We start from the raw sequence: 118323 nt of genomic DNA on the forward strand, positions 1-118323 counted from the left end.
AAGTGAAGTCATCAAGTTTAAATCGTGTGCGTCAATGAACCGTGTTGCTCAATCATCTCACAAACCACAACCCAAGGAAGCTGTGACCTCACCCGCGTTCAGGTTTGTGCAAATCACCCTGGGAAGAGATCTGAAGGAGACACGGCGCAGAGTTTAGAAGAACACAACATTTTCCACAAAGAAATAAGAAGAAGAACAAGAAGAATAGCAGCTTCCTAACGTGAGTCATGAGGCTGCTACTGGTGCTTTTTCCATTGGAACATTGTGTTGAACATGTATTTTCCACAATTCTTAATAAAACACTGGAAATGTACTGACTGACCCCGTTCATGCAGTGCTAAGTAAAGTCGTCCATCTGCTGTATGTGTATGAATTCAGACTAGTACTCCCAGTATGTAGTACAGTATGAATACACACAAACTCATCCTGGGATGTGAATCACAGATTTAGATGAGAGTTATGACAGGAAACAATCACAAGCGTCTCTGTTTCTTTATGCTCAAAGGTCACGACTGCATCTGACCAGAACCTATAGACGTGTTTCTGGCTAACTTCCATGACTAGCCTGCTAATAATAATCCTAAAAGGAAGTGATATCTTTCTGTTTTAGGCTCCAACGTCACCATGAACAGACGTTCACCCGTGACATGACCGATGTCACACATTGGACAGTGAACTTATCGACAGAGGGAGTCAAAAAGGATTTTTAACCTGAGCTAAATAAGGAATGAGACGTGTTGTTTCATCTGAAACGCCTCTTGTCATGTCCCGTAACTGTCACTCACACTCACACACACACACACACACTCCTTTCTTTCCACTAACATCTTCCTCCAGCCTCTCCCTCCTGCCTCCTGACTGGCTCGGCTGACTTTTCACCTGCTGCTCCCTTCACCTCCACTCACCTGTTGCCTATCTTCCTTGATTAGTGACTAGTATTTATGGCGGTGTGCTTCCCTGACTCGTCTCTCCAGCCTTCTGTCCCAGTGTCCACCTCTGCTTTGTGTTTTATGTTTGACTCGGACTTTTGTGATTCACAAACTTCTCTGCTTCAGTTTTTTGAGGGCTGTTTCTCATGTGTCAGTATTTCCAGTGTTGACCCTTCTTTACATCAGCCTCTGATTGACGGATCTGTTCTTTTCTTATCGGAGCTCAAAGTTGGTCACAACTTGTGGGTTTCTGCCTGATAGTGGTGTCACTGCCAAAGCTGTGCTGTGCTGTGCTGTGGTTTTCTGAATAATGTAACGCACTCTTTCATTTCCTGTGGCAGAGTCAGTCAGCCTCCTCCCACATGTTTAGTGTCATGTCTTTGCGTGGCTTTTTATACCTTTTAATATACGCTGCTGTGGAGTTTTATGTGTCAGCAATTGTCATATACTGTAAACTACGCCAGCATCTCGTTGTTGTTTGTTGTTGTGTGTTATTATAGATGCTTTCTTGTACACGGTTTCTGTATGACGCACTTACCACATCATTTCCTGCCTTTCCTCTATTTCCAGAGATGCATAGATAACAATTTTAAACTTGTATATTTTGATAATCTACTGAACTCACACACCCCTTTTTATTGGTTGTATTTCCTGTTTGGTCTCTTTTGACTTCCAGTAGTTGTTGTCAGCAGTGTTGGGAATTAAAGAAGCAGTTTAACTGTATTTGAGTTCATATTTACATCCATAGTTGCATATGATTTATGTGCTAAATTACTTTTTGTGCAGTTAACTACTGAAACTATAAATAATTTATGGCCACAAAGGAAAATGTTTCATTTCATTTTATTTAATTTTACTATTGCTTCTTGACCTTATGTACAAAATCGGATTTGTGTGCAACAAAAATAAAACATTCCCTGCAAATTTTTCAAAGTCCAGATGGGATTACTTCTCTGAGACTGGTTTAGGTCTCAGGGGTATCGAGCAGATTTTTGTGTTAGCCTTGGAAACTGTTTTATGAAAATCAATAAAAATGCACATTTTGTGAAACAGGTCGTAGTTTTTGGTAAAATCATTTTGACTAAGTTACAGTAAAAACTGACGAACCAGAGTTCACACAGTTTCCACTGTGGCTGATTTGAATGAAGAAATATTGTAAAGACAAATGAAAAGGAAAAAGGGAGCACACATCAAAACAGCCACCAAACCAATTTCTGCGATTTACAATATATTTCATACTGGATTTATTCTTTAAGGTCCATTACCCACCCCAAGACTGCTCTGCACAGAGAGAGAGAAGTAGAGCCCCAAGACCTAAGTACTGCAGTAATAAAGTGATCAGATTGTATTTCAGTGATTTGATACAATAACTAATGAAAAACACTGAGCAAAGATAAATCACAGTGAGAATTTGTTGCAGGAGGAAGAGACTTACTGTAAAGTAGTGAGATCATTAAACATGGAAATTTACAGTGAAATTCATCTCAATGTGAAGGTTTGATGTTGAAAGTGTTGCACAACTGCACTTGAATGAGGCTGGGTGATTCTTAGAGTCACTGGAAACATCCTGAGGTGTCCTGTCTAACGGCCGTGCAGCCAAATAAAGTGAGTTATTAATCAAATCATGCTCAAACTTTATTTTCCTACTTTCCAGAGAGCGGTTGGTTTCAGTTCGTGCTAGTTTAGTGTATGCAAATCACCCAGCAAACACCTGAAACCTGTGTCAGCCCATTGTTTTCAACTCTTTTTCGCTGTGTGGTGATGTTGTTATAAGAAGGGACTTTTATAAACGTTCAGTGGTAAATTCATGAAACTGACAGAAATATGACAAAGAACTGTCTGAGGAAGCCGCTCTGCTGTGAGAAATATATTCTCTGTAGCTAATGTCTAAACTCACGGCTGCTACTCTTTATTGTTTCCTGCACCTCAACCGGTCGAGGCAGATGGCCGACTTTCCTCCCCACTGTCTCCTGGTGCTGTTCAAGTTGGATTTGTTGGGCTACCTGTGTTTGTTGTTTCTTCTGTGAAGCACTTTGTAATAAATGTTTAGAAAAGTGCTCTATAATTAAATGTATTATTATTATTTTGACAGTAACAAAACCCTCATCCACAGCACAGTCCACACAAGTATCTGTACAGTATTTCTACTTCTACCACTGTGACTCTTTAAACAATGCAGCTCTGCCCTTCTTAGCTAATAGAATCACTCACACTGCACTATGTGATGTCTTTCTGTGTGTTCTCTGACCCAGTCCATGTCTGCGTTGACCCGGAGGACCACACAGGTGTCGGACCACCGCAGCGAGGAGGTCAGACCACCAGAGGCGTTAAAGAGAAAGAAGAAGAGCCGAGTGGTGGGGAGGGAGTATCACTGGGTGTAACTGAAAATCAGCTGTGCAGACAGTTAAGTCTAGATACAGGCTCAGGGACAGGCCCAGACCCAGAACGGCACTGCTCTGTAACCACAACATACTGTACTGTAAGGTCTTTATTTCCCCCCGACTGTGCATGTCCTAATATTCTGGTATTAACTGATACTTCCACTAGATTTCTAAAAGAAAAACTCTGACAGCTGTAGTTCCCTCACAAAATACAATCAAGATATGATCATGATATATAGGATCCAGTGTTGTGATGCAGGACACAGTGATATAAGTGTGTGTGTGTGTGTGTGTGTGTGTGTGTGTGTGTGTGTGGGTGGGTGTACTACATGGTTGACAAATTTGTCATCCGGCGATTTCATTGTTTTCAACAAATGGTAACGTCTCCTGCAGAACAGCTCCAGGTCGTTTGTTTTCAGGAGCTGTGTGAATTAGCAAAATGCAAAAATGAATCCAAATCAGAACGTAAAAATTATTAAAAATTAAACAGCATCTGTAGCAGCTGAGACAGTACAGCGATGAACACATTAATGCAACAATAATTATCATTTGATAATTTACCAAATTCTCTGAAAGTGAGTCATTCTGCAGAATAAGTACTTTTATTTTGGTAATTTTAGTGAAGTAAAACGTCGGAGTGCTCCTTCCACCACTGTTGGTGTATGTACAGTGTGTACTGCTCACCACATTAAGCTGAAGTGGTTAACCAAGCTGACAGAAGACCTGAGATGTGATATGACAAAGACTCAGAGCGTGTGTTTGTGTTGTGGGTTTTATTGGGACAGCAACATGCAGAGAAATCCCCCATGGAGAATCAGGGGAAGTCTCCCTCACATCGTTGCCAAGTGCTGGACTTCAACTCAAAACAGAACCAGAAATACACACTCCCTTATTGACAGTGTGTTTTCTGTTTGCAGCTTTCTGACACATTATTAGCGAATGTGAAATTACAGTAAGTCTGAGTGTTGGAGCGATGAGCTTCATCCTTGTGCTTCGTATGATTGAGTCACAGGTGAAAACCCAGTGTCCTGCAGTGGGTCCCGTCACGTACGAGGGGCCGGAGAGTTTTAACCGCTCGTCGTCGTCCTGTTGATGAGAATAAGTCTCTACTTCTGTTACTGGACTCGTGGACCCACCAGAACCAAACTGTCGTCACCATAGTTTACAAAGAGGTTTCCAACAGTAGCTTAGAACGGATTCACCTTGAAATTACATCTTTGAGCAGTTTTAGCTGAGGCAGAACGAAAAACTCAAGAATCTGGTGCCAAGGGTTTAATTCTTTTGAGGTTTTCTGACATTAAAACAGACTCAGGACTAAAAATACTGGGTCAAACCTCCACACACAGCACACCAATGTCCCTCTGACACCTTGACCTAGTGTGTTTGTTTTCTGACACAGATCTGACTCAGTCCACGAGGACTTTGTTCCTACAGCCGACTTTATCCAGTCAGCTCTCATGTGTGTTTGGGGTCATTGTCGTGTTGGAACACCGAACTTCAACTGTGCAGCTGATGATATGAGGTTATGCTGAAGATTCCTCCTTTTCTACCTCAAAGCGTTTTTACACAGTGTCTCATTCACACACACTCACACACCGATGGCAGAGCTGCCTGCAGCTGACCCGACTCCCCGGGGGCAACTTGAGGTTCAGTTTCTTGCCAATGGACACTTCAACATGACAGGACAGGAGGATCCAGGCTCTGAGAGACTCGTGTAAATCTATTGTTCTCTTTCTCAGATCATCACTGAGCTCCTCACACTTTCCCATTGTCCTGTGTCTTGGTCAGTCCAACGAGAGCTGTCAATCAAACCAGTTTCATGTTGGCACGGAGAAGCTACCAGCTGTAGTCGGTCGTCATCACCAACAGGAAGTCGAGGCCTTTTTGGAGCTTCGGTTCACCAAATATTGTCACCACAGTCATTTTGTGAGTTCAAGTAAACTTTGGTTTGCAGCTGTTTACATTAACTCCCACATGATGTGAACTGACAAGGACGAGTTCGAACCTGTTTCAATCTCTCACTCTTCTTCTTTCACATTAGGATGAATCTATGAGTGGAGTCATAGTACGGAGGTGGGTGGTTGACCCAGCGTTGTGTGTCTGGTAGCTGCACACTCACCAAGACAGGAAGGAAGCGAGAGAAAAACAGAAATCTCTTAGCAGAGGAAGGATAAACATCCAGATAAGACTTTATGACTCTCTGGAGGAAACGCTGGCAGAGCCGAGGAATCTCAAAAAGGAACGACTTCTTCTGGAGATGTTATTTACATCCTCCATGTTCCCTGCTGCTAAATCACAAGGCTCTGCATTAATGACCTACATATGCACAGATATTAAATTCATTATGGCAATCATGTGCCATACCCTCCCTCTCTCTCCTCTCCCCTCTCTCTGCTGTGAATCAGCCACTCCAAGACGCAGCTGCCAGCTTCTAATGGCTTCCAGATCTCTTCCTCCCTCCGTTCCCCGTCTCCCTGTTTTTCTGCAGATGAACAGGCCAGAGTGGAAGTGGAAATCCGCTGTACTTCAGCCACTGAGTCAGCCAGCAAAGCACCCGTTTGAAGGAAAAACCACAAGCAGGCCTTTGGAGAAGTAATGCATTTTGTTTTTCATAAATCACAGGAGAGGCTGTTGGGGTTTTTTATATTTCAAACGGAAGGTCTTTGATGAGTGTATTAGTTACAGTAAATATGTGTGTTTGTGCACAAGGGAGCACAGTTAGAGACAGTTTAAGTTATTTACCTTTACTGGAAACTGAAAGGACTTTGTGTGTAATTGCTGTGGGACAGGATTTGTGCTTTTAATGTAATATAAGTGTATTAAAGTGTGTCTTCATGAGTGTGTGTGCGTGTGTGTTAACGGCCCGTGGAGCTGTCTGAAAGTTATTTTAAGCATTTTTCCACTGAAATTTCATTTTTCACTTTCAGTGATGTGCTTCAGATTAAAGCCACATGTAGTGGGGATTTTTTATATCTGTTTGTTTTAACACCAGTGAAGTGCACACACTGGAAGGAGATGGGGGAGGTGAGGCGAGGGCGCCGCTCAAGCTGTTGTTATGAATACACTGTGTGTTGATGAGTGATGATGGACCGAAAAACCTCCCGACAACAACTGACACGTCCACAAACGGAGTCTGACAGGTGACACGCAGCCCATAAGGCCAACATGTCACATCCTAACGTGGAGCACACACACGTTTCAGGCCACATGCGCTCAGTTGTCAGTTTATTAGGTACAGTACACTTCATCAGGTGACGATGTTCTGTTTGTTGTTAGTAGAGCAGCATCAAGGATTTATGAGGTTGAGGTGTTTAGGGAAGTAGGTTGATGATAAACGTGGGAGTCTGTCGACAGCATCTCTCCACAATAACAGATGAGTTTAGTAGTAAGTTTCTACTTAAAATGAATAGTTTGAATGCAGCTTTAAGAGGATGACAACATAGTTCATCAGCTGCACAAACTACATCCTCCAAATAATCAACTCCAAACCAACATTCCCACCTTCATCAATGAAGATTTACAGGAACAGTTCAAGCTACAGATTTGTACCTAATAAACTGACAAACGTGTGCATTTGAGCAGACACAACACAAACAGCCTGATCGCCTCCCACTGCTAAAGAAAGTGATGGACGTGTCCACGCGAGCAAACACTGTCTTGTATCAAGTGCCCGATGACATTTTAATGGTAACAATGGTCTTTGTGAAGCAGGCTACGACTGTTTTGATTACTCACCGTGAGTCATCAGCAGCAGCAGCAGCAGCAGCAGCAGCATCGAGGGCCCATGTGTCACATACCGCAACGGCTGCACTGGCACAAAGAGCCCAGTAACACTGAGGCCTATCAATCAAGTGAGGTCAGTGCGACGGCCGCTTTTTTGTTGTACGTTGACATCATCCTGTGTGAAGTCTATCATTAAATATTCAGTGTGTGTGTGTGTGTGTGTGTGTGTGTGCAGCCCTGAAGAGTGGAGGGGGAAACTTGGCCCCGGGAGCTAAATGGTCCCTAATAAAAGGTTTAAGGGTGTTATTGTGCGGTGTGCAGGGGGCCCTCCGGGGAGAGTCCCTGACCACAAAATGATGTTGATGATCAGTTGGTGGAGGAGAGTGCTTTAAGGACGAATGAGTGGTCTCACACAAAAGAGCTGACACCAAACTAGGAGAAGAAAGTCCAGTAATAAAGTGTGTGGTTGGTGTATGAGAGCTGAAGCACTTTCCATTATGTGCTGCTTCTAAAACTGCTGTAAAAGCTTCTATATTTGAGCCCTGTCATCATTTTACAAGTGTTCGTCAGCATGTTGTTGCCACACAAGTTAGCGAGTAATAAATTGTCAGCATGGCAGCAGAGGCCCACTGACTCATCTCACCCTCTGTTTTAGACCTGATTGCATGAAAACGTTTCTCACAAGAACAAACCTGAGTGACAAACTCTGAGCCGGCAGCGGTACGAGCAAGTCGCTGCTCGCTTGTTCTGCTCCTGCTGGAAGTCTTAACTTGTCGTCTCCTCGTGTTTCAGAGTAAAGGATCAAACGGCTGCAGTGACGCCCGCTGTGGGACACTTGTCAAAACTCAAGAGGGTTCATTGAAAGCATGACGGGGCAATCTGCCGTGGAGGTATTGAAGCTCCACGCTCCGATGCCAAAAGAGGGGGGTGCCGGTAGAAAAGAAAGTGATGACTCACCAAACTTCCCAAAATCCCCCTCCCTCCCCCTTTCCTGGTTTACTGGAAATGGAAAGCTGTTTTTTTTTCTCCCCAGACTCAGGCGTTCATCTTCTTGACAAGCTGCGGGGTCAAGGCCGGGGTTAATGTTTGTCTGTGGGATTGTTTCATCCTGCTCTGTGGGGGCCAACACGGCGAACGGGTCTAATTATGTGAGATTGTTAGCAGTGTGTGTGTGTGTGTGTGTGTGTGTGTGTGTGTGTGTGTGTGTGTGTGTGTGTGTGTGTGTAGATGGAGCAGTCACTTGTGAAACAGATGAGCCTTTGTTCTGCATCATAACCAGTGATTTACACTGGTGAAGTCGGGATTTACCAACTGCCAAATTGATTCAGTGTTAATCTAAAAGGGATTAGAGGATCAATTGAAATGAGCGGCTTAGTTTTATGTTTCCTGAAGAGGTTTTAATGGCCCACACTGAAGGATTTCATAAGCTGTTTTGTTTGGCCTGTGAACTATTTCAGGACATTTCTGAGGCTCTTGTGGCAAAAACAAGCTGTTAACAAAGCAGTTAAATTTTATGGCATCTATGATTTAAACTGCATCCCAGCGTCTTCATCACTGAATTTAAGATCATCCTCCATCCCATGTTCTACTCTCCAAGGTAAAAGGTTTCTGTGCCAACAGTCAGACTCTACACGACATTTTCAAATCCAAATTTCAAACCCATTTATGTACTTTAACTTTCTTAAACAGCAGCTTCACTTTGCTCCTGCTGCCTGCAGAAATATAAAATATTGAGTTACCTCAGTGATTTCAGATAAATGTTAAGATGCAGAGTTTGAGAACAGTGATGTGAACTTCACCTGATGTAGAAAACACTAAAATACCTTTTAATGCAGATGTGACACTAACAGAGCAGGTGTCATACTCAGATCATAATTAAATAAGTTTAGAAACATAAGACAAATTAAGCCATCTTAAATACTAATAATTAACATGTACCTGAATCAGAGAGGAGCAGCCAGTTAATCAGCTTCATCATTTTATATATCTGTTGCCACCATCTGTCATCATGCTGCTGTTTTCCAGGAACTAACAGATAATGTTCCAGATTTTTTTTAATTTGGAGTCTTTTAGCCACAGGAAAACTCCACTGATTGTTTGTTTCAGGCAAAACATTGTGTGGCCTCCAACCTCCAAGAAACAGATGTTGAGCAGAGGTCTTACATTCTTTGAGGCAGCAGAGACTTCGGGATAAATTAGAGCCACTCGTTTTCAGTAATCTGACTGATCAGACTCAGCACCTTTTCCCAAAAGCCAATTATCTGAGTTCACTGCCACAGACAACAGAATAAAGGATCCTTTTTACATTTAATGCAGCTGTCAGGGCTGTTAGACGGGATGTGATGCCACTTCTATCCTCTGACAAAGGTGGTTACATGGTACATACATGTTTGAACCTATGAGACAGCATCAGTATCAGTAACTCCTGAACCACAAACTAACAACAACAAAGCTAAGTAATGAAGACAGAACTTCCAAAATAACCACTAGTTCACATATTTCTGCTAATATCATTTTTTAAAGCAGAAATAAAAGGGAACAACCAAAATGGCTCCGGGAAGGAAATTAGTGACAGTCTTTCAACAGAGAATTTGACTGGAGTCATTAGGAGCCAGAATCTAGAGTCTGATACTTCAGCATCCAGCTGTCTCCTTTTATACCAACCATGACGACCTCACCTGCTCATTTTGGAATAATCCAGAATGTTGTTATTTGAATATAATATTGTATTCTATCTTTTGCCTCTGTCCAACCATCAAACTTTAAATTCAATTATTATAGTAGTACCAGAGAACTACTGCTGCTGTTTACAAAGTCAAACTCTGCATGTTTGAACTATTTCCCTGTGTCTTATAACATTTTATCTGAAAACATCCACATGTTCAGTTTTCCCACAGATAACAGGAACAGGGAGAGAGATCATGTGGTTAGGATGAGCTGCTGCAGGACTTCTGCAGGGAGGAATCCAGGTTGACCCTGCAACAAGAGTTGAGAGGTCATAGCAAGGCTCTAATCCTACATGACAGCTCCCTTTTCAAACCGAACCTTTAGTCACTCTCCTGTAATTATCTCCCAAACCACAGGTGCTGCTGCTTCTCCTTTGTGGAGCAGCTACATACCTTTACCTGTGTGTTGACCTGCTGAGAACCACTTCAAAAAGGCTCCGACTGTGTGTTCAGGGTCCGACTCAGCTTCTCAATCACCAACTAAACGGAGATCAGAGAAGTGACAAGTTCAACACGAGTTTACGCTGAATGATGGACCTTCAGCAAATGAGACAACGTGTGGGGTCAGCAGCATCGCGCTGCGTCTCTCTGAGTGTCATCCGCCGAGCGGCCGGGTCCACATGCAGGGGTTTGTCTGAATGCATCAGGCTCAGCTGGACCGTCCACGCTGGCTTTGTGCTGACGCTGCTGAAGACAGAAGAGTGAGCAACAAGTGGGTCACCAGCCCAGTGCACACAGGCACACAGTGACCACTTTATTAGGTACAGCTGCAGTATGCAGGACAATGTAAGGTTACACTAAAACTGCTGGTTTGGAACTGAAAACAAAGAATTTACCCTACGACAAATAAAACTAAACTTATTAATAAAAAAAAACGCTACAAAAGCAGAAATTTGTCTTCAGCTTCTGATTTATCACATGTTCAACCTCACAAAGAGAGAAAGAAAGATGAGCATTAACTTCTAGCTTTACTGAAAGGGATGATTTCCACTGTGAAATAAGGCCTAAATTAATTAACTTGAATCTTCAGTCATGGACTTCTAGGTGTATTCAGACATTCAGTTTTTAAAAAGTTCATTTACATTTTTTACATTTAGTCATTTGACGCTTTTATCCAAAGTGAGGTACAAAGCAAAAAATTTATGGGGTATTAGTGTAAGTATAGTACTATTACTAGTACTAGTACTATTAGTTAAGTATAGGTACTATTAGTATAAGTGCAATATTAATATTGTTTTAAGGTTTTGTGGTTTTAACCAAAGAAATATTTGGAGGAGTTCTGTTTTCAGCAGCTTTTTGAAAATTGATGACTTCATTATAAGTGGATGATTTTTTGCATCCCACTGGTTCTGAAGTAAAATGATTAAAACTGAAAGTATAATAAACTAAAACAAAACAGAAACTAATCAATGAATAAAAGTGAAACACATGAAAACAGTGGTGGAACAAACCAAAACTAAACACTCAGATTGAATCCAAAACTAAAACTGATCTGAACATGGAAAACCATAAACATGAGCATTAAAATAACACTAATGCAACAAAAAATATTTTAATATGTATTTTATAGAGATATAATTACATATACAAAGATTAGCCACAGAACATCAAGTGGTTGGAATCAGCGCCACCTTCCACATCCCTGTAACATTAGTCAACAAGAAATATTAAACTAACTTCAGTTTGTGAATGTTTTTTCTCAGTAACTGATCAGAAATCAGTTTGTTGAAGTTTGTCTTAAACACGTTGGGTTTTGTGAGACAAACCTGGACCAATGTGGGTAATTACTTTGTTTTTTATCAATAATTTAAATAAATCATTTTGTTACTGCTACTTTTACTTAAAGAATGTAAGAATTTGAGCTTCTGCTTTAAACAAAAGCCACAAAATCCAATATACAGACAACACACTAGAGGAAAAGCTGAGAACTGTAGGATTCCATTACTGTTACACATTTACTTGTGTGTTTGTATATGTTGGGTTCATTTAATACATGACCTGGAAAATTCTATAAAGACAGTTACAGAGAAATGAGAAATATGACCTGAAACAGGAGATTTGTTTATTTATCAGATTATTTTGTCTAAATCATGTGAAAATGTAAATGTGAGTGCCTCATTTTCATTTTCCTGCAGGGTTAATATTGTAAAATCTGCGCAGGCCTAAATACGGCTCTTTACTTGGGCTGTAATTGGAATATTGAAAGTTAATTTGATTTTCTGTACATCATGTTCTGCAGGAACTGAGTGAAGCAAATGAAACTGCAATTTAATTTAACATTTTCAGCAGGATAATATATGCAGATTCTCTGGCTGTGTGCGTGTGTTTGTGCCCTGCGAGGCCGACTGGATGATGTGGATGAGGATGGACAAAGAGAAGGAAGAAGATGAGCCTCCCCTCCCCCAGCCTCCCCTCTCTCAGCAGTGTTGAGGTTAACAGTGGAATTACAGCCAGGCCAGATGCAGGCCTGCTGATTGCGGTGGACAGGTCCAGTAAACAGAGGCTGTTTGCTGCTGAGTCAGCTGGAGTGTCACTCTGGGTGAAGGACCGCAGCTTCACTTGTTGACAACCCGCTCTCTGCCCTCAAAGCCCGGCTGTGTAATTTAGGCTATTAGTGAAGGGCATCAGTTAAGTGAGGCTGGCTGCAGAGCACCGAGCGACTAAAGGGTGAAGATCGTTTGGGTGTGTTTGCACAGAGTGTGCGGACCAAAAGAATAGGGAAGTTGTGCAAGGCTGAAGGTGTGGTTGACGTTTTTTTGGCACGGGTTGACAACTCATTAGACTCTAGTCCCACACCCAGCAAACGGTCAACATGCTATTGGGATCTATTAAAGGACAGGGTCACGTTACTCAAGGTATTTTTAAGGTACACTGAGCTAAAGGTCCAACAGTCCTGCTATTTTAGAGAATCTCTCTTCACCCGCAGGTGAGGGTGTTAAAAAAAATCCAACCGCAGCCACTTAAGGTGATTATAAATAAAAAGTCTTAGTGAATATTGGCCAACACATGAATGAATGTCCCTGTGGGAAAATGCAGCCCCAGCACTAGGAAATAAATGGTAAATGGTGTTTACACCTTAATGGTGTGGGTCGAGTCTGACCTAAGGGGGTCGACCCGGACAGGAGATTTGCCCACAATCCCATAATAATTAGACGGCCGCTCTACATCCTCACACCCAGTTTTCCCAAAATTTAGCATCTTACCCATGAACATTGAGACATGAACAGAAGAGAAGGGGCGTCGAACTGCCAACCTTGAGATTATGATCTCACACCATTTATAGGAGCGAGGCTCAGTAACAGAGACATGTGTCAGTGTACAGAGGGATACATGAGTGTTTGTCAGTCCCTCCATCAGGTGTTGTTGACATATTTTACTGTATGTCAACAACACCTGTATGTTAACCAACCAACCTACAGTAAAATAGAGTGAGTACAGTGAATCCCCGACCTTGTGTTGTCTGACATGTTGCATTCTTTACCCACCAGTCATGATTCCTGCTAGTTTGTTTATTTTATAGCAGATAATATAGCTGTCATCAGGTGCCAGCACTATGTAATATCTGCAAACATCACCTATTGAACCGTGGCTAAAATGAGTGTGAATACATGTTATTTAGTGGTCATGAATACAATAATTACCACGCAGGACTAATAACAGGTTGGAGGACCAGTACTTAAGCCTGCTCCTCCCTGCATATGTTCACAAACTAGTAAACACACCTCATACACCCACGAGCAGCTATAACAATAGCAGAGTGTGCACCTTACTCCACCTCTTCAGCATGAGCCAGGTGTATCCTTCCCCCACCCTGTTTGTCTTTTCATATACACCCTTCAGCAGAATAGTGTCCCTACAGGGCTTCTACATGCACACTTCAACAGGACTCTGTGTTCTGGTCCTGCTGGTGGTGGCTGGTTGGATTTCAGCTGGCAGGGTGTGTGGTTAACAAGACCGGGCCTGCAGGGAGGCCTGTTCTCCCAGTGAAACAAGCAATCAGTGTCAATACCTGTGATCTGGTGGTAACTGTCCGGTTTCTCTGCCTTAAATCTATTGTAAAACAACTCCCACACATCAAGAGTCATTGGTCACTACCGTTGTTCCGTCTCTCCATTCTGGAAAACCCCATTTTCTCATGTGATTCATATTTAGGTGATGACCCAGAGGAAAGAACAAAGATCTTATCTCTGCTTGTTTTACCACCAGCGGGAGACTTTGGCCTGTTTCTCATAGTTTCTCCTAATTTTCTTGCATCACACTAATCTTATTATATTCTCTGGATTCCTGGACACTAACTGGACGCTACATAGAGAGCTTGAAGGTTTACCTTGCTCATTGTGTTCACCTGTAAAATACTGTAGAAACCCTAACAAGCAAAATGAGGCACTACACAAACACAAAGACCACAAGGAGACATAAAATGTCTACAAATATTTGTTAAACAACCAAAGAATTTCAAAACATCTACAAAGACACATTAGGTGGCTTCAAAGAGACACCAAACATCTACAAAGAGAAGTAGATGTTCCTTTAAAGATATGAGAAACAAAGCAAAATCAAGGACAATGAAATACGAAATGTCATCAAAGACACAGAACGACCACAGCGAGACTCAAAACATCTACAAAGAGACATTAGGTGGCTTCAAAGAGACAAAGGATGGCATCCACAAAAAACACAAAATAACCACAACTGGGATCTGCATGGTTTTTCTTTCTCAGTGTGGGGGGGGGCTTCTGGATCCAGGAGCACTGCGATGAAACTGTTTCAGGGGAGACGATCGTTTTAGAGGATGTAGCTTGTTCAGCAGATGAACTGTTCTTCATCCTACAGAGAGTTTCTGTTATCATGAGGTCCATGAGCTGCAGCACATGTTCTAAACCCTGTAGGACTCCAGCCTCATAATCTGTGCAGGAATTCACACTAACTTTTTTTAAACTAGGGCACAGTTCTATATGTTTTCATCAGTCTATTTCATCATACTGTAATTACGTTGCGTGCAGCAGGACAGAGCTGCTTCTGGGCAGGTCGACCCTCTCTGCATGCTGCCTCTGTGAGCCCCTGTCAGCTGCAAGTCCACAGCCTCCTCCAGAGTCCCAGTGTCTGATACAATACACTCAATTCTTCTATTTTTAGATGCAGTGTTGTGTCAAATCTGTGTCAAAACAACAAAAAGCCATGAAACTAACCCACTATCACTGTCTGTCTGTCTTCATAGAGTTCAAGTTGTTGAACATCTGAAGGACTTTGTGTCGTCTTTCTGCTGCGTGGGCTGATTTTTATTGTGCGCTTTGGAGACAAAGGAGCCAAGTCTCACGTTGCCCAGTGGAGTAGTGCACCTGATACACCCGAGGGGATTGGCCTGAATCACATGGACACATGGAGGGACTCTCCCTGAGAAGAGGCGCTCGTTACCAGCCCACGGTGACTCATTCACGCTGGCCATGTGCTGCCTGTTTGTGTGTGTGTTAGAGAGAGAGAGGGTGAGGCATCGAAAACAGAAAGCGAGCCAGACTGAAAACACAAATAAGAAGAAAAGCAAAACCTAGGTGTGCAGTGAGAGTAAAGGCAGTCAGAGTACACCTGGTGTACAGGTGATTGATGGTGTGTTGCCACATCACAGCTGATCCCTCCTCCTCCTCTGCAGTGGCGGTGGGGGCGATTTCTACTTCAGCAAAAGTACTTTTGAGTACTATTTCCCTGTCAGCTGTAATAAAGTAGAAACATACGCAGCACCAAAAGCTCATTTCACTTCAGTGTTGGTAACTTCCTGCTGCTGCTCAGCCTCTGGTTCGATGTTTTATAGTTGGACTGCAGCAGTTGCTGCTGTTGCCATGAGTCATGTGAAGACTCAGATCAATAAGTATGAGGGTCATTTAGTGCCTGTTACATAACGTGAGTAAAACTTTGCTGTCTTTAAGTGGCACAGACACAACAATCACTGAGTCACCAGAGCTGAGCTGAACTCACTGACTGAATATTCTCGTGTTGGAGAAATGAGTTCAACACGTCTTCGATTCAGATGAGGTTTCAGAGCTGTTCTTAAAGTCAGACGTGCTTTTAATCAACAAGTGCTACACTCTGAACAATCGTATCTAATACGACCTCCGGGAGTGTGTCATGAAGACTGGTGGCTGACAAACCAGACCTTTGTCATCATGGAAATAATCGTGCAATTATGATTAAAGAACTGTCTGGTTTGGTTACATGGAGGCACGAAGACAACTTGGTTACGTCTGAGACAAAGCAGCCGGCTCAGGTGAAGCAGTAGTTTTTTGGGGGGGGTGTTGTTTGCTCTGGCTGTTCACCATCACCACACCCACCAACAATGTCCATCATTGGTTTTCACAGGTTGTTCTTTTTACGGTAAATCTGTGTTAATCACATTAACAGAACCACAGCTTCAGAAGGTTTAATGATGATAAATATTCAGTTATGTTGAAGCACGAAAACAACTTGGTTACAACCTGTAGTGAGCTTTAGTCTAACATATTATTATATTTGGTTACACATTTTCTTTAGGTTGTTTAACTTTTAAAGGTAAGTTTGTGTTTACCTTAGCAGGATTCCTGAAGGTTTATATGATTCTCATCTGAAATGTGAAGTCTGTACGCCTGACCCTGATTTCTCACAGCGTCCTGTAACATTTGATTCAGCATGTTTTAACACCAATGACCAGACCTGTCACACGAAGAGCTACTGTGACAAATATAGAAGAACCTGAGTAATAAGTTAAGTTTTAAACTACGTGAACCGCTCCTTTAATGTAAATATGGGATTAACATCATTAAACAGTCATGGATACTAAACTAAACCTATCACACTCTGTCTTCTGTGGGTACGTCTCGTGTTTCTGGACTCATCCATCCACTCCGACCTTGACTCTGTGTTCTCGCTCTGTAATGACGTCACCACGCTGATTTTATAATTACTGCAGTCACAGACGATGCTTTAAACATGTTACCGCTGGTCGTAATAACACGGTGGTGCGAACGCCACTTTTATAAGAGGACACGCTCTTTGAATTGGTCAACAACCAGTTCGTCCTCAAAGCGAACACTCCCTGCCTGGTTCCAGTTTGGGTTATTGCTGACTACCTGCCCTTTCCACAGACATAAATCTGTGGTTCGAGGGCGAGGTAGGAGACAGCTGATAAGGCAGATGGGGCCATAAATCTCTGTTTTTCCCTGCTCTGGTTTACATGTCTTGACAGCATGTACCTACACAGGTGACCTCATGTCTAGAAAGGTGCTTTCTGATCAGACTCCAGTCTGGGACTTTTTCACCGGCAGGCCCACGCCCTCTCTTTTATTCATGGCTTGTCCATCTCTGCTCTCTAGTTTAGTTGTTATCTTTCCTAGTAACACCTGGGAAAGCTGCAGGGGTAACAAACCGCTGCCAACACATTCCTACACATTCCTGCTCCAAATGCCTGGGCACAGCCGCACATCGCTGGCATTCCTTTATTTAAAGGTGCAGCATTTATTTATCACGCCAAACCACATCAGTCATTCACATACAGCCGTGTGGGGGGGCACGTTTCCCCGGTTTGTTGAACTAGAACCTGATAAAGAGGACATGAGGGACAAAATGTGTGTCTTTTAAGACTCACAAGCAATAAATATTTCTATGGTATATGTCATTATTTTTAATTGAAATGTATTAATTTCAAATAGATTTTGTAAATCAGGCTCTGAGTTTAAATGCTGGGGTGAGATACAACATATTTCCTGCTGTTTGTCTGGTTTAATTCTGAATGTTTCATGTTAATATAATAAATAAAGCCTGTGATTATTTTTAACTTTGATGTTCCTCATTTAATCATGCATATTTAATGTTATGGAGCTTTGAAACACTCATAGAAACACACAGTTGGTGTTATTTTTCTGCAGAGGAACTTTTCACCTGCAGCTGATGAACATGACAACAGCCTTCTAGTGACAACTTCTGCACATATTTCTTCTGCACAGTGAAGGTCAAACATCCCAACGAGGTACCAGCAACACATTTTTGAGTCAAAGGGTCTTTATTAAAAATATGAAACATGTGTAGTCGGGTTTATTGTGTGCAGAACAACAAAAAAAGGAACTATCCTCTGTTTTTTTTCCAAACAAGACAAACCACAAGCTTCAAAAAAAGGAATAATTGCTCAATCTTAGCTTCTGGCCCTCCCACCTCCACCCTCCTAGTTCCCCACTGAGGGATGTGAGTGCGTCAGCGAGGGGTTGGAAAAGAGGAGAAGTAAAGCCTTTTGACTTTCAGGAAGGAAACACATCTGGGGAATAAGGAAAGAGAGAACGGGTGAAAAGAGGAATTAGAGTGGAGGAAGAGCAGCTGGCCAAAAATAGTCGGCCTCCGCTCGAGCTTGGCTTTGCCAGAGTCCGTACACCACACCTCCTGCCACTCGAGCATTAGTCAGCCCCGACCCCTCCCTCAGCGGGTGACTAACTTCTCTGCTGACCCCCCCAACAGTCGTGAACCTCACTTCCTCCCAGGTGTCTTGATCCAGTCCAGGCTTACTCAACTTGAGATCCCCCTATAAACACATACAGCTGCAGTAATGTAATGTAAAGTACTGTTTCTTAAGTAAAGAATGTAAGTACTTGTACTTTACTGGAGAAATATCTTTATCTACTTCACTACACTTCAGATGGAAGTTCTGTATTTTTTACTCCACCACATTTATCTGGCAGCTTTAGTTACTTTATAAATTTCAAACACGACACGTGAAGAGTTTGTAGAATTTGAAGCTTTATTAAACTAAACTATCAAACTGTTGTTGTTTGATAGTTTAGTTCGAAAGTCGCAGCTCCAGATGTTGTTTCTGAATATTTGAGTGGAACTGAGGTCACTGGTCCAACACTGTTTGGTCTAGATGTGAATTTATTCTAATGTGACATTATAACAACCACATACAGGTCTCAATATCACAACCAGTCAACAAACAGATGGAATAATAAAAATATAAAACAAGACTCTAATAACAGGAGTTAATGTGACAGCAGCCGGAGGAAAACCATCCAGAAAAACAGGAACCAGACAAATATGGTCAAGCCAGATGTAAGAGTGAGTTGTGGCCAGAGTGGTTAGTAGCTCAGTAAATATTTCATCGCATGCAGGTGTTCAACAAGCACAGTCACTGGTCGGGTTTGCCAGAGCAAACACAGTGGGCAGTATTTCGCTGGGATCGGTCGCTGCAGTCTGATCTGTGACAGCGACAAATAACAGACAGGAAGGAGACGTGTGGACCGGAAGAAATGTAGATTTCCAAGTAAATGGGAGTACGTGAGTGTGAGCATGTGAAATAATGTGAGAGGGAGGTTTCTGACAGAAGCCTGCTAAAGTTTGTTTTTTACTGCTGTAAATCATGTTCCAGTGTGAACTCGCCCCGAAGGCGTTCCTTGATACTCCTTAAGACAGTCTGGCTGACCTTACTGTGAGAGTTAGTCAGTTTATTGGGTACACAAGCAGTGGTGGGAAGTAACTAAGTACATTTTAGGGTATAGCACTTGTATTTTACTTTGGTAAAGTAATGAAATCTCTGTAGAAACACTGATCTGTTTTATTCATCACTACAAATGTTTCTTTGCAGTTTTCAGCACAAATCTGAAATAAGCTGAGAGTAAATATTTTCTCCTTTCACACAGTTTGATTTATCTGGTGTGTTGTTCAACTAAGGGTCAGTTTGTGAAAGCTGCTGATTTTCACAATAAATGTTCAGGAATCTGTTCATGAATTAAACTGAACATGTTGGATTTCTGCAGAAGCCTGGTTTATAACACATGTGGAACGAATCTGGAACTCAGAGAAATTCATTTCTTAGTGGAGTAATTGTACAGAATAGTGTGTTTAGAACTTAAAAGTGTACTTCTACTTGTAGTGAAGTACTTTTTTTGGCAGAAAAGTACTTTACTTTACTACTTTACTACACTGATGCTGTGGTTCAGTAACGCCTCACCTCACTGTGTTTTGTGCATAAGTCTGGAATAAAGTCTAATATAATTGTAATATAAACCACTGAAGGGTTGATTTGTATTGTTGGTGTGATTTTAAAACAGCTTCTCAGAGAATGGGTCTTGTTAAAACACCTGTCTCACTGTGGAGGACTGGGAGCAGCCAGATGTGCATGAAGCGGTTCTCTAAACTATTTGTCAAGTAGAGCCATCAAGTGGTGCCGTGAGGAAGTCTGACAAACAATGGAGGCTTCTCATGAGGCGCGGCCATGATTCAGTGTTGGGACTCAAACCATAACTGAATCGTTGCATAAGCTTACTATTATTATTATTAAATGATTGGGGGTTTTGCCATTATTTTTTTATTATTTTGTTTGTTTATGTATTTATTTATCATGTTCCACCATCATCTCAACCACTTTTCCTCTTAACATTGATGAAGAGTTGGAGCCAATCACAGCTGTCATCAGGTGAGAGGCAGGGTTTACCCTGGACAGGTCTATGAGAGGGCGTTTATTATTCTTATTCTTATTTTTATTCTATTACCTCAACTACTGTTCTTTCAGTAAGTGAGGTAACCATTACTTCTCACAGGAGTTGTTTTGGATACAGTGGCAGATTTTAGTGGCTATTTATTAAAATACAAAACATTTTTCTTGTTAAATCTTTTTTTATGTCTAGTTTTACTTAATGTAAAGAGGCTTTTTTGTCATTACCTTGTGATCTGTTGGTCCCATTGCATCATTTATTTGGGCCGATCTTAGCTATTGCTCTGGTTTTATACTGTAAATCCCTTAAGTTGTTTGAAGGTTCTAGTCATGTTCTTTTTATGATGAGATTTTTTCCAGTGTTGATTTATAATTAAATTAAAAATAATGATTTTGTATTTTATGTTGTTAAATCCTACCGGTTTTAAAAAGTATATTTAAAAATAAATGTTTGATCTTGATTCAGATCCTCAGAAATCTAGCATTATGATTATGATCAATTAATAATAGGTACAAATGTAGGAGAAACTCAGCCTTTATTATTATTTCTTTCAGTACTAGTAGTATTAGTAGTAGTACTAGTAGTAGTAGTAGTAGTAGCTGTAGAGGTAGTAGTCTAGGAACTGCTTACATTTTCTGCTTAAGTCGTTCAAATAAATGTCCTACCATAAAGTCAATACTTAGGTTGAAGGTATTTACAGTTTTAGCATATAAGACAAGACTTAGATGAAGTAAAAGTACTTATTTGAACTTATAATAGACTTTTTTTGCCCTGTCTTCAGATGACTGTCTGCACTTTTATTGTGTTATTGCACTGTTTGCACAGGATGCACTTTATGTGTTTTGCTAGGACAACTTAGCAGTCCTCAGCCCGAGGTTCTGTCTTGTTAATGTTTTATGTAGAACCATGGTTCTGGAGAAACGTTGTCTCATTTCACTATGTACTGCTTCAGCTATATGTGGTTGGAATGACAATAAAGCTTCTTGACTTCACTTGACTTGACTCCCAATTGTATTATTAATACATCAGCATGTTTTAGTTATTATGGTTTATTATTATTGTTGTTGTTGTTGTTGTTGTTGTTGTTGTTGTTGTTGTTGTTGTTGCTATGACCACAGACTGCCGGGTAACACACCCAGTTACTATGGAAACGCTCTTTGCTACGGAAGCTCGCTGGGATAACAGGAGCCGAAAGGCGAAGCGGGGCAGGAGCAGCAGGAGGCCATGGTTGGATAATGACTGACGTGGAAAGTGTTTGGAGTGAGTAACAAACTTCGGGGGCAATAAAAGTCTGGACGGTTCAGTCCTTCGCTCGTGTGTCAGCTCCCGCACGTTTCAGCGCAGGATGAGTCTGGACAAAGCGGAGCTGTGTGACTCACTGTTAACCTGGGTAAGTTTGGTGTTAGCGAGCTTTTCTAGCGGGGCTAACGCTAACCTCGGCTAACAGGTGTCGGCAAAGGGACAAGAAAATAAATGAAGGGTTCTTATGAACTGGGAATACTTTACTTTACTGACCTAAGTGAGTTAACGTACGGCATTTGACTGGTGTCAAGTTGTGTGTTTTGAAGCTACCTATCGCTAGCCAGCCAAGCTAACTACAATAACTAGCTTAGTTAACTAGCTAGACTAACTAGCTAGACTAACTAGCTAGGTGAAGAGCTAGGACACTGCTCGTGTTCTTTTTTAGTGTTTTTGTTGTGTGTGTCTGAAACTGACCTTGAAAAACCCGAATGCAGTAATGTGTGTTATCCAACATAGTCATTTCTAATCCACCTGTTTGGCTCTTTTCCACTGAGACTAACGTTACTACTGATATTAATAGCTTGTTAAGAAGGGTTGTAATTCCTTATGACTGCTCAGTTTCTGTCTTTGTTTAGAGAGACTGGGTGGGATTAGACAAAATCCTTGTTATTTACCTGTAATGTCTGACAGTTTTGTAAAACTCTGGCATAGATAGATAGATAGATAGATAGATAGATAGATAGATAGATAGATACCCACGGGTCCCAGGTCTTCACTTGGAAAATATCTCAGAAACAAAACAATGACACCAAGATGCACAAAACATCTAAAACAAAGACTCTAATAATGCTAAACGATTACAGAGATACGCAAATGACCATAGAGAGATACCTACACAGAGATATCTACACAATGATGAAAAGATGTCTCCAAAAAGACACCAGTGAAGTAAAATAAACAGAAGTACACACAAAAAGAAACAGACACAAAATGATTAGAAAGATGCACTGAGTGTAAAATACAACACATTAAAAAATAAGTGTCTTCTGAGATTCACAAGTGATGCAAAAACATTACAAAGATTTGCAAAATTTAAAGAAGAAAGAATGACCAGCAGCCATGTTGGTTGTTGTCATTTTATGTCTCTAAACAGCCGAATGGAAAAGAAGACACCTCTTTCTTAATGTGTAATCATGTGTTCTTCTGTAGGACGTACAAGTCATTAACTCCCATTAAAGCTTGCTCAAATGGCATTGTTGGGTTTTCTCTATAATTTTTTGTATAAATATTTTCTGTAAGGTCTTAAACCTTACACTGTAAAGTGCCTTGAGATAACTTCTGTTGTAAATTGGCGCTATACAAATAAAATTGAATTGAATTGAAGTACACATTGTTTCATCATCTGTCTGTGTAATCAGGTTGTTATACTGTGATTTACTGGTGTTCTCGTATGATGTTCGCCAATTAAGTATACACATTATTATTTATGTACACATATTTAAACGCACATGAGTATCTGATGCTTTAGTTTAATAGGAAAAAAAATACAGTTTTGCATCAAATGCACATGTTCATCAGTGTTTTCCTCTTTAATTACTCATTTGTAATGTCCCCATTCCCAGTTACAGACGTTTCAGGTGCCGTCATGCAACAGCAAGTACGACCTAACAAGTGGAGTGGCCATCGCACATGTGCTGCACAGAATGTAAGGGCACACATACACATAAATACCTAAATAATTGTATTTACAAATGATTTTATTAGATCAACTCACAACATGAAGTCAGACCAACCTGAAAGAAGTCAGAACCTACTCACTGTGCTTATCTATGTGGTTTGCATTTTATTGCTTTTTGAATTACACAACTCCATTATCTATACAAATATCTTTTTTTCTTTGACTGAGTTTGATTTTTGAGTCAACCAATCTCTTCAGGCTTTGTGACCTTTGTAGCTTGTTGTGGAGTATTTGTGTTGTCCTTGTAGCTATAACCTCACTGATAAATAGAGAACTAAACTATTTTTGAATCAAATCAAAATATTCTCTTATTTAGCTGCTTCTGAAGCGTCATTCCCAAGTGTGACATGTGACTTTAATGAGCTGTTCTACTCAAATGAAATGCGCTTGGCAGAACAGGAGCAGAGAGTCTCAATGCCCTGTGGCCTCTCGTGTGAATCTTGATGTCCAGAGATGTGCTGTCCTTGTTGTCACTGGAGTTCTCTTGTGCTCTCATTAACAGAGATCCCTCTTGGTTTAATGAGACATGGCTAGTCAGGATCAAGGAGGAGAGCGGGGCCAACTGGCGCCTGAAGGTAATTTATGAAACAGCAGGATATGACAGAATGACAAAAAAACTATACTCATCAGGATGTCCTGGCTTTTTTGGCAGATTTTTCCCTGATGAAAATGAGAATCAAGAATTTTTTGTTGTTTTTTCAGGTCAGCAACTTGAAGAAGATTCTGAAGAGCATCCTGGAATATTATCACGATGTAAGATGATTTTATAAATGTTTTGCTTTATATTGTCCTGTTTCTTATCATTCTCAGGACCGTGACAAAGAGTCCATCCATCTAGTTTTTTCAGTGAATACGCACCGTTAACACTTGTCAAACTAGTTGAAGGTTCATGTTAAGTTAGTGTTGGACCCATTGATGCTCATCTTAGCAAATCATTGCGCAAGAAGAGATATAGACTGCAGTATCATTTACAACATTTTCTTATCCGACATATTCTGGATTAGAAGTAGCTGTAAACTGTGTTTGGTGAGTGGGAGGGCCTCTTCTGCCTTTGCTTCTTTAAATGACAAATACAGACTAGTGCCACCCGCTAGAATAGAGGGTAAGCTCCTGACACAGCAGATGGTGTAAAGGTGTCTATAGAATGAGATTTCAGTAATCTTAGTTTCATTGCAGCTGCACTGTGCAACATTGATCTAATGAACTTTGGAACAACATCAACTTTTGTGGCTAGACTGTACGATGATAACACCTACTGTATTGTGGACGCAAGTAAAGATGCACAAATATTTTGAGCATGTGTGATGTCTGCACCGCTACAGCTGTAAACAGTGAAGTTGTTGACCAGTGACCAGTAGTCGTAGTTCGTAGCAGCAGTCACATTGTGAGGCTTCATTCAAAATTTCTGACACTTTGAAAATGTTGTCGTAGACAAGAATGTGTCACGCCATCTTTGAACCTCCCACAGTGGGACCATCATTTTGGAGCTACAACCACAATCTGCCCACAATCACACAGTGTATATATTAAGTTACTTCTAGTTCTTTGATATGTCTCTGCCCTGAGACTCAGTCTTGTCTCCTCTTACTCTCCACAAACAGGTGCTTGGTCATCAGGTATCAGATGAGCACTTGCCCGACGTGAACCTCATAGGAGAGATAGGAGATGTCACTGAACTAGGCAAGCTGGTGCAGCTGGTTCTGGGCTGTGCTGTGAGCTGTGAGAAGAAACAAGGTAAAGCTGCCTGTGAAAATAACACGCAGGATTAACTCAAGTCAAACCACATGATTCGTGCTTTATATCGTCTGTGACCAGAAAAACTGACCAAATGCTTTTTCTTTTCAGTTTAGCAGAAAAACTGATTAAATAATTGTTGTTTAAACATGAGCTCCATGAGCACTGGTTGTCTGAAAATAGATGCATTGCAGGTTTTTAGGAGAGTATTTGTGTTAATCTGCATTTGGCTGCACCATCACCAGTCTCTGTTGTCTTCTCCCAAACACAGAGCAAATCCAGCAGATAATGACACTTGAGGAATCTGTCCAGCATGTTGTGATGACAGCCATTCAGGAGGTGAGAGAGTCCCTGTGCTTATCCTCTCGGTTCTCTCTACTTTGCATTAATCCCACTTCTTAGTCACGGCAAATTCGCTATCAAAGAAATCCGGATAAGCATAAAACTGAACTGAGTCCCAGAAACCCAACTCTGTGATATTTCAAGAATATGTTTAGTGTTTTGTTGGCACACATACGACTGGAAAAATATTGAACAGGGAAGAAGGACGTGCCAGGTTTTATCAAACAAAGTTATCCAGAAATAAACCCACTTTTTTGGAACAGGCTCTGATATCTTCTCAATATTTTCAGCTTTTTGTTGACTTTCATATGGCTGCTTCCAATCAATTCATGTACACCACAAGCTGATAACAATATGGAACAAGTATGAACAGTAAAAATAATTAAAGAAGCTTAAGATCACGTTCAGACAGACTTTGACTCTGAGTGAATAAAATGCAGCCCTACTTGTTCACTTGAATGGGGAAGTGAGTTTAAACCTACGGGAACACGGACCACGAGAGGCTTCGTCACATTGGTGAAGTGTTTGGAGATGTGTCTGCTAATTGAGTTGTTACAACAAACCATGTCAACCACAGTCACTATGTTTGAAACGTCTAATGTTTGTTGCATATATATATATATATATATATATATATATATATATAACTTTCCAGCTCTGTTTCATTATTACACAGAAACTAACAGGTCAATATGTTGTTTGGTTTCCACATTAGATATGTTCAATCTATTACTTTGTTACTACAGAGATATTACAGCCCTGTCACTTTAAACTTACCCCTCTGTTCGCTTGTTATTTCTGTGCTGTGAAGTGTTTCTTAAACAACTTCTCTGTGATACTAAGACTGTGTAACTAACAGCTGTGATGTGTTTTGTTGTTTAATAAGCACATTTAATTTAGGGAGTCCAAATGCACTTGGAAACGAGTTATGTTCACATTCACTGCACTAACCTGGTTACTGTAAATCCATAGATGCATGCAGAAGCAGAATCATATTTACTCAGATCTGCAGACAGAGAAAAATAGAGAGGATGGAGCTCCTTTTCTGTCTCAGGTTAACAAATACACAATAGAAACCAACTTAATTTTTCTACAGCCACTTTGTGTTAGTTTAATCTGACCTGTTTTAAACATGTTGGGGTGTCGCTCTATGTAATATTCTCTGCTTCACTGCCTTCCTGTCTGCAGACTTTTGTTCTGCACATGTGCTCTTGTTAAAACACTCATTGGAAACCTGGTGAAACGTAAACATGGCAGAGAAACTGTTGTTCTCTAGATGAAAATCTACCTGGAGAGAGGATTTTAAAAGCCATAATGTTATTGAGACTGGTGTAATGTGTGTTCTGTCCTCTGTTTTAGCTCTTATCAAAAGAGCCTTCATCTGAACCAGGAAGCCCAGAGACCTACGGGGACTTTGACTACCAGGTAAAACCTGCAACAAGTTCATTCCCTTCTCTGTGTACTGGCATCCTCACACATCAGTTGTGTCCTTCTTTTGTGTTTTCCCTCAATACTTCACTAAATGTCTCCTTCCTTCCATACTGCAGTCCCGGAAGTATTATTTTCTGAGTGAGGAGCCTGATGAGAAGGAGGACCTGAGCCAGCGCTGCAGAGACCTGGAACATCAGGTTGGTTCACGAATAGGGGGGTGAGGGAGTATTTCCTGAGACTTACTGTTGAAATCTTCAAGATTTCAGACAGTTACTGTATAACCATTAAGTACTATTCAAAACTGAAGAACCGAGATTTCAGCAGAAAATAAACCAACAAAAGAAGAAGAAGCTGGTGCAACTTTACAGTGCAGGGGGGGGGTAGCTCAGGTGGTAGAGCAGTTGTCTAAGAATCCTAGGGTTAGTGGTTTGGTTCCTGGTCTCTCCTAGCTGTGGGACTAATACAGGTTTCTAAAATAAAAAGATCTGTAGAAAACTTTGTGAATGTTGCTCAAATGTACTTCTCTTTATAGAGAAGTAATTACTGAATATATAAACATCCATTTTTAGGAGCCAATACATGAGTCCAGTGAAAATCTTAAGGATTATAACTGGGGTTTGGTTTGGTTTAATCTTCCATTTGTTGGGTGGTGCTATATATATAGACTAATATAAAACCATCTAACCTCTGCTGAACTGGCGTTCACATACTTTGAAGCCTGGTTTTGCTGTACTGTGGTTGCAGCGTGTTGTTGAATGTGTGCCTGCAGCGTTTGTGCTCTGGCTCTTATTGATTAACCCACCTGAGACTATGCTTGTTTTTGCATCAACTGAGAAGGGACTAATTTAGGATTTTTAAAGAAACGTCCTCGTCAATAGTTGCATAACATCAAGATAAAACCGACACGTTGCCTTGGGATGGAGCAGTAGCCAACAATAATTTGTGCTGCTCTCAGCCCACCTGTTTGTTTACTTATTTAGCCCACGCACAAGGGATTAGTCATTTGTGTTGTTTTGGAAGCTGCTTACTGTTACTGGTCCTGTGCTAAAGCATGCAATCTGTCCTTAAAGTTCAGTGTAGGGTTTGCTGTATTCAGACTGGAGAGATGTCCAGCAGGTAAGAATAAAGGCCCCGTTTTTAGCATTGGAATGCCAGCTTGTCTGTCACCTCAGTTCAACCTGATTTTGTAATGCACCTCTAAACTGCAGCTCTCCCTTTTTCAAACCAATTTCATCAACCTGAAGTTAAAACTCTGCAGCTAAACCAGTATAACCAGTGTCATCAGTGGTCCTCAATGTGCTCTGCATATTCATCTGTTTATATCATGAGGACCGAGTTTAGGCTTTTGTTAACACTACTGAGAAAGTTCCATCTGCTTGAGATCATTGCACACCACCTGACTAACTAGCTTTAACTGCTGAGCATGTGAGCATGTCTTTGAGGTCTTCTGTGTTTTAACAGTGGTGACTTTGTCACTGTGCACCACCTTTTTTCCTATGTGAATCTGTTGCTCGCTAATACTGTGGCTTTCAGAAAAACCCCAGTTGTTTTGTCAGTCTGCTGCACATTTTTCTTTTGTAAATTGGTCACTGCGCATATTCTCTGTCAGTAGTCTGTTACTAAATCTTCTAGTTTTACACCTCTTCTTGCAATATTTGTCTTCTGTTCCTGTTTCTTCCCCTCCAACAGCTGTCGGTGGCTCTGGAGGAGAAGTCGTCCCTTCAGGCAGAGACACGTGCTCTGAAGGAGAAGCTGAGCCGCTGTGACTCTCTGGACGCCTCCACCATCACTAGCAAGAAGCTGCTGTTGCTGCAGAGTCAGATGGAGCAGCTCCAGGAGGAAAACTACAGGTACAAGCTGTGAATGCACACTGAGGAAAACAGTCCAGTGTGTCTGTTTAGAATTTAACAAACACAGTGGTAACATTGAACAGTTTGCATTAAAAATGTAGTTGTAGTAACTCAAAAAATTCATATATGAATCAGATTCTACTGTTGAGTCATGTTGCTCTATTTATCCACTTACACAAAAAACACTGTATATCTCAGACTGGAGAACAGCAGAGATGATATGCGTGTACGGGGAGAGATCCTGGAGCGTGAGGTGACCGACCTCCAGCAGCGTAACGAAGAGCTGACCAGCCTGGCTCAGGAGGCACAGGCCCTAAAAGACGAGATGGACATTCTCAGGTGAGATCTGCTCTAGTTTTCTTAATTAGACACCTCTGACACTTAATCTCAATGCTGAGAAATCCTAGTATCATCTTTATCTGATCAGTAAAATTTGTTAAGTTTGATAAGGCACTAATGAATATGCACAAAACATACTCTACTGCTAACAATGTTTGTCCAAGTATATATTTGTTTAAAGATTTACCTCTTCAGTAAAATGAATGTAATCTGAGTTGAGAGGTTAGAATAGATTAGAATAGAGAAATATAGGTTAGTTGAAGTTCATTGTCACAGCTTTAATAAAAAAACTCTCAGGGTTATGTTAAGACACGTGTTTTCTGGCATATTAACTTGTTAATTTGAAGGATTTATTGACAAACTAAAAATGCAGAACATCACAGGCCTTTTCTTTAAGCTGTAGTTCATGTATCCTCAGTTTACACTCAGAGAATCAGCTCCCACACAGCCCACACACAGACGTCCATTCAGCTCCTCTCTGACATCTGTGTTGATAATAGCATTTTATGCACTGACGTTGGCTTGTGTCAGAGTTGTAGTGGAGTTCATACCCACTCAGATGTACTAAACAAAAAATCCTGTACTGGTCCTGAAAACTTCTCCCCCCCCCTCCTCTTCAGGCACTCATCTGATCGGGTGAACCAGCTTGAAGCACTGGTGGAGACGTATAAAAGGAAGCTGGAGGATCTGGGAGACCTGCGCAGACAGGTGCGTCTCCTGGAGGAGCGCAACACAGTGTACATGCAGCGCACCTGCGAGTTGGAGGAGGAGCTCCGCAGGGCCAACACTGTCCGCAGTCAGCTGGACACCTACAAGAGACAGGCAAGCTGTGGGCTGGATGAGGAGGGGGGCTGATATTTGCTCCTGTGTTGACGTCCAATTGATGTTAAACACAGTTTGGCTCTTTCATGTGTTTGGAAATCTGCACAGTCTTTATAGAGAGCTCCTGCCAACCCATACTGTTGCTGTGCTCTCGCAGGCTCATGAGCTTCACACCAAGCACTCGGCAGAGGCCATGAAAGCTGAGAAGTGGCAGTTTGAGTACAAGAACCTTCACGACAAGTATGACGCACTTCTGAAGGAGAAAGAAGTGAGTTGGCGAGAAATAAAAGTTCAGTTGTGGTGAAGAAGTGTCTCACTCACACAGTGGTTTTAATGTGGTGTTTATCTGTTGGTAGCATCTGTTTCGTGTCATGGTCACACACCAAAACACCGTCGTAGTACTAGTGCTTTTATTGCAGTGATTACAGTGTTTGTGTTTATGACAGAACACATCTCTGCAGGATGAATAGTTGCCAGGCAAATATCGTACTATTCTTCAGTGGACTCCCACGTCCTGTGTCAGTTCTAGCACCTTCTGCAATCTGACAGGAGTGATTAATGTCCTCAGTTACTTTGAAATAATTAAGAGATGAATACTGAACCGACACGTAGTCTCCATTTTCAGCTGGGCTGTAAATTAGCAACCTTATAATTTCTTAACCTTCAGCTTTATGTTTTCTTTCATTTCTCAGCGTCTGATCTCAGAAAGGGACACACTGCGGGAGACAAACGATGAGCTCAGGTGTGCACAAGTCCAGCAAAGGTGTCTCAGTGGAGCAGGTAAGTTGTTATTGCATCCAGTCAAACGATTGTCATGATGTAAACATCACTGTTCTACAAGTGTGTAGCAGTGTGTTTGTAGTGAAATCATAAATCTAGTCATATCTATTCAGAGAACAAAAAAACAAGTAGTGACCAAAAGTAGAACTAGAACTAAGTGTTCTAGACCAGAAAAGGCCAAAATAAAGTGATCAGCCACAACATTAAAACCACTGGCAGGTAAAGTGTTGGGATATATCAGGCAGCAAGTGAACAGTCAGTTTTAAAGTGTTGAAAGTAGAAAAACTGGGCAGCGTAGGCATCTCAGTGACTCTGAGAAGGACCAGAGCATCAGCAAAAACAACAGATGTTAAGGGGTGAAAACCGGTGCATCTGCAAAAGGATCATAGGTGTTCAAGGCTCACTGAAGTGTATGGAGAGCGAAGCGTGGTCAGGTCAGGCATAGTGCCCACACTGACCCCAGCCCACTACTAAAAGCACCTAAACTAGGCAGGTGAGTATCATATGGCCTGACGAAACACGTTGTCTTAGACATGTGGGCGACTTGGTGCTTGTGTGTGTGTCGCTTTACCTGAGGAAGATATGGCACCAGGATCCATTATGGGAGTTCACAACTTGATGACAGAGGACATGAATCTGTTTTGGTGTCCTGTGCTGCATTTAGTCTTTCATTTTTCTCACATAAAACAATTAATGAATTATTGTCAGTTGAAATAAAGCTGACACTTCATCCCTCTCTTTATCTCTGCAGGAGGCTTGTGTGACAGTGGCGTCGCAGTAGGAAACCTCGCAGCAGAGATCATGCCTACTGAGCTCAAGTTAGTCTGTTAATGCAGTTTGTGTGTATAAGCTGTTGTAGCAAATTAATCCAGTCGTAACAGATGAGATTTTTCCTTTAAACCTGTTGCAGATGTGTATGTGTGTCACTACGAGGAGCCCACTTCTGCCCTGTGTTCATCTTCTACAGTGTCAGATACTCAGAGCTGCTAACAGCCTCAGGAGGTTTAATTTTAGAGGCTGAATACACATTTGGCCTCAGTAATGTCGACACACGGGCAGCGCTGCACACATAGAGAAGGCTGGGTCGAGTCACTCTGTGATTCTCTGACCCTCTTCATCTGCCCACTCCCTTTCTCCACCTCCTTGTTTCCTCTTTCCTCCCAACAGGGAGACCGTGGTGCGTCTGCAGAGTGAAAACAAGATGCTGTGCGTCCAGGAGGAAACCTACAGGCAGAGACTCGCAGAGGTGCAGGCTGAGCTGGAGGAGGCTCAGAGGAGCAAGAACAGCCTGGAAACTCACAACAGGTAGGAGTGTGTGTACTCCGCGTTCGCTCCAACTTCTAGTTCAGCAGTGTTAAATAATCATTCCCCTTCTAGGCCACCATATTGTGTGTTCCTGGACATTAAGCTGGTTGTTTGGCTGATAGTGGGAGTGATATCTGCCTAAATGTCAACTCACCCTCTGGACTGTGTGCTCAACTGAGCTGTGTGGGCTGGGCTGGAGGACAGACAGCAGAAAGCCAGATTGTCCCTTGACTGTGTGTGTTTACACGCTTGTGGGCATGTGGACATGTGGGTGGACTGCGTGTGTGTGTGTGTGTGTGTGTGTGTGTGTGTGTGTGTGTGTGTGTGTGTGTGTGTGTGTGTGTGTGTGTGTGTGTGTGTGTGTGTGTGTGTGTGTGTGTGTGTGTGTGTGTGTGTGTGTGTGTGTGTGTGTGTCCATTGCAACACCAGGCCCAGGGTGTGGGAAGCCTCCTCAGCAACAGTAACAGGAGGAGAGGAGCAGAGCAGTGAATGGACAGGCAGCACACGTTAGAAAATAGACAGACGTGGCTGTAAGTGTTGGTACTCTGACACCTCGCTGCAACAAAGCTTGGTGCTTGTTGAAATTTAAAGCTCTTTATCATTGTACAAAGTGTTAAAAGCTGAATTTTTCATCTACAAACATCTGAAATGGTCTCAACAAAGTTAAAAGTAGTAAACAAGTGGACTGTCGAGAGATTTCAGTCAGTATCACAGGTGTCTTCAGTCCTTCAGGCTGTTTACGTGGAGAACAGTCGTCACCTCACTGAACACGGACAAGAGAAGAAAAGACTAAGAATCGTCTGAGGAGATGAGGAGGAACATAATCAGCATACGTGGTGAAGGTAACGACGACCGAACCACATGCAAGCAGCTGATGTTCCTGTGAGCACAGCTGCTGATATTATGAACAAGTTTAAAACTCTGTGGGACCAGAACCGACCTCCCTAGACGAGACCACGAGAGGAAAACTGAGCCCAGACTGGACAGAAGGAAACAGATCACAGATCATGGCTCCTCCAACAGGATCATGACCCAAAACATGTAAAAAGAAGAAGAAGCTGTGAGTCCTGATCTTTATCCTGTGGAACTCTTCAGACCTGAGAGAACCAGAGCAGCTTGATCAAGTCTTACAGAAGGAGTCTTAAATATGACAGAGAGCGGTGGAGAACAGTTACTTTTGTCAGTTTCACTCATTGCAGAGTGAACTGTTTATTTTCTCTTTAGAAGTTGAAGGACACCAACACTTTGAGCCACGTCTGCGAAACTTTGCAAAAATCTTCCACCCACAGTAGCAACTTATCAACCTTGTGTTTCATGTTTGACGTCTTCTGCCATCTGCCTCCCTTTTGTTCCACACAGTTTCTTAGACGTGTTTATGTTGTCTCCTCTTCCTGATCCTAATTCTTCTCCTTGCTCTTCTCCTTTTGTCTGTTTCCAAGGTTGAACCTGCAGCAGATCTCAGAGCTGCGTTCTCAGGTCGAGGAGCTCCAGAAAGCTCTGCAGGAGCAGGGCAGCAAGACTGAGGATGTGAGTGCAGAGAGAGCTGCTTCTTCCTCTGCCCAATTCTACACTTCACATTTTTATCTCCCTTCAACATAAACTATTAGATGCTACAATCAAGTTGAGACTTTATACACAGCATATACACAGTGTGCATGTGAAAGGTTTTACTGTTCGTCAGTTTCACCTGAAGGAGGAGATGTAGAGAGTTAATGTGAACCGGGTCCAGATGTACAAAACTGTTCAAAGATGAAGAATTGAACTCCTGTTTAAATGGACACTGTAAAATCAGAATGTTTTCATAGCACACTGAGTATATCTGAAGAGTGCAGTGACTGTTGTTCTACTTTGTAACATGTGCGGGAATTTAACCCATGTTTGCTGTGCTGATTCACTGTTAACGCCTGCCCCTCTCTGTCTGTCTCCCTCCGCCTGCCCCCATCGATCAACTCTGCCAAAATCAGGCCATCGTAAGTACGGCCCACCCTCTGTCCAACTGGCCTGTGATTTAACTCTTTGACAGCTTGACTTTTACTGCTTATACTGTGTGTTTGCGTCTGTGTGTGTGTCATTTAGAAAACAGGATGAGTGTAACATGTTTTTAACATGTTTTTAATCTCCCCTCTGTTTTCTCTGAAGTCATCCTTACTGAAGAAGAAGCTTGAGGAGCATTTGTAAGTACTCAGCTGCTTCTTAATAATTATTCGTCCATGTGAGCTCCAAATAAAAGCCAGTTCACTCACATGTATGTGTTTGTTACAGGGAGAAGCTCCATGAAGCTCACTCTGATCTGCAGAAGAAGAAGGAAGTCATTGATGACTTGGAGCCCAAAGTGGACAACAGCAGTAAGACGTTCCTCTGAAACTCTCCCCAGTCACACACTGCAGCTGTGCTGCAATGATAGTCATTGGTGTAAAAAGTACACAAGCAGTAAAAGTGCAAATACTACTGTGAACACATTCACTGAATAACATTCACTTCCCGACGTTCCAGAGTAATTATGGAAGAATCATATAAAACTAAATTGGAGACCATTCGGCTAAATTAAGATTTAACTCCTCCTCTTCTACTGCTACTTCTAACAACTTTCTTCACGTCTCTCCCTCCCAGTGGCCAAAAAGATCGATGAACTGCAGGAGATCTTACGGAAAAAGGACGAGGACATGAAGCAGATGGAGGAGAGATACAAGTGCTACGTGGAGAAAGCGAGAACGGTCAGTCCACCTTAGCAGTACATGTTGTGGCAGTACTGATGATGTTTAGGTCTAATGAAAGTATGAGAATGAGGAAAATCTGGGGCTGTGGAGTTAGGAGGAGGTGAGTTCCCAGACACCTGCAGCTACTCTAGGCTCCACGCTACCAGCATATTAGCATTGTTTGTTAATGTTGCTAAAGTCCACCTGTACAGACGTTAAAGGTTGTAATGTTTCAAGATGATGATGTGATGTTCTCCAGTCGACTGGAGCCGATCATTTCTAAAAATCATCAGCATAACTATGGTGTCCGTCATTTGAGTGTGATGATAAATCAGTGCACGACTCTTATTCTTTATTCTATTACATGACCCGTGTGTCCGCAGGTGATCAAAACTCTGGATCCTAGTCAGCAGCCGGCAACTGTGACTCCTGATGTTCAGGCTCTGAAGAACCAGCTGACGGAGAAAGACAGGAGAATCCAGCACCTGGAGGTCTGACCCTTCAAACACAGACACTCGTATGAGGCTAATGTCCATGTAGCTCGTTCTGTCTCACTGACGATCTGTTTTTCTGCACAGCGAGACTATGAGAAGAGCAGAGCCCGATATGAACGAGAAGAGAAACTCATCATCAGTGCGTGGCACAACATGGTGAGTGAACGAATCCATAGAGACATGTAGAACTTAATATTAGGACCAAACTGTTCCTACTACCACCTTTAGAGTCTAGAAAAGGCCCAGAGACAAGGGATGGTCCAGCACAGAGAGCTGGAGTGGATGAAGGGAAAACATGAAATAATGAAATAAATCTGAGGATGAGCCACTGACAGAAAGTTGAAAATAGGACGTAAACCAGAGCCGACGCCTTCAGTGAAGAAGCAGCTTCAAGATATATGTTCTGCATATTGTGTTTTCTCTCTCTGCATTATGTTTCACGCCCACGCCTGATTCTTGACTTTCTTTTTCTCAGGGTCTGACTCTGCATCAGAAAATGTCCAGCGAGCGGCTGGTTTCCCCCAACCAGGCCATGTCCTTCCTGGCCCAGCAGAGACAGTCCACCAACGCCAAGAGAGGCCTGACACGTCTCCACCCGAGATAAAAACGTCCAGGCAGGAGCAGGCTGAAACAAAGCATAGAGGAGATGAACGGAACTTTTCATCTTTGCCTTATTCACTGGATGCTGCGGCTCAGACATGTGTCGCGCTGCTGCTGCCCCCTGCAGGCTCCTAATGACATGACATGTTTCTCTAGAGCCTCAGAGGACAAAGACACAAGTGACTGGAGTAGTTTCACCTTTTAAGGTGAATTTTAGTTCCTCTTTAGTTTCTCATGCTGGAATCTGTTGTTTTGTTTTGTTTTGTTTTGTTTTTTTTATAATGTTTTCAATATATTTTATGTTCAGTCGGACAGAATGTGAACTAGTTTTGTCAGTTTAAATGTGGTAGATGAAGGAGGGAATATTAGAGGTATTATATTTACTATTGGACAAGCTAAAGAAGACATGAAGCTACACAGGATACAGACTGAACAGATTTAACTTGAGCTGTTCATTTAGTTTCTAGTTTCCTTGTAGCTTTTGTTTTCGTCTTCTTTATTGTGATTTTTTTTTTTTTTATTTTATTTTGAAAGGCCATGAGGAGGGTGTATAAATGGCTTTAGTCATAATTAGTTTTCACTTGAATCTTTACTCTTAAAAACTTTAATCACAGTAAATATTTGTTAGTATTTTCACAAGATCTACACCAAAGCACTTTGTCTCTAGAGCAATTTGTTCAGTGCCTCTTAAAAATTCCCTGTCCGTGGATGATGTTTTGTGTATTTGGAAGCGTCCAAGTTCTGCTAATTAGTTGATTATGAATTTTGAATATGATTTTTTTATTCAACTCCCTCTTCCTAAAGATTGAAAGATGGCGCAGGACATTATTTGCACTCTACATTCAAACTTTTGTGAACGTAGGTGCAGAGTTTATCACAAACACTGGAAACACTAAACAAAATGACTCAGCTAGTGGCCGTTTGCTGCTGCACCTCATTTACAGTTAAACAGAACTGGAAGCAAATCAATACATCAATACACTGGAATTCTTTTATTATCTACTGACAGGAAGTCAGAGCGGCTGAGCCTCTATTAGCACAGTTACCGTCACTACATCTGCCTTCACCCACTGCTGGTTATTTTTCCTTCTGTCTGTCCCATATCAGAGCTGCAGTTTGTGACTCGCCCCCCTTTGTGCTACAATCTACACAGACCAGAGTCCTGCTGGTGTGTGCACATGCTTTCTTTATTCTGGGTTGATATTTATGGTGTTAATTTTGACCTTTGCTGCATATTTGCATGGCTTGAAGGGTGAACTTTAGGTTGTGAGTGTGTTTCTTTGAATCATGCAATGGTTTAGTGGATTGTAGGGTCTGAGGCAAACTAAAGATTTGTAGTCCTGTCTGTTCTACTTTTGCACTACAAATAAATGGGATATTATTAAGGTACGACACAGCATCTGGTGTTTTTATTGCTAATGCAGTTCTGAGAAAGACGACTGATCCTGGTTTCACCACCTTTGTCCATGTTTTGTTGAATTCTGTTGTGATCTAAAGCTCAAACTGATTAGTCAGACTTGTCACGTCCTTTGTTCAGCTGTCCAACAGTTGAGTGAAACCATTGTTTATCTCTCGCATCAAACCAGTTTCAGGCTTCTGACAGGAATCAACGCCGCTAAATCTGACGTCTGTACTCTCAGATGTACACATTCTAGGTCAGCAGGTTGGAAACCACTGAACTTTACATGAGCTAGTATTAGTATTAGTAGTGCCTTGAGTACTACAGTAACATACTGCTTCAAGAGTTCAGTATCAGTATTAGTCTAACAGTCGTATACTGTAATTAATCAGTCGGGGCTTTTATTTTGAATTTGTAGGTACTTCCTAATAGGTCACTTCAGTAGGATTTTGATGCATGATTTATACAGTACTTCTTCCACCCCTGATACTCACTGGTGTAAAAAGTACACAAGCAGTAAAAGTACAAATACTACTACAAGTAGAAGTACCATGTCAGATTCTTTGAAGTAGAAGTACTGAGTGCATGCTGTAAAATGTATAGAAGCAGCAGAGTAAGTGTTGAGTTTTAATTTTCTTCAAGTTTCTGAACATGAAGTATTAAAATCGTTGAAGTACCTCCAATCGTAACAGTACTGCAGTAAAAGTACTTCGTTACTTTAATTTGTTGTAGTTCCACTTTTGGCCGCGAGAGGCGCCAGAGACGCCGCGTGACGTCATCAGAGGACATTAAACATGGCCGACCGTGAGTAGCGAGCAGACAGCGAAAGTTAACGATAAACGTTGGTAAAACCCGCAGAATTCATAGTGTTTGATGCGAATATTTAAACGTTGCGGTGGGCCGTAGTTCTATTCTTACACTTGGACACATTTCTTGCTTGATTTGGAGTCTCACATTGAGTTTTTTCGTCGGTAAAAGGCCTCCGCAGACCGGGCGTTAGCCCGCAGTGTTAGCATTAGCTTTTGTTTTTGTCCTTCATCTTCTTACTTCGACGTGTTTATTAGAGTTCAGTCGTTTGAGTTCGGCTGCGTCGATAGAGCGGTTAAAGAACTGTTAAAGAGCGGTTAAAGAGCTGTTAAAGAGCTGTTAAAGAGCTGTTAAAGAGCGGTTAAAGAGCTGGTAAAGAGCTGGTAAAGAGCTGTTAAAGAGCGGTTCATCCTGTGCCGGGTGGGGTCCAGCCCGTAACGGACTCTGGTCTTCGTGGCTCCCGGACTGCGCCTCTTACTGAACATTAGGTCCCGGGATCATGGATCCAAAGCGCGATCACGGTAAATCTCACACTACCGGAGGCGACGACAGCAGCGGAGACTCCAGCTGCGGCAGCCCGGCGTCCCCCTCCGGCAGCCCCGCACCGGCCGCCAGCAAAGCCCCGGCGCCCGGCGGAAACGCGTTCGCTAACGACGGCAGCTTCATGGAGATGTTCAAGAAGAAGATGGAGGAGGAGGAGAGGAGGAAAAAGGAGACGCAGCAAACAGGTGGAGCTGCCAGAGCCACCGAGCAGGGACAGACCTCAGTGGAAAAGAAGCCTCCTCCCGTGACGAGCTTTGTAAGGGGTTTGGTTGTAAGATGAGATAGATGTAGTTTAACACACAGTGACAGCCATGATCTGCTGGCAGCTTGAGTAATGTCCAACATGTTCTTAGTCGAGTCCAGTGTCTGTCACACACATGCTTGTGTTGTACTGTGTTAAGAACTTACTGTGGCAGTTTGTCACATGGCTCAGTAAAGTATAGGGATGCTCCTCACTGATGATGGTTTCGCTGGTGGTGCAGCAGGTGGACTAGGTGTAGACCACCTGCTCTGGTGTAGTCTCCTTCATTGACAGTCCATCTGCAGGGGCTCCTATAACGGTTTCAGTCTTCTATCCCCTAACCCAGGTGGGGAAGCGCAGAGGCGGTGTGTTCCTAAAGACCGGCATGGTTGCAAAGAAGCAGAAACAGGACTCCGAGGTGAGTGGGCTGGATGGTGAAGGTTTGTGAACTGTTAACGAATCTGGATCTGATCCTGAGGCCGAGTCCTCGTCCTTTACTTATCACAAGTTCTGGTTTTGAAAGTCAGTTCACTTCCTGTGGTTCTAGGTTGAGCAGAAGGTGAATGACGATGGTAAACTTCACCCTGCTTCTGTTTATTCAATAATAATATTGATCAACACCATGTGCAACATATAGTTCATCAGTTTACAGTATGTGAGAGTCCTGGATCTGTTCTTGTAATTCAGACTTATTTTAATCCAGATAAATTTGATTCTGAAGAGGCTGTTTGAGAACTTTTAGTCCTGAATTAAATTATCTTGTGCTTTTAAAAGTTTAAACAGTAGAAAGTTAAAACCATCTGAGTGATGCTACTTGTGCCGTTTACACGTTCATTAGTTACATGAGACGTTTGTATTTCAGGATAATTCATTATTTAAATCTTTAAAAAGCACTAAAATCAGAAATCTCTTCAAAAGCAGCATTTTCAGCAACATGTTTGAGTTTGTTCCTAAATTATGATAGAAATTGAGCCATTTATGTCTAAAGATCCAGATAAAGTTTAAAATCAGGTTGTTGACTCGTTCACACACGTTCTCTCCAAACTAGAATCATAGGAAGTAGAAAAGGCAGTGAAGTCGTCATTTAACTAGTGAGTGTAGAACTAGGAGCCGGCCGTCTGAACCTCTCCTGCTGCCGTTAACAACCTGTTGTCTCGTCTCCTGCAGAGGGAGCCAGGCAGGAGCGATGCTTGGTCAAAGTACATGGCTGAGGTGAAAAAGTACAAAGCCCATCAGTGTGGAGACGACGATAAAACGAGGCCTCTGGTTAAGTAGGCTCCAAAAGTCGACAGTGTTTATTGGAGGGACACCACTGGTGAGACGCTCCGGCTGATCCTGACCTCCTCACAGTGCCAGTCCACGTTAACGTGTTTCACAAACTTGATTTTTTTCTATTGTTTTTCTTATTTTGTTGTTGGACTTTAATCTGGTGTTTCAGAAACTTTGACCACATTTCTTATTGTTTAAATCTTTTCAAATTCTGTCTGGTGGATGTTCGGGTTCACGAAAAATAGATTTGTCAACGTTTCAATTAAATTGACACTGCCTGTTTACGTGTGCTGCTGTTTGTTGCCCGTTTGTTACAGACTCTCTTCAGATGACGCCGGTGTGAAAGGAAAAGTTTTAATTAAAAGCAGGTTCGAGTTCTGTACAGAGACAAATTAATTAAACGATGCAAAAAGTGTACAACTCTCATTGGAAAGAAAAAAAAAATCAATTAGCAGTTTACATTTCTTACAGGTCTCAGTGATAATTACATTAAGATAAAAACAGCACCAAATAGACAAACTGACCATGCATCAGAGAGGGAGACCTACAGAAGGCACACGTCCAGTCCAGCCCCACACACACACACACACACACACACTCAGCTAAAAATCCCATTCAGTCCTTCTCCCCGTCCACAGTGATTTAGGTCTACTTTGTAAACATCGACAATTGTATCTGTCGTTTAACAATTCTAAGAAGAATAGTATTTAAAAATGATCAAACTGTTTTTAAAAAACTTCTTTTATGTCAGGTGGTAAGCGAGAGCCCGTCTGTGTTGTCAGTGGTGTGTCCGTCCCGGTGTTTCGGTCCCCGGCTGTATCATAGAGTCTTCCTCTTAGCATCTCCTCCCTGGCTTTGACTGACATCTGCACAGGAAGGTTACAGTTCTTCACATGTCAAACGACAAACGAACACATTACAGAGACTACAGAACGAGGCATGCTCCCACAGGAGACTGAAGAAAACAGAACGGGACCAGACAGAAAAGCACAACCCAGGACGGGGAAACACCAGACACTTGTACAGGACGGAAAAGCAGGAGAGGAGGTAAAATGGAGCAGGCTTAGAGGGAGGGAGGGAGGGAGGGTCAGCTTTTACCTGAGAAAGCGAGCTGCAAGTGAGGAGGCAGAGCAACCTGAGACCCTGACTGGAGACTCTTATACAGATCTGAGGAGACAGGACAGGGGGACAAAATGTGGGAAAAGAGAAGGCAGGATGGCACAGAGGGGAAGGATAGGTGATGATCGCCAGACGGAGGAGGAGAGAGGGGAGAAGATAAAGTACGAGGCCAGGTGAGCGTCAGGATGGAGAGAATTTGGGAAACGAAACAAAACGGGGAAAAAATGTCAAACAGGAGAAAATCACAAGCTTTGACACAATATGGTGATAAAAACATGAACATACAACACGGAACAGCTACACGGGAACAGACGGCAACATACACAGTACTGCAAAGTACTTCTGTTACTGACACAGTACTTTAACAATAACTCCGTATTTAATCCCTCAATATTCTTCTGACTTTAATCTCAGATTAGAAACGAGGCACTAAATATCTATCATAGATTCTAGCAGCTCAGACACTTTTAGATTAAATTAATTAATTAATAGTGTTTAGTAGTTGATGAAAAACAGGTTCAACTTTAATCTGTTTAAATTTAGCACATTTTACAATATGATGGAAACTCTTCATTATTACATCACATTTTTTTTTCCCAGCTGTATAATTTAACTCATGCACTCTGATATTTTGGTGATAGTACAAATACTTAAGTAGAAGATCTGAGCACTTCTTCCACACTGAGATGTAGAAATATGTGATCATCAAATTCACACGTGCGCGTCACTCACTCTGTGTCAGGGTGGAGAACTGTGCATTGCTACTGGCCGTGGAGCCACTGGCTGCCGCACTGGAGCCTGCTGTGCCCAGTTGTGGCAGGTTTAGCAGCGAGGGGAACTGGAAGGGCAGGGACACAGGGACCAGGCCCCCCAGCATCCCAAACCCCAGAGGAAGCGACGAGGCTGAGCCGAGCAGGCTGCCGCTACCTGCCGTGGACACCTGAGACACAGAAACGCAGAATGAGACAAGAAGATATTCAGACAAGCAGCTTATTAAGGTAAAATTATGGGATGTTTTCAGTTCAGAAGCTTTTTGGGTTGAATACAGCGACATCTGGTGGTTTGGAAAGATTAGAGCTCAGAACAACACTGGATGATCTACTGGTCGTGGAGTTTTACCCGTTTTAAATCAACAATCTACTTTAGTTCAGTAGATGTTTCTGAGCGAAGTAAGTAAAAGTTAAATAATTCACATGTCACTACATGTTTAAGCAGCTTTGTACCTTTTGTAAGTCGCTTTGGATTGAAGCAGCAGCCAAATGACTAAATGTAAATATAAGAACAGGTTCACAGCACTCAGGTGCTTCTATAAACACTGAATCAGGTTCGTCCTGTTCACGCTGCACAAAGATCTCGTCTCGTCCTCCAAGTTTATCTGAAGACAACGTGAGTCTGCGACATTCGGTTACATCAGAGTTTAACCTGAAACACGAACCTGTGGTAACTGAGAAGAGACAGATGACGATGAAACCGATGCGACCGGTTTGGCCCCCTGAGGTGTCCCTCCCACGGGTCTCTGGCGCTGGCCTGGGTTTACAGAGACCACTGTGGGGGAGGCACTGGATCCTGAATGCTTGCTTATGGATGAGGTGTTAATAAGGCTGGTGTTGGTGGTGCTGTTATTGGTGGGGGTCTTCTGGCTGCCCGGGGGAGTGTAGCTGTTTTGCCCCGGCTTGGCTGCTCCTCCTTGGGCACCTGAGAACGGCGGGCGGAACCCTGCTGGGTTTTTGGGAGAGTACTGGTGTACAGTGGGGGCTGCCTGAGACCTTTGAGAGATGGAGGGTAAGGCTGAGGTGGTGGCGGTGACGGTGGGGTTGGGGGTGCGGGGAGTGAGTTTGATGATGGGTGGGATGCTGCTGTGTGAGGACTTGGTGAGAGTAGCATGCATAGGGGTGATGAAGTTAGACTGGGGCTGGGGCTGCACTCCAGCGAGCGTCTGAGCGAGGGAGGGGGCCGGGGAGGGTTTACTCTGTGGGGTCTGAGGCAGGCGAGGAGTCTGGAAGGTTTTGGGGCTCATGTGCGACGACGATGAAAGAGTGTGTGGCTGAGGTGATGAGATGATGAGTGTGTCGCCACTGCTGGCCTTAGTATTATTGCTGCCTTTGTGGAGGCCAGATGGGGGGGTGGAGACCCCCGTTTTTGATCCTGGGGCCATCAGTGGAGACGCAGTGGGAGGTGGACGTGGTTTAGGTGGCGACGCTGAGGCAGGCATGTTGGCTTTAGCCACACCTAAAGGTCTCTGAGCGTTCATCACTGAGTGTCTGTGCGCCTGCGGCGTGCCCTTGGCGACCCCCATGCCATCCACCCTCACTGAGGGCAGAGGAGAGGACGTGATGGAGGGGGGCCGAGACAGAGAGGTGGAGGAAGACGAAGAGGTAGAGATGTAGTGAGGTGCACTGGAGCTGGGAGTGCTGACTGAGTTTTTCTTCTGCTGTTGAATGAGTGGCGAGCTGTGGAGGGAGGAGGGGTTGGTGGCCGTCTTGGGTCCGTCCGGGGACGGGGGGCTGTCCCCCTGGGCCAGTCCCTTGGCTGCATTGCCGAGGATGGCGAGTGCCTGGGAGATGTCCAGGGAGGGAGCCGTCAAATCCTCATCGAGACATATGGCCTGAGACGGAGACTGAGGCGGTCGCTTGGCAACCTGGGCAACAGGGGAGGGCGTGGCTCCTGCTGAAGGTGTGGACCGCTGGACCCAAATGGCCTCCTGCAAGAACAGACGACACAAAAACAACATCGATTGAAACAACACACCAACCAAACTGCAGATGTTTGATTGATCATTTATTCCCTTTCAGACTTTAACACAGCTCGTTGTTCAGGTTCTGCTCGTATCTCTTCTACTACGTCAGTGTCTTACTGACGGTGTTACCAGCTGCACCATCAAACTCCAGAGGATCCAAAATGCAGCAGCACTTTGTATCTAGCTTGTAATTCACTTTGGATAAAAACGTCTGATAAATGACTAAATGTAAATAGCTGATAATTAAATTCCAAACCTTCGGCTTGGCCTTGGGGGTGGGAACCATCTTCTTCTTTGCCCTGAAGTGATGAAAACACACAAGTTAGAAGAATCCAAACAATCAGAGTCAGTTACAAAAACAAACAAAAAAAAAAAAACGGTTAAAGAAAAGTGACATGACTCACGTGTAGCCTGTGAGGTGACCGTGTACCGTGATGCTCTCTTTGAACAACATCCTATAGACGAATACAGCAGAAATAGAAACACAGAGGAACAAATCTATCACCATACAGCACATGAATCAACTGCTGTGAAAAATATATAATATTATTTGCCACTAGAGGACAGAGGGAGACACTGTGAAACAATTAGTAGAGTACATACTGGAATCTTGTGAATTAAAGCTACTGTTCACTAGTTATTCTGTAAATATTCTGAGACACACACCTGGCCTGCATCCAGCCTTTAGGCCAAAGAGGTTTAACCTCAGTCTCCATGAAGGCTTTGAGGTAGTCCTCTAGAGACAGTGAGTTCTTGCCTTCCAGCTCGTAGCAGCTCAGCTTCACCCGCACCAGGTTACACAACAACGTCCTGGAAAACACACAGTCGAGTAAAACCATCACAATCACAGAACACATTAGATAGTATGTACAGAAACAGAGCTTTGTTAAAGTGTTAAAGCAGCAGTTACTTCACATGAACCAGTCAAACAACGAGGTAGCAAAGAAAAATGAGACTTAAACCTGGTTCCTCTGTGAAACTGACCTGAGCTTGTCGTCCCAGACAAACTTCTTTCGAGGCCCCATCACTCTCTTCCCTGGTTTCTCCTCATCATCGTCCTCGGAGCCGTTCTTCTCTCCCTCCTCAGACTGCTGCCTGCAGACAGACACACAAACGTCACACATCAAACCCAACATGTTCTGCTGTGAGATGGAACCACAGCTGATTCCTTACTTTGCCACTTTAGCGATGCAGTCCATGTTGTAGCGAGCGATCTGCTCCGGCATCACGCTGCACACGGCCAGTTTCAGCTTCAGCAGTGGCGTTCGAAGGCGGTCATCCTGAGTGAGGGGGAGAAGCACCATCAGAAATCAGACACACACAGGCTGATTGTACTATAACATGCACACAACCTGGGTTCTCTACAGTCCTTTTTTATAGTCTACATTAGACTATATAGAAGGACACAACTTCAGGATCTGGGAAGCTCCAAGTTAAAGGTTCCTGTTGTGGAAAATTGGCTGTGAACTACTTTGCTGATCCATTAAATGAAAATGATTCTTTGGTTAAACTGTGTGTTCCTGTGATCATCTCCTCCATAACAACAATTTCCAGCCATTCAGTTCTGAAGATTACTGCTTTTAAAGCACACTGTTGTCATCTCAAAGGCGTCCTACAGTGCACCTTCTTAAAGTCAGCGTTTCATATAAACCACTAGCACACACCTGTATGTTGAGGCTGAGCTTCTTAAGGCGTTTGAGCAGAGCTTCTTTATTGCAGGGCACAAAGGCCTCAAGGTGAGAGTAGACGGCAGAGCGCACCTCTGCAGGCTGCTCCTGAACCTGCAACTCGATACTGCAGCACACAAACGCCAGGTTATCATAGGTTTACATTTGTGGTCTCACATGTTCAGTGTGTTTAAGTGAAGATCTGAGTGTTACTCACTCCAGCAGGATGTTGTTCATGTCCAGCGTGAAGAACTTCTTCCTGCCTTCTTCATCAAACAGACGAGACGCCTGCAACGAGGAACAAGTGTTAAACAGCATCTCTGTTAATGCTGCTGTGAAAGAACAAAAAACTGTGAGGTTATTCAGCTGTATTAGCTTCTAACCTGCCTCAGACTACAGCACTGCTGAACTCATTTTTATAAACCTATTCACCTTCTCTATGGCTGCTTTCACTCAAAGAAAAAGGTGATCAGACAATGCACACAGAAACCTGGTCACTGGAGGTCTGTGTATACATGCAGAAGATTATTTTGATTTCTCCTTTATCTCTGTCCGATTTGGGAAACAAAGCTCAAAACTTTTCATTATAAAGGGAGAAAAAAGCAACTGAAGACGTTGCTACATTACTTTTTTCCATGTGTCTGTATGTATGTGTTCCTGAATTAAAGAAATAAACAGTAAAAAGTGACTGATTCAGACGTCTACACAGGCCTTTGTGTTGTTTCAGTTTTAGTCGGACATGATTTGAAAACAAGGCAGCATCGCTCCATGTGATGATCTCTCCTTTTATCCAGCTGCTCCTCTCTACTGATAGTAGTAGAGAGGCGAGTGTCCACAGTCTTTTTCCTGCACTTAAACCTTGTTAATCGTCTACATGGCAGAGAAATTAACATCCTGCAGAAAAAACCTACCCGGGGAAACCAACAGAAACCAAGTTTCCTTCTACATGAGAAGAAATCTGCTTATTCGAGGAAGTGACTGTGACCTTGCTACTTGAGTGCATTTAGAAAATGTCTACGTGGAATGTGTGAACATCTTTGTGCCGAACTTGGTAAAACAGTCTTTATGCTGCTGCAGAAACTTTAAGTGTTTGTCAAAGAAGATAATAAAATTAAGCGTATGACCCCATTAGTACAAAAGCTTTGTTTTTTTCCTGTTTATCTGAAGTTAACTCATGTTAACTTCATCCAAATCCAATCTCATCTTTCCATGTTCTGTCTCAACCTGCAAGTTCTACAGATGCCATCTTTCACACTGGATGCTGTAATACCCAGAATTGAAACTACAGATTGAAACCTAGGCCATAAAATAAAACTGGATCGTGCCGCTGGTATGAACTCACAGCTGAGAAAATCTGAATCAGTGTGTATTTTGACACCTGTCGTTTAAGGGTGGATTTAAAAAGTGTGAATCTGTCCTTTATGCTGTTCTCAATGAAATCTTTTACAGATGTTATTCCTGTTTTAATTCTTATTCAAACACTATCAGAGTCTTTCTACAGCAATCACACAGATAACAAGAACATATGATCCGTGTCGTACCGCTCTCAGGTCTTCGATGCGCTTGGTGAGGGGGCCTGGGAGTCCACTGGGGAGAGGAGGAGGAGGAATCACGTTACCCTGTGACACTCTGCTTCCTCCTACTTTCTGTCCCATCCCAAAGGAGCCGTTCTCTCCCTGCGCAGGACTGGAGGGCTGAGGAGAGTCCAGCATTCCAAAGTCCAGGTCCCCCATCATGTCCTGCAGCATGTCGTTATTGGCTGAGCCCAGCAGGGACAACACAGCCGGGTCGGCGCTGAGGTCCGCTATGCTGCAGTCGTTGCTGCCGGTGGCCTTGTGCTGGGTGTTGAGGAGTGCACTGTTGGAGTTGGGCACTTTGGCGTTAGGTCGCTGCAGACTGGCAGCAGCCAGGTTCTTCTTACGCATCTCCTCCTTCTCCCTGGTGAAGCGACGGAGCATGTTGGCCAGGTGGAGTGACTCCTTCATCAGCTTCTTCCTCTTCTTTTTTTCTGGACGATGAACATTCAGAGCTGAAACTCTGCCAGAACAAGAGGAAGAAGACATTTAACTGTCGAACACCGTGGACTTACAGCGGTGGACATTGAGTAGGATGAAAAATATGATAGCAGTTCAGGTCATCTGTCCCTAACTAACCTGAATTCAGTGACTTAAACTCATGACAGAACTACTGTTGTTGGTGAGTGTGAATTCTGTAAGAAACAGGCTTCAACAGAAAAGATTGTATGAGGTAAGAGGTCTTACTCTAAAGTACACTGCATGTCCCTGTAATGTAAAACACAACAGAGTGAGACCTCTGCAAACCCACCAGCTGATGCTGCATAAGTTTTAGAATCTGCCAGTAAAACCTTTATTCACATCATCTTAATAAATCTGCATCAACTTTGTTCTGACGCCTCCTGTGGAGGAAATGACAGAGATAATTGCAGGTCTGTAACGCTGGACCCCAGCAGGACTCTGCCATGACACATTTGACAACTTCGTTTCAGTCTATACAGCGATACTGTTGCTAAACATTTAAATTTAACTAAATGCGACAAACAAGTTGGAGAAATTATAAGAATGACTTAAAACTCTAAAAGAAAAATTAGGACCCTACCCCGGCTTTGGTACTTTATTCTTTCTGGGTTTCTTCTCCTCCAGAATTCCACCATCTTGCTTTTTCCTCCGTTTCTTTATCACCCGCTCTTCGCCATCTTTCATCTTCTGCAACAGCAATACCAGAGGTTTTAACTCCAACATATTTGACGATTTAATATCTATAATCTTAGATATTAGTTATTAGTATACTGCTACATCATCATCATATGTGCAGAGAAGCAGGAATCTACCTTGAAGTGATTATCATCCTTTGCTGCATTTTCTCCCTCAGAGTCAGAAGCTGGTCTGAACTGCAGAGTGCCCGTGTTGATGTAGAAACCTCCATGTTTTGTGGTGAGAGACGCTGGAACCAGCTCGTCATACTGAGATCGGAACAGACGCATGATTACTGTTAGTTTTTATTCTACTGCAGCACAGTGCAGCAGCCTGTCTGTGTGTTTTCACTGCTTTACAGTTTGAAACACCTTTAACATACAGGAGTTTGCTGTGCAAACATTTCCAGGCTTTAACCATGCTGAGTAATCATTATTCTCATACCACCCTTTTCACATTTCCATAAACTAACTAGTTAGCAGGCTGGCCTGGCTTAGTATAGCTTAGTATAACAATAATAAAGACAGCGCCCAACAGTCCCAGGCAGATCAGGTGTCCGTTAGAAACAAAAATGGCTGAAGAAGAAGAGCGCATCATTTTACTTCTTTTAAATTTGTAAGAAGAAGCCAAGAATGGCAAATTAATGGAGTAATGATTATCTTCACTAATTTAAAACTTTACTTCCTGATAGTTAATTTTCTGATTTGATGAAATAAAGTCTACAACAGGAGGCTGCTGTCATGTACTTTCAGCAGTGGAACCCCCCAGTTATATATTTTTTTACCACAAATGGTTCATGTCTCTTACATTAAACTGTTTCATGTTCTGCTGCTGATGCTGCTGAGAACAGATTGTGATGAACAACCTGAGTCTCAGATTCAAAGTCTACTGGTCAGCTTCACTTTTCTCATCATCACTCATCTAAGGTGAATGTGAATGTTGCCGTAGAAATACACAAGAGTAATATTAAACCTGATACTGCACAATATCTGCATCAGAAAAAATGTGAACTTACAGCCTCTGAATTGTCTATAAAGGGGTCGGTCTCATCGTAGCCATAGCCGATGTCAATGAGGTCCTGCATCCTGTCCTTTTTCTTCTTCTTAGAGCCACCACCCTGCAAAAAGACGAAAGACACACTGTTCAAAACCCTTTAAAAAAACATCCACAGTATACAATGCAGAAAACAGCTGTAACTTATATATTTCTATTTCTTAGATTAAGAACACTTACATATTTGCTCTCAAATTTCTTTGCCAACTCTTCCACCTCCCGTCTCTCCCTCTCCTCATCAGCAAAAGGGTCGTTGGGGTCCAGGGGAGGAGTGAGTACTTTAGGGACTGTTGAAACTGGACGCTGTACCTGAGAAAAACAAGGACATCTGACTTAAATAACTGGATTTGAAACATGAAGTTTGGTGGAGAAAGTCTGTGTTACACACTGGGGGAGAGGGTTTATTATTCATTATTGCTGTTTTCTTACATGAAGAATCACAATAGAAATTAGTCTGAAGAAATGCTTAAACTTAATGTTTTTTAAAAGAGCAGATCTGAGAGGACCACCACTGTAAATACAAAAAGTACAGCAGCAGTACATCAAAGTGCAGGAGTACAGGGAAGTAGTGCACTCCCACACTTCACTGCAACGTGAAATGAAAACTAACCGAATTGAATGTTTACAAAGACGGACATATGTTGTTTCATCTTTAACATCTCCCCGGTATCAAAAACATAAGAACTCATCTCTCAAACAATTTAAGCCAACAACTCTGTCACTAACAAATGGTTTTACAGAAATGTACAAATTATACTGAAAACTGACTTATTTAACTGCCCAGGTAAAATATAAGTCACAGGATAATACACTGCCCATGCAAAAAAAAAAGTCACACTCCAATATTCCGTTGGACCACCTTTAGCTTTGATTACAGCATGCATTCACCGTGGCATCATTTCAATAAACTTCTGTTTCTTCCCATCCACAGTTGCATACATTTTTCACCAAGATCTTGTTTTAATGATGGAGACCGCACAAAGTCTTCTCCAGCACATCCCAAAGATTCTCAGCGGGATTAAGGTCTGGACTCTGTGGTGGCCAATCCATGTGTGAAAATGATGAGTCCTGCTCCCTGAACCAATCTCTGAATCACAATTTGAGCCTGATGAATCCTGATCTTGGAATATGCACGTGACATCAGGAAAGAAAAAATCTACTGATGGAATAACCTGGTCATTCAGTATATTCGGGTAGTCAGTTGACTTCATTCTTTGGACACATAACGTTGCTGAACCTAGACCTGACCAACTGCAGCAGCCACACATCATAGCACTGCCCCCACAGGTTTGTACAGTAGACACTAGTTATTATGGGTGCATCACTTCACCTCCTCTTCTTATCCTGATCACTCTGGAACAGGGTCAATCTGGACTCATCAGACCACATGACCTTCTTCCATTGGACAGTTCTTAACCCAGTTTTAGTGGTTTCATCAATCTCCTCAGATGTTTTCTTTATTTGATTCATATCAACAATTTGACCCTTCAGAAACAGATTAACATCTTCTCCATGACTACAGGATGTGTCTTCAGACATGGTTGTTTAGGAAATTAGAAGCTGCTCACTGCATCAGTTAGAGTTCAATAACTTGTTTCCAGCTGAAAAATAATCATCCATGCAGTAATTATCCAACGGGAGGCTCCTACAAATTTGCTTAGTTAAATTTTTTTGGACGGGCAGTGTAATACTGAGCCTAAAAAGAGCAAATGTGGAGAGTAACATTTAGTGAAGTACTCTACAAAAGTTGATCATGGATGAAGCAACTGTCAGTACACAAAGGGTTAAAATCAGCTCCACCTTTACCTGCAGCATTAGTGATGTTTACACATGAATGCATCGATATTTATATCTATACCTATTATGTGACATATGTTGTTCTAAAATCTGAACTTGTATTTTTTGGTACTTTGAGCACATTTATGTAGCAGTACACGTATGATGTCTGCAGAAACCTTATTTATGAGGAACATGCGGAACAAATCTGGACCTGGAAGTACGTATACTGTATATACTTGATTCCAACTTAACGCATGTACCTAAACTTGAGTAAATGATTTGAAGTAAAACGTGGAGTACTTCTTTAATCAAGTATTTTCACTTTTCCTCTAGTTTGTGTACTTCTGCCACCTGTGCACTAACCCTCCTCAGGCACCGTGTGACACCCCTCCTCACCTGAGTTGACTGGACCAGCTCTCCGTAGTTGAACTCTGCGGACCCCCGCTCGTTTGGCTCGGTCAGCGGCAGGTCGAGGCGGACGGTCGGCTTCGTCTCGCGGCTCTCGGCGTCGCGTTCTTTCGGGTTTTCACCGAACAGACCCCCGCCACCTCCTGACCCCACGGCCGCGACACCGCCACCTCCTCCATCTTTCCCAAAAGTCAGGTCCGCGGCCTCATCTTCGCGGCGACGCTTCTTGCTGGACTCCGGCGGGGTCGGCGGCGAGGCGGTGCTGAAGGATGAAATGGTGACGAACGGCACTTTCCTCGGCTCCGCCATTTGTCGCTCTGCCTGTCCGACGAGCGGGCACGCAAATGGGGCAGCGCCACACTCCTGTGCCGCTGTCTGGAGAGCTGAACCTGGAGACGCTCGGTAAGTACAGCTAGCTAGTTCCTCTGCTAGCTAGCTTCTCGGAATAAGTGCTGCGGCCAACACTGGTACTTTTATCTCCTCTCTGTCCGGTTTAATCCATAAAGTACGACCCCCGGCACCGCTCCCGTCACCTACGGGGGACTTAAACCGAACGAAATCGCAGTTTTGACTTGTTCCATGAAGGTGGTGGTTAGCTACGGTGAGGAGGATTCTGTAGTAGCCATCTTGATCGTTATTATCATTATTCAGCGGCGCATGAAGAGAAAGCGGAAGTCGGGGAGGGAAGGGAGCCGCGCTGGGCCAATGGCGGAGCGGGAACACGCCCAGCTGACAGAGGAGCGCGAACTGGAGGAGAGGACCGCTGCCGTGGACGGAGCTGCTGCGCACGCGCACGGTCCGTTTGTTCGTCTGGGTCAGTTTAGAGCTCCATGTCCCGATTTTTAATTAGAATTAAGTTTTATTTTAGTATTTTTACCACATCAAACCACATGATCACCTCGAAACACTTCACGATCTTAGAGAGAACTTTTATATACATTGATAAATAGATAGAGAACCCCAACAACCCCCCTGAGCAGCACTGGGCCACAACGCAGAGGAAAACTAATGTAAGAAACCTGGGCGGCCATCGGCCTGGACCGGTTAGTGACTTTTCATTTGGTGTTTTGCACCATTTCCTGTCCGATTGAGGTTTTTTTTTTTTCCATGTCTAAGGTTTTTTGTGCTTGTTTTGCATCATGGTCCCTTTCAGGATACTTAACATTTATTTGTACGACATTTTTGTATCTCTGCACTGTTTTGCATTATTTTGATCATTTTTGTTTTCACATTACTTTGGGGTTTCTTTGTCATTTTGTATTTGTGAATATTGTATTACATTTCCATTCTCAGACACTCAAGATCAGTTTTTGGTGTTTTCGCAGGTGAGGACCACAGACTCTGGGCCCTCATCTTGGTCCATACCAGTGCATTAACATTCACTGGTGGTGCATCAAGTTTCTTTACTGAAGGTCTGAGTGTATTTTAAACCCCATTTACAGAAAAAAGAAACATTTTCCAAAATGCAATAAAAAAAAAACAAACTGTCATACTCTGAAATGATGCGACTCAGAACTGTCGCACTAGTTTTAAAGTACTAACATATTTCACCTGCAAAAATCATTCAATAAACCCTGCCAATTATATTTTTTACCAGAGCTCATGTTTATTCCACCTAAATTATTTCCCCTACAAATTAACTTTGTTCATCACTGTCTTCAGCTTAATTTGACCACTCCTGGTCTCTACAGGTAACAGTCACCTTCAGTGAACATCAAATAAAACAAGTTCAAGTGTAGGAAACACTTTTATTGTTGCCAAAGTCAGTTATTTAAGACCAGTCAGAGGCAGCACCTCCCCACTCAGAAGCCTGGGCAGTGGGGGCAGATGACCAATCCTCTGTGGCAGGCTGAGTGCTCCAGTCCTCTGCAGGGAAAAAAATATTTTAATTTCATTCTCTACTTAAATGATTGGAACATTTAAATTTGACAAAGTCACCAGAAAAAAAACTCACCTGTCTTCAGCGCTGCAGTGGCTGCAACAAAGATCAAAGGGACATTTGAATAAAAAAAAGGAACTAGAGGCACTATAGACTTTAGTGCAAGTTAAAACTTTATACAGCTTAATTGCCAAGCTGTTAAATAAAAAAAAGTCTGAACCCAGCATGAAGAGTCATGTTGAGCCTGCATTAGGACAGTACTGGAACTAGTAAAATGCTACAATGCTGTAACACTGACACCTGTACAAAAGTTATGTTTCTACAACACACCAGAGTCATGTCTTCTGAGAAACAAAATGTAGGACATCATTACAGTAGCTGAAACCGACCTTGTTTTTTCCTCCAACATGCATCTTATTGTAGAAACATGTCCTTCACACAAACCCAAATTTGTGACCATAATTAATGTAAACAATGCACAGCAACTCTGCTTGGTTTTGAAAGCACAACTGCATTTACAACACTAAACATCACCTCTACTACTAAGGTGCCAGCAGCTGTGTAAAAAGAACAGAACATTCCGACTGTTCAACTCTAAGTACAGATGACATGTTACCTTATTGATATCCAACATATTAATTCAAATGGAAAATATTTCTTACGTGCAGGGAACTGCTGGATAGGCACAGATGGCACAGCAACACCCTCAGACCAGTCGGTCACCTCAGGCTGAGCAAACTCTGCTGCAGGGGCACTCCATTCACCCTGGAACTCCTCCTTTCCAACAGCCTTCTCAGCTGCAGCCTGCTCCTCCTTCTCGATCTGCAGCAAACAACATCAGATAAGTAGAAAGTCTAACAAATCTATTTATGTAATTGTGTAAAAGACGTTTTATCGCGTTCGTCTTACCTCTTCAGGATCTCTGTAGAAGTACAGATCTGGCATGACCTCCCATGGGTGCTCCCTGGAGATTGTTCCCCTCATCCTGAGGACCTCCCTGGCCAGCATCCACCACATCAAACCCACAGAGTGGTGACCCTGCAACACAGCCACTGGTCAACCATAGATAAACTATCTACTTTCAGTAGGCCTCATTTCCATTCACAAACCAGAATTTAAACAGATTTTGCCTTTTGTGGCAAGACCTTTACCCATTTCCTTCTGTGTGGTTCAGAAAGAAAAGATTAAAGGCCAAGCTTTTTTTTTTAGCACACTTCCTACACCCCGCACTGCACAGACAGGACAGCACCGGGCTCTAACGGTGTGCAAAATGCAAGGATTCAATGAAAATAGTATTGAACTGATATTTTAGACTGTCTCACCTTGTTGTTACAGGGAATGGCAATGTCCACGTATCTCAAAGGAGAGTCAGTGTTGCACAGGGCGATGGTGGGGATGTTGACGTAGGAAGCCTCTGTCAGTGGCTGATGATCAGCACGGGGGTCTGTCACAATCAGGAGGCGGGGCTCTCTGAAAGCAGCCTGGATCTGATTGGTAAATGTACCAGGGGTGAAACGGCCGTGGAAGGTGGTGGCACCAGTGGCAGAAGCAAACTTCAGCACTGCTCTCTGAAACAAAGAAGCTAAATTTAGTACCTCAGCTGAATTCTGATGCTTATTTTCATGTAACAAATTTGTTTGTGGCTCAGTCACTATCAAACCCCAGTCATGGGACAGCTGTCCTTCTGGTGTTAGCGAAAAACCGGCCTGCTTTCTTTAGCACACTTCCGACACCAGAACATTCACATCAATGCCCGGCTTTAACAGTGTGCACTGTTAATGGAGTTTGTACATCGGCATAGACAGTTTTAACTTTACCTGTCCAGTATTCCTGGAGGAGATGACACACACATCAGCTGGGTTCTCAATGGCAACAATAGCCCTGGCTGCCAGCAGCAGCTTCTCCCAGGTTTTCTTCAGATTAATGATGTACACACCTGGTAATGGAGAAAGAAGAGACACAAATTACTTAAACATTTACTCAAACATTTAGATGCGAGTAAGTGATGCCACAGGGACGAGACTCACCGTCACTTTTTCTTTTGTAGACGTATTGCTCCATCTGGAAGTCCAAGTTGGTGCCTCCCAGGTGGGTTCCTGCAGCCAGGAACTTCAGCACATCCTCCTCCTTCATTTGAAGGACATCCAGACCTCCGGACATCGTGACCGCTTTCCCTGCGTTACGAGTTAGATGGGAGAGCTGGGAAAAGAATGGGGGGGGGGAATAAAGGATTGGTCAAAACGTCAGAGCTGGTCTGAGTCATAATGTAAGTGCACTGTGTGTAACCTGATTTAAAACTTAGACTAATGGCAACAAACGAGATGTTACCAATTGTACATTTCATTCATGAGGCTGATGAGACTTACCCCGCTAAAGAGCTCTGCAGCATAATTAAGTTGCTCAGTTTTAGTTAGTCAAGGATTTAAAAAAACTGCAGCAGCAATATAACGGTTTATATTTAAACATTTTGAAATAAATATGACCTACAGCATTATAGTTGGTGAATTTCAATGAAACATCTTGAAATAGTTGGTAACAGTGATGATGCTTAATAAGATTATACACAGAAAATGTGCATGTCGAAGTTAACATGATTAAAGGTGTTTGTTACTAAGACTGTACTACTTCTGTTTCTCTGGAGATCTAGCCCACAGTCTGTATAAATTAATCCAGTCATTACTCTATTGAATGAACAGTTTCAGCACGTTTCCATCTTTATGCTCCGGTTCTTTCTCTCGGAAACACGTTTACTAGCTAAAGACATCCGGGTAACGAGCGGCCTGTGACAACGTGAACCGCACCACGTTAACACACGCGGACTTTTTGTTTATTTCGAACACGAACAACTGCGATTGTCGACTTCTAACCAGGGATTCTTTCGGTAACCGGCGGCTTGGACCGGGAGCGATACTCCGAGCTCGGAGCTCCAGGAACCCCGCGACACGAGCGCGTGTCCGAGGCTAGCATGTTAGCTATGGACGTTAGCATGATGAAATCTATGACTATTGTAAGGAATAAAGACACGATAGGTTATATATGTGTGGCTCAGCTGTGTGCTTATAGGACAGCCTAACACTACTTCATCTCCTCTGGTGATATTCTTCTCGTTTATCAGCAAGAATGTGACAGTTCAACTCACCACGAAACAACGCCGTATGGAAACCTGGCCACACGGTGAGAAAGAGGGCGACGGGAGGAAATGACGTAGTATTTATACCGAATTTCCAAGCATGTGATTGGCTGGATTGGTTGGCGTAGTTTTGCAATGTGGCCACTGGGTGGAGCTGTAATAGCATGTACGGTGGCCCCGAGAGTTCAAAACACTTTAAGCAAACTAAGAAAACACAGTTTAACAACAGCATTTACATAAAAAAAGAAATTAAATAAACAAATAAATACACTTTATTCATATCACAAAGGAAATTTATACGTCAATATGCTCAAGTTTCCATATATATATATATATATATATATATATATATATATATATATATATATATATATATATATATATATATATATATATATATATATATATATATATATATACATATGCATTTAGAACAATATTATATTAGTGCATTTCAAAACAGAAGAAGGATTTCGCAGCATTGTGATACAATTAAATGACAAATTCAGCACATTGGTACTTTCTTTCTTTCTTTCTTTCTTTCTTTCTTTCTTTCTACTGTAAATTATGCTTAATTAGTAGCAGTACTAAGGAATAATTTCTCTAAGTTCTGGATAAAAACTGGATCTGATGCTGTTGAAAGATTTGTTCTACTCATACCTCAGAAATCAGGTTTCTGCAGAAATCCAACATCAGTTTAATTCAAGAACAGACAGAAGGAGAGAAAAACCTCAACAACCTGATTTCTGAAAACCAGTTACTGAGCTTTTAGTTAGTAGAAATTAAATGTTGGAGCTACACTCCAGAGAAATGAAACTATTCAGCGGGAGAAAATACTTATTTCACATTTGTTCTGTAAACTGTTATGTGTACTTATGTCCTGACAGCTGCTTCTTTCATACTATCATTATTAGATGTTTTGAGAATCATTATTATAAAGTTGCAGTCATATACATATATTGGACTAAAAGTAATGTAAAATAGAAATAAATGCTCATAGCTTGAAATGTTGTGTGCTGCTTTTCACTGCTGCAGGTTGGTGGCAGCAGAGACGCATCTCAGATGCCTGGAGCAGAGGTGACCACAGGTTGGCTCAGCGGGTCGGATGGGTATCCCATATTAAGACAATGGAGATGGAAAGACCATATTAAGACAATGCTGAGACGCTGACTTCTCGGTGAAGGACTGACCTGTGTTGTAACTATATTTGCTAGAGATAAAGAGTTCTGGGCAAACGGGTCATAATATGTACACAGTGACACAACAAGTTGAGAAATGATTTCAATGAAACTTATGTTCAGCAGTAGAAGAAGTTTCAAATGTTCAGAAAACTCAGTTCTAGAAAGTAACTAAGTACATTTACTCAAGCAGTGTGCTTAAGCACAGTTTTAAAGTACTTTACAGGAGTAATTCAATTTTATCTGTACTATGATAAGTGCATTAATTAGATTTTGATGATACTTACTACTACTTAATACTTGTAACAGTATATTTATCTACACTGTGGTAATGATACAGGTGGCAGAGGTACACTAATGTGGGTAAAAGTGTGAGTACTCATCTGAAAAAGTACTCCACCAGGAAAGAAGTACATTGCAGTTTCTTCAGTTCATTTAAAGTACTAAGTACTGTGCATATTCTAAAACATGTAGTGTAGTACGGAAAAAACTTTCAAAGATAAAATAATAGAATAAAAACTGCATTAATAATAATTTCAAGCTGTTACTTAAGTAATACGTTAAATGCAGAACGTTTACTTAGAGTATTACATTAATTAAACACCATGATTACTTTCTTAGTGGAGTACTGGTACATGTGTATTTAGTACTTCAGTTTCAGTACAGGGTTACTGTACCAGCGTACTTTTTTAGCGAGGAACATTGTATTTGTGTACCTCTCCCACGTCTGCATTTATTTACATAAAAGTATTAATATCATAGTGTAGAAATACTTGATTAGAAGTAAAACACCTAAATTAAAAAATTTACTTTAGTATGAAAGTATTATCAGCACAATATAATTTAAGTAGAGTATGCAGAATGACTCCAGTTCAAAATGAGACATTGTTAGATTATGAAACTAATATTATTACTGGATTAATGTCATCTTCACTTTATTGTTGCAGCTGGTAAAGTTGAAGCTGATTTAAAATACTTACTTTAAAACAATGATGTAACAAAACACCATCAACTATATTTAAAATATTGTGTTGTTACTCTGAATCAGTGAACAAATGTGCAGTATTATTATTATAGGATTTAAATATGTACTTTAAAACAGTTTGTAAGATCAGTTCTTGAGTAGATTACTGCAGGACAGCAGAGTATCATGTGTAATCCTGAGCGGACTCTAACGGCCACAGACAGATAAGTAGGTTAATTGGTAATGATGTGTTGATTCAAAACTTGGGTTTGGAAGAAAGTCAAGGACACGAGAGACGATGGATCTTACAAATAAGGTTAGAAAGAAGGAGTGGGGGCGACGTGCACATGAGGGAATGACATGTTTTGGATTTGTTTTCTGGGAAAAAGGAGGTTAGGGAACAAAATACTGCAAAACTGATACATCAAGAACCTGAGGTTTCAACAGACTCTGGTGTCCTGGTTAATCACTGAAGGACGTCAGGATTTATCTGTTTATTTCTGTTTATTCTGACACAAAACAAACTGTTTTCAGTCTTTAGTCACTGGAACTTGAACGTATGTAATATTTGAGCCACCACTGAGACCTGCACCACCTTTATTGGTAAAAACTATATTTTGATGCCGAATCAGGTAAAAGTGAAGAAGATCGTGTCATTACGTTTCCTAAGGTGCTGATTCATTCTTTTTTCCTATTTCATCCTAAATACTAACTACTGTCTTACTTCAGCCAGACAAACTGCCACCACTTATTCCAGTCCTTATTTCCTATTTGATGCCATGTCACCACCTCCCACCACCACCCCTCTGCTGCTTATCTCTGTCTCACAGCGCTGTGATAAGTCTTTGGCCTTTATATTGTGTGTCTGCTGCAAAACGCTGAGTAATACGTCTTTGTTATCTCTTGGAAATGCCTCAAATGCAAATGAGAGTTTTACAGCAAGGCAGCAGCAGCACTGACAGTCGCCCGCTGCTTTATATCCTGTGTAATCTCTGATAAAATAGTGTTATCATGCAGCCGAGGCAGACAGCAGTAATAAATCGTTTAATGATAGAGAAAGTGCTTCACACACAAAAATGAAAACTTTTGAGGAGTCAGGACACAATTAAAAATGAGTTGATACCATAAAACAAATATACATTTCTTCAAGAAAAAAGATTTTTACAAACTAAAAAGGTTTTTTTAATGTCTGCTGGTTAATAATAAGTTGAACTCAGTTCAGGGTTTAGATTTACAGTATCACCTCTGTCTAAACTAGTTAGGAAACAATAGTTACTGGTAGTTGACAGAGAATTTCAGCAGACACAGTATCAGAGGATCTACAGACACACAGCGTGGTATCATAAGCATAACTGAAATCTAACATCTTCTCTGAAGAAGCAGCTGGAGGAAGTTCCTCTGTGCAGCACCTGATATATTGGAAATCATCCACACTAAAACCTCAACCAGTTAATGAGATGATAAATCACGTGGAAGAGAACCGGCAGCAAAGTTCCTATATAAAGTTCCTATATAAGCTCCAAGTCCTGCATGTTCAGTCCTTCTACTGCAGTAAAATATGACATATTTATATCTCTTATAACTTTTCAAAACTTCTCAGGTCTACAGAAATCTCCTCTGACTCGTTTTTACAGATCTGCGTTGTTAAGACCAGACTTTGCTAATGAAGAACCCACATTTCTCTTCATCTCGTTTGTTTAGCTGGACTCTGTCTAGTTTTAGGACTAGACATTCAAAACTGGATTAAACCAAATGCAATATTAAGGTTGTTGGGTCACAGTGACCCCGGCCCCAAGAATCCAGTACATGATGATGTAATCACATGATATGAATCTGTCAATCGATCTTTATTTGTAAAGATTTCTGCAATTCAATGCACTTTAAGACAACGTTAATGTTTTGTAATGTGGAGTAAAAAACATTTTAGATCAACATTTTTAAACATGAGCATCAACTGAATTCAGATTGAATTCAGCACATTGTGAGAAAAGCAGGCTCCAAATTAAAACTCTGTAGCTTTTCAACTGTAATAAGAGCCGTGATACGAGCTGCACAGGTTAAAGTGCGTGACAAAAGTCTGAACTCTATCTGGGACAGTGTCTTGAGTGATAATGAACTGCAGTAAAAATCACATGACATGTTCCATAACTGTGACACACAGGAATCTCCACTCAGGGTCGATCCCAAAAACTCTTGAAATTCCCTATTTTCAGCCATTAAACCCTTTTTCATCAACACGCTCCGTGTCTCTCTCGTCACGTGTGTGCAGGGTTTTCAGCTCAACAGTCCGTGTCTCTGGTTACACTGAGCGTTTAAAGTCACCAGAAGCCTCGACACACTAATGATCAACTTCACTGTGATGATTTCGACCCGTTTCCGTCTTCACGACTGGAGTCTGAATCCACTTTCTTCATCAAGGTTCCCATCAACGCTCCTCTTCAGGACTTTAGTCCGAGACGAGACATCAGCTGCTCGTACACGGTCCATGCCATGGTGGCCATCATGGTCCTTCTCAGGGACCGAGGGACGGCTCCCCTGAAGAAGCCCTGGAGTCCATGTTCCTTAGAAACGAGGACAGACGTCAATCGAGCGCTGTACAGTTATTTTGTTCAACAAATAAAATGAAACTTAAAAACAGAGCAAACAGTCTTAACAGTTAAAAGTCAACATTGAACCACTGAAGGGACCTAATCGCAGTAACTAAGTACATTTACTGAAGTTCTGAATAAGTACAATGTGAGGACTGGAGCTGTGTCTCCTTCAGTACTGCAGCGCTGATGCTACAGTTCATTTACAGTTCAGTACATTTATTTATTTTGTACTAAGATAGTTACCGTATAGATGAATCTGAGAGCCTCGGCCGTCCTCAGCTGCGGATTGACTTGCACGTGTGTTTTCACTACGTCTGCAGGCTGAGTGATCAGAGACGCCAACACACCAGCCAGGACCCCACAGCTGAAGTTAGCCAGTGGGGCGGAGGAAGACGTGCTGATTTCTTGAGGGAAGACAGACAGCAGGGATTCACTCTAACTCATGTTAAAAACATGCAAAGCTTGAACCGTCACTGTTAACACCGTCTCTCTGCGTCTTACCTTTTGGCAGCGAGGCTTTGGTCTGGCTGTAGAACATGACGTAGATCCCAGAGAAGGGAACGTCTCTCAGCAGCGTGGCCACGAGACCCGAGAACAGAGCTGCAGGACCTTCAGTCTGACACACCGAGCGCAGAGCTCCGAACACGCTCCTGTAACTGTACCTGCCGCACTGAAACACAAACACATTCACTTCAGGTATAATGTGTGTAACAGTGTTCGATACAAAAAGACTTAAGAGAAACTCCACCACTCACTTCAAACCGTGTCTTAATGACGGTGACTGGCAGCATGACGACCCCCGCCACTGTCCGGGCCCCTGCACCCAGCAGCACGGCCTCCAAGGCCCCTGGGTGTCTGCCCTCGACGAAGTGCTGCTTCAGAGAGTAGTAGGTGCTGAAGTAGATCCCGACACCGGGGATGGTACGAACGAAGGACTAGAGGTGGATGAGAGAGCAGAGTCAGAGGAGGGAAAAGCTGAAGCTGGTGAAGTTGTCAACACACAGACGAATCTGAATAAGATGATTAATGATAAGTAGTAGACGTTAGTGTGAAGACGTTCTCACCGGTGAAACTCCTTTCCACAGTCCCAGCAGCTTCTCTGTTCGCACCACGCTCTGCAGCACTGCCACCATCCCCACTCTGCCAGAACTTAAGCAAGAATTTGAGCAAGAATTAACCAATTGGAAACAGTCGATAAGGTTTTAATGTGCTGCGTGTGTTTAGCTCAGGTTGAACTACATGATGCAGACTCACCCAGGCTGCATTCCTCCCTGCAGAGTCTGCAGACGAGTCTTCACCAGGTCCAGAGGCTGGAAAAGCAGCGTGGAGCAGGTCCCACTGAGGGAGCCACACATGAAGGCTTTGATAGCTGGAGGAGCCTGGGAAGAGGAGTTGGTGAAAAACAGTGAGTGAGCTTCATGTGTGATGTGAAAACACTGAGACAGAGCTGGACGACTTTACTTAACTAAAAGTACTGAGATCACACAGCCTCAGTTGATGTGGAGCAGAAATTTGATTTGTAAAGTAGGTATTTGAGGTCCCAGTGATCAGTCACTACATTCACCATTAGTCCAACATCAGAGACCTTTTTTCCTAATTAAATGTTATAATGTGCAAAAACCCAACTTCTTATGTATATTAACTTATCGTTTGGTCAAACATCTAGTTTCTGTTTTAGTTAAATCTAGTTTCCTGTCTTTAAGGAATGTTCTTGTCCCCTTGGTTTATACAAACTGTAAAATCTGTGATGCAGTCTCTCAAGATTCAGTACACGTTCATAATGTTTTATTCAGCTGTGATAAAACAGAGTCGTAATTTGTCTCAATAAACGTATAAATCCAGCAGCCATTCGCCTGCTGCTGTGCAACAACTCCCTGCACGACTCATCATGTTAGAGAGGAAACAAATGTTCATGTTATCAGTCGGGCACGATGCCCAGAGTATAGAAAATAATGTTTCTGCTCAAACCAAAAAAAGGACATGAATAAAAAACCTATATACTAATAATTAAAATCAGATATAATATATATAATAGATAGATAATAATAAACTGTGCTCACTCACCAGTGACAGTTCCATAGTTCTTCTGTATGATGCTAAAGTTTGGTTTTCACACTGAAACAACTCAAATCTAAAAACAGGAGAAATGAAAAGCGTGACACAGTCAGTCCATTAAATTACATTAGATGATGATGGAGCATGTGCTCGGTCGTGCTGTCTGCATCAGGCTGCTGATGTCCACACACACACACGGCCCTTAAATAAAGAGCATCTGACTGACGTAGTGTTTCCCATTTGTGACCATCCAACACAGCTATTCATTAACTAGCCCCACATCATCCTGATACATATTAGGAAGCATCACTCTGCTGCAGGAACTCAATAAACTAATGTGAGACGTGTGCATGTAGAAAATGTGACCTCTGGTTTCATTTCCAGATAACGATCTTTGTCTTTATCTATGACTTGGAAATAAAAATGAATGTTATGATGGAAAAAAAAAAGAAAAACTTTAAACATTTTTAAGATTCACTGAGTCAGAATTATGTCACAGTTCTAAGAAGTTAACATTTTTACTTTCCATCCTAATTTTACCTTTTTATCCCAAAGACAAAAGTTCTATACTGATTAATTAAATCCGCCTTGTTTGTGTTTTATGTGCATGTGGTGCAGGTCTCTCCTCTCCTGGTGCAGGTCTCTCTCCTGGTGCAGGTCTCTCTCCTGGTGCAGGTCTCCTCTCCTGGTGCAGGTCTCTCTCCTGGTGCAGGTCTCTCTCCTGGTGCAGGTCTCTCTCCTGGTGCAGGTCTCCTCTCCTGGTGCAGGTCTCCTCTCCTGGTGCAGGTCTCTCTCCTGGTGCAGGTCTCTCTCCTGGTGCAGGTCTCTCTCCTGGTGCAGGTCTCTCTCCTGGTGCAGGTCTCTCTCCTGGTGCAGGTCTCTCTCCTGGTGCAGGTCTCCTCTCCTGGTGCAGGTCTCCTCTCCTGGTGCAGGTCTCTCCTGGTGCAGGTCTCTCCTGGTGCAGGTCTCTCTCCTGGTGCAGGTCTCCTCTCCTGGTGCAGGTCTCTCTCCTGGTGCAGGTCTCTCTCCTGGTGCAGGTCTCTCCTGGTGCAGGTCTCTCCTGGTGCAGGTCTCTCCTCCTGGTGCAGGTCTCTCCTCCTGGTGCAGGTCTCTCTCCTGGTGCAGGTCTCTCTCCTGGTGCAGGTCTCTCTCCTGGTGCAGGTCTCTCTCCTGGTGCAGGTCTCTCTCTCCTGGTGCAGGTCTCTCTCCTGGTGCAGGTCTCTTCCTGGTGCAGGTCTCTCTCCTGGTGCAGGTCTCTCTCCTGGTGCAGGTCTCTCCTCCTGTGCAGGTCTCTCTCCTGGTGCAGGTCTCTCTCCTGGTGCAGGTCTCTCTCCTGGTGCAGGTCTCTCTCCTGGTGCAGGGTCTCTCCTGGTGCAGGTCTCTCCTCTCCTGGTGCAGGTCTCTCCTCTCCTGGTGCAGGTCTCTCTCCTGGTGCAGGTCTCTCTCCTGGTGCAGGTCTCTCCTGGTGCAGGTCTCTCCCTGGTGCAGGTCTCTCTCCTGGTGCAGGTCTCTCCTCCTGGTGCAGGTCTCTCCTGGTGCAGGTCTCTCTCCTGGTGCAGGTCTCTCCTCCTGGTGCAGGTCTCTCTCCTGGTGCAGGTCTCTCTCCTGGTGCAGGTCTCTCTCCTGGTGCAGGTCTCTCTCCTGGTGCAGGTCTCTCTCCTGGTGCAGTCTCTCCTCCTGGTGCAGGTCTCTCATGGTGCAGGTCTCTCCTGGTGCAGGTCTCTCTCTGGTGCAGGTCTCTCTCCTGGTGCAGGTCTCTCCTGGTGCAGGTCTCTCTCCTGGTGCAGGTCTCTCTCCTGGTGCAGGTCTCTCCTGGTGCAGGTCTCTCCTGGTGCAGGTCTCTCCTGGTGCAGGTCTCTCCTGGTGCAGGTCTCTCCTCCTGGTGCAGGTCTCTCTCCTGGTGCAGGTCTCTCTCCTGGTGCAGGTCTCCTCTCCTGGTGCAGGTCTCTCCTCTCCTGGTGCAGGTCTCTCCTCTCCTGGTGCAGGTCTCTCCTGGTGCAGGTCTCTTCTCCTGGTGCAGGTCTCTCCTGGTGCAGGTCTCTCCTGGTGCAGGTCTCTCCTGGTGCAGGTCTCTCCTGGTGCAGGTCTCTCCTGGTGCAGGTCTCTCCTGGTGCAGGTCTCTCCTGGTGCAGGTCTCTCCTCCTGGTGCAGGTCTCTCCTCCTGGTGCAGGTCTCTCCTGGTGCAGGTCTCTCCTGGTGCAGGTCTCTCTCCTGGTGCAGGTCTCTTCTCCTGGTGCAGGTCTCTCTCCTGGTGCAGGTCTCTCTCCTGGTGCAGGTCTCTCTCCTGGTGCAGGTCTCTCTCCTGGTGCAGGTCTCTCTCCTGGTGCAGGTCTCTCCTGGTGCAGGTCTCTCCTGGTGCAGGTCTCTCCTGGTGCAGGTCTCTCTCCTGGTGCAGGTCTCTCCTGGTGCAGGTCTCTCCTGGTGCAGGTTTCTCCTCTCCTGGTGCAGGTCTCTCCTGGTGCAGGTCTCTTCTCCTGGTTCGGGTCTTCTCATCACCCTTCAGTCCAGGTTTGTGGTCCTCGTGTCTCAGCAGGCATGTAGCTCACATAGCTAATGACCGGTTGTTAATTAGCCGGTGATATTTGAAAAACCGTGCAGATCTTTTCCAAACACTTCCGTTGTTCTGAAGTCTCCTCTAGAACCCACAAGGACTCATGTAACCACCTGGATGATCAAATATTTAATCCACTGAAGGAGAAAATACCAAAACAAAGATGGCGGCGAATCAAGTGGAAACTTCTAAACATGTTTCAGATATAGATTTTCGTCCAGATGGTTCAAAGAATGATTCATTATTTTAACAACCTAGTGGTTTAAACTTCGGAAACAGATGGTTGTAGTGTAGAAATGTATTTCCTGCAGGAATTCCCGTTAGATGATCACATTAGGAAACACACATGGAAACAAGGTTTAAAAGTTATTTTCAGGTACTCCTGAACTTCACTGAGTGTCGTCATCAACTTGTGACTTACCGCTGCTGAAACATCACATTTAAAACATAAATATATAAATAAAATATCTATAAAACACTAATTACCTTTAAAAACGGCTTCATTCATAACTTACACCGGCCGGTTCCTGATGACGTAGAGTGTCGTAACGCGGAAGAAGCCCCGCCCATATCAGAGTCGTTGGCTTCTGATTGGCTAATCAGCTCCGACGGTGACGTAAAGACTTAAAGGGCACTACCTACTTGACAGGTGAAAGGTTGTGAGCACATTTTAAATTAGTCAACACTAATTAATCATAATTATATAATCTATTTAGGTAAAATAGGAGGGTTTAAAACATCATTAGTATGTACTAGTATTAGTATATGTAACCAACTCTAAATCAAAAAGCACAACTACACAAGTACAAGTGATTTCTATGATCATCATGATCTGAGGGACAATTAAAAAGTATTTAAAGTGCTGTGCTGATAACAACATGAAGGTTCATGAATGTCTGAGTCTATTCCAGGTTCGTTTCACGTGTCTCATCAATCAGATTTCTGCAGAGTCTGTTCAGGTCTTGTTCAGACTCATGAACAGATTCAAGGAGAATGAAATTCTGCATCTGCAGATTAATGTCAAATAAGAAAAGTACAATGTTTGTCCCTGAACTGCAGTGGAGTAAAAGTACTGATGTTTGTAAGTATCTCAAAATTCATGAGTGAAATACAGCTGGCAACTGTAGGAATCAAATGTAAGAGTAAAAATCACCAACTGCAGCAGTAATTCCCACTGTAGATGGGTGAAGGTATGAAGTAGCATCATTTGGAAGTAGTATATAAAATAGTACTTAACAGCTACATTACACACAGTATCACTGCTGGGATTTCTACTCCCCCTCTGTATCTGTAGCCAGGACAAAATGATTCAGACAGAATTTGAATAGTGTTTATTTCAACTTCAGTTCATCACATCACGACTTTCTAACTCAGTTTCTTATTCATACACTGATTTATTGTCCACAGTGAAACCACTTGTGATTTCTGTTCTGCTGGATGGAAATCACTGACTGCCCTCTGCTGTTAGTGACTGAGTACTTCTCAGTGTTTTCACTTTAAGCTACTTTATTCTTTTTTACACGTGAAACGTAACTTCTATGTGTATACATATGTATTCCAAAAGGTATTTAGATTAATTTAGCAATTTTATTCTTTTATTTCTTTTTCTGCTTTATCCTAATAATTTAGACATTTAACATTATATGGACACCTCCTCCACAAATATTTAATAGTAATATTATTCTTTAATATTTAACTTTAATTTTACATGTTGGATTTTTGGATTATGGCTCTAAACCCCGATGAGTACTTTAAGTGCATGTTACCCATAATATTCCTATACTTTGACTTTAACGTCGTAGGTTTTAGTATTTCCAGACGTCCTTCTTGCTGTGAACCTCATACCTGCTGTTAACTCATTAATTCCCTTCAGTCGCTTGTTAAAACAAACGCGAAATGATTCAATCACACGTGCAGCAGTTTAGAAAGCCTCTTTAATTGTAATAATACCAACATTTCACAACATGATTTCCATTCCAGAGGTGCAGACAGACAAACGGTACAAAAGATTTGAGGAGATGCAGTATTTTTTTTTTTTTTACTTTCATTTTGGTTTTGAAGTGTGAAAGACGTCGTTTCATTGTGAGCTGTAACACATTCCTCTCACTTCCCAGCAGTGTGAGCCAAAAGCCGCCCCCCTCCCCCCGAGCACAGCCTGCAAAGGTTTGGGGTCATCTACCTGGCCACATATTAACCTGCCCCATATCTATATGAAGCTCTGCAGGCCAGTGGACAGTATCGTGTGCAGAGGTTTCAGTGATGAAGCCGGGGCTACTCCTCCCTCAGCAAGCTGTGCCCTGAGAATACAGTGTCTCCTGTGAGTAAGAAACTACCCCCACCACCCCGTTAAACTTTACCCTGAACATTAACAAAAACACTGATAGTGATAAACACAGAAATCAATGCATGTCCAGAAAACAAAGCCAACATCCCTGCTCAGTACAATGAAGCTGTATTTAAGGCCTTAGTGTGTGTTGGCAGTCACTAAATGAGCAGAGCATGGTCTTTCTTTTCTCCGTCACAGAGGCAGTGGTTTATAATGTCAAGGCTAAAGTGTTCTTCTCATCTCAGTGCAGAATTAAGACATTTCAGCAGTCACAATAAGATGCCTTCGATAAGCGCCAATGAGTCCAATTCGAAATCTGCCTTCAACTTGTTTTTCCCCAACATGAAATGTGAGTGCATCAATTTATTAAGCCCCAAAGAGTAGACACGATGCTAACTGCAGCTAAACTGATAGGATACATTTCAGCATATAAACCTTCATTATAAACTGAGGCGAGAGCAGGATAATAAACATGAAGCATTTCCATTCTTAACCATTATAAAAACGTCTGCATAAAATACAAATCTATAGATTGAGATATCACTTTGGTCCCCTCCAGTAATTGTTCTTCATTCATTTTTTATTTTTAATTCATCTCTTTGTTTTCTCTTTCTTCAATTAGAAAAATAGATGCTAAAGCAGGACTTACATAACTGGAATGTTTCCTTATAAAAATATTTTTTTTTATTTTTCCCAGAGAATGAAACAGGAAGCGGAAGAAAAATTTGGCCCAAAAATAACAGGAGAGTATTTGTCAGCATGTGATTGTCTGTTTACTGGCTTGTGTGTGTTGTGTGTGTGTCAGAGTGTGTCAGAGTGTGTCAGAGTGTGTGAAGAATGCATAGATTGTGGATGTTCAACAGATCAAACCGTCACAGAGCTAAACTGGGAGGAAACAGCCGAATCTTGCTTCTAGTTTTGTTGTTTATTCTATTTATGTTCCTCTCGGTTCAGCAGGTGCAGTGATGGGTGTTCTAAGGAGTTGTGTGGCACTGTGGTCGTTCACTCAGGTTTGGGTTCGGGGGTCTCGCTCTTAGCCTCGCCGTCCTCGTCGCTCTCGACGCCACTGACGCCACGGGGTATGGCGCGGCGCACATTGAAGGGGAGATCTCCACGCCTGAAAACCAAAAACACAGTGAGCAGGCTGCATTTGGAATAAAAAGAGCAACGTCCTGCATTTAGATTTGATGTTTATACCGGTTTCAGTTTCAGTTTTCTACCTCCTTCACTGGAATTATGCAAATAAGCACCACCAATGTTTGCATGTTGTTTGTTGTATCATATCTTTACTGACTGGAGGTACAGAGTAAGTGTTCAATAGCAGTATTTGCCACAACAAACTGATCGATTTGAATTAGGTGTAAATGAGACGAGCTACAAAGTACAAGAAAATGATTCTGATTTCTTCAAACATAGTGTTTGTGTGATGAGACAACTCTACAGTTGAGGTCAGCTCTGTTTGGGATCATCTGTGTCTGAAAAGGGCTGAAGACTTGAAAATGTGCATGTTTGCAGAATGCTCCTCTGTAACAGAGAGTTACCCACAACACCCCCGTCAGGTTGATGTTGGAGAAACAGAACTCCTGATTTCATTTCTAACAGATCTGTCTGTGTTGAAAATAGAATAAAAAGCTACTGCGTCTCTTCACACACCTGAGTTTGTTCTTGAGGCTGGTCACTTCACGGTTCATGGCGTCTGCCGACTCCGTGGCGTCCTCCAGCTCCCTCTGCAGCTTCCTCCGGTTGGCGTTGGCTCTCTGAGCCTCTTCCTCAGCCTCCTCCAGCTGACGCTTGAGCTGCTTCATGCGAGTGTTCAACTTGTCGGCCTAAGAAATGTTACATTTTCATTTAGTCTGTATCTCACAGAGATCAGGATCATCTTCATAAGAATTAATTCATGTGATGTCAGTGTTTAGATTATTTTGGCATGAAAACATCATGCAGCTACCAGGCTGATTGAAAGCACTGACATACTGATAAAGCTCATTAACACATAAGAATACAGCTATAATACAGCACAGTGGGGGTGGGAAACCTCCGACCTGGTCTTTGTACTGCTCTGTGTTGCGTCTCTCGTCGTCCACCTGCAGGATGACCTCTTTCAGCTTCTTCTCTGTGCGTCTCACAAGCTTGGTGGCAGCCTGCCGCTCCCTGGGTGAAGAGCACAACACTGATCAGACTGAAGCCAACATGACACATACTGCAGGTGAAGTTTGGACCTTTGAATCTAATCTTTGAAAATGTAAATAAAATATGTAATAAATAGACAGTGCATGTGCGCGCACACACACAGACACACACACACCAAATATATATATAATAATTTAAAGCTAAACACAATAAATCATCCAGTGTTTGATGAGTTTAAATTAACAAATACTTTCAGAATCATTTATAGTAAATAAGGTTTTTACCTGGTCTCCAGGTCCAGCTGCTCCTCCAGCTGAGCGATCTTGGCCTCCAGGGCGGCCATGTTGGCCTTGTACTTGGACTTGACGGTTCCCTCCAGCTCCTGCAGCTTCAGTTTCAGCTCCTTGTTCTGTCGCTCCAGCTGAGAACGAGCTCCCTCCACACGCTGGGTGGTGCTGCGCTCTGCCGTCAGCTCCACGTTCATCTGGTCGGACTACGAGAGCAAGTTTCCATACCTCTGTCAGAACATTTGTGTTTTCTTGTTCTAAATTTCTCTGGTTTCAGACTGATGATAACCAGCTCTTTATGATTTGCGGTGAAACCTGCAGTTTAATAACCTACACACCTGCAGCATCGCTTTCTTCAGCCTGTCGTTGGTCAGCTCCGTGTTGCACTGCTCCTCCTCCAGCTCCTCCTCCAGCTGAGCGATACGAGCCTCCAGCCGCCTCCTCTCCTCTGCAACCTGAGCGCTGAGACACAGAGTGAAGAAAAGTGGAATGTGAGTAACAGGTGACGCACACAAGTGGTGACAGTTTGATCGTTTTACTGTCTTACTTCTTGCTGGCCTGGTTGTTAATCTCATCCTGCAGTTCATCTCTCTCCTGCTGGGCCTGTCGCTTCACTCGCTCGGCAGCTGCCAACTCCTGCACAGGGAGGAATCAAATCAAAGAGCAACAAGTTCAAGTTCAATCTGATTCTTCACTTTCATCATTCGAGTGGCAAAAGCAGAAAGTAGAAAGCAGGAGAGGTGCAGACCTCCTGCATCTGGAGCATGTCTGCCTCCATGGTCTTCAGCTTCTTCTCAGCCTCTTTGCTCTGTGTCAGGATCTCATCTCTGGACAAACGAGTGTCTTCCAGCTCCCGGACAAGATCCTTCATCTGAGCCTGAGGAGACAAAAGAATGAGACCGAGTCTGAGTAAACGGAACAAACGTTTTTGGTTTTCAAACACTTCTTGTTTGTCTTTTCAGCGACTCACTTGGAGTTTCTTCAGCTGTTTCAGGGCCTCTTCGCGGTTCTTGTTGGCCAGGTCAATGCCTCCTTCCAGCTCCTTCAGATCCAACTCCAGCTTCTTGCGAGCGGCCACGGCGGCAGAACGCTGCTTCCTCTCATCCTCCAGCTCCATCTCCATCTCCCGCACCTGAAGGACACACCAGGGATTTCAGACATGTCTTCTATGAGAAACTGCCCTTTCCACCTTTAACCAAATCCTCTCCGCACCTGTTTGACCAGAGCCCTCTTCTTCTCCTCGCCCATCTCATCACGTCCTGCCAGGTCTCTCTCATACTGCGCCTTCATGGCCTGCATGTTGACCTCCAGACGCAGCTTGGCATCTTCTGTAGCCTGCAGCTCGTCCTCCAGCTCCTCCAGCTGAGTCTTCATCTCCTCCAGCTGCTGCTCCATCGCACGTTTGGCCTTCTCCAGTTCGTGGACCTGCAGGACAGCGAAGAGTTTTGTGGTTAAGGCAACAGTATGAACATGTAACGCCTCTGAAAAGACATTTGCCAGACTTACATTCTTTCCAACATCATCCTTAGAGGACACCAGGTCCTCCATTTCAGCCCTCAGCAGTTTGCTGCTGCGATCCTGTTCTTCTTTGACCTCCATCAGAGCCTCCAACTCACGGGTCAGAGCCAGAGCCCGGGTCTCCTTCTCACGAGCCTCAGCTTCAGCACGGTCACGTTCCTCTGCATAGCGGGCGGAGATGTTCTTCTCCTCGGCCAGCATCTAGAGTAAAATCAGGACCAACAACAACTCAGACATGATCAACAACCCTTAAACACACACCATCTCTGGGCAGACTCCTTTCTCTCACACTGTACTCATCGTCTCACCTGGTCAAACTTCTTCTGCTTCTTCTCCAGGTTGGAGACAATCTGCCGGAGGTGGTCCTGGTCCACCAGCAGGTCGTCCAGCTCTTGCTGGAGACGTGTCTTTGTCTTGTCGAGCTTCTCAAAGGCAGCACACTTCTCCTCCAGACGCTGATTCACTCCCTCCAGGTCCCTCTGAAGCTTCTTTTTTGCCTCCTCAGCAGAGTCCAGACAACCGGAATCCTGCTCCACCTTCTTCTTCAGTTCAGTGAGCTGTGGGGAAACAGGTGGTGTCACTCACACTTTCTATACTGAGCTAAAAGACAGGAAGTCGTCATCAGACAGTGCAGCAGCCTTCACATGTTCTACCTGAGCCTGTGCCAGCTGAAGCTGCTTCTCCACGTTCCTCTTGGCCTCTTCTTCTTCCTCCAGCTGTTCTTTCAGGTTGTTCTGTTCGTCCTCCAGCTGCCGAAGACGTGTGTTGAGTGACAGCTTCTGTCTCGTCTCCTCCTGGAGCAGTTCCTGTTGTAAACATGGACGAAGCAAAGCTGGATTACACAATAATCAAGAAACGCGATGTTTGCAGGGAAACAGCTGAAGATGAAACAATAAAATCTGACCAAGTTTCAGTGCAGCAGTTTTAATGATATGATAATTTGTTAAATAACAGTTTCACATCCTGCTCTACTCACATGTGAGTTTAACAGCACAAGCTGTTTTATACTTATCTATAATAGGTGGGAAGTTTCTGTGCTCATTCATTTTAACATTAAATCTGTATGACAGATCATTCTTTGAGTGACCTTTTGTTTCCTCTCCTCGTGTTAAAGATGCAGAAACCTCAGTTTTTTTATTAGATTAGTAATTAATAAGTGATGAGCAGCACGTCTGGCTCAGATAGATGTGAAGTGTCCTCTCTGAACATTTCTGTCGTCCTTCTGTACCTGAACATCCTGCAGTTGCGACTCCACAGCAGAGCAGTCTTTAGCTGCCTTGATGGACTTGCCCTCGACCTCGCTCAGCACGCTGTTGACATTATCCAGCTCAGCCTGTGGGCAAAACACATCAATGTTTGCACTGCACAGAAGAGTCAGGTAAAAGATGTAGAAGGTAAAAACATTTAAAAACATAATAAAAAGCACAGACAGAGAGAAGAAACATTGATGGATGCAGAAATCAAAAGAACAGGAAAACGCTCCGTCACTTTCAGAGAGCTGCAGTCGTACCTGCACTTTGGTCAGTTTCTCAGCCAGCTCCATCCTCTGGCGTTCACTCTCTGAGTGTTTGAGCTGCAGCTCCTGGACCTGAGCTTCGGCCTTTTTCCTGCGATGCTCTGATTCTCCTTTACCCTGCATCAGCGTCTGCATCTCAATGGCCAGCTCGTTCCTCTCCGACTCCAGAGCCTGCTTGGCCTTCTCCATCGACACTTTGTTCTGCAGGGACATGGTCAGTCAATAATAAATGTGTGCGCATGAGAAATGGACAAGAACAGCTGTTAGAGGCGGCAGCGGAGATCTGAAGTACCCTCTTAGCCTGCTCCAGCTGCTCATTGAGCTCGTCGAAGGCCTGGCTGTGTTTCTGTCTCATCTCAGCCAGCTGGTGTTCGTGGACTTTGGCCTCTTCATCCAGAGTCTTTTTAAGCTGTGCCACCTCTGTCTCACGCTTGGTTCTGAGGAGACAAAGCACACGTCATTCAGCTGGTGTCAAAATGTCAAACACACCCCAGTCCCCAGACCAGAATCTGTACCTGAGCTCTTGCTGAGCAGCTGTGGAGTCCAGAGTGTCCTCCAGTTCGGTCTTGAGGGCCTCCAGCTCCTCTCCAAGGTCCCTGCGGTGTTTCTCTGCCTTGGTGCGAGCCTGCCTCTCCAGCTCCAAATCCTCCTGCAGTTCAGAGAGCTGCGCCTCCATCTCCCGGATCTTTTTCTGGGCCAGGTTCTTCTGCGCTGCCTCCTCCTCGATCCTTCAGGGAGCAACAGATCAGCAAAATAAGTCAACAGAGCTACAGACTAACGATGACAAGCACTTTCTTCACATGACTTCTGTTCATACAGACCTGGCCAAAGCTGCTTGGAGTTCTTCCTCCTTCTTGGCTAGTTGGGCGCGGAGCTCAGCGATCTGGGCCTGCAGCTCGGCGATCTGGTCGTGTATCTCAGTGAAGTCGCCCTCAAGTTTGCGTCGGTTCTTTTCCAGCTCCTGGCGCTGCTTTTCCTCTCTGCGCAGACGGTCTGACAGTAAAAAAGGAACAATAAGTTAAACAGAGGAAAAAGAAAAGAAGCCATGATAACAAGTTCTGTTTAGGCCCAACTGGATCTTTAGTTGCTGTTATTGTCTTCCTACCCTCCAGGTCTGTGATCATGGCCTCGTGTTTGGTCTTGAGTTTCTGCAGACTCTTGGATTTCTCCTCCTCCTCTGCTAGGTTTGTGGTGAACTCAGAGATCCTCTCCTCCATCAGCTTCTTCTCCTGTTTTCAGAAACACATTTAACTGTTATTCTCAGATAACATTAGCCTAAAGATTCCAATCAAGTAAGATAGTGACAACATCCGTCAGCTGGTCGTCTTCTTTTCATCCTGACCTTGTTTAGCTTGTTGTTTTGGTCATCGAGAACCATCACATCCTCTTCTATCTTCTTCAACTTGGCCTCCATGGTGACTTTCTCCAGCTGGAGCTTCTGTCTGGCTGCCTCTTCCTCATCCAGCTGCTGCTCCAGGTCCTGTGTGCAGATACGAGTGACAGGAGTTAAAAGGTCAGTTCACGCAGCATGTTTCCTGTGAAGTGTCTCCAGTCCACACAATCTGGAATCACTTACTGTGATATTTTGCTGCATCTTCTTTTTCTCCGTCGCCAGCTGAGAAGCTCGCTCTTCCTCCTCCTCCACCCGGGCCTCCAGGTCGTGGAGGATCTCCTCCAGCTCCTGCTTCTTGGCAGCCAGACGGGCTCTCATCTCCTCAGCCTCAGCGCAGAGTTCAGTCTCTGCCTGGAGCTGCTCCTGCAGAGCCATTTTCTCAGCATTCAGCTGCAAGCAGAGCAAACGTAGAAGACAGTTGAGATGAACAGAACGATAGCATGAGCCAGGTGTTTACTAGCAATGTCCACAACTCATTCTCTAGGCACAGGACAAAAAATTGAAGTTTACCTGCTGATGTTTGCCCTCCATCTCTCGCAGCTGCTGCTCTGCCTGCACATGTTTCTCCTTCACCTTGTTCAGCTCTTCATCCTTGGCCTGCATCTCCTCCTCCTGCCTGCTGACCTGCAGCAGAGGTTTCACCTGTGGAGACATAAAAGGTGGAGTCAGAAAATTCAGCTTCAAGCTGGACTGAACCGCACAGTAGCCAAGATGTCGGCTGTGACGTCTCAGGAGAGAGAGGGGTTCACCTTAGTGAAGAGTCTCCACCACTGCCAGTTCCTGAGTTTAAGGTAAGCGGCACAGTTCCTCTGGATGACCTTCATTGCAGTGAGCTGCTGCTGCCTTTTGGCAAAAGCTCTGCAAAGCAGCATTAGACTCTTATTAGACCACAGAAAACTGCACTTTATATTATCATGTAGTTAAATGCAACTTCATTGTTGTCATTTAAAGGGCAGCAAAACCATTCTATAAATTTCAAACAAGTTATTTTTAAAGCTCTGGACAAAAAAAGAGCTCTATAATCAAGTCTTAAATGTGACACAAACAAAAAACATGTTTTCTTCTTACTTGCGGGCCACGTAGCCTCTGCACCACGCCTGGAAACTGATGATGATGTCTGTGATCTTCATGTCCCTCTCCTCCTCGAGGTGAGCGAGGACTCCCGCTCTGAAGAAGACTTTGCTCTGGCCCATGCGGTACAGGTTTGGATCCAGCTCCAGGCTTTTGATCTGATGTGAGAGGAAACGCACTGATCAGTGATGCAGCAGAGGACGGAGATACGCTGGAGCTTGGCTCAAATCTTGCAGACCCGCTTACCATCAGCACACAGGCCTGTTTCCCATCCATGAAGCCCTTGGGGATGGCGTTCGGAGTGAGGATTTCATACCTGTGAGAGGGCAGATGATGTTTTATGAATACGTCTGTCTGACTACGACACAACACGATGGGAACAGTGTTGTTTTTCTGTTACCTCTGTCTGAACTCCTGGAAGACGATACGATTGGGGAAACCTTGTCTGCAGATACGGATCCCCTCCAGGACACCATTGCACCTCAGCTGGTCCAGAACCAGGTGGGGGTCCAGTTTTCCAGCCTGAAAAGGACATTTGCTAATCATGAATATGAAGATCAACGGGTGTCTTCAGATATGTTCACACCAGGTTTCAAAGCTCAGTTCTAAGGTTTTTGTGTTGATGGGACATGTTTGTTGTCTCATATCTTCATATCTTTAACATGTCTTCTATTGCCTAGTACCTTTTTCTCGTGGTTAGGGATGATACAGCGGACAAAGTTGGGGTTGGTGTTCCTCAAAGTGGCCATGAGCCTGGACAGCTGCTCCTTGTAGAGCTGGCCCACCGTGCGGAACATGCCCTTACGCGTCTTAAAGGCACCGGGCATCTCGGACATGCCAGACACTTTATCCAGACCCACGATGTGGTCAACTGAGAGAGGGAACAGAAGAGAGAGAGGAAATACATTACGTAAGGAGACAGAGTTTTAATGAAGTAACTGAATATTTAACCAGGCAAACTCAAACCAAACACATGTCACAAGGAAGAATGAATATGTTCGTCCACTTCCTCCTGGTAAACACACACCAGGAGAGACGGGACCAGTGAAACACCACGCAAACACACAGTGAATGTGGAAAGATGACAACAGAGGGGAGTTGCAAAAAACCAGTGAAGTGTGGGAAGATTACACACCATAAAAAAAAATATTCAGTGCAGTGCTTGAAAACTATGTGTGGTGGATCACTTTAATATGTCTGAGTGTGAGGAAGGTGACAAACGGTGGACAAAAAACAAAACACCAAACCCATGCAGTATATACCCATCGCTGCAGTACCCTGCACCAACACCAGGAGTCCCCAAACAACACTATTACACAGAGGGAGAGAGGTAGAGTTCAATGACAGAGCATCAGGAGGTTTTATTACTGCACACACAGATGGTTACAGACATGGAAGATGGACAGAGAGGACTCATGGAGGTGTTTATAGCATGACTAAAGAGCAGGAGAAAAAGGGAAAACATGACAAACCAAGAAGAAAAAGAAACCTGGTCACCTGAGTCTGAGTGAAGAATAGGAAAACGCTGATAAAAATAGGCTCTCTGACAATTCTGTAACTCTGAGACCCAGTGTAAGAAGAAGATGAGACACAAAATGGGGCCAAACAGAGGAAGAAGTGGATGGAAACAACAAGTGAGGTTTGGAAGAAAGGTAAAAACAAAGGTCCAAGAGAGAAAGAAAGAAAACACTATGAAATTAAAAACAGGGACAGGAAGTGAAGTCTATTCCCAGGTCGAACGAGGACTGCTGAGTTAACATCTGCCTGAACTCACCGTCCTTCCAGAGCTCACAGACAAACTTGTCAGTGGACTGATTGAGCAGTGAAGCCACGTTGTCATTCAAGGGGTCCATGTTCTTCATCAGCCACTCGTCAGCCTTGTAGTCCACCTGACGAGAAACACAATCGTCTTTCTTAGTCTCTTGGCTAAAGTTTTACACAATATGCAAGTGGTAGGTCTACAAAACCTATCGTGGATTTTTATGATGAACTCTGCATGTTCACCTTTCCAGCGTAGTGGATGATGCAGAAGTCTGCCTCATCCTTCAGTTTCTTGGGCTTGAAGAACTTGGGGTGTGTCCCCTGCTCCTGCAGCACCTTCTCCACAAAGCTCTTGTCTGTGGCTTTGGGAAACCAGCACTCCTCATCCAGCAGGGCCAGAATACCAGGGGGGCTGGCCTGCAAACAAAGCAAGAACACAGATCCCAACGTGTCAAACACAAAGTACTAAATGAAGTGATGTTCAGGTAGTAAAATTATAAAACCAGCAGCTGAGTGAAATCAGCCAACTCACCGGCTTCTCGATGAGGTCGATGCAGGGCTGCAGGTCAAGGCCGAAGTCGATGAAGCTCCACTCGATGCCCTCCCTCTGGTACTCCTCCTGCTCCAGGATGAACATGGTGTGGTTGAAGAGCTGCTGCAGCTTCTCATTGGTGTAGTTGATGCACAGCTGCTCGAAGGAGTTGAGCTGGAGGGATGATGAAACAACAGCTTAATGACACTGTGACAGCAGTGTTGGTCTCAACACTTTTTTCATCGAGTCCTGAAGACGAGTGACCTGCTTCACTTCTTTACCTCAAAGATCTCAAAGCCAGCGATGTCCAGGATGCCGATGAAGGAGGCTCCCTGTCTCTTGGTCTTGTCCAGAGCTTTGTTGATCCTCATGACGAGCCAGCGGAACATCCTCTCATACGTGGCCTTGGCCAAGGCTTCCACGGCAAACTCGGCTTGCTCCTGGGTCTGGGCCTTCTGCACATAGTCTCTGCCCACCTTGATCCTGGGTGACAGGATGGCTCTGGTGAAGTCTGTGACGTTCATGCCCATGAGGTGGCACACCTTCTGGGCAGCTGAGAAAGAAAGGGTTGACGGGAAAAACAGGAAACAAGATATGACTGCAGGCTCAGGTATAGTGTCGAGGTGATTATGACTGTTCTGGATCAATTGACAGAGAAAATAAAAGTGTGCGCTGTCACATCTTCACTCTTTGGAAAAGAAAAAACAGTTGCCAGATTCTGCCCGATCAGGTAGAATAACACGTCAGAACTCGTCAGTTTGTGTTTCACTTCGTCTTAATGTGTTAAAATCGTCGTCTCTGTCTTTACCTGTGTTGTCAGGCATGGAGGCCTGGTCTGTGTGGCGCTCCTTCTTGAAGCTAATGTTCCCGAGCTGCAGCACAGAAGCCACCACCTTCAGCATGCCTGTACAGAGGAAGAGAAGACGAACGTGGTGATAAGTTGCACTGATGTAGAGTTTGAGGTGTAAAACCAGCCGTTACTGAAGTACGCGTGTCTGTACCGATCTGCTCGTCCTCTGGGATACTCATGATCTTCATGGCCTCCATGGTCTCTACAAACAGATCCTTGTCCTGCTGCCCAGGAATTGTAACGTTCCCGTTGGAAAGGAAACGGTAGTTGTTGTAGTTTTCAAGGAGGAGTTCATCTGAGAGAGAGTGATACCCACAGTCACATCAACATCCAAACAAACCTTCTCTCCATCTTTACAGTTACAGGGTAAGGAGCTGCTTACTGCGCAGTTTGTCTCCAGCTCCTGTGAGCAGGTAGTAGAAGACGTGAAAGGTCCTCTCTTCTTTGGCCTGACGAATGGCTCGGGATTTCTCCAGCAAGTCTGGTGGTCAGTGCGTTAAGGGCTATGTCCTCTGAACCGTTCTGCAGGCTGAGACATGTTTTTAATTCACAACATTAGAAACAAACTTCAAAGGATACAGGTTTCAATGTTGGCGCCGACGATGTAACCGTTGACGTCAAAGTTGATCCTGATGAATTTTCCCTAAACGAAGAAAAAAAAAACATTAATCCAAGGTCGAAAAGCTCAGTTGGAAAACATCACATCGCAGCACTAAGGCTTACGAATCTGGAGGAGTTGTCGTTTTTGACCGTCTTGGCGTTTCCGAAGGCTTCCAGGATGGGGTTAGCCTGCAGCAGCTGCTTCTCCAGCTCCCCCTGGACAAAACGAAGAGAGAAGCAAAGAACAACACAAACCTTAAAGATGAGGATCAAAATGTCAGCACCAGCTTCTGACCTTCTTCTTACAACTGTCTTTACTGTCCAAGAATTAAAAGTTAATTATCTATGTTTAAATTCTGGTGATCATCACTGTTTCATCTTTATTGTGTTTATTTTTATGGTAGTTTTGTTCTTTATTTTTTCATATTTATCATTTAAGCTTGTAGATTCTTGTCTTTTTTGTTGATTTACTGTCACTTTCTGCACAAACTATATTGTAGTGCAAGTTTGATGTAAATGGAAAGAAAAAGGCCATGTTTGTCCATTAATCCACACACGACCTGGAACATGTGGTTAGAAATGTTTATAACATATTAACCAACAGTGTGTGTTTTTGTAGCTGCTTTGTTTTACAGTACAAATAAATAAATGTATCTATCAAGAGGTCAGCAGCAGATTTGGCTGAATCACTGATTTACCGTCAGAACCTTGTTGTGACCTGTTTTTCATTTCCTGTGTCAGAAAGTGATTAGTCTGATTCTTCCTACACTAATGTGCTGACACGGTGGTTGGAGTTAATTTATCCAGCATGTACTTACGTCTGAGTAGAAGAGAGAACACGAACAACAAAATATTTCAAACGCAGAGACACCAGCAACACACAAACACACCCCCACATTTATCAGGTTAGCGCCCAAATCTGCAAACACCTCGAGACCCGGTGAGCCGTCATCAGCAACCCGTCACCCAGAGCAGAATAGTCCACACACCACATTTAACGTGTTCTTTGGAGCCGTGTTTCAATGACGTCTCTGCACATGTTCAACATCATGTGTAACAATCTTTAACTGGGGGGGGGGGGGGGGGTTTCCAACCATCTGGTTGATGGTCACTCACATCCTTCAAACAAAAACACTGAATTACGTCATTTAAATCCAAAGCTGCCACTGCTCTGACTCAGGTTACATGAGGAGAAATGAGTAGACGAATGTTGGTCAGATGTCTGGACACCCCGGATTATCAAATACATTTGACTAAAAAGTGAATCTTAAGACAAAATGTTGGATTTTCCATGTTGGGAACAAGTTGTTGTTTAAAAAGGATAAAAGTTTGACTGTGTTTACGTTTTCACCTTTTACTGTGTGGAGTTAAAGGGGTTTGATTCAGTGGATCTCCCTGCTAATACAAATGTAGTGATGTAAGCCTGAGATCGTACAACAATGTGAATCTGACTGTGGATCTCAGGGTGTGAGCTCATGTGTGTTTGACATGTTCCAGGAACACACACACACACACACACACACACACACACACACACACACACACACACACACACACACACACACACACACACACACACACACACACACACACACACACACACACACACACACACACACCAAATTTTATGCAAAAATACAAAAGCGCGGTTAAATTTAGATTTGCACAAACAGAGCAGCGAGACACATGATGAAAAATTCAACCAGACAAACAAATAAATGCGTCTATCAGAACATGAACTGCTGTGTTTCTGCAGCATAGACCCCCCCCCCCGTCCCCCTCTTCCCCTCATTCGACCATTGTCTGGCTGAATTTTTCACAGGAACACAAACAGCTGCCACTGATCTGCAAACAAACTTCCCCCTGACTTCCTATAGACTAAGAAGAAACAAAGTGACCCCCCCAAACAGTGAGCTCCAGCGAGAGGAAAAAGGAGGGAGGATGAAGGGTGAGGGTGGCGATGAAGAGGAAGGCGATGACAGAAGCAGGTGGGGAGGAAGAGAGTTAACTCACATGTGACAGGATCGAGCTGTTCTGTTGATGGGAAGAGAAAAATACAACAAGCTCAAAAAAAAAACGGGGAAGATGGACGTGGTTTTTATCAAACCCCCACAACATTCAGAGGCATCTGTCCCGAGGCCGACAGGCCAGATAACAGCAGTGCAGGTTTTACAGGGAGGCTGACGTAATGCACGAGAGCTACACGGCAGACTGAGTTTTATTTGTCATGAGAAGCTGCAGTAAAATGAGCAAAAGTGAAAACATGACTGGTGAAGTCAAGTCTGCTCTGTGCGACTCCACCGGCCTGCACGGCTGTTATCTCGATGCCACCTCTTTTCCCCTGATGGGGTTTTTCTGCTGCATCACAGAAGAAAATACAGTATACAACACAAACGCACATGGACTTCACTAAAATGTTCAGTAAATACAAACTTAATTAACGTGTTTTATGTTTGTAGGCTCAGAATTATCACGCTGTCTTTGAGCCACATTAGAATAATAAATCAGAAATACCAAATATAACAAACATAAATATAGGATTAATATAATGTTAAACTGTACATTACTACACTAGTCTCTGCATATTTGTACTTTATATTTTTTCTGTTCTGGTGTTCAGCAGCTGATGGACCACTAACACCAGAGGAATTCACTCAGGTTGGGACGTGTGTTGTAATTTCAGTCTTGGCTTCAGAACAGTTGCCGTTACTTGAGTTAATAAAACATAAGACAGTAAAACTAACTGACAGTGTGTTTGTAGTCGTGGGGACAGACTGAAGTGGGTACCCGAGGTTTTTAACCTTCATTTCATTATCGTATTTGGGTCAGTACAATTTATACTATAACGTTAAACTGTTTTTTGGTTTTTTTTATTCTCAGAATTTTCAGCTTTAATTAATTTATTTAACATTTTCTTGATGTGGCACTAAATCTGTGTCGTACAGTAAACTATTTAAGAACCAACAGCAACAAAAGTAAACTCTTCGTGAACTGCTGTTATCAGAGACTGGTGCATTTTAACTGACTTTTGTTCGGTGTGTGAGCTTTAGTTTTTCATCAAACATGCAACACGTCAACGTAAGAATAATACAGTTACTGTATGATTCAACATTTTAGTCACAGTGAGCCCGTGTCTGTTGTATACTGTGTGCTGTTTGAATACAACAGTGAGGTGATGCATTAACAGTCATGGGCACATATACAATAAAAAGTGATGCAAGAGAGAAATCTGAAAATGCTCCTAAGAAATTAAAGGTTTCAGAAATATGCTATGAGGAGAGAAGGGAGGGAGATAAAGGAGGTCAGAGAGTCCTGGGAGGAAGGTTTACAGGATGATGTGTGTGGATGAGAAGCAAACTGACCTGATCTTTCTTGGTCTTGTGAGAGGAGGCCACGTGAGCCAGGTACTGGATGACCTTCTTGGTGTTCTCCGTCTTTCCAGCACCGGACTCTCCTCTGTACAAGACACATATGGAAAATTAAACCAGCCACAGCATCGAGAGATGGTGGACGGTCAGAATTCATGAAACACTCCATGTTCTGTGATGTCTGTGTGAAACTCACGTGCAAAGAATGGACTGGTCTTCACGATCTGCAAAACAAACGAGCAGACGTTGGTTCTGAGTATTTTACCTGAGTAAGTTATCACCACTGTGCAAACGGCCTCTGTATGTAGAGGAAGTGCAAACTACCACAGACAGGAAGTCAATATCTGTCTTCCTGCCACTGCAAAGAGGATGCTGCCGCTTTTTTCTTTACCCAACTCACTAATTACCCGATAGCTGGGGTAAAGAGGTCTGAATACTGAGCTGGAGGAAAGGAGCAGGACAGAGCAGAGTAGAGTAGAGTAGATGGGTGGAGACAGATCACAGCTAAGATACTGGAGGACTAGAGAAACCCATTACAGCAGCCCTGCAGGAAATCTGATTTAAATTAGAGGCTTCAGCTCCCTGAAAGTTTTTATTCATCCTTTAAAATACTAAACTCCTTATTTCTCTTGTCGAGTGAGTTCTACAATAAAGTTTTAATATTATATATTTATTATATATATATATATTATAAGTCTCAGAGAGCACACATAGCAGCAACGTGAAATCTGCATTTGCAAAGCAAGAAGAGGAACAACAGGATTTTTTATTTTATTTTATGTTTTTAGTCTCAAGAACAGACACACGCACACTAACATCTGTATAATATATGAACAGTTCATTTTCCTGCGGGACAGTGACTTACCCTGCATCATGCTTCTGTAGGCTGTGTCAGTGATGGCGTAAATATGAGGCGGCATTTCATGCCTCTTCTTGCCCTTGTACATATCAACGATCTCCTCTGAGTAGATGGGCAGGTTTTTGTAGGGGTTTATGACGACACAGAAGAGACCAGAGTACGTCTGCAGGACAGACACAGGAGAGGTGACATTTTTAAAAAGCTGCAAATGGAAACTTGGGATAAGAAAACAAGGACAGAAGAGGGAGGTGTTTGTGCTAAAATGATTTTAGGACAAATCCTAGAGACTGGATATGAGGGAAAAAGTTTCTGTTTAATGAGCCGAGGAGAATCTGTTTTAAAAACTGGAATCATTTCATATCCTAATGTCTGACTGCTTCCTTCACACTTTATTGTTGCTTAAAATAGAGAACTGCACTGATTTCATCCTGCACACTCATTTCTTTCCTTCCTATTATGTAACGTCGACCCCGCCCTGATATAAGTTCAAACTGACCAGTAACATCGGCGGCAGAGCTGCAGCTACTCAACAAGTTCCCCGACATCTACACAAGATTAAGAAATTAGAATTTCTGTTTGGAGTTTTAAACCCTCCCCCTCCTCCACCCTAAATACATTAAATCTTTTCTCATTCTACCGAAAGGTAACCGATGTTTTTCTACGAGCTGCATTCCTGCCCTCCCAGCAGATCTGAACCCGTCATCTCTCCCTCTGTTGCACACTCGCCCTCCCCCGAGAGAAGCTGCAGTGCCTGGAGCCTCTCAAACCAACTGCGGCCTGCATCTCTCTCGGGGGGGCGAGGGAGGGAAAGGACAATGAGCCGTGCTGATATGACCGGGTCACACCACAGAGTCAAAGAGTCCAAATCATTCCCAGCCCAGAACATGGAGGATAAATACCATTAATTATGGGGCAGTAATAGCAGTTACAAAACAATTTACATTCCATGTCAGTCTCCGTAAAACTGAACTCCGACGCCCCTCCCTGCTGTCCTCATGCTTTTCTTCACATCAACCATATAACATTGTTCCCTGCAGCTTCCTGTTTACACAATAACTCCAAACACAGAGGGAGAGGAACGAGGGAGAGGAACGAGGGAGAGGGTGACGGAGGGGGTGAGGGAAAACAATGCCTGCATACCATCAGCATGTTAACAGACTTTCTGTGCAGCGACAATGAATTCTCTTAAACAATGGGGCTTAATGAGATAATTAGGAGGCTGGACGGGGAGATGAGCTGGTTCGGAGACTGATCATGACAGATTATTTTCTATAATCCACTGGAGATAAAGAGGAAAATGCTTAACACCACATCAGTGACCGTAATAACAACAACAAATAAAAACAGCGTCAGATGTCACATCACACACGCCTGATGCTTTAAATTTGCTCCGTGCTGTTACATGTTTATGTTTATTTGTTTATGTGCTGCATGATTAATGACAACCGCAAAGTGAGCAACAGCAAGAGGCTGCACTTTGATGGGTTTAGTATGTGCCTGCATGGGAATGTGACCAAATGACCAGTCAGTCTCTGCTAGTCTAGTCCAGAAGTTCCAAACCCTGGATCAGGGGTGGATAAAGTGAACCGACATCTTCCAGCTTCTGACTGACTGAATACACCTGATGCAGGTAATCAGCTTGGAGAACAAGCAGGGCAGTGGGTAATGGGGACCAGAGTTGGGAACCGCTCATTTACACATTCAAGTGTGTGGTCAGGTGACTTTCAGTTTGCAGTGGCACTAGCACCAGCACTGTGTGACTAATGAAATCAGTTATTCTGCAGGTGTGCGCCGTGTTCTGCTTCATACTCACGTATATGAGACCAGAGTAGTATCTCTCCTTCAGGTTGTGCAACACAGAGGCCTCGTTCAGGCAGGTGAGCTCGGCCATGTCCTCCACCTTGCTGAACTTGGGTGGGTTCATCTTCTGGATGTCGTCTTTGTTGACCTTGATCTTCTTCCCAGAGTCTGCCAGCTCCACCGTGCACTCGTCGCCGCGCTCCTCCTTCACCGAGCCGGCCTCGAAACCCAGACGCTCCGAGGGAACCCATACTAGCTTCTTGGAGGCCCAGTCAGCCTGTGCCAGCGGGTTATTGACCAGATTACGGTCCACGTACAGGAACTTGTCTGCGTCCGACATGGTAGCTGTTTGAAAAGAGAGAATACAGTGTTTTTTATATATATTTTAAAATTACTGTCATCAGGAAACAAACGAGTGGAACGTGTGTTAGTGTTCATCACTACATACAAATTTAAATCAAAATTACAGAGGTGAGAGCAGAGTCGTCTTTACGTCCTTCAACACAGTGAATAAGACCAAATGTAAAGTACATTTTGTACTTCAGCACAGACACGCAGATATTGTAGCTTTACTCCATTACACTGATCTGAGAACTATAGTTACTTTACACAATCCAATAACAGAAAATACGATGTAATCATCAAAGTTTAAACTAACAAGCCTCCTATCAGCATGGAACGTAGATTTAAAACAGTTTATAACCCAGAGTATTACCAGTAGTGTCAGTAGTAGTAATAAGTGTTCTTTTACTTGGTGAGTACTTCTTCTCCCACTGTTCATATGTTTGTATCCAGTGTTTGTCCACTTTCTTTTTACAATAATAAAAATAATAATTATAACAATAATCTCCACTAATATCTTGTAGGAAAAAGTTCTGGTTTGCAGAGCAGCATCTGAAGACTGCAAAGGTCACAGCTGACGGGACGTCGAACAGGAAAATCCTGTTCAGCTTAGAACAGGTCAACATGAAACAGCTCAAACAAAACCTCCTGCTACTCTCAGACCAACTGCTGCGAACACTTTAAATTTCCTGCTGCTGGACCTCAGGCTGATCTAAGCTCAACAACATTACTGCCGGTGGGATCAGATCTTTGCTGCAGTTCCTACTCGTCTGTCAGGGCACTGGTTCAGTTAGGACGGGAGGGGGTGGTTGTGGTTGAGATAACCCAAACCTTAGCATAAATTATGATCCTTATCAACTGAGTCATCCCAGGAACTAAACCTCAGCGACTGTATCAAGAAACAAAAGTCACTTTTGTGCTTTTCTGCATTTGAGGAATCATAAAGATAAAGAACAACAGATAACAGGAGGAAAAAGAAACTTTGACAGTGTTATATGATTAGATAGGGATGCATTAATGTTTTAAAACTCTCATTCTTTTACCTTTAATTTCTTAATGTAAAACCTGCAGAAAAAGCGATTGATTGGACGTCTTATGACATTAAATGTCTAATTTCTGTGATATTATTACAGGGAGCTACAATTAAATAGCAGGATGTGGGATGTCGGTGGCAGGGGGACGGTTGGGGGAATTTTAAGGTTCCATTGTTTCTGAAATGCAACTCGAGACTGAACGTTTGTGTGATGGCTTCGGCCTCAGTTTTAGCTGTGCTTGTGTTGACTGTTTCATTTACACTCCCTGCAGTGAGCTGTAGTATTTGTACTGTATATATGCATGTATCAGTACACACTCAGTTGTCTGTTTATTAGGAATGTCAAGCTAAGAAAGGAGGAATAAGATCATTTTGGAGGCCGTGAACTCAAGTCATAACAAAGGAAATGAAAGTGACTGGTATGTGAAATTTTACTAGTTGTCTGCAAAAGCAAAAAAGCTGGTGCCAAGAGAAACGTCTGTCTTAAACGAACGATGGACATACTGTAGGTGCATGTATTGGGAAAACTGACAATTCCCTGGGGAAGAGAAATGGGTCACCTTCGCTGCAAATGATGAGAACGTTGTCATGTCTTCGGTAGAATTAAGGTCAATGCAGATACAAAGTCAACAGGAGAATCTGTCCAGTAAATCCCACATCATTCTCATGATGTGTTGGTAAAGTTTTAACTAAACACGCTTGCAGGTATATACACGCTCTGCACAAGTCGTTTTGCTCCAATCCACTTCTGAAAGCTCAAAAACAACAAGCATCAACAGGGAGTGCTGCGGTTTAAACCATATAGAAAGTGAATGAACCAGTAGAACCAGTACGAAGCAAAACAAAGAGAACGACAAACTGTCGAACTGCAGCGAGTGCAGAGCTCAGTGCTTCACTTTCACTTACTCCACCGCCTCATTATCATTCCAACACAGCGGGAGCATGACACCATACTCCCAGCAGCACCAGGGACATTAGCCTTCGTCAATGGTCCCCTCACCTCGGAGGGAACACTAAAGGCTGTCACACACACACACACACACACACACACACACACACACACACACACACACACACACGTTTGCAAATGCTGTGCTGCTCATATGCAAATACTAGGAAAATCACAGCAGAGTTCAGGGTTCATTGTGCTGGAAATAATATTTGCTGAAGTGTTTCATCTGTCCATGAGAGTAATGTGGCCCAGTGGGACGAGGTTCTGCCAAATTCTCATGCTCAACATTATAAAACACTGCGTGTACACAACAGTGCAGAGACATACTGATCTGACCAAACTGCCATCTTCCCAGTTTAATGACAGACTTGGGTGCGTTGCTCTAAAATCCCTACATTTCTTGTGTGGAATAACTAATTAGCCTTTTTTAAAGTTACAGTTGTTTTACCAGCTGCATCCTGACGGACACTGGACTGTGTTAAAACAGTGAGAGGTCGTTCTATGTAACTGGAGAAACAGACATAAGGGTTTTAATCTTATTAGAGGCCAAAAGAGAGACATGGTAATACTGATTCTACACAACATAACTCAAATCTTTCTGCGTAAACCTCCCTTACGATCCCTCCTGCCTACACGCTGCAGCCATCACTGGCCAAAGTGTTGGAGAGCATCAGTGTGAACGTGAATCAGAACAGTTGTCTACAGGAAAACTGTTGATTCAACAACACAGTGGATTTAAGATCTTAGTGGAGACACTGAAGAAGCAGCTTGTTATCCTGATGTGTGTATGTCTGTATGACTTCAGTCTGGACTGTTCCATCTGTTTATTGTGGCAGCTTTTTCCTGCAGCAGCTCTGAATATGAGCATTTTTATCTTCTGTCTGTGCAGCACTTCAGTTGACGCCCGTTAAATTGGAACGAGCTCCGTTAATAAATTTTACTTGACTGCAGAGTTTCATCAGTTCCAGCACACTGACCCGGATCTGTGAGAAACAAAGCAGAGGGAGAGTGGTTCTTCTCATGACCCCTGCCTCCACCCTGACTGACCACACTGTCGGCCTGCACTGCAGCTGACGTCCATCACTCCTCTGGCGTCTGACTCCATCCCAGCCACATTAGTCCTGCTCTACCTCTCTACTAGCTCCACACTCCTTGCTCCTACCCATACAGACTCCTAACACCCTCCCTCCCTGTTTATTCAGTCTTTTCAGGGTCGCATTCCTTCCATACTCACCCTTTATCGGAGGGAGACAGCAAGCAAAGGCATTCCAAAAATTTCTACCCTCCATGCCCCCCTCCCCCCTTACATCTTTCTTAGTCCCCTTTGCTGGCTTTCCTTCGTGTTCTCCTCCTCCCATCATCTTACAGGTCATGTGTGGCTGTAGGGGCTTCACCACTCAGGGTAGATCAGAATCACAATGACCCAACAGACCTGAGCACTAACTCACCTCAGAACGTTTGATCCACTTAACCTCAAGCAGCAATAAATTTGAGCCGTGGCCGAGTTAAATCCCTGTAGTTTTGTTGTTTTTGTTCACACAAAAACGTGAATGTGAAGTAGAACCGGTCCAAAGTGCAGAAAAAGAAGTCTCTATACACTGTCGAATGTGAAGTGTGAATCGCTTGAGCAAAGTACTTCAATATAAATAACTATAAATCAAAAGGTCGTTACAGTAAATCACATGTTCAATGTTGTAATAAAGAAAAAATCCTGATTATGAGTTTCTGTAAAGGGCAGTAATAAAAAAGTCAGGAGCTCATTGGCAGCTCTGCAACGAGGCAACCGTCGTTTTCAGACCCTGAACCAATGTAGACGTCACCCAGAGGAGCTGTATGTAAAAAACGGACATGAACAGACATAACGCTGCCTGCTGCCTGCTTCCAATACACAGTGAAACACAGTGAATCCATCCTGCTAGTATCAACTAACAAAACCACCAACACAGAACCTCTCCTCCCAGCAGTGATTTTCCTCAACCCGTCACTTGTTTTGTGTGTTGCCTTTAAGTACCAGTGTTTATATAGACTGTGCTGCATTCAGGGACAGTCCAGCTACTTGATATTTAGCTTTAAAAATCAGTGTAAGTCACGTGAGTCATGTGAATCATTGTTTAATTAGTCTCACATTAATCTCCTGATTGTTTCAGCTCTGGTTTGGACTAAAACAACTGCTGTATCTGCCACAGTCCGACTCTCATGTTTGACACAGAAAACTCAGTGACACACTTAAAACTACGCCTCCTGAGGACGGTACGAGGACTAAGAAAGACTCCGACAGCTATTCTAGTTTGACGAGCGCTGCTCCATATTGAAAGTAGAAGAAAGACGGGGGACACAGAACTCCCATCAGTCGTTTTTAGATCTTCCCTTGTGGAACATGACAGTTTTAGCAACAGAAACGGATGTTGACTTGACTCCGATAAAAACAGGGTACATTAACACTCATCACACCCATCCAGCTCAGGGTTCAGGTTCCTGCCAAGTCCTCCATAGTCCTGTAGAATCAGAGTATTCCTGACTCTCTCAGCTGTGTAAACTTGCACTAGCTATTGTGTTGAGATGAGATTAGCTGGTTCAGATATTCATAATAAGGATCAGTCATTAATTAAATACAACACAGTCAACCTGCCACCAGCCTCCTGGACAAGATCCTTTATGGAACCTGATGCAGAAGCCATTAAAGGATTAAACTCTAAATATGCCCTAAATGAAAAAAGCAGCAGCGACCTACTTGAAAGAGGAACCGTAAAACAAATAACGAGGAAGGGAACAGTTTTAGAAACTGGTCTCATCACAGAGACCAGAACGTGGTTACAAAGAGAGGAAGTAAAGCAGTAGCCAAGACTCTGAGAAGGATGTGGAGGAGAGAAGAGGAAAAGGGACAAGCTAGGGAGCGTCCTGTTTAGAAAGCAGGTCACCCTCGGTCTTTATAAAACCGAACATCCATCCATCAGTCAGACTCCCTCTCATTCCTTTCCACCTCACCGACTCTCCCCGAGTTACTGTAAAAACCAGCGACTACCACAGCGAGAACGCGTACAGTCAGATTCTGCTCAGACCGACTGCTGAGTTATAGTTGAACTGAACATTTTTTATTAAACAACTTTGAGGGAGAACAAATGTTTTTTATCCTCTGACATATAAAAACTAGAAATGTAAAGTTGAAAATATAAAGCTTAGATATACAAGTTAATTCTAAATATATTCATTGAGGTTGGGTCTGGTGCTGCTTCTTTAATAAGTGTCAGTTTTTGTGTGCGTGCATGTACTAAACTACATTAACTGTATTATTTTTATCTGATGATTATTTGTCTAAAAGCCAAAGGGAGGACATTAAAGCTTTCAGCAGCTGTACTGTGTTAACTGATCCAATGACAAGAATATTATTAGAACAACAAGTCGATAACACTTCATTCCCACCGACTGAGCGTAACGAGCTTGTCCTCAGTCGTCCTCATGCTGTCACCATCGTCTCTTTGGCTTCAAGTGTTTATCTTTTCTTTATCTACAGGCCGACAGTCTCTCCTGAGTCTTGGCTTTACCACCTTGATGAACTACAGACTGCGTGGGCTCGTGAAAAGGATTGTGGGTGCCAGACAGAGGCTGCAAAGGTCCTGAGTCAGTTAAAACTCATTATAGGCTCACTGGTCGACTCCCTCTCTCCCCATCGCCCTCCTCCTCTTCTGGGAAGGGTGGGGTAAGGAGAAGAGAAGGGAGGAAAGAGGAAATGACAAACTGAGAAAACTATTTTGCCATTTGTGGAACTTGTTGTGTGCAGGTCTTTGAAGGAGGAGGGAAGGTGGCGTTGTCTCCAGCTCGTGCTGAGCGGTTCTGAGGACTGAGAAGTAAATTAAGCCCTTGCTGGAAAGCAACCGCACTGCATGACATATCTACATCACTTTCCACATTACTTTTCACATTCCTGCCCCAACTAGGATCCAATTTCACTTTCGTCTGTAGACTGGCCAATGCCATCTACCGTTTACAACCAGAGAGGCCTCTACTGGGTCCAACTAAAGGCCTCACATCAGTTGGTGGATCCTCAGATCTCGCTTTCACCAACTTCTGATTTTAAACTGGATGTTTTGATATTTGCTGATGATAAAGTCAGGGTTCAGTGAATCAAAGCATTTTACAAACCTTCACAAACTCTCACGCTGGCTGTGAAGGAGAGCAGCTGCAGAACCAACAGGTCGAGACAAAACACGCTGGAGTACAGTAAATAAAGGATCTGAGATCGCTGGGCTTTATTTTAGCTGATACCAATCTGTGACACTGTGCCAAGATCTGGGTGGAACAGGTCTGATTTAGTTTTACTTCTACTCTCTGCTCACTTAGTTTTATTTGTTTTTACTGTTACTGCTACTGATTTAGTCAAAAGTACTAGTACTGTAAAACAAACCCTGTTTAAATATTTGGTGTAATGTTTGCTTTACTTCTTTGGAGCGAGGCCATAAACCCGTCAGACACTTGAGTGAAGTGACACATCATTTCAGAGAGGGCGTGGGTGTCATAATCACATCATCTTCATGGTCAAAGAGCAAATTCCACGTCTGTCTTTCAAACAGCCATTAAAATGCACAGTTGACTGGTTATTTGTTAAAACGGAGCACAGCACCAGTTTGTCCCGTAACTAAAACACTAGACAGTATTGACCCATTAGATAAATAGGTTGTTACGTAACCTCAACACAGGCAGTGGAAGAATGCAGGAGGGAGTTAAAATACACATTTCTGTTTGTCAGCAGTAATTTATCTTGAGAGGAATGTGGCACTGGCACAGTTCAACTTATTTCTGACAGAACAAACTGAAAATCTGCTGCTAAATTCTGCACTTCTGATCCACTGGAGTCCGAAGTTTCCCTGGTTCGATTAAAACTCCTCAGCCTACAGTAATTTACCAAATAGTATCTTAAAACTGAGCAAGTTCTGGTGGTTTACTGCTGGAGACAGCAGCCCCCACTCTCCCAAACCAACCACTGCTGGTAGGGGGGGGCTCTCAGGCTCTGCACAGTCTCATGGTGTTCAATCCAATTTTACACACAAAAAAAAAAGAAAGAGGAAAACTCAGTCATTAGGACGTAAAGTTACAGGAAACGGACTCAGTCTGCACACAGGACAAAGTCTAAACACAACTCTGTTCATAGGAGGAACTCAGTCCATCAATATTTAATTCAGCAGTAAAATCACTGTTGAATCAATTCAATTCAGTTTTGTTTGTATAGCGTCAAATCACAACAGAAGTCATCTCGGGGCACTTTACAGCTAAGGTTGGTGCCAGCTACACGTTGCTGTAAAAGGGGAGACGAGGCATGGAGGAGAAGCGATGATGACGTGTTATTTCTGAGTGAGCCATTTTACCTGGGAGACTCTCCAAGGACCGCTATGATGTGCAGCTCAGTAATAAGGCAGAGGTAACTGGTTAAAGTTAGGACTGGGCTCAGTTTAAACATAACACATGATGAGCTGAGCAACCAAAGGGCAGCTGATCACCTTCCTCTGCTGCTTTCATCTGAATCTATGTCGGAGGGTTTCCCTGTTTCTCCATCATACAGAACATCTCATCATACAAACACTTTACTTGCAGAAAACCAAATCCATCTATGAACATGTTTATATCTTTGCCCTCATCCTTTACAGCAGCAGGATCCAGAGTGAGCAAGGAGCTGCATATTTACGTAGGCGGCACAACATCATTCATTATCTCTACCTGTGGCACTCCCTCTGTTATTCAGACGATGCAGCGTTATCTTGTTTTAACAATCCTCTCCACAAACAACGCGCCCACAGACCTCAGAAAGCCTCACTACAGTTTGACAACCTGGATCCATCTGGGCTGCAGCCGGATTCGGACTGACGTGGGCCAACAGCAGTTACAAGACAGACCCCATTACTCAGCTCGTTTAAAAGGTCAGAGAGAGAACGAGAGTTTAAAGTGTCTGCGGTGAAGGTGTTGCACAACCACCAAAGCATTAACCACCTCTCCACACACCCAGCCACCAGGTGTGCAGCTCACACACACCCAGCCACGGACAAAGTCTATTTTCTGTTGTCATGTACAGTAACAACCGGGATCAATCTGCACAAATGCATCACTCTACTTCACCTAACTTTAACCAAAGTGGAAGTTTTATCTTTGAAGTGCGAGACTCCAGTGAACAGCTCATCATTAATCTCTGCCTCATAAAAGAACAAGCATCATAAAATGGTTAAGATTTCTCTTTGAGAAGAGACCTGTGAAGTGTTTCGGCCTGTAATCCAAGTCAGAGTGCAGCCATTTCCTGGTATTGTTCTGTTGTATTCAAATCCTACAGGTGCTTTCTGAGAAGCAAAGAGGGAGGGGAAGGAGAACACAGACGAGGAGCAGAGGTCACAGAGGAAATGTAAGAAATAAACGGCAGTGAAAGGAAACAGAAAAACCACAGCTGCAGATTTATCCTGGGCCCAGTCAGTTCAACCGGTCTGACGGAGGCAACTTAATTATGCCGTTCACGTCAAGCAGAAGAACAAAAATAGAAGAGGCACTCAAGGAGAAGTAGCTGCTCGAAGGAGCAGAATTAAAGACCAACATTAGTGATCTACAGCACAATGTAAAGACAGCGAACACAACAGTGTGCACAGGAAGTTGTGTTCAATACAGTCTGCATCTCATCTGACTTCCTGCATGAATCAGCCTCAGCTGACTGAAGCAAACCAAGTTCAGTTTTCATGTAAATTCAATTCTATCTGTATTATCAAGGTCATGGTTAGAGTCTGTTTTAATCGACGAGTGTCTGAGCAACTCGAACATCTGAGGTAGAAACCAGCAAAAGATGAGGGAGTCAAATCGTTCCAGGTTGGTTAGGGAGGTCAACATGAAAAATGGTTTCTGTGGCTAAAACTACACAAAGCACAAGCAGAAAACTGGAGAATGTCCCAAGAAAGCAACATACCTGTTTGCTCACACCACAGAACTAGGTGTTCGCTCCACAGATCAGAACTCTGTGATCCAGTTTTAAGGTGACACTGACTCGCGTGACTGTTCAGTCTCCTTTCATGACACTATGCCTGATGAATAACTGATTAAATGTATTGACAAAGTTTGTCAGGAGTGAAGCTCTGTTTACACTGCATCACCTCCAAAATCAGTTTCTGCACTAATGTGATTTTTAAATCCAGTGTATTGCTGTAAAGGATTTTCACGAAAGCTGATGCTACGAATATAAAAAGCAGAATAAAGCAACAGAGCGAATCATGTGCAGCAGGAAACGGCAGCTTTTAATGCTAATGAAGTGTCAGTCTGTGTTTCTGAAGACACAGCTCGTTTCTCTCTTCCTGTGGAGCCAATTGTGTTAGGTTGGTTAATAATTACCACCACTGTTAACTGTCTCACTAGGAATTACTGGTTTCCAGCAAGTTACATATTTTATATAACGTGAGCAGAGGATATTTTGTCCTGGGTTGCCACATTAGCTGATTAGCATGAGTTTGTCCCATATTCTCATATATACTGAGTAAAAGGTGCATGTTAACGTTGCCAACACTGTACCCACAACGATCACTGCCGTAAACGTCTTGTACATGTGTAGGACAAATCGGATACTGACAGTCTACTGAAGTCCCAGACTGTGGGGCTAACAGAATCCATCAATAGCTTGTTTTATTTGTAAAGGAAAAAAGTCATAAGGAGTTCCTCCTTAACCTGACAATCAGAGTTAAAGGGATTATTGAGCCTATGACAAAAGTCACGTGGTCACACAAACACATAACAGATGAAAGATTAATCTCCCCTCACATTGTTTATAACAACCTTGAGCACTGAGGGAGCCAAACTGTGTCAGAGTGTCCTGAACATGCTGAAGAAACAACAGAGAGGACTGAACACCAGCTCTCTGTCTGCATTTAATTTTGTCTACCGAACAGAACAGTCCCAGGGAGGGTGGACATTGCTGACACATAAATGATGGAATGTAATGATCTCTGCAGGGGGCTCCATAACGGCACAGAAACTGCCAATGGGTGAGAAAAACTACCCTCCAGAGAAGCTGTTGCACAATGAACGAACTGCAAAGGGCTTTATTCCACCACATGACTCAAATGCAACAACAGGATATGACATACCACACGTCAGCCAATGTGTCCCTTTAAGGTTAGGTATTAACCAAACTCGAACAGCACGGCCAACGACCACGACTGTGGGAGAGTGGAGCTGTACCATCAGCAGAAAGCACGAGCAGCATGAGTTCATTTGCACAATCGTTTCTTCGAGTATCAAAGCTACAAATGTGGTCAGCTCACACTTTGGTTTAATAGCTTCTTGGCAGAAAACACTGCTGAATAGAAGAGTGTGGTTCTGATTACAACAAGTGAGAACAGAAAGGTGCTGCTCTGACTCCCTCTGAGACCACTAACACCCTGTGCAACGAGAAGCAGGTTTGGGTGGAGAAACGCCAGAATCGTGAGCACTACAAGTCCCAGAGAACCACGCGACCTGCCGAGCTTCGACTAAGAAGGGTGTTCAACACAACGAGGTGTCACCTAACAGAGTAAACACAAACCGCAGCTGCACCGTGACACAGCATAGTCGAACATGACGAGAGCGTGACACTCTGTGGATCTGTATGGAGGATAAACAGACGATAGTTAAGTTCAAGGGATCATCATCGTGTGCTGACTGTAGAGATTTAAACAGAAAAGATATTGGCTGTTCGAACTCAGCCTGAAAACCTAAAGTTAGAAACCCAGTGACTTCATAAGCTTCAGGGAGTGTCTTCTGCTTTACAGGAAAATCTGTGATTTATGACACAAGACTACATAAATAAAAGCTTGATATTGATACACCCCATAAAATCTCCTGCTAAGCCACAGAAAACTCACATTGCCCAACTGTTAGCTAATGTTCACCACAGACTGGATTCAGGAGACAAACCTGGTCGCTCTCTGCAGGCGTTCTGGTGTCTCATCAAACATTCACAGCAATTTATACAACTGAGAACTGCTGCCTCATGTCCTGTGAGTCTGCTCCGTCAAATCTGTAGTCTCAGTCTATCAGGTACGCCTGTCTAAACCAGACTCAGGTTAGTTAACCGCACTGCATTACACTGATTCTGTTATTTAGCCTCATTCATATTAATGAGGACAAAATAGCAACACTTCTCACAGCAGTCCATCCTCCATAAAGACCACAGAGTGAGTGAACGCCTTTCCTGTATTGTTCTTCACTTTATATTAACATTAATTATTATTGTTCATTCTCAGCACGTTTATTCATTTCACTAATTCACTTATTTACTGTGTTTTAGTGTAATCCATCCTTTTAAAATTAAACTTCTGTAAAAGACTACAGATGAAAACTCATCGTTTTATTTATTAAAATGTTGATTAATGTATAAAAACTGAACATTGACAGGATTCTGACTGGTACCAAAGTATAAATACAACATGAGAAGAGTTGTTTTACCTGCTCTGTAATTATTTAATTAATGAAAGAATTAATTATTAAAAATTAATTAATTTCTTTCTTTCTTTCAGATTCATCACACTGTGGTTTAATAATAAGTTAAACCGTGTTTCAGGCCCTGTTTCGACTAATAGAGTGAATTAAACGTGTTCATTGCAGCAGTGAAATAGAGAAATAGCAGCAGAGTCTCCCTCATGGAGACAACATGTTTTTTCCGGTCTACCGGTGACCTCCTGACGTCATGCCGCCACTACCGGCCACACACATCGTCAGACCGGGCTAAGCTGAGCCCAGACCGGGCTAAGCTGAGCCCAGACCGGGCTCTCTGTCCCCGGAGTCGTGCAGCTTTTGTTTCCCGTTTCTATCGGGCTCTAACACGGACTCTATCTGAGCGCTGCCGTTACCGTAACCCCCGCTCCTCTGTAACCGTTCGACCGGAGGGAGTCACTAAATGACGCGGGAGCAGATTTCCACAGAACACCGGCCTCTCACTTCCTGCCTCTACAGCTTTTAGCTCCAGCTACTTTAACGCCACCTTTGACGACCTCCACCTTTGACCACCTCCACATGTCCGTCTGTTAAATCCTCACAGTAACGCGTGTTTCTGCTTCACTTGGTTCTGTTCGTGTGAAGTTGGAGGAACCTCCGGGCCCGGTCCGGCCCGGTCCGGCCCGCTCCGCTCCACCCAGCGCGGCTGCTGAAGCTGCAGCTTCCTGGTTCACTGCACTTGTTGGAGACTGAATGGAAAAGTCCAGAAAAGCAGAAAGATGGAGAAAGATGGAGAAAGATGGAGCAGAGCAGCAACAGCGTGTTGAACCGAGGGCCATTACCTGCTTTTCGGGTGCAGGGCGCTAACAACAACCGGGGGGCTCAGTCAGACTGGTTCTCCCGTCGACACAGCTTCAGTAGAGGCAGAGACTTCGGCTCAACTACCGCTTCCTCCCTCTCTTCGTCTGATTTCACCGCTCACAGTTCGCACACTGCCGGGAACCGGGGCGCGGTCCGGCACGGGGCGGGCCGCGGCGCGCACGTATCCGCCCCTCCGGCCAATGGCTGCGGCGCTGAGATGATCCGCGCCGTCCCGGACCAATCCCGTCGGTCCGAAGGAGGAGCCTCGGCCGCCGCTGGGCGGGACCAGAGCGCCAAAAACTGAACGTGAGAGAGTTGAGGAGGGAGGAGCTGATGGAGCAGATGGAGCTGATGGAGCTGATGGAGCTGTGGTTAATGACGGAGGTATGTGCAGAGTGCATACTAAGGATTTTTATGACCATATAAGTAGCAGTGACTCTGAGGATGGACTGCATCCTCCAGGCCCCCCTCATCACCAGGGTCCAGTGAAGTGAAGTGAAGTGATGAGAGTTTAAAACACACAGAGAACGACACTCGTTTAAAAAGTGATCAACAGACAGAACAGTTTCTAGTCACGGTCAAACCCACACCTTTCTGTACTTTTACTATTTCAACAGTTCCCACACAGAGAAGAAAGATAACGAGGAACTCACTCCTCACTGTAGCTTCTGACGACCTCAAGCTCGTTTCAGTTCATTCTGTGACGTCATCGTTCAAAAATAAGTGAAAACACATCACTGAACCCCTCGAGCTGCACTGGGCTCTTCATTACAACAAACAGAACCATATACTGAGCTACAAAGGAGAGGTCCACTCTGTTCTGAGACCTGATGCAGGACCTGAGTCCATGTTTTGGACCTGTACAGACCTCTCTGAGCAGGGGGACCACTGCTTTAGCAGCCTGTGATGTAAAATGTGATGGTTGCTCTGATCCTTTGTCTACTGGATCAGTCTGAATGTGGCTGATGAGCTTTGTGAAACCTGAGGCCCACTGTTGATAGTGGCCCCTCATCTTCCCGACACAACACACTGAGTATCGGCTCGGTGCGTCACGGTCCTTAGACTTTGCTCACGCTTTACTGGTGAAGAACGCGCAGTCATCCAGTTCACCCGAGGCGTCATGTGTCTAATTCTGAAACCAGCTTCATCCAGAGATGAATTCACCTCCTGCTGAGCTCAGACCAGCTGCAGCATCTCATCCTCCTCAGGAATGTGTCTTTAATTTGTATAACAAACATTTAAAGAACAAATAAAATGTAAATATACTTATACTTGACTTTTGTTTTTGTATTTCGTACATGGTGTCTTCAGTTAAGGTTTATTTATTTATTAAATTACATATTTATAAGATTCATTCACCACATCACTGCAAGATAAACTCACAACCACAAATATTATGGGAAACAGTAAAAGGAGTCTCTACATTGAAGCTGTGCTGCAGCTTATACCATTAGTGAGGTGTTACAGGAAACTGGTCCGCACTAGTTCATAGTTGGAATGAGGAAATGTTAATGCTGATTATTTTCAATATGTGTTATATAAGTTGTGGTGGATCCTGTTGTAAAGCTGCCAAATATCAGACAAGTGACATGTGAACAGAAACCTGTCTGCAGCTCCGATGACTAATGTGTCAAATCAGAAACCTTCACTCCAAAGAATAGGGAGGATTTATTCAACTGTAACACTGCAGAATATAATATTAAACCTTCCTCTGAATCATATATTCAAATTAATTTTATTCATGATTGTACAGTATGTTTCTCCCATCCAGTAGGAGGTCAGAGGTCAGGTCAGGTCACTGGCCTGCAGAGACTTGACCTTCACAGTAATAAAAAAATGAAGTCACTGGTTAATAGAGACAGTTTCACTCCACTGGCTCCTGTTTAAACCATTTACCAACACACAAAGATCAGAAACCTCTCAAAGCAGCATCTGATTCATCACGTCAACGTCTTTATATTTACAGTTTCACTGATTTTTTTCATTGATATGTGACATTTGAGTAAACGCACGTCTCCCCTTTTTCTAACATTACGTTATATAAAGTTCCCGTCATTCGAACAGGTGAGTCCAAGTTCATGGCCAGACATGTTACCACCTGGGAACCTGCTGCAGGTGATGAGCTAATTAATATAGTTGGAAAACACTTGTTCACCCTTTAAATCAAATTTGACATTTGATTTCTTTGGCCTGACTTGTTCTTGTTTGGAGTGAAGTAATTAAAAGAGAACACGTGTTTTCAGGTGAAATCCAGAATTAAAACAGTTAAACTGGATGAAGAGAAGGAGCCATAACAAGGGATGAGAGGAGTGATGGATGTGGAGAAGTAACACTGCCAAAGTCTACACAGACCAATGGAACAGTCCAAGGACCTGTTTACTTCAGATATTAAAGTCCTGTTTCCCAAGTGGAACTGAAGGCGCGGAGCCAATAGACATGCCACAACCAGCAGGGAGATATTACAGTGGAAAAAAAATAGTTTTCACTTTCTCAGTGTGAAACATGATTAAAAGCCAGAAGCTTTGATCAGCACAAACAGTATTAACCAGCGATTTCCAGACAGGGATATAATTAAAAAGAATTAATTATAAATAGATCAATAAAAATATTAGTTTATCACATATATATTTAACATAATTCAATAACACCCTGTTTAATTTTGGTTCAATTTAACTTCACAGGCAGTTTTGAATGGATATTTTAGGCTGTGTCTGAAAAAATGGTTTAGAGGAAGTGTAAAGGTAAATCTTCAACAAGAAACATCTTGACCCCTCTGACTTGTGTCTTTCCTTCTTCACTTAGGAGCCAGATAAGAAGCAGGAATATGAAACAGATGCTCTCTGAGACTTAGAGATAACTCAAAATGTAAAATATGGTCTTGTAGGTGAGGTCAACAACACGTCCAGCTCAGCACACAGAGACAACGCTTTCTGGTCTCAAGAATTCACATTAACGCGGACTGAGGCACGGCCGGCATCCACGACAAACACAGGAAAGTCACATTTTGTGTGCAGAGTGTGATTTATGTTCACTACGTGTTATTATGAGAGGAATGTGTCTGTGTTTTCTTCTACGTTTAGCAGCTGGGCATCACGTGTATGTAGAGGGAAACACTGAGCCTTCAGTGCCTACCTGGAAAAACCAGTAAATCCCAAACTCCCTCTCACTCACTCTCCCTGATGGGAAATCTCTAAAATGTCAGCTGAGGGGTCAAAGGTCACCTTGTCACCGTTACTTGAGCAGGAACAGATGCTGCGAGACGGGCCAAGAGAAGAACAAGAGCAGGAGACAGACACTGTGAATAAATCAGAGTATTTTCTTTGTCACTTAATACTCCATTACAGAGAGGGACATCTTGTACTTCTTACTTCACTACGTTTACTTTACAAATTAAGAGTTTTAAGCTTAGGAATTGATGTTTCGTGTTACACAATCGAAACAAATGCAAGACGAGTTGACATCATTAGTGGAACTATTTTGAGTCATTTGTCTAATGTGAAGAATTTCCTGATTTCAGCTTCTCTCTGCTGCTTTTCCCTTGAATCATGTTGATGTTTTAATACTTAAAGTGTCACTGTGGAATCATCCTATCCTGATTTGAATCAAATGACTAAGCATTGAGTGCCTTTAACTTTTTTTAACGTTTTCCACATACTTATAGAATTTATTATGCTGGACGTGCTATTAGTACTTTTTCTTAAGTAAAGCATCTGAACACTTTCTCCAACTCTGCTTCTACTGTAACCTGAGAAAATCTCCAAATAATGGTGAATTTCAACATAAGAAAACTCCATAATCCAGACTTTGAGCTGGAAAAGTGCACAGTAACACGACAATAGCACAAAACAAACAGAAGTGGGCAGAGACAGAAACAGGCATGAATTTCCAAATATGGACACTTCTGACCTCCCGATCTCCTTTTCTCCGTGACCCAGTCTCCTTCTTCCTCCAGCAGTTGGTGGGAATAGCAGCAGGGCGTGTCTGTAATTCAGGGCGTGTGAAGTCATTATATCATCCAGTCAGAAAGAAAGAAAGCGCCGCATTCACTGACAGCGCGTTAAAAGATCGGCATGTTAACCCACTCACCACTCTCAGTATTTAGGTGAAGTCATGTTTGTGGCAGCTTTCATAGGTAAACTGAAGGAAGTGGGGGGGTTTGACCCAGTTCTTTAGCTGTGACCTGACTGAAGAGTGAACACACACATGCTCTAAAGTAAACACACGTCGTTCACTCCAGCAACATGTGTTTGTTTGTGTGTCATCAAAAGACCAAAACCACAAAGAATAATTAGCAGCAAGCAGCTTTAAACATGATGCAGCACTGAGAGTGGTCACGTCTTCAGTCTTCAGTCTATAGACTTCAGTCTTCAGACTTCAGACTTCAGACCAGTCTTCAGACTTCAGACTTCAGACTCAGTCTTCAGTCTTCAGTCTTCAGTCTTCAGTCTTCAGACTTCAGTCTTCAGTCTTCAGACTTCAGTCTTCAGACTTCAGACTTCAGACTTCAGACTTCAGACTTCAGTCTTCAGTCTTCAGTCTTCAGTCTTCAGTCTTCAGTCTTCAGACTTCAGTCTTCAGACCAGTCTTCAGACTTCAGACTTCAGACCAGTCTTCAGTCTTCAGTCTTCAGTCTTCAGTCTTCAGACTTCAGTCTTCAGTCTTCAGACTTCAGTCTTCAGACTTCAGACTTCAGACTTCAGTCTTCAGTCTTCAGTCTTCAGTCTTCAGACTTCAGTCTTCAGACTTCAGACTTCAGTCTTCAGTCTTCAGTCTTCAGTCTTCAGTCTTCAGTCTTCAGTCTTCAGACTTCAGTCTTCAGTCTTCAGACTTCAGTCTTCAGACTTCAGACTTCAGTCTTCAGTCTTCAGACTTCAGTCTTCAGTCTTCAGACTTCAGTCTTCAGTCTTCAGACTTCAGTCTTCAGTCTTCAGACTTCAGTCTTCAGTCTTCAGTCTTCAGTCTTCAGTCTTCAGACTTCAGTCTTCAGTCTTCAGTCTTCAGTCTTCAGACTTCAGTCTTCAGACTTCAGTCTTCAGACTTCAGACTTCAGTCTTCAGTCTTCAGTCTTCAGTCTATAGACTTCAGTCTTCAGACCAGTCTTCAGACTTCAGACTTCAGACTTCAGACTTCAGACCAGTCTTCAGTCTTCAGTCTTCAGTCTTCAGTCTTCAGACTTCAGTCTTCAGACTTCAGACTTCAGTCTTCAGACTTCAGTCTTCAGTCTTCAGTCTTCAGACTTCAGTCTTCAGACTTCAGACTTCAGTCTTCAGACTTCAGTCTTCAGTCTTCAGTCTTCAGTCTTCAGACTTCAGTCTTCAGTCTTCAGTCTTCAGACTTCAGACTTCAGACCAGTCTTCAGTCTTCAGTCTTCAGACTTCAGTCTTCAGTCTTCAGTCTTCAGTCTTCAGTCTTCAGACTTCAGACTTCAGACCAGTCTTCAGTCTTCAGTCTTCAGTCTTCAGACTTCAGTCTTCAGTCTTCAGTCTTCAGTCTTCTGGTCTCGTCCTGTTTGCAGCGTCTTCCTCCTCCTTCCCGTAGTAATCATTACACAGGAAGGAGTGATAACACACATGTTGACTCACAAAACTCAGGAATGTGGAGCAAAGGGAAAACACACGAGCTTTTCCTCCTTTCAGACAGTGTGTGCTCAGTTCATTAGGTACAGCAGCCGACCTGTGGGACTCCTGGTTCAGCTGGACAGGTGTCAGGACCTACGCCTTTGTTCTGAGTGGCATCCATCGGCCCATGTGCTCTGTGCTTTTAAAATCCTATCCACCAAATGCTTTTGTTTTACAGTGGTTCTGATTCAACCCAATGATCCCTGATGATGATGACATCACAGAAACACCTCTTCATATAAAGCTGTTCACTGACGGTCGGTGTGGTCACGTGAACTATTTGAAACATCCTTCAATAACATCAGAAGGCCTGGAAATCCAACTGTAATGGATGGACACAAGGATTCTTTTCCTGGTGAACTAAGACTGTGAGACTGGAAATCCTCCACAAACTGAAGAATAAAACTGTTTATGAAACTTATTCTGACCTCATAAGTCAGTTAATCGGCAGAATAACACAGTCAGAGTCCACTTCATTAGGTACATCCTCTCCGTCATTCATATCAACGAGGCTAATTAACAGAACTGATCCAACAGCTGATTGAGCTTCTCTCAGAAACTGTCTGAACTAAAGCCGTCTCTCTAACCTTCAGAGGAGGATTTACTGCAGAAAGTTACACTAGACGGACTCCGTTTAAGCTCGTGTAATAAACTAATTATGGAAATGTCACAATTTAATTAAAGATAAATAAATCAATTCATAAACAAACTGTATGTGGCTCTTAGGTCTATGTAGTGAACACACAGGGTCAACTGTATGAATAGTGACTGTAAATAAAAAACAAAACCTCTGAGTACTTTAACTCAACTTAACCTCATTTTAAGGTACTTGTACTTCCTGTTGTGTTACTTTGTACCTCTACCCACTACATTTGACATCACGATGCCTTCATCAGACGACTGTGATCTAAATAGAAACTAACTCATTAGGAGGAGTTGTTACAGAGCTGATCTCTCTCTACACACACATTTTCCTCTCGTACTGACACAGCTACAGCTAAATGTGACTGTATTAAACACACACATGGTTCAGAGAACAGCAGCGGACAGAGAGGAGCTGTGCAGCTTTTCTGCAGCTCTGCAGCAGCTCAGCAGCCGCTGGCTTCCCCGTCAGTTTTTGCCTTATAAGGTCACAAGAGTGGTGGAGTAACAGAGACAGGGTGGAGGTGTGGTCTATTGTTTTTGGCGGAAGAGAGATGGGTGTAGGGTTACTGCTGCTCGTGAACCTTTGGAGTCCGGCGTCATCTCCAGTCACCTCGTTCCTCTGGTCTGAAGGGTGGGGGCAGACAAAGAGGAGCAGCTGGGGGGTGGGGGGGCAGGGGAGGAATGGAACTACAGACGTTTACTTAAGTATAAACCTGTACTACTATATAATACTATATGATACTATATAATACTATATAATACTATATAATACTATATAATACTATATAATACTATATAATACTATATGATACTATATACTACTTTATGATACTATATAATACTATATACTACTATATACTACTATATAATACTATACGATACTATATACTACTATATACTACTATATAATACTATACGATACTATATACTACTATATACTACTATATAATACTATACAATACTATATAATACTTTATTCTACTTTATTCTACATTTCAGATATAAACACCAGCTGCATTTATCTTTAGTTCTAAAGTTAGTAGTTTAGTTTATGTTTAACTTCTAACTTTAGTTAAATGAGATTTCTCTGAATAAAAGATGTTCTAAATATGAAAATACGCAGAACATAAAGTCGAGCTCGGCTCAGTCAGCTGACAGATGAATCACTAAGTCATTAAGACATTAAGTCATGTGGATTGGTTCCTTTTGAATGAATCCTCATTACAGAGCTTCTGTTTGGACAAAACCAGCATCAGTAATAATAATCTACTCATGTATAGAAACGTACTTTTAATACTCACTGATTAGAAGTACATACTTTTACTTGAGTAATGTTTTCAATGCAGGATTTGTAATGGAGTATTCAGTAGTCACTGTGTGGTATTAGTACTTGGTTCAGGCCTTGAGGAGAGGCAGAACGTGGTTCACATGGGTTGATTGTTAACAAAGGTTCTGTGATGAGGTTCCAGACATCTCACAACTATGCAGGAATGTTTTTCATCCTTCACACAACAATCACTGGCTTCACTCACACCTGCTGACGTCATGTCAGTGGAATTCCCCCTATTGAACGAACCACTGAGTCTCGGCCCGCGTGATTATGTATCCCCGGGATCATCTGCCATGATCTCATCCAAACCAGGACCTTTAGAAGAAAATGCAGATGGAACATGGCGAATGATGTGCATTTAATAAGCAGTCTGAGGGCCCTCACCGCTATGATTCTGTCAGCTGCGGGCTCTGTAATGACACGCCAGGAGGGGTGGGAATGTTTTTGGTTAAGCCAGTGGCGTGAGAAGAAGGGGCGATGACACGGTGACTGGAGGGACTCAGACTGCAGGTGCTGCTTCCCCCTTCAGCCCCGTTTGACCCCTTTATGTGGGTGCACATGCATTAGAAGTGTGTGCTGCTGCACTCGCTTGTAAAACAGGCTGAACGCTGGAGGATCATTCATCTTTAGCCTGTTGTTAAGCACCCTGAACCGCCTTGTTGTTGGAAAGTGCTGCACAAATAAACCTGCCTGTTAATTATTGACAGTGTCAAGTGATAAATGCCAGTTTATTACTTTTGCTTTTATATTTGGAACCATGGCAACTAACAAAACAGCAGACAGACTCACAACATCAGAAATCGACAGTGCAGGGCGATGCTCAGGTTTCAGTGCTTGTTGTGTTCAACACCTTAGTTAATGGTTTTGATTTAAACAAGGTTCAGGTTTGTGAAAAGAACAGAAAACTCACAGTCATCAGCATTTTAGAGTCAACAGTTAATCTAAGTGCAAGTGTTTGGACAGTGGGAGGAAGGGGAAACGTCAGTGAGGCTGGACGCCTGGATTCATGAGGAAAATAAATGTAAATCTCTTTTAAAGGGTATCTAACTCTGAATGTTTGTAACGATCTGCAGCCTCCTCTTCACCTAAGAAAGTCATGAACGTCCTTGCTGTAGGTTTCAATGAAACTCAAACCGAATCCTTGAGGGTGTTTTGACCTTCAGGCTGGTTTTGTCTTGTGTGGGGACGGAGGAGACATCAAAGTCTTCATGGTTCACTCCAACAGTCTCACTGTGTAAGCTGTGTGAAGAGGTTCGTCTTGAGCAGTGCTTCCTCAACCTGCAGCGTCGTGGCGAGTGTCATGAACTCAATCCTGCAGATCACATCAGAGACCTCAGCAGGATACCAGCATCAACATCTGCCCCTAAAAGTGTGTGAATATTCCCTGTCTGCATTAAATCCATGTGTTTAAAAAGCTCTCTGTGCAAAGAGAGGCGTCGTCTCCGGGCCACAGGTGTTATAATGAGCCATGTCTATTTCTTTAACTCATGAGCCACCAGCCAGTCCGACCCACTCACCCACCACACTCATCATCTCTGGCTGTAGTGCCGAGCAGCTCTGCAGGAAACCTCACACCTCGGTGTGAAGTTGTCAGAGTTTGGCCTGGTCTGATTGATCAGGTGCAAGAGTGAACGGAGGACAACGTAAAGTAGAGACTAGAGACCAGAGGGCAAACAGTCGATGAGTGAAAGAGGTAATTTGGAGAGCAGCAGTAAGTGGAGGGTGGCGTGTAGGCGTTTCAGTTACACTGATGACAGGTTTGTGACAACATGAGTAACATGTTCAGACAGACAGCAGAGAGAAACTAAAACACTGACATGTAATAAAGCGAAATAAGAGAGAGCTGCTTCGAGTTCATCATTTAAACATTAGGTTTTAGAATTTCCCTGGTGAGAAAAACTTCACTCTGTACTTGGAAACTCCCTCCTCTTTCCCTCTAAACAGAACTTAGCTGTGAACTGAGTGTGATTTTAAGTATTTGCAACAGTGTCATTAGCGACGATAAACCTTCAGACACAAAAACACAATTCACATACTCAACATCGTTTGGCTCCTTTATTACATCACTTGGTCTTGTTTCTGGTACAGAGTTCAATTTGATAATAAACTAAATCAAACTCATGTTTTCAATCCCTGCTCGACTGACGTCTGACAGTCAGGACACACACACACACACACACACACACACACACACACACACACACACACACACACACACACACACACACACACACACACACACACACACACACACACACACACACACACACACACACACACACACTTCCTTCTTTCTCACATGTTTAGGCAGAATGGTGTAAAACAACCATGTGTGGCTCTCAGATGTTAAAGAAATGCCGCCCTCCTGTGGACAACTACAGACAACACACCCCAAACCCTAACCAGCATTTTCAGGGTAACCAGTTAAATCCTCTCCCAAACTAAAAGTATAAATCCCTCATTTTATACAGTATAAGTGCAGTACAGCTGAGTATTATCCATTCTACAGACTTATACACACACACATACACAGGCTCTGCTGCTAAAGTATTTATAAATGGAGCTGTGGAGCCGTCACATTATTAAAGACAAGTGAAAATCACAATGGAGCACAGCGTAAACTGAAGGGTGAAGGAGGCTCACACCCATCACGAGACAAAAGAAACAACAGGGAGACAGACAGAGACAGTAATGCACTGCTGGAGCAGGGTGTCTAGAGATGGGTGTGAGCGTTTGACAGTTTGCCAACAGGAACTAAAGCAAGGTTTCGTTTGTTGGTGGCTGCTCAAAATGGCAGCTGAGGGCTGCAGACGGTAACAGAACCATACGGTATAGCATCAGAGCGGTGGTGAACAGCAGGGCGGGGGCTGTTGGTCTATTGTCCAATGACTTTGCTCACAAATGAGTCCAGCTCATCGTCATCTTTGATCCCCACAAACTGGTCAACGACGTCACCTCCGCGCATGGCGATAACTGTGGGTACCGCGGAAACCTGCGGACAAACCAAGGTTCATGTTTCACAACAACAACAGCGAGTTGCCGGTAAACAAACAATACAGCGGTCAGTTTACACCAAGCTGAAGCAAAGTCAATTCACCAACCCTGCAATAAATCTGCCTTCATAGAGCTGACAGAACCTCATGAAGACTTTTACAGGTCTGCTGAGTTTACAGCATTAAATAATAAAAACTAAGTGATGTCTATAGCAGCTTATCTGAAAGCAATCTTCCCAGTGTCTTCATTTAGAGTAGAACCCAACAGAACCACACTGTGGAGACCTGCTCACACTAAATCACAGCTGCCCTGATTGAGAGCTGAGCTGTATGTTGAAACTTGTGACTATGACTGAGGCAGCGATTCGGGATGGTAGAAGGGACAAGCACCGGCACTCCAGGTCAAACCTCAGAGTCCACATTCATAAAAATTATGAGGAAAATAATTCATAATTCAATCATTCATAAATATAAAGGCATACACACAAAAGGAAGAAGCAGAAAGCCAGGATTATACTGACACAGACTGACTTAGTCTGATTAAAAATATTAATTCACAGTAAATGACAATAAGTTTTAATGAGAAAACAAACCATGTCAGCCAATGCAGAAAATGATCTCACCCCGTATTCAATAGCCAGGTCTGTGTGATCGTCTATGTCAACTTTGGCCATGGTCACGCGTCCTTTCTGTTTTGCAACAGCCTTCTCCAACCTGGGCCCGAGGATCTTACAGGGACCACACCACCTAAAATACACAAGCACATTTGACATCAACTGTGTACGAGGAGTCTGCACACCATTCAGTCCACATCATTCTCCATCCTGTCCATCTCTTCACAGACAACCTGCTGCCAGATATCTCAAACCTGGATTCACTGGGACTTGTGTCCCTTCCCAAGAACTGGTTTAGAGACTTCAGATACTACGACAAGTACTATGAAAAATACTACATATATTAGGTATTTTCTCAACTGTAGTTTCAGATGTAAAATAAAACTAGAGAAGAAAACGTAAACACGTGTTGGTCGAGAGCTACAGCACAAATTAAAACAGCTAAAGTGTCTTTTCTGAAGAAATTACAGGCTGCTAATTGCTGTACATCAGCAAAAAAACTGAAATCCCTCCACACTCACTGTGCATGGAAGTCAATTAGCACAGGCAGCTCACTGTTGATGACCCTCTCTGTGAAGTCCTCCTGGTCCTGAACGTTGAAGGAGACTTCTCGACGGGAGGAGAGAGGCAAGGAGCGAGGCAGCGAGCGAGAGGGAGAGAGGAAGGACATTCGGCTCGTGTTAGACTGCAGCGAGGTGGAAAATGAGGAGGTGGTGATGGTGGAGGTGGATGCTGGGAGGCAGCGGATATCTTTGGCAGACAGCGTCCAAATTCTGCGCACTAGCAGCCTGTGAGCCATCTGTGAGGAAGTTAGACAGGAAGTGTTTAATAATAATGTATTTATAACATAACAGGTGTGAATATTTTTTTCATGTTTGCATTTTATGTTTGGAAATGGATAAAGGATTAAAGATTTAGACTTTGGTAAAGAGTCAGTTTAGGCTGTAGAGAACTGTTTGACCAATAAAGGACAAAACAACCTTTACGATAATGTGCAGGTTAAATTAATTGTCCAAATGTTTTTATCTTTATGCTGAAAACTAATGTTATACATTTATTTATTCAGCCAGTGTTTAAGCAACCTTTTTAAATTATTTATTTAAAATCTATCTTGAGACCACACATCACCACTCAACAGATCCAGTATAACGTTCAGGATACCTTTGATATGTGATATTTTCGACGTATTTAACAAATAAACTATTATAAACTGTAGTAAACTATTATTCTGTAATATATTGTTTGTCCCTGCTGACATGTAGAGACACAGGCTGAGCAGATTTCTTTTTACAGCAAACAAAACAGTGCAAGAACTGAAATGACCAAACAGAAGCTGAACTGCACTTTGGCCTTCAGTGTTACTGAGTGACGTAGTTTAATTACAGGGGTTCAGGACCGACAGCCTCAACTCTCCCACTTTAGAAAAGACATAATGTGGAACAGTTTATGTGCTAATTCTTCTCCATGTGTGATACATGTACTGACTTTTCTGGGGGTTTAAGATAACTGGTGCTGTTTGCAGACCTCATGTGTTGGTTTCACACAAAGACAAACCGTTGAAGGGTGAGAAACGTTTCCCACGTTACACTAATTCACTCTATAAAATCTACACATGTGCGTTATTTTGTTAAAATCCATATTTTGCTCTTTAATGAACAAACATTACATAGACAGTCGTATTATTATGCACAGATTCTGTAAAAGTACTTTTGCTTGGTGGTAAATTTACACAAGCATTGTACTTAAATACAATCTGAGGTACCTTTACTTTACTTAAGTATTCTCATTTTACACTATGTTTACTCCACTACTTGTATTTGTCAGCTCTAGTTACTCTGCAGATGAAGACTTTTTTAAACTTAATCTAATGAACCAATAAATCCTCGACCCTCAAGTATTAGAAATTACTAGTTAAAATCATTTCGTCAAGTCTTGCCCTAAGTATGTAAATAAAAATAGACTGTAACAGTAACACAGAGAAATCACTTAGTGAAGAACTGCTACTTCTTGGAGCATGCCCTTAATACTTCAACTTAAGTAAAGTGTTTGGTACCTAAAGTACTTTTTAGGCAAGTACTTGTACTTGGGAACTGAGTTTGTGTACTCCTCGGAATAACTGAACAGTGTATTGTATGTGTATAATTCCTATTTATGTTACATACATTACAACATGTAAACAGCTTTGTGGAGGTTCTCACCGTGTTGTCAGGGGTGTTAGTTTCTATATCCAGTGTTTTAATGCTAATATTCTGTGTAATAATGTTTCTCCGGTATCGTTCCAGTAATCACTGTACACAGTTCCACCCACAGTAAGTTACAGGTGGAGACACACACACATGTGGATCCTACAGCTCCAGTCTCTCCTCCATCAGCTCCACCGGCTCCACCATTACACTACGTTACGTTATGACTTTGCCCTCTGTGTCCTCCTCTTCCTCCGAACCTTACCGCCGCTGCGTCACCTCGTTTTAAAGCCCACAAACCCTGCTCCGACCGGACAGTTTAACAACCTAAAGATGAAGGACACACTGCGACAGAGTGAAACAAAGCGTAGAGTTTACCTTGACGTTTAGCTAGCTAGCTAGCGCTGGTCTTCACCGATGAAGAACTTCCGCTTTAAAAGGGGCAGACCAGCTTTAACCGGCTGTCGGAGGCTGCAGCGCCACGGGTAGCGCCACCATCAGGCCGGGCGGGGAACTACAGACCTGCAGTCTCCTGTCCGCATCACCATGAACAGGTAAAGGTGTGTAACTGAAGAGATTCACTTTTATAGTACAAAAAAACTAGGTAGAAAAACATCTAAACACTGCCACAGTTCATTGGAACACCTAATTCTAAATTAATGTAAATAAAATCCCTCAATGAAACACTGAAAACCTCAAAAGAGGTTTAATTTTACATCCAAAATAAAACTGACCTGAAGAAAAGCTGTACTACTTCTCTGTTCTTGTTACTTACTTTGAAGTTCTGTGCGGATCAGTAGCTCTACATGAATAGCATCTCCTGCTCTCTGCTATATTTATAATTTATTGAGGTGGAACAGGACGGTCGAAGGACTCCAGCTTTCATGTCTGAGAGGGCAACAGGATGAAAGGAAGAGAAGGTGGGTGGGTTATTTGGACCGCAGACAGGTGTCATCCATGGCTCAGTGAAAAAAGTCAGACTGAAATAGAGCGAACAGGACACTGGACAGAGAGGAACCGTCAGCAGGAGGATGTATTCCACGAGAGGGGATTGCTAAAGCATGAAAGCAGCCGTTGTGGAAAATCGTGTCCACTGACGGCCTCGTTCAGAAGTACAGACATCAGTGTTTGTGTGGCTGACACTCCACCTCCTTATGGACACTGATATTTTTAGAGGAGTTGAAGAAGATTTCAGTGCAGGATTTTTTGACTGTTGTGTTTTATTTGAGTGTTTTAAACAAGGGGACAAACCAGACGTGAAGTATGACCCAAAATATTAGAATGGACAAAAGCGTTCAGAGGAAGGTTTCTACTCTTCGACCTCCTCCACTGTTTCGTAGCATTGGACCCTCGGGCCTTTCTGCCAGTTTGCCCCCACACCGACGACTCCGCTCTATATTCTGCAGGTCTAGAGCTGTGCAGCCCGCAAACACACACTCGTTTGAAGCTTCAGATTCACACACTTTTACTGACATACAGGGAGACAACCATGCTCGTGCAGTTATGTGTCCACTGGATCAACGGGAGTTGATATCAGAGGATATACAGCCCAGCTCAGCTGACTCTGACGTACTCAGGAGAACTCTGTTCGGGTCCACAGTCTCAGCAAACCCCCAGGCACAAATCAGACTCCACAACAGACCACTGTTCTCTCACCTTTGTCCATCTGCAAGAGCCAGTGAGAAAACCAGAGGCAGAGAGGGCAGATTGGTGACTTCGCTTCAGACATCAGATGATCCTCCAGTCAAAGACAAGCAGCAGCGGAAGAGGAGGAAGAGGAGCTATAAGGTGGACTGTGCAGGGAAATACGTGGTGCCAACAGTCACAGAGACGGAGGAAGACGCCAGGCTGTGCGAGTGGTTACGAAGTCTGGGCGTTGGAGAAAGCGATGAGAAGAACACCACCACTACAAACAACCGGCAGAGGCTATTTGCATCCAGATGCAGGGGGGCAGACACAGTGGTCAGCCACAGCAGAGACAGACGCCCCCATTTCCTTCCTCCCATCTGTCAGTCGAACCTTTGCCTACATGTGCCCCTCATGATTCCTGAAAACTCCCCCCCACCCTCACCTTACACATACCCAGACGCCCCCCTCCCATTCTTTAACTGTACCATCACAGCTACTCTCATCACGGAGGAAGTGAGAAATGAAAGAAAGGTGTTTGTGCTTCTGCAGGATGTTCTAATACTTTAATTCCACATGATGTCGATCGTTCCTCTTTAACTTCTACATTAGATTCTTTCATTAGATCATTTAAGAGGTCGTCAGAGCATCTCTGCAGCATGTGTGTAGATTTTGCTGCGTAGTTATTGGAGCTGTATTCGTGTGTCATGTGTTTTTCTCTTACAATATTAAAACTGATGAATAATAACATACACAATATAAACCTGCATAAACTATGTTTAAATTAAACCACATTCTGATATAAAAAGAGTGAATTCCAGCTTAAAATGAATGGAAACATGGGTGAAACTGTGTGAACTTAATGTTGATGTGTAAATGGTGAAAAGAGTAAAACACTAAACCATCAGGTTGAAAATGTCTAAAAGCAATAAACACCTGAGTTCACTAACGTTAATTAGCTTAAAACTACGGATAAAAGGTTCAAAGTTAATTTGTTAAACACTAAATTTAATGGATGAGTAGAAGAAGAAGTTAGTTAAAAGGTGACTGATGTTTTTTTTTATTCTAACGTGGTTATGTTAAGAATCATCATGTTATTTTATTTATTATGTTCGATCATGTGTGAACGTTCTCACACTGTGGAGAGAGGTGTTGATTTCAGCTCTGCCTGTTTCTCCATGTCCTGTCCTCGTATCCCCAGCAGAGGGAGACGTCCATTGATCAGACAGAGAGGAGCTGGGGGGGGAGTGTTTACTGGACTGAGGCCGTTGGGGCCTGAACAGAGCCGGGCTGTGTGTTCCTGCTGAGGTGGGATCTGTGGGTCAGGACCAGAACACATGAGCCTCAGTCCTTTTTACCGCTCGTCTCGCGAACCCCTCCTGCACATGTTTACCCTCAAACTGTTTGTGAGTGAAACTCTTTTTTCACCGCAGCTCGCCCCCCAGCCCGCTTTTCCGCCAAATAAACACAGCACCGGAAATTGCAGGGATATCTGGGATTTTTGAGGGCTCCTGGTGGAAAGAAGGAGAAGCCTGGAACAAGGGTGCTCCCTGTGAGACCCTGGAGGTGAGGGGAGAGCAAAGATGCAGGCAGGAGGGGGGACCCGGAGGGGAGGGCGTGACCCTGCCTTGGGTGGTTGGTGGGCACCGTCGGTGATACACACATCCACTGACAAACAGGTACAGGTGACCCAGTTTCCTATGACCCCACGAGGAGCGAGTGTGCGTGAAGGCCGACCTCGTCACTGGAGGGGCCAAACCGGGCTTAAGGTCAAAGCAAATCATACTCTGACGCAAAGAGTAGGATAAAGGGTGAAGTACTGCATCTGCAGATGTAATGGAGTAAAAAGTACAGTATTAAACGAGTACTTTAGCTTTAGCTAAGTGGCTGATCGTTCCCACTCTTTTCTGGTTGGAAATAACAACAGCCACTGATGAAGCAGGGCGTGTGCTCCCTCCCCGTCTCGCTCAGCTGTGAACTGATGATTACAGTCGATGACCTTGTGTTTATTTTAATTAGAAGTAGTGAAACTGTTTCCTCTGTGTCTGTCATCTTTTGTAAATGGGACTCTTCTCCTGTAATTGGGGTGTTCAGACTATCTGTTCCTTATGTGCACACCGTGTCTTGATTATAGTCAATTAGAAGAAATGCTATGTACATTTTATATATATATATATATATATATATATATATATATATAGATATATATACATACATTATATATATATATAAATATATAATGTATGTATATATATATATATATATATATATATATATATATATAGGTTTGAAGGTTTGAAGTTCCACTCTGTGTTTACATGAGGATGAATATGCACCAACGCATCCTAATGAGAAAATGTTGACGTGTGCAGTTTGTGGGACAACACACCTGTCTCCTGTTTCCAGCTCTTACTCTGATCCTGATCTATGTTTCAGAGTTTGGGGAAGTCAACAGTAGAGTTTCTGTTCTTGGTTTAAAAATAACTTCAGGACTGAAATTCCTTTCCCCCTCCTCTCATCCTTTCTGACGGGCACTCTGCTAACCTGTTTTCTTCTGTTTCGAACAGGCTGTTCACGTCTTTGTTGCCCCACAAACACACAAATAAATAACCTGAAGTAAACAAAACGTGAGATAAAAGATCAAAATTCACCATCGGACCCGACTTTGCATTGTCAGACACATTTGTAAAAGTGGCCTACTGGGCTCTAGTCCAGGAGCCCAAAGCTTCAGAACCTCAAAGGGACGAAGGGACTATTTTTTGTCCACAAACACAAACTGAAAACAAACAAACAGCCTGAAAATAGATGTAATTAATGTGAATTCACCACCAAAAGATGCAAATCGACTGAATATAGATGCAGAACAAACACGAGGGACAACAGAGAGACACAAAAGTACACATTCAGTCTGTGGGTCTGATTCCTGAGAAATGCCGGGTCCTCATATCGAGAGCCACGTCTGTTTTACAGGAACCCTGGGATCACATTTACAGTCACACACCTGGAGTTCCAGGAAAGTCCCTTCTTGTTCCTTGAGATGAAGGAAAGACAAGGACAAAATACTGTGTGGAAAAAGAAGAATAAAGCATAAGAAGAAGAATAACAGCAGTAAAGGAACATCGGAAACAGGATTTCCGTCTCTGTGTCACAGTACTGACGTCCAGACTTGTTTCTGTCGTCTTGAACGTTGTTCTCACCAGATACTGTCACAGGACTCGACCAGGTCACCTGCTGTGAGGAGTACAATATTAAGTCAAACGGCTCTAATGTGATCCACAGAGTTTCTTGATGAAGGGTCCTGGTTCCTTTTGGGCACAAGTCAAATTGTCTTTGGAGAAATCGAAACCTCGTAGTAGAATCATCATCAAATATTTTGTAATATTAATCTGAACCTGAGGAGGTGTCCAGCTGTTAGATAAGTGTAGTGGAGTAGTATCATAAGTACATAATATTATACTTGAGTACAGTACTTGAGTAAATGTACTCTTTGTGTACTGTTACAGTTCACATATTTTTTACAAACGATTTCTTAGAAATTCCAAATTCAGCTTTAATTTCTCAGACTAACGTTACAAATCAGACCTGGATCCAACCGGCTTGTGACCCTCTTGATATTCGTGTGTGTGTTTGTGGGAGTAGACACGGCAGGTGTGGCGGAGGCTCTCCTAAACAAACACTCCACACCTGTCTTCCTCTCCACTTCCTGTGTTGAAACACACAGTGAAACCACCACTTTCCTGAGAAACTGAGCTCACACGTTTTCCTGTTGCATCGACTTTTTCCTTTCTTGTGCCAAGTAAACACATTAAAACTGCAGCTTGATACAGTACTCGAGTAATTGTACTTAGTTACTAACCACCACTGTTACTGTAGAAGGCTCCTCACCTTTCCTTCTCCTCCTGTACCTTCAACCGTTCCTTTGCAGTTTGAAAAGCAGAGGCAGGTTTTCCAGTGAACTGCGACAGCAGACTTGTGTCACTTTAACCATTACGACCTTCACTCGCTGTGGTCTCAGAATGTAAAGGTCATCACACGGGTTCCCAGAGGCAGCGTTGGATCCCCAGAGGCTGATGAATGCTTCTACTTAGGTGTGTTGGAAACTCTGCATGTTTGTTTATTATGTCTGGGACCGAGACCAAAGTGGAAAAGACACATTCTTTGATGAGTCGATGGAAATTTAATATGAAAATAACACATTTCTCCCTCCGAGTGTCTGTGTGTGTTTGTGTTGTGCAGCAGTGAGTCCGATGTTTTTCCCCCTTCGCTTTCTAACGATGTGTCGGCCTTGTTTATTTGTCCTGTTACATCACCTCCTCACAGCGACAGAGAGAGATGGATTGTGTGGGAAGAGGATGGAGGTTCAGTGAAAACATCATTTAGCTCTCTGTGTAGTCCTCTGTGTGTGTGTGTGTGTGTGTGTGTGTGTGTGTGTGTGTGTGTGTGTGTGAGCTTTTCTATGCAAAAGTGCTTGTGGAGCTGCTGATATGCAAATGTGAGGATGCTTCCAACTGGGGTGTACAACTGTATGCTGCGGTGCACTTGTACTCATGGCTGAATTACTAAATGGTTGGTGGATCACAGGGGGTCAAGAGCACCTGGTTCTCACCTGCAGAACATCCCGGGAACAACAGAGAAACAAAACACTTAACAAGCACAACATTACATAAACTGTACAATGAGCTGCTTCAACCACTAGAGAGACACAAAAAGACACCAAGTGTCCTGAAGAGACAGCAAAAACGAAGCAAACCTCCTCCAACACATAGAACAGCCCAGAAAGACACACAATGTGAAATAAAGAGACACACGATGACGTGAAACAGCTTTAAACAGATGTGTCCTCGTGTCCTCTGTCCACAGCTGTAGTACAGGACACAGTCGGTGACGTTGGGACGTGATGAGATGTGATGTTCAGTGTGAAACACTGTTTATCCAACGCTGACCGCAGGTTTACCATTGGAGTCACGATGATGAACGTCCTGTGTGTTTTCAGTAAACCTCATCAAGACGTTTGTGAGACACCAAACACAAACC

At 43.2% G+C, this 118323-nt stretch overlaps 7 protein-coding genes, 1 long non-coding RNA gene and 1 other non-coding gene across 15 annotated transcripts; 3 read left to right on the top strand and 6 right to left on the bottom strand.

The window, feature by feature from the left end:
- The first annotated feature begins 21381 nt into the window (after positions 1 to 21381).
- Positions 21382 to 36961, top strand: LOC113154378 (protein Hook homolog 2). Of its 2 annotated transcripts, XM_026348552.1 has the most exons (23): positions 21382 to 21591; positions 23066 to 23148; positions 23684 to 23756; positions 23884 to 23934; positions 24783 to 24915; positions 25187 to 25254; positions 26617 to 26682; positions 26805 to 26885; positions 28378 to 28538; positions 28737 to 28877; positions 29498 to 29699; positions 29857 to 29967; positions 30392 to 30479; positions 31231 to 31297; positions 31647 to 31784; positions 33224 to 33311; positions 33749 to 33754; positions 33924 to 33958; positions 34047 to 34129; positions 34395 to 34498; positions 34864 to 34971; positions 35059 to 35130; positions 35450 to 36961. In XM_026348552.1, the coding sequence occupies exons 1-23, from the start codon at positions 21547 to 21549 to the stop codon at positions 35576 to 35578; spliced, it is 2133 nt and encodes a 710-aa protein (XP_026204337.1). In that variant the 5' UTR covers positions 21382 to 21546; the 3' UTR covers positions 35579 to 36961. The 2 variants fall into 2 exon arrangements, with proteins under 2 accessions (XP_026204337.1, XP_026204346.1); XM_026348561.1 differs by lacking the exon at positions 33749 to 33754.
- Positions 36962 to 37747: 786 nt separating this feature from the next.
- trir (telomerase RNA component interacting RNase) lies at positions 37748 to 40117 on the top strand. The gene is made up of 3 exons (XM_026349297.1): positions 37748 to 38579; positions 38911 to 38982; positions 39732 to 40117. The coding sequence occupies exons 1-3, from the start codon at positions 38280 to 38282 to the stop codon at positions 39837 to 39839; spliced, it is 480 nt and encodes a 159-aa protein (XP_026205082.1). The 5' UTR covers positions 37748 to 38279; the 3' UTR covers positions 39840 to 40117.
- Positions 40118 to 40173: 56 nt separating this feature from the next.
- Positions 40174 to 51950, bottom strand: ubn2b (ubinuclein 2b). Of its 2 annotated transcripts, XM_026348303.1 has the most exons (17): positions 51296 to 51950; positions 49301 to 49429; positions 49083 to 49184; positions 48205 to 48336; positions 47973 to 48079; positions 46898 to 47393; positions 45574 to 45644; positions 45354 to 45483; positions 44863 to 44969; positions 44674 to 44784; positions 44356 to 44499; positions 44094 to 44144; positions 43946 to 43988; positions 42388 to 43653; positions 41685 to 41892; positions 40932 to 41000; positions 40174 to 40699 (listed from the first exon to the last, which is right to left on the bottom strand). In XM_026348303.1, the coding sequence occupies exons 1-17, from the start codon at positions 51614 to 51616 to the stop codon at positions 40653 to 40655; spliced, it is 3534 nt and encodes a 1177-aa protein (XP_026204088.1). In that variant the 5' UTR covers positions 51617 to 51950; the 3' UTR covers positions 40174 to 40652. The 2 variants fall into 2 exon arrangements, with proteins under 2 accessions (XP_026204088.1, XP_026204098.1); XM_026348313.1 differs by lacking the exon at positions 40932 to 41000.
- Positions 51579 to 52912, top strand: LOC113154988. Its single transcript, XR_003298088.1, has 3 exons — positions 51579 to 51709; positions 51959 to 52350; positions 52633 to 52912. It is a non-coding gene; the product is annotated as an uncharacterized LOC113154988 (long non-coding RNA).
- A 123-nt stretch (positions 52913 to 53035) lies between these two features.
- rpsa (ribosomal protein SA) lies at positions 53036 to 56410 on the bottom strand. The gene is made up of 8 exons (XM_026349063.1): positions 56326 to 56410; positions 55214 to 55385; positions 55004 to 55122; positions 54509 to 54754; positions 54096 to 54224; positions 53849 to 54008; positions 53262 to 53282; positions 53036 to 53173 (listed from the first exon to the last, which is right to left on the bottom strand). The coding sequence occupies exons 2-8, from the start codon at positions 55344 to 55346 to the stop codon at positions 53079 to 53081; spliced, it is 903 nt and encodes a 300-aa protein (XP_026204848.1). The 5' UTR covers positions 55347 to 55385; positions 56326 to 56410; the 3' UTR covers positions 53036 to 53078.
- On the bottom strand, positions 54822 to 54960 carry LOC113163983. Its single transcript, XR_003298962.1, has one exon. It is a non-coding gene; the product is annotated as a small nucleolar RNA SNORA62/SNORA6 family (small nucleolar RNA).
- A 3965-nt stretch (positions 56411 to 60375) lies between the features above and the next one.
- LOC113154725 (mitochondrial glycine transporter A-like) lies at positions 60376 to 66201 on the bottom strand. 3 transcript variants are annotated; one of them, XM_026349076.1, is made up of 8 exons: positions 66142 to 66201; positions 63114 to 63180; positions 62304 to 62428; positions 62114 to 62198; positions 61805 to 61984; positions 61551 to 61719; positions 61293 to 61453; positions 60376 to 61019 (listed from the first exon to the last, which is right to left on the bottom strand). In XM_026349076.1, the coding sequence occupies exons 2-8, from the start codon at positions 63126 to 63128 to the stop codon at positions 60897 to 60899; spliced, it is 858 nt and encodes a 285-aa protein (XP_026204861.1). In that variant the 5' UTR covers positions 63129 to 63180; positions 66142 to 66201; the 3' UTR covers positions 60376 to 60896. The 3 variants fall into 3 exon arrangements, with proteins under 3 accessions (XP_026204861.1, XP_026204878.1, XP_026204870.1); XM_026349093.1 differs by lacking the exon at positions 66142 to 66201 and adding an exon at positions 66077 to 66085; XM_026349085.1 differs by lacking the exon at positions 66142 to 66201 and adding an exon at positions 63645 to 63696.
- Positions 66202 to 67570: 1369 nt separating this feature from the next.
- On the bottom strand, positions 67571 to 98428 carry LOC113154160 (myosin-9-like). Of its 2 annotated transcripts, XM_026348199.1 has the most exons (41): positions 98262 to 98427; positions 85680 to 86011; positions 83873 to 84029; positions 83204 to 83231; positions 83002 to 83095; positions 81653 to 81673; positions 79763 to 79855; positions 79619 to 79682; positions 79422 to 79520; positions 79191 to 79334; positions 78998 to 79093; positions 78471 to 78742; positions 78190 to 78363; positions 77901 to 78074; positions 77671 to 77785; positions 76580 to 76767; positions 76297 to 76418; positions 76143 to 76212; positions 75894 to 76054; positions 75575 to 75683; positions 75336 to 75467; positions 75009 to 75215; positions 74775 to 74912; positions 74538 to 74661; positions 74254 to 74425; positions 73948 to 74160; positions 73725 to 73869; positions 73427 to 73633; positions 73145 to 73249; positions 72570 to 72722; positions 72225 to 72473; positions 71905 to 72117; positions 71611 to 71823; positions 71369 to 71530; positions 71147 to 71275; positions 70946 to 71034; positions 70737 to 70860; positions 70396 to 70604; positions 70024 to 70132; positions 69635 to 69807; positions 67571 to 69098 (listed from the first exon to the last, which is right to left on the bottom strand). In XM_026348199.1, exons 2-41 carry the CDS (start codon positions 86004 to 86006, stop codon positions 68984 to 68986), a joined length of 5889 nt encoding a protein of 1962 aa, XP_026203984.1. In that variant the 5' UTR covers positions 86007 to 86011; positions 98262 to 98427; the 3' UTR covers positions 67571 to 68983. The 2 variants fall into 2 exon arrangements, with proteins under 2 accessions (XP_026203984.1, XP_026203993.1); XM_026348208.1 differs by lacking the exon at positions 81653 to 81673 and having other exon boundaries at positions 98262 to 98428.
- A 9472-nt stretch (positions 98429 to 107900) lies between these two features.
- Positions 107901 to 112152, bottom strand: txn2 (thioredoxin 2). 2 transcript variants are annotated; one of them, XM_026349277.1, is made up of 4 exons: positions 112042 to 112152; positions 110002 to 110279; positions 109490 to 109613; positions 107901 to 108865 (listed from the first exon to the last, which is right to left on the bottom strand). In XM_026349277.1, exons 2-4 carry the CDS (start codon positions 110277 to 110279, stop codon positions 108749 to 108751), a joined length of 519 nt encoding a protein of 172 aa, XP_026205062.1. In that variant the 5' UTR covers positions 112042 to 112152; the 3' UTR covers positions 107901 to 108748. The 2 variants fall into 2 exon arrangements, with proteins under 2 accessions (XP_026205062.1, XP_026205071.1); XM_026349286.1 differs by lacking the exon at positions 112042 to 112152 and adding an exon at positions 111679 to 112030.
- Positions 112153 to 118323: the final 6171 nt, after the last annotated feature.

This window comes from Anabas testudineus, chromosome 8 (genome assembly GCF_900324465.2).
Source record: "Anabas testudineus chromosome 8, fAnaTes1.2, whole genome shotgun sequence".
Classification (NCBI taxonomy): Eukaryota; Metazoa; Chordata; class Actinopteri; order Anabantiformes; family Anabantidae; genus Anabas; species Anabas testudineus.

Coding starts and splice junctions, on each gene's coding strand:
- LOC113154378 (XM_026348552.1), top strand. CDS start 21,547: ATGAGTCTGGACAAAGCGGAGCTGTGTGACTCACTGTTAACCTGG. Junction 26,886..28,377: donor GCAGAGACCTGGAACATCAG/GTTGGTTCACGA, acceptor CCCCTCCAACAG/CTGTCGGTGGCTCTGGAGGA. Junction 29,700..29,856: donor TGGACACCTACAAGAGACAG/GCAAGCTGTGGG, acceptor GTGCTCTCGCAG/GCTCATGAGCTTCACACCAA.
- trir (XM_026349297.1), top strand. CDS start 38,280: ATGGATCCAAAGCGCGATCACGGTAAATCTCACACTACCGGAGGCGAC. Junction 38,580..38,910: donor CTCCTCCCGTGACGAGCTTT/GTAAGGGGTTTG, acceptor CCCCTAACCCAG/GTGGGGAAGCGCAGAGGCGG. Junction 38,983..39,731: donor AGCAGAAACAGGACTCCGAG/GTGAGTGGGCTG, acceptor CGTCTCCTGCAG/AGGGAGCCAGGCAGGAGCGA.
- ubn2b (XM_026348303.1), bottom strand. CDS start 51,616: ATGGCGGAGCCGAGGAAAGTGCCGTTCGTCACCATTTCATCCTTCAGC. Junction 49,185..49,300: donor AGAAATTTGAGAGCAAATAT/GTAAGTGTTCTT, acceptor GTCTTTTTGCAG/GGTGGTGGCTCTAAGAAGAA. Junction 41,001..41,684: donor GTTCTCCACCCTGACACAGA/GTGAGTGACGCG, acceptor CTGTCTCCTCAG/ATCTGTATAAGAGTCTCCAG.
- rpsa (XM_026349063.1), bottom strand. CDS start 55,346: ATGTCCGGAGGTCTGGATGTCCTTCAAATGAAGGAGGAGGATGTGCTG. Junction 54,755..55,003: donor CCTCCAGGAATACTGGACAG/GTAAAGTTAAAA, acceptor TCTTTGTTTCAG/AGAGCAGTGCTGAAGTTTGC. Junction 54,009..54,095: donor TCTACAGAGATCCTGAAGAG/GTAAGACGAACG, acceptor TGTTTGCTGCAG/ATCGAGAAGGAGGAGCAGGC.
- LOC113154725 (XM_026349076.1), bottom strand. Junction 61,720..61,804: donor TCATTAAGACACGGTTTGAA/GTGAGTGGTGGA, acceptor TTTGTGTTTCAG/TGCGGCAGGTACAGTTACAG. Junction 61,020..61,292: donor CTCTCAGATTCATCTATACG/GTAACTATCTTA, acceptor CTCGTTTCTAAG/GAACATGGACTCCAGGGCTT.
- LOC113154160 (XM_026348199.1), bottom strand. CDS start 86,006: ATGTCGGACGCAGACAAGTTCCTGTACGTGGACCGTAATCTGGTCAAT. Junction 75,216..75,335: donor TGGAGGGCAAACATCAGCAG/GTAAACTTCAAT, acceptor CTCTGCTTGCAG/CTGAATGCTGAGAAAATGGC. Junction 72,118..72,224: donor AGCAGAAGAAGTTTGACCAG/GTGAGACGATGA, acceptor ATTTTACTCTAG/ATGCTGGCCGAGGAGAAGAA.
- txn2 (XM_026349277.1), bottom strand. CDS start 110,279: ATGGCTCACAGGCTGCTAGTGCGCAGAATTTGGACGCTGTCTGCCAAA. Junction 109,614..110,001: donor CTAATTGACTTCCATGCACA/GTGAGTGTGGAG, acceptor TGTGTATTTTAG/GTGGTGTGGTCCCTGTAAGA. Junction 108,866..109,489: donor ACCTGGCTATTGAATACGGG/GTGAGATCATTT, acceptor GTTTGTCCGCAG/GTTTCCGCGGTACCCACAGT.